The sequence below is a fragment of the Gymnoscopelus microlampas genome (assembly GCF_963454915.1).
Source record: "Gymnoscopelus microlampas genome assembly, chromosome: 4".
Classification (NCBI taxonomy): domain Eukaryota; kingdom Metazoa; phylum Chordata; class Actinopteri; order Myctophiformes; family Myctophidae; genus Gymnoscopelus; species Gymnoscopelus microlampas.
This window is the reverse complement of record NC_139941.1, coordinates 23,458,950-23,603,128: the sequence shown is the minus strand read 5'-3', so window position 1 is coordinate 23,603,128 and position 144,179 is coordinate 23,458,950. Positions and strand designations below refer to the sequence as shown.

At 40.8% G+C, this 144,179-nt stretch overlaps 8 protein-coding genes across 13 annotated transcripts in view; 5 read left to right on the top strand and 3 right to left on the bottom strand.

Moving 5' to 3' along the window:
* znf366 (zinc finger protein 366) overlaps positions 1-5,750 on the top strand; it is a 10,101-nt gene extending 4,351 nt beyond the window's left edge. For both annotated transcript variants that reach the window (XM_084054118.1, XM_084054119.1), the window contains exons 3-7: positions 61-228; positions 1,391-1,541; positions 2,230-2,421; positions 4,045-4,219; positions 4,345-5,750. In XM_084054118.1, the coding sequence (XP_083910244.1) occupies positions 61-228; positions 1,391-1,541; positions 2,230-2,421; positions 4,045-4,219; positions 4,345-5,147 (1,489 nt within the window). In that variant the 3' untranslated portion in view covers positions 5,148-5,750. The remainder of the gene's footprint in view (positions 1-60; positions 229-1,390; positions 1,542-2,229; positions 2,422-4,044; positions 4,220-4,344) is intronic.
* A 5,085-nt stretch (positions 5,751-10,835) lies between these two features.
* On the top strand, positions 10,836-18,290 carry mrps27 (mitochondrial ribosomal protein S27). 3 transcript variants are annotated; one of them, XM_084054115.1, is made up of 12 exons: positions 10,836-10,916; positions 11,408-11,485; positions 12,268-12,338; positions 12,449-12,507; positions 13,142-13,256; positions 13,455-13,533; positions 14,070-14,185; positions 14,903-15,005; positions 15,478-15,620; positions 17,112-17,285; positions 17,759-18,053; positions 18,090-18,290. In XM_084054115.1, the coding sequence occupies exons 1-11, from the start codon at positions 10,844-10,846 to the stop codon at positions 18,023-18,025; spliced, it is 1,278 nt and encodes a 425-aa protein (XP_083910241.1). In that variant the 5' UTR covers positions 10,836-10,843; the 3' UTR covers positions 18,026-18,053; positions 18,090-18,290. The 3 variants fall into 3 exon arrangements, with proteins under 3 accessions (XP_083910241.1, XP_083910240.1, XP_083910242.1); XM_084054114.1 differs by having other exon boundaries at positions 17,759-18,290; XM_084054116.1 differs by lacking the exon at positions 10,836-10,916 and adding an exon at positions 12,008-12,081 and having other exon boundaries at positions 11,430-11,485; positions 17,759-18,290.
* A 13,723-nt stretch (positions 18,291-32,013) lies between these two features.
* ptger4a (prostaglandin E receptor 4 (subtype EP4) a) lies at positions 32,014-34,092 on the top strand (the record flags this gene model as incomplete). Its single annotated transcript, XM_084054923.1, has 2 exons — positions 32,014-32,811; positions 33,502-34,092. The coding sequence occupies 2 exons, from the start codon at positions 32,014-32,016 to the stop codon at positions 34,090-34,092; spliced, it is 1,389 nt and encodes a 462-aa protein (XP_083911049.1).
* A 21,439-nt stretch (positions 34,093-55,531) lies between these two features.
* Positions 55,532-79,601, top strand: loxhd1b (lipoxygenase homology PLAT domains 1b). Its single transcript, XM_084054905.1, has 36 exons — positions 55,532-55,658; positions 56,868-56,977; positions 57,344-57,484; positions 57,729-57,864; positions 58,404-58,564; positions 59,260-59,346; positions 60,531-60,666; positions 60,929-61,083; positions 61,278-61,438; positions 62,092-62,168; positions 62,422-62,618; positions 63,041-63,233; positions 63,727-63,887; positions 64,516-64,846; positions 66,225-66,376; positions 67,641-67,774; positions 68,170-68,312; positions 69,055-69,159; positions 69,271-69,399; positions 69,624-69,788; positions 70,431-70,612; positions 70,786-70,902; positions 71,578-71,737; positions 72,034-72,188; positions 72,353-72,562; positions 73,006-73,138; positions 73,573-73,781; positions 73,917-74,102; positions 74,208-74,335; positions 74,438-74,555; positions 74,872-75,049; positions 75,732-75,917; positions 76,748-76,918; positions 77,347-77,479; positions 77,742-77,897; positions 78,815-79,601. The coding sequence occupies exons 1-36, from the start codon at positions 55,550-55,552 to the stop codon at positions 79,293-79,295; spliced, it is 5,886 nt and encodes a 1,961-aa protein (XP_083911031.1). The 5' UTR covers positions 55,532-55,549; the 3' UTR covers positions 79,296-79,601.
* Positions 79,602-79,816: 215 nt separating this feature from the next.
* ark2cb (arkadia (RNF111) C-terminal like ring finger ubiquitin ligase 2Cb) lies at positions 79,817-93,502 on the bottom strand. 3 transcript variants are annotated; one of them, XM_084054023.1, is made up of 9 exons: positions 93,338-93,480; positions 89,723-92,401; positions 89,265-89,601; positions 88,560-88,688; positions 88,285-88,414; positions 87,981-88,085; positions 87,417-87,512; positions 86,086-86,189; positions 79,817-83,806 (listed from the first exon to the last, which is right to left on the bottom strand). In XM_084054023.1, the coding sequence occupies exons 3-9, from the start codon at positions 89,495-89,497 to the stop codon at positions 83,689-83,691; spliced, it is 915 nt and encodes a 304-aa protein (XP_083910149.1). In that variant the 5' UTR covers positions 89,498-89,601; positions 89,723-92,401; positions 93,338-93,480; the 3' UTR covers positions 79,817-83,688. The 3 variants fall into 3 exon arrangements, with proteins under 3 accessions (XP_083910149.1, XP_083910147.1, XP_083910148.1); XM_084054021.1 differs by lacking the exon at positions 89,723-92,401 and having other exon boundaries at positions 93,338-93,502; XM_084054022.1 differs by having other exon boundaries at positions 89,265-92,401.
* A 6,741-nt stretch (positions 93,503-100,243) lies between these two features.
* Positions 100,244-105,145, top strand: LOC311043102 (ATP synthase subunit alpha, mitochondrial). The gene is made up of 11 exons (XM_084054276.1): positions 100,244-100,393; positions 100,924-100,999; positions 101,537-101,706; positions 101,839-102,012; positions 102,303-102,469; positions 102,898-103,198; positions 103,408-103,632; positions 103,750-103,857; positions 104,002-104,146; positions 104,242-104,392; positions 104,523-105,145. The coding sequence occupies exons 1-11, from the start codon at positions 100,334-100,336 to the stop codon at positions 104,599-104,601; spliced, it is 1,656 nt and encodes a 551-aa protein (XP_083910402.1). The 5' UTR covers positions 100,244-100,333; the 3' UTR covers positions 104,602-105,145.
* Positions 105,146-107,442: 2,297 nt separating this feature from the next.
* LOC311043611 (phospholipid phosphatase 1-like) lies at positions 107,443-115,123 on the bottom strand. The gene is made up of 7 exons (XM_084054917.1): positions 115,036-115,123; positions 114,708-114,865; positions 111,661-111,812; positions 111,211-111,494; positions 110,775-110,832; positions 109,987-110,163; positions 107,443-109,612 (listed from the first exon to the last, which is right to left on the bottom strand). Exons 1-7 carry the CDS (start codon positions 115,059-115,061, stop codon positions 109,478-109,480), a joined length of 990 nt encoding a protein of 329 aa, XP_083911043.1. The 5' UTR covers positions 115,062-115,123; the 3' UTR covers positions 107,443-109,477.
* Positions 115,124-143,815: 28,692 nt separating this feature from the next.
* Positions 143,816-144,179, bottom strand: part of LOC311043453 (chondroitin sulfate N-acetylgalactosaminyltransferase 1-like) — a 9,686-nt gene continuing 9,322 nt past the window's right edge. Inside the window, exon 11 of the mRNA XM_084054702.1 lies at positions 143,816-144,179. This exon is cut by the window's right edge and continues 823 nt beyond it. The gene's annotated coding sequence lies outside the window, so the exon portion shown is untranslated.

The following is a 144,179-nucleotide window of genomic DNA, read 5'->3' as shown; positions in this document are numbered from 1 at the left end:
TCTTTGTGCCTTATCTCCTTTCCTCTACCCTCTCCACCTTTACCCTTTACTCTCCTCCAGCTGTAGTGTGTGCGGCCGGGGCTTCGCTTACCCCAGTGAGCTCCGTGCTCACGAGCTGAAGCACGAGAAAGGCCAGGAGAACGTTTGTGTGGAGTGCGGTCTGGACTTCCCCACGCTGGCCCAGCTCAAGAGGCACCTGACTGCCCACCGCGGCCCCACCCTGTACAGGTAAAAGAGCACAGAACGGCTAGACTCACTACTCACAACCGTTATGGCTCTCATTGGGTCACACAAGAATCCATGTGAATAGATCAACCCATTCAATCCGGGAACACGTCTATGTCATTTTAGATTTTTAGCTACGTATACCAGTATTTTATACTTTGGCTATTCAAAAATAGCAGATATACAAGCTCATAGTGCGGCACTTGATCTGCAATTTTTCAGAAAACTGTTTTAGAAGACATTTGTAGATGCATACGCGGATTGAATGGGTTAACAGGAAAATGGTCTATGATTTTGCATGATACATGGCTGAAGCTGTGAATAGACAATAACATGAACTGACACTGGTGTGGAGATACAAATAATATTCTGCAGTCACAAACGCAGCCTTTCAGATGATTTATTAAATGAGCACAGCAGTAGTCCCAGATGAACGTGTTAAAACTGCTATGGTCTTTACACCAGTGGTTCTCAAAGAGTGTGCAAATGGAACCAAATGGACTCGCAAAGGGTCCTCTTGGCTAATGGTCCATTTGGTTCATAGCTATCAATCATTTAGCTGGGGACCTGCTCAAGGACCCTACTTTGAGAACCACCATTTAGATCAGTCAGTGCTATTTGAGTTGTCAAGTGGAGTTCAAACAGTGGTGGAAAAAGAACTACATTTGTTCTACTAAAGTAAAAGTATCAATACTGTAATGTGGAAATAGTCTGTTACAAGTACAAGTCCAGTAATCAAAATTTACTTAGTAAAAGTACAAAAGTATTGGCATCAAAAGTGCCAAAAGTAAAGTACTCATTATGCAGAACTCATATTTGTATTAAAAAAATCATTTGAAAATAGCTGATCTACAAGCTAACAACACGTCGCGATATGACACGTTGTGACCGGCCTAGCGATCCAGGCCCATACCACATATAGGCTCTAATACTAGCCTGACAGCATGTTGCGGGTTCGAATCCCGTTCCCAACAACCTTTGCTGCGTGTCACTCCCCGTTTCTCTTTCCCTGTCTCCTGTCCATCTCCACTATCCACTATCAATAAAGGTAGAAAAAGACCCCAAAAATATCTTTGAAAAAAGAAAAACTGTACTTAAGTACAGTACTTGAGTGCATGTACTTAGTTCCTTTCCACCACTGAGTTCAAAGCTGATGTTCATGCAGGTGTGGGGAGTGCCAGAAGACCTTCCAGTACCCCAGCCAGCTCCAGAACCACATGATGAAACACAAAGACATCAGGCCGTACATCTGCACCGAATGTGGAATGGAGTTCATCCAGTCACACCACTTAAAGCAGCACACACTCACACATAAGGTGAGATCCCACTTGGTGAGGAACGGCAACAGAAAATGGTATAAACGAGAAAAGGGAACTATAAGGACGTCGGGCACTATAGCCTGAGGTGTTGTTACTATAGGCTGCCGTTGTCCTTCTAATCCTCATTCATTCTGGCTGATCATCATCAGCCGCTGATGGGAATAACTAAAAGAATCAAGACACCAGTCAGTCATGTCAAATGCACCATTCCAAACCATTTCTTCCAGTCCAGACCCTTTTTCCCCTCCTTTTTTTTGCAAAAGAGGATGCATAACGCAGTGGTTCTCAAACCTTTTCATGTCAAGGACCCCCAAATTGACACATATTAGCCCGTGGACTCCCACCCTCATAAGAGAAGATTTTTACGGCTATATGCGGTTCTCAACCATTTTAATTTCAAGGACCCCCAGTTTGATATGCATTATGCCACAGACCCCAATTTTTACACTGTAGTATCATCATTGTTCATTTAACTCTGAGAGTGTACAAATGGAACGGATCCATTTGGTTCAATGTGTACACTCCCTGAGTTACAGACACATAAGGGCCCTTTTGGTTCCTAACTATCAATTTGGCTGGGGACCCCCTGGAACCCCCCCAAGGACCGCTGGGGGTCCCTGGAACCCCCACTTTGAGAACCACTGGCATAACGCACTGCCGCCTCCGCTCTCTCTTTCTCTGTCAGGGAGTGAAGGAGCACAAGTGTCGTATCTGCGGCCGCGAGTTCACACTGCTGGCCAACATGAAGCGCCACGTGCTGATACACACCAACATCAGAGCCTACCAGTGCCACATGTGCTTCAAGAGCTTTGTCCAAAAACAAACCCTCAAGGCCCACATGATCGTCCATTCAGACATCAAACCCTATAAATGCAAGGTGGGTCATGGCCGCTGCATTCGTGTTGTTGCATGCCAAATTAACCCAATTAATGCGTGGCCTGCGAAAACCTGTAGTGCTATAGGGCTGCAACTCTCCATTATCGTTTTAGCGATTATTCTACTGATTACTTTTTCGATTAATTGATGAACCGAGAAGCGTTTATTTCATTTCCATCAACGAATTGACACTAAAGATTTTTTATACAATCAACTAAATCAATTAGTCTGATTAACCACTTAAGTCCTATTTCATAATAGTTGTTGTACAACGGTGTCAGGAGAATTGCAGATTTACAAGCTCACATAAAATCTTTGCTATATTTGAAAATGTATTATTTTATTACAATTGATATTTTTTTATAATCAATTAAATCAATGAGTTTAATTAACTGTTGCACACCTATAGTAGTATAACGATATGAACCACAAATTGCCAGATGTTTGGTGACATCACTGTGGCTAAAAGAATGTGATGCATTGTGAGCTTGTAGACCGTCTATTTTTCGCAGCGCTGCACCATCGTACGACGAGGCATAAAATAGGGCTTAAGTGGTTAATATCCAGAAGTAGTTACTATAAAAGGGTCTCTCTGCACTGTTTTGGATGTGTCTGCGTGACCTTGGTGCACGGTAGGACGACTGCAGTGATGACCAGATAGCAGCCAGAGAGGCTTTTGGCAGTGGAAGCCTCCTTGTCCATAGGAAGGATATCGCTGCACAAACTGCCTCTCTAACAATGGCTCCCAGCCTCCCCGGAGAACGGGGCCCGCAAATAGATTTCATCTCGCTTTCTCTGCTGCTGGAGGGAAGCTTCCTGTTTTCTCACGGTCCTCTTGGACAGTTTACAGTCCCTCTCTCCTCCTGAAGGAAAGGACCACCCTAATAAAAAAGAATGCAGAGGAAGGACAGCACAGGAGTTGCCCTTCCCTGTTCTCCTCCAGGCCCTGTCTCGCTGTGGCTTCCTCTCTCTTGTGCATGCCTGCGTGCGTGCGTGTGTGTGCGTGTGTGCGTGTGTGCGTGTGTGTGTGTGTGCGTGTGTGTGTGTGTGTGTGAGAGAGAGAGAGAGAGAGAGATGGGGGGAAGCAAAAGAGAGAGCTAGAGGAAGACAGAGAGAAAAGAGAGGGCGTGTTTGTGTATCTGAATGAGCGCCTGCACATTCATTCATGATTACGTATTGTTGTACGCCTTTGCTGAGAAAATTAGTCTTCTGTAGCTGTTGGACAGAAAGGGAAGCTTAATAAAATGAACATTGTTGGCCTATTGTTTTGGTAGCTTTAAATAGTGTTTACTACAGAATGGAATGTTACTGTGTTTCAAAGAATGTGAATCCAATCATTCAGAACTTGGACAGTCACCCTTATTGTTCTACAAATGCTGTGATTCAATTGACAATCAGTAGATGATGTGCACAGATGTGGATGTTTGTACACACGCTGATGGCGTCTCATTTGCTTAATAACTTGCTTGCATGTGCAGCTCACATTGGATTCATAATATCAAATTAAATACTTGTACTCAAGCATGTTGATTGAACTGTACGATGCAGTGCGTGCGTGGGGGGTGCAATGTCCTGCACTCTTTCTCTCAGCCGTCATTTGGATTGTGTCTCCTGTGTCTTTCAGCTTTGTGGCAAGGAGTTCAACAGGATGCATAACCTCATGGGCCACATGCACCTCCACTCAGACAGCAAACCCTTCAAATGCCTCTACTGTCCAAGCAAGTTCACCCTGAAAGGAAACCTCACCAGGCACATGAAGGTTAAGCATGGCATAATGGACCGAGGGCTGGACGCAAGATGTAAGGATTGTTATTTGATAAAAATGGAGCACTGGCTGATATCTTGTTTTCCCTATACTACCTGCCAAAAGTAATGTGAGTTTCTTCTAATACGAATCGATAATGTTTTTTTTATTCCATGACAGTTTTCAGGCGAAGGGGGCGATTCTGCCTGGCCGGCCCGCTGGGCCTCCTGACCCGCTTCAGCCAAGAGGAGCCCTTCGACCTTTCCCAGAAGCCCCCGGGCCTGCCCAACCTCCGTCTCTCCCAGTCGGACGGCGAGAGCGTGCCCGGAAGCTCGTGTCACGAAGAGGAGGACGAGGAGAGTTTTTACAGGAGGAGCCAGTACAGCCCGGAGGTGGACCAGCACGAAGCGGCGAGCCACGGCCAATACATCGCAGAACTAGAGGAAGGAGGCGCGGCGGGCTACCCGTCTGAGCTTAAGGCAGGAGATGCCCAAAATCAGGCGTACCAGCATGAGGAAGGTGAACAGGAGCGCCACACTGCCCGTCGGGGGTCTGAGACGGAGTCAGAACCAGGCGAGCACTACGTAGATACTGCAGCCGACCATCTGTGTCAGCCCCGGTCGGGGGAGACCCCCGAGCGGTCCTATGAGTCCGACTCAGAGCTAGGCGACCAGGTGTACCACCGCGAGTTAGGTAGCAGACAGTCATACGTCTACGATTCAGATTCAGATTCAGAATCGGGAGAACAGACTTACCAGCAGCAGCAGCTGGACGCAGACGCAGGGCAAGGTGAACGGGAGAGGGAGAGCTACGCTGAGTCAGGCGTCAGCATGAAGCACCCTGAAGCGGGAGGGAAACAGAGCAGGTTAGCGCTAGGTGCGAGCGGGTGTCACTCACTCTCAGGCGGTTTATTCGGTGCCACAGAGCCCCGGGATGAGGAAGAGGAAGAAGAAGAGGAAGATGCAGGGATTGGAGAACGCTGAAGTTGTGGTGAACATACTGTAGGTGTAGACGGACAGTCAGAGACGTGAGGGAGGAAAGTGTGTACGATTAAGGAAAATGTTTCTGAAGGATGTGATGACATGAACAGAACATGGTGTACGTATATTAAGAGATGTATCCAATGGCACCATGGAAGGGTTAGAAACAAAGACGCAAATTAGCAGGATTAGCAGAAAATGCTGTGAAGTTTATTGTACTGTACATATCAATGATTACATTACAAATGGCAAACACTGACATAAAGCTGTACATGTAGCAATATTAAGAATAAAAATAATTATTTTGATTTTTGTAATAAATATATTTTTCAATATTAACTGATCGCATGAGTGTATAATTTAATTTTTACATTCTACATCTTGTTCGAACTGTCAATTGTCTTATTCTTTTTTTCTTTAGTTTTTAGTTTTTGTAATACAGGATCTACAACTAAAAGGTCTGCTATTACTAATACTGATCACTGATATCTGTCAATTTTGCCTTTCCTCCGTGGGTCTAAATGTCATTTTTTGGGAGCAGCAATAATATTTTTGATAGACCAACAAATGCTTGAGTTATTGATGATAATGAAATAAATAATCTAACTGTGGGCCTATTTATAGAATAAACTGTGATTTTGAAAGAATGAACCTCTGTCTGATTCTTTTTACTGTATTACAAAGGAAGATACTGTGTTTAAACTTGCATAATGACTAGCAGCCTGTTCAGTATACATTATGTGTGATGATGGACTATGTTGGGATGCAGAATTGAGAAGGTTACATTCACAAAATGTGATTGATAACACATTACAAGTTACCTACATGGAATTGTAATCGGTAGCCTAGTAAGTAGTGTGCTGATCATTTTCAATACTTACTTCAATACACTGTTAAATTAAAGAAATGAATGAACCCTAGTGTCCCTATTCTGGGCATGTCATAATGGCCAAACAATCAGCAAAAATAGCAAAAATACAAGCTCACAACACGTTGCGTTGCAACACGTTGATTGTAGATTTGGTGTCAAGTGAAAAAAGTAAGGGACCAAGTATAGACCCCTGGGGAAACCCGATCAACGAAGTATAGAGTTTAAGTAAGTGGTCAAAAAGTAATCAGATCACATCACTTGATTACAAATGCTGTACATGTGGGCAATTAATCTGTTGCCCATTGCATTTTCAACGTAACTTTCCCAACCCTGCTTTCCAATAGAACCCAGTCATTATGCATGGTTACTATTACAATTATATGCAGGTAATTACTGTAGAAATCTGCAACTGACTACATCTTTTATGTAATCTTCTTGGCCATGTTTGGGAGTGGGAAGTATAAAGTGCACAAATGTAAATGTTTTAGTTATGATTCTGTTAAATCATGTGAAAGTGGAAGGTTTTAGCATGTGAAGGAACTGTGAAGTAGGCTGCAAACAATACTGTTTGTATATCAAGATGACTCATAAACATCCTTCTAATGATGATTCATACAGAACTATACTATCCACCTGCGGCATTCTGTCCACTCTCTGAAATCCACCATTATTACAGAGCCAGAGACTGTCGCTGTGAAGTTCAAAGGCTTGGCCTTTCTTATTTTCTGTTTTTACCAAAGAGAGGAAGGGGAAGAGAAAACACCTCTCTCTCCCTCTTCTCTCTTTCAGGTTGTGATCAAACAGACGAGAAGAACACAGTGGGTGTCCCAGACAAAAGGCTTCCATGTGTCTATGTGACTGTGTCTGCGTAGAACGCACATTGATTGCCAAAGCAATGTGCGTGTGTGCGTGTGTGCGTGTGTGTGTGTGTGTGTGTGTGTGTGTGTGTGTGTGTGTGTGTGTGTGTTTTTACAGGTTCATCAGCGTGGATGCTCACATCATCGTCATTATTATAGTATAGTTAGCTTTACAGTTCTCATTCTTGGTGTGGATGGCCCATTACTCTGACTATTATACTGTAGAAGTGCAGCAGAGATAACTCCAAAGTATGGTTTACTATTTTTGCAAACTTAACCACTTAATCCCTATACTATATAACTGTACTTAGTTAACCAGGGTCCCACAGGGTTCTATACTTGGTCCACTCCTTTTTCCCCTCTACATCTCTTTGCCGAATATAGCCGCTCACATCGCCTTGCATTGTGTTGCGACGCATTGTGAAATGTTGTGAACTTCTAGATTGGCTATTTTCTGCAAATGTTGGCGAATGTTCTCCTATTATAAGATTCCCAGAATCATTTGGTTAAGGAATTTAAAAACACTGTTGTGCATGTTCAGCGAGGGTAATGACTAGGCCTGTCACTATAATTACATAATTGCCTGATTGCAATTATTTGAGATTGCAATTATTTTTGCATAATTGTTTTAATTGTTTCCATGTTGAAAATGTTCATACATTTTCCAAAATAGTGGAAATAGAAAACTTATTAAATATAACAGATTTATTTCTTTGCATATTTACGTTATTTGTCATATCTTGCCTTGTGCAATTTTTGTTCAAAAAGCCTAAAAGATAAACAGAAAGGCCATGTATAAATATGTTTCCATGTCCAAAGCCAAAAACACAATAAAATCGTTAATCGTATTTATTTGGATGACAATTAATCGTCACGTAAAATCCCATGATCCCGACAGCCCTGGTAATGACAGCATTTCAGGTAAACGTTAAGCAATTTCTCGTCAGGTAAATTGCAGAACACCAGCTTCTCTATTTCTAAGGGGGACCACCACCTTACCCTAAAGACGAAACTGGAAAACGTTTTGAGGAAGTTCTCACATCCTCCTCTCCTTTCCTTCTCCTCACCTTCACATTTCAATCCCAACCACTGGCTCATTCAAAGACAGTGGAAACTGCGACCTCAGAGATCTAGAATCAGCTCACAGCTCTATCGTAAGGCATCCTTGCTGCCGGGTAAAACACAAAAACTGATCTCAGATCTGTGACTTTGTGAAATATCTATTTACAGGCTGGAATAGAATTGCTCATGAACTGAAACTTTTAGACCCATGACAGGATGAACAGATTGCACGCACACTGACACACAGATCCACAGACCCACGGACCCAAGAACCCCCCCCAGACACACACACACACGCACACGCACATGCACATACATACATACATACATACATACACATGTGACACAGGGGACAGTAAGGCTTGCTCTGATGGGAACATGTGTCATGTGGTTAAAAAGGTTGATGTTCTGCTTTCCGATGAGAAGTAAAGTGGCATTTGTGTTCATGGGAAGATGGGATCAATTAGATTTTTTTATGGCCAATAACGGGTCTCTGTGAAATTGAGGGCTGTAAATCAATTGTGAACAATATGCGGGGAATTTCAAACAGCTCAACAACTCAACATGATCCATTCTAAACAAACCTCCTGTCAGAAGACTACAAGTGAAATAAGGATATGTCATGGCTCACCCTCAACATATGGGCAGAATCAAACGTTACAGCAGCAATGTGGACAGCCATATCTATAGCAGAGGTAGAGCTGCTCTCTGATATGATTTAAAAGTGATATTCCAATATTAATCAACCAAATGTTGATATTCTATACATTATGTCTGACGCTAAACTTCTCTAAATTCTTTATTAACTGGAAACTAGAGTAACACAGGTATAAAGAGGAAGCAATGGAGAGATAGAGAGGACTGTCCCTTGTTGAAAGACACGTTAAAAATAATGATATTTTTTATATTGATTTCTGTCTATCTATCTATCTGATCTAGTTTGTTTTGTCTAGTTTTTGTCCACTATGTTCTAGTTGACGTGGGCCTCACGTATACAATCCCTTCCTGTTTTGGTTGTCAGAGAGAGTGAACTAAACGGTGCTTTTGTTTGACAACACAGTCCCACCCAGACTCAACCTGTCACCTTATTTGGCCTTTTGACAAGAAGTCTACTTACAGTAGGCTAATTACAGCCAGAGGCTGTCCCTTAAAAAAATAAAAAAATAGGCCACAAATAGGCCTACTATGGACAAATAGTAGGAAATAAATAATTTGTGAGCTTGTAGATCTGCTATTTTCACTATCTTTGAAATAGCTAGGGACCTAGAAATGTAGTGGAGTACAAAGTACAATGTCTAATTTGAAATGTAGCAGTGAAAGTCAAGTATGGTATAAAAAAATTCAAATACTCAGTAAATTACAGTACTAAAGTAAATTTACTTCATTACTGTCCAGTCCACCAGACCACCACTGCTAATAACACACATGTATTGCTGAATAAAACACTTTCTTTAAAAGAAAAATCTATGTATTTATCTATTCATTAAATCTGTCCGTGTAAAGTAAAGTGGTGGAGGAACAAGCAGTATGTTCTAATGTTTCCTTCAAACGCTTTATTTTTACCTCCATGCTTCAACTGGACTGTGTTCTCTTCATCCAAATGGCGCCCTCTACTGTCACAGAACAGACATGTCCAGTCTTCAGGTCCAGAGTTTGTGTCTATTTCTCAGCACAAAAAGTATATAACCGATTAACTTGATTGAATACTTTAACAGTTTGCAAATAGTTCAGTGGTACGATTATACAAAGGATAGTTGATTAATTAGGCACCAATACCATCTGGGCACTAGGGACAACTGAGCACACGTGGACCACAATGGAAATAAAGAAGTCAATCAATCAATCAAAAACACAAAAAGCCCAAAGGGGTCGTTTCCCATTGTAGTCCTGTGTATTCAATGAATCGAGAAAACCCTTAAGATTTTTATAAAAGCATATTAATCACCTTTGGCACAAGATTTTTTTAGCGCTGCACGGTCACCACCACCAAGACTTAGTTACCTATCAAACATAATGGTCATTGATCACACGACATGGCGAAGCTTCAACCTGGCGTTTGCATGTTCTCTCTTTTTAGCCCGTACATCTACATAAACGTTCAGATTTCAAATATAAAGTGCTTACCCTATGGCCACGGACGTTAAAATTCTGTACGGGTCCTCAAAAGTACCTGTATCTTCTGTATTATTGAATAAAAGTATTTTAATCCGGTCGGTGGCCATTTTCTCAGTTTTTTTTCGCCATATGCTTTCAACTACATGGCCCTATCGGCTGGAAGGTGTATTGCACCCTGATACAATCTAACTATATGAGAAAATGGCCACACATCGGATTTAAAGGCTTTTTATTTAATACGGAAGATATGGGTACTTTTGAGAGCCCGTGCAGAATTCTAGGCGGCATAGTAGCGCAGACATGTTTGTTTTGGGCAATGTTTCCTAACATTCCTAACATAGGCTACTTAGCTCTGACATCAGAAAACCCCTCCTGGAAACTCCACATATGGAGATAACAGAAACATCCAGGACTGACTGACATCATAGTCCCATATTTGGGCATAACTGACATAGCCCGCTCCATGGATATGCCTGACACTACCTGACATCACAGTAGTGACATGAAGGGCCAGTGGGCCACATTATATTATACCTCTATGGCCACATCCAACAGTATAACCAGGTCATCCAGGGTGCTTGTCCTCAGCGACGCTCGAAGATCATCTCATTCTCAACTCTCAGAGTACCAGGACGATTAGTCTCCATATCTGGTGGCTACTGCTGGCAAGTAAGCCCTGAACGTTCGCAACACTTACTTTTGGGCTTGTTTTCATAGACTTGGTTGCTTCTTTCTCTCGCGAAACCTGGCAACGCTGCACAAATTACCAAAGAAGAAGAAGAAGAAAATTCAAGATGGCAGCCTCCATGATGCAGCGCTGCTTGACAGCAGCTGTCAAAGTTAAAAGTATAACTCCCACTTTTACAGGTAGGTCTTACATTTACCTCAACACCTCTGTGGCAGCACTTTACATTCTGGCAAAGTTTAAATATCTTGCCCTTGATTTCCCTAAAAATCAGTTTACAATGAAGTTCTTAAGCTAACCTTAGCATACCAGCTACTGTTGTGATCATCTCTGTTTGAAGGTCCTGGCTCATACATTATTATCATTTTGACTGGGACTTAAAATCCGTGTAGCTGTTTACTAATCTGTTTAACATAGTGTTGCTATTTCTCTTACATTTAGTGTTTAAATGATGCAATCATCATGTTGTTGTCGTCAGTGTTTAGTTTCAATGTACATATTATTGCTTTTCCCCCCAGGATATTCTGCGGTTAGACTGATAATAGGTTCTTGGTTTACTTATGATCCTAAATGACTATTTCTATGCATTTGATGTATTACCTTGTGTTGTCCTTGCTTACTGGAAATCGCTCTGTATCTGCTAAATGCCTAAATTGTATTGTCTTGATTGCAGCAAGGAGGTGTTTGCTCTCAGCAGCATACACAGACACCACACTATGGGAGTCAAGAGAGAAAGATCCCCAGAACTTGGGTAAGTAAAGTGATTAATATTGATCTCCTACCGTAAAGCAGGGGTCTTCAACAATCACCCCGGAATCCCGCCTGGGGGGTCCTCAGAGTTACTACAGGGGTCAGGGGGGCCGCCAAATCTCTGTGTGATAGGAACTTTTTTTTAAACCACTTGAACCCTAGCATCCCTATTCTGAGGGGAACATTAGTCGAAAATAGCAGATCTAGCAGAATAGCAGCTCACAACGCCTCGCAGAGTGAGGGGTTGTGAGCTTGTGGATCGGCTATTTTCAGCAAAGACGTTTAGTGTAGGGGGAAAAAAAGAGCATACCAAGTATACGTTAGTATAATTTGAGGGTTTAAGTGGTTAACTGTCCACACTAATAAAATACACATTAACATGAAACCAACACGACGCTACACAATGATAGTGCTGCCAAACAAGTCATTGATGAAGCCATCTATGAAATCTATGAAAAAGTTTAATCTGCAACGCAATTTTATACAATATGTAGTGGGGGTCTCTGCTTCACCTCTCTCTCAGCCAGAGGGTCCTTGGCCTGAAAATCACCTGCAAATCGTCTGCAATCACCTTGACCTGCCTTTACCTGAATTAAGGTCAATATGTTCTTCAGATGCAAAATGTTAATGTGTGTGCGCTTGATGAACACAGGGTGGCAGTATCACAGTGTCTTCTCTCCATAAGCACTCACAGCAGCCTATAATGACCATCATGGCATCATGGACAATTTTATACTTGGTATTGATATATATTTTATACTGCATATATTTTTGTCTTAACAGCTCTGTTAGCTTCAGCCATGGACAGGACGTATGACAGGAAGTTGCCTGTTAGCTCGCTGACTATATCTCGGGTAAGATGTGTACGCTGAAATATATTTCAGTTCAGGAATTAGCATGAAGGTTGGAGGCACCAGGGGGAAAGTATAATAATAATAAGGTTTTTCTTTCGTTTCCTCTTCAGTTTGTTGACAATATAACGTCAAGAGAAGAAGTTGAGCAAGCAGAGTATTACCTGTATAAGTAAGTGGAAACACAGGAGTATCAAACTTTCTCTGTTTCATTCACATGCCAGCTTCAGTTGCAACCAATCACATTTTTTTGTGACATCTGTGAGTCTGTTGAATTTTGTTCATTTAGTTTTATTTATTTATTTAGCCTTTATGTATGAATATATATATAAAGTTTAAACCCATTGAGATCAGACATCTCTTTTACTAGGGAGCCCTGTTCAGGTTGGTGTTCAGTTAGGCTACCAGATTTTTGTCTGTGATTATGCCAGATCTTTGTTATTGACTGTTCCTTCTGGACTTTGCACCAACTGTTAATATGATTAGAAGATTTAGCACATTTCTTAATCACACTGTTACACGGTACTTCTCAAACAGTTTACAGTTCAATAGTTTGTAGTGTTTAAATGAATGCCTGACTTTGTTATTTATTTGGATTTGGATAATTGAGGTTTATAATCACGTTGGCAACCAAAAATAGCAGATCGACAAGCTTACAACGTGTCGCGTTGTAAGCTTGTCGATTGGCTTATTTTCAGCAAAAGCTTTCCCCACAATAACAGAAAACAGAAAAGTCACTCGCATAGAGCCCTGAGGGATTCCGCTCAACCATATGGGGTTAAGTGGTTAAATTCTTCCCCCTGTAGGTTCCGTCATAGCCCTAACTGCTGGTACCTGAGAGACTGGACTATGCATGGATGGATCAGACAGTGTCTCAAATATGGAGCAAGGGACAAAGCAATATACACACTTAAAAACAAGGTACACACCAATATTTAATCAATTCAGTTTATACTGTACTTAATTATTCATTTGTCTATGTGCTGGACTAAAGACACTATAATATTGTGTGTGTGTGTGTGTGTGTGTGTGTGTGTGTGTGTGTGTGTGTGTGTGTGTGTGTGTGTGTGTGTGTGTGTGTGTGTGTGTGTGTGTGTGTGTGTGTGTGTGTGTGTTCAGGTTCAATATGGAATGTTCCCAGATGACTTCACTTTTAACCTACTGATAGATTCCTTCATTAAGGAGGAAGACTTCAAAGGTAATACATTGTATTTACTATATTTTGATATTTTGTTGCAGTCATTTTTTCCTATGATTGTAATAGATGATTAACTGATGGAGTGTTTTCCAACTGGAGACATAAAAAAAAGTAATTATAGAATGACTACTAACGAATGTTACTGTAAGAACATTGAACTGTTACTCTATTATTCAACTTAGTTAAAAGTAAAAGCCAATTGTTGTGGTAAACCTCTTACTGCTTTAAAATACTGTAATATGAAAGACGTTCATTACACTGTTTCTCAACGTCAGGTCCGGGGACCACCAAGGGTCCAAATAGACCCTTACGAGTCTGTAACTCGTATATAATCATTAAGGATTGAACAGTGTGTAGATTGGGGTCCCAAAGATTAAAAAAATATAATTAAATGGGCGTACATGGCCTAATGCAGTGGTCCCCGGCCTGCAGGTTGAGAAGAGCTGGCCTAATGCGTATCAAATTGGGGTCATTGAAATAAAAAAGGTTGAGAATCACTGGTTCATTATGTTTTTGTCTATTTTTATTATTCTAAGGTGCGTGTTCAGTAGTTGAAGAGGTGATGCTTCAAGAGGCCTTTGACCTTCCATCCACACAGATCCTATCCTTGTATGCTTTGAGCAGTTACCTAGCAACCAAGCCAGAACTCACTGTAAGGACATTTCTACATTGTTAGAGTTTAGCCATTCTGACTTCAGTGACTTGTAATAAAATTATTGAATTTTGCCGAATGTTAGTTTAAAATAAGAAAACAAATATACATTATTATTGTATTTAACCAAAAAAAAGCATATTATGAAAAAGCGTTTTCATTGAGTGACACGGTCATCAAATTAACTCAATTTCTGCCAATCACGCATAAATGCGATCTATTAAATAGCGCACTTGGCCGCCAAGATCGCATAAATGCGTCACTCTGTTGTCCCCTGGGTCACGGAAGTATTTTTTCTATTGAAAATACCATCGGGTCATCTAGAATCGCATATAAGAACTGTGTTCCAAAAATAAACAAATGATTCTGTCAGGTATGTGACTGTGTTGTTTATGATATTGAATTACATTTGAACGTCTGAATTTGGAGAAAAAATATTTATTTTCTTACTCTTTGGATAAATTAGTACTTTTTCACTGTCCCTTGATGCTTCATATCCATATGTGTAAAATCGCAGGGCTCATTTGTTTTTTTTTGGAACACAGTATGCCACGAATACTATGGTATTTTCAATGGAAAAGATAACTCTGTAACCCAGGCCAGGGGGATATAGCGGACTATAGCAGCAGTGATGTCAGACTTCGGTTCTCTATAAGAAGGATCTAAAAGTAGGGACGTCTTCAAGCAGTAAGGTTATAACTGTCCTATTATGTTCAGGTGGCAGAAGAGAGGATGCTGGGCGCTGCGCTGCTGATCGCTGGACTGAAGCAAGACAACACTGTGGGCTTGAGTGCTCAACTTCTCGGCCATTCCCTCCTAGGTGTGTACTGAACATTCTGCTTCATTTCCTTCTTATACTCTACATGCTCATGGCTTTTTGGCTCATGGCTGATTTGTTTTAAAATAGCCACGTAAAGGTTAACTAATCGATAATAAAATTAATAGATTTTAATAAAATAATAGATTTTCAAAAACATTATCAGATCTCAATGCGCCTCTATGCAACGCGTCGTGAACTAGTAGATTGGCTATTTTCCATTTTTGCGTGACACCATTGTACAGCAAAGTATAAATAGGGCTTAGAATAATCACATAGTCTATTATGAAAAATCTATTCGAATTTTTCTCCTGTTACTTAAAAAAAATATATATCCAAAGATATAACACGCTTCTTGATTATTCGGTTAATAGAAAAAAGGAATGGATAGAATGATCGCTAAGAAATAATCGATAGTTGCGGGCCTAGTCTAAAACTCCACTATTGTTCTCTTTTTACCTTCGTCCCTGTACAGGCAAGTTGGAGATGACCAAGGGCATTAACGCTGTTTTCAAAGGCATGCCTCTCATCTGGACCAATGGTTATCTGGGCCGAGCCCTGTCTGTCATGGAGAGAGTGGCTGCCACGCCAGGAGATATCGGACTGTCCCAGGACACGGTAAGGCCTTGAAATGCAACTCGGATTTCAGCCTTTACGGCCAAAGACAATATTTCCTCTTTCATGTATGGGTCATGATCACCTCAGGAAGAAGAGGAACATGTCTTGCCGTGGGTGGCGCCTAAACCACATCTGTTTATTTAGAGCCAGCACAAAGTAACAATGTCCAGAGGCCTTTTAGGGGTGTGTGGCTTTCAGATGTGTTAAATTACAGATTATGTTACCGTTATGGCATCCTTACACGTAAACTCACACTGAACTGAGATGCCCTTTTCTGGGTTGCAAGGGTTGCAAGCTGAAGTGTTGTGAGCTTGTAGATCGTCTATTTTCGCAAATTTTATGCAACTGTCGTACAATGATAGAATAGGACTTAAGTGGTTAGTCCTACTAATCGATTTAGTTGATTATAAAATGTATTACAATTTAGTTTTGCGTCGATTATTCAAAAAAGTAATCAATAGAATAATCGTTAAAAAAATATATCGATAGTTGTAGCCCCACAACATTGCATGTACACGTATAGCAGAGACAGTTCGTTGTTACTTTCCAGGTGGGGTGTGTGACGCAGACAGAGTGCTCATCTGCTGAGACGGACCACATGCGCTGTCACGACAGCTATGCTATTTGTACACACATGCACGTAGCACCTCTAATCCTGTTTGTCCTGTCCAATTCAATAGTTCAGTTTTTGTCAGCATCTAATGAAATCTGGAGGAGCCTGGGGGAGAGTCAAACGTCTGTGAGAATCACCACAATGGAAGCTAAACTCTAGCTGTCACACGGCAGCGCAGCAAATAATGTAGAACTGATAAACCTGTGCAGGACAGGGAGGAAATATTAAAGCGCAAATGAACATGCTGGTGGTGATGAGTGCCCCAGGGACATGGTTGTGTCTGAAGCTGTCCTGGTTCTGTGTCCTGGACTGTTATATAGGCGTCCCAGCTTTCTCTGTTTGCCCGTTCACTAAGTCATAGTTGGAAACTTAGCGTGCATGTCTGTGTGAACGAAGCAGGCTTGTGCACTTGGGTTGGGGTTCAGTTAACAACTTTCAACCTGAAACAAATTCAACATGTTTCAAGAATAAATGGCGAATAGCAAAAATAGCACAACTGCAAGCTCACAATATGTGAGGTTATTTCACCACCCGACACCATCATAATGATTGATTGAATACTTAATTAGTGAAAAATGTTAAACTGCACAAAGGTACAGTAAAGTTTTTAGGCTTAAAGGATAACACAAAAAGGTCCAGGGGAAATATGCAGAAGGGTTTAATTGGTTAAATGGTGAAGGAATTGGAATTTCCTTCGAAAGGTAAAATATTTCCCCCGAAAATGGCAAAACAAGTAAACGGGCAGTTTACGCAGTTTCCTTTTTAAAATTGTGAAATTGTTTGAATTCAGGTGAGCTGTGCACAAACCCAAGTCAATGCTGTGTGCCTCCATTGACACACTTTGACAGTCTTTCATTCCTGTTTTGTTTCTCTTACAGCTGGGCACCCTGAATACTTTGCTGCAGGAGCTGTCCACTGCCTCAGATTCTGACTCCACCTCCTCCGGAGAAGAGGAGTCAGGTGGTGAGGAGGAGCGACCGGAGGAGGCCAAGCTAGATGAGGAGGATGAAGAGGAGCGTACGAAGCTTCCTCTCTATGCCAGCAGATTCAAGGTACAGTAGGTGTTAAAATGGATAGTTCACCCCCAAAATGACTTTTTCTATAGATTAGTCACCCCATGGAGACTTGCATTCATAGATATGTTTTTGTTTTTGTTGCATTCCTAAGCCAATAATTTGATGACTGGCAGCGATGCCGGTAGGAGACACAAAGAGTCTCCTTTGTCTCTCCTACCGGAACCGCTGCCTACCGGTCCGCTGGTCATCAAATCATTGGCTTAGGAATGCGACATAAACTAAAAAATATCCATGAATTCAAGTCATTTTGGGGGTGAACTATCCCTTTAATGTACGGCTCATGTTATTTTATTTGGATGCTAGCCCATTACAAGTAGTCGAATAACAGTGTCCCTTATTGTCACCACTGCTAAATCTGTTTGTTGATTTCCATACGAAACTCTGAGTGATGTTGTGGAGCTGTGCATCTATGCTAACATAAGTGAGCTATGCCTCCGCCTTCTCTCTAGGAACTCAGCAGCCAGTTGGAGTCGCAGGGTAGGGTGGATCCGGCTTCCCTGCAGGCTCTGGTGTCTGCCCTGGCCCATCAGGCCCTGGCTACCGCTGAGCAGCCTGATCTTGACCAGTACCAGAGCAGGCTGCAGGACTGGGAGGTCGAGAGGAGACACCTGATCCACAGGGAGAAGGAGATGATGCAGAAGGCGGAGGTGGAGAGACAGGAGAGGATGGCTGCCAGAGCTGCAGCACAGCAGGCCTTTGAAGCAGGACGTCACTGACCACGTATTATTGTTCACCGTCTGCATTGTGTACATTGATTATATTATGCGTGTCCTCTTGGAGGTAATTGCAGAGTATTGTTTTGTCTCTGCAAAGCTGTACAACCGTGTAATTGTTTATATGTTAACCATTTTGTCTGTCAAATCAGGTTTTGTTATTTTGTATTTCCTGTTACTGTGTGCTCCTGGTACAAATGAAGGCATACATATAATTTGTTTTCATGGATGTTTGTTGGCAAATTAAAAGTGTCCACAAAATAACAGATTTAAAATTTTCATTCTTTTTTTGTGGCATATCTACAGTATGTAGATCTGTTGTGGACAATAAGACTATATGTACTGTATTATTAGTGGAATTTACACACATCAATTGTGAAGTCTAGTGGTCGCTATGACCTCATATAAGCAAAAAAAGCAAGGAACAAGCCAGGGAAAATATCTTAGCATCACTTCCTCCCACTCCTTTCCTCCCCTCTGTCCTAGAAGGTGTGTAAACACGCACATGTGGAACTGGGATTTTATCTCAAAAGCATCTTTGAACCTTTTCTCCCAGGAGAATGAAAGCCATGTTACACAACAACACAGAGTAGAACCGCTGCTCGCTGGTCAAGAGAAAGCGCGAGTCCTCTGCACAGATGGCAGCTCACTTATGAACAGAACCCTTCTTCTGCCTGACACAAAGAAAAGTACAGCAGGTCCTGACAATTCTTCGCTGTCGGACAGAAACCTCGTATCTCCATATTTCAAATTTGTTATGTTTTGTTGTAAATTAATACCCTACTGAATGTTTTTTGGACATACAAGGTTTCTACCCGACAGCAACGAATCGTACAGTAGGTCTACTAGACAAGTGAATCCAAGTGTTGATTCTAACGGTTCAATAACAGAAAGAAGTATCTGCTCATTGGTCTAAATGCTCCTAGCCTCCCACAGTGCAATTTTATTGGACATTTACAATGTTTCAACCGTCGGGTCTTCATCATGTACATAAATGACCTACAAATGAATGGGTGTATTTACAGTATGGATCAGGAAATGGGCCAGTCCCAAAATCAAAGCTACTGTATACCCTACCTGAAGCAATTAGTATTCATTCACTACATGTTAACTCCATATTTCTCCAGTGTTTTTCTTGTAAATGTATGCCGTAGTTCGTCATACAAGAGTGTTGCACAAAATTAGTGAAAATATATTTATCACAATGCGTTGTGATCTGCTATTTTCACTATTTTATTTAAAAAAATTATAATAGAAAAGGATTGCTTTTGGACATGCAAGGTTTCCACCTGACAGCGATGATATACAATTGCTGTTGCATCAGGTAATGAGGACACCATTACTGTATATTTTCAAACTAATTAAGAGATAAGATATTCGAATATTAAAAAAGAAATGTACATCACTACCACTGGACAGAGTGCCACTATTTACTGTATATAGAAACCGCTTCTTCTCAAGTACTGGAATATTAAAAAACGAAAATATACAATACAAACCCTCCAGTGAAACCTATTACCGGCAATGTGTAGGCTCTTAATGAGCCGTTTCGGATGGAAGCTGTCTCCTCTAAGTAAAGTTTCTATCGGAGGGATTGCGGAACAGATCTGTATGTTGAGTATTGCCATCCATAATGACCAGAACATCAAGAAAACAAATGCTAAGGTGAAACTCAAATGATCGCTAGAAGAATTCAGATACTGGGAGAACCCATCCAGGGTCTCTGGTGTGCCTGTCCAAATGATTAACAGGTCGTTGGTACATGCATATATTAGAAAAATATGAATTAACCTCTGGGTTCAACACAAAATTACTTTTAAAGAGACGCATGATATTCTAAGAGCCACACTAGCATTAGATTTCTAATATTAGAAAAATATGGAGAAATATGGAATGATGTAGTGTTGGTACATGCGTATATTATACGCATATATATATGCGTATATTATACACTGTACATGCGCATATTACACGCATGTACCAAAGCTACATCTGTTCCCCAAACCCACCGATTTATAGATGGTCAAAATGTTGCACCTTCAATAAAATTGCACTGTGGGAGCAATTAGACAAGTGCGCGAATAATTAATGTTTTTTCTTGAACTTTAGTAGCCTCTTCTTTATCCTGCACCCGTCAAGTTTGTTTTGGAAGTGTGTGCATTACCCTGGACTTGTATTTGATTAGTTGTTACCCCTGTCTATGAGTTAAACTACCTGTATATACATTTTTTACATAAATATGGGGAAACAAAAAGATCAACTGAAAAATTAAACACGGTTGTGCGATGACGTATATGCATGAGGCTTAAGCCTCTTGTTGTGACTCCACTGTATGTACATAGATAAGTTATCAGTGGAGAGAAAAAGACCCAAACCTTTGTGGACCACATAATGTGTTAATTCCACATTATGTTGCAGCTATTCAGTATTCATGGCATGATTCTTAGGAAACAGCTTGGTATGCAGAGCAGGATGAATATGAGGCATACACACAAACAAGAGCTATTGTAATCCATAGACTGCTTGCCGACTGCTTCCCTGAGAGCTCAAATGCTTTTGCTCACAGTTGATTCAGCATATACAAGAGATAAGGGACAACTTAAGATACAGTTATACTACAGCCTGTCAGTGGGTAGAGGGGCTGTCTGGTAATCAGACGGTCACTGTCGCTTCCCAGCCCCCGGTCAAAGTGTCCCTTCAAAGGAAGTGATTGAACTTAGAACTGAATGGACTGTCCCTGACTAATTGGGAACATGAGTTCTTAAATGTAGTGGTTTATTACTCCCTTAGTGGGGGGGCTGTAGATACAGTATTGGCAAGACACATTGACTTATCTGTGTGTGTTCCACTTGAAAAGTACTTATAAGCTTATACTCTATGGTTTGTATAGATGACGCAATGTTTACCTTGCTAAAATAAAGATTAGTAGTAGTAGTTTACTCAGATAAAATCACCAAAACGCCAATCATTAGTAACAACAATGTGTAGCATTCTCTGACAACTTTCTTTCACCTTTTCACCCATACAAGTACTTTTCCAAATCATTGGCTCAAGTAAGGCCGGGGGATATTTATATCTGTTGACTTTGTCCAATGTGGCTAATGGCTTTTTTGGCAATTTGGATGTTTGACCAAGTATAAGACAGGTGTGCTAACACAGCTAATGATGCCAGTATGGTGTCTGGGGAAAGGTCAGGAGGTTGGGAACCCAGATCAGTGGTTATTGGATGTTCATTCCCGTCTAAGTGTTTTAAAAGGTCTGTGTTGTATAGGTTTTGGGGGAGGGGACGGGGTAAATGTGGGGAAACTCACAGCTGGTGATAATCATGTTTTATTTGAGATACGTAAATGTTCCAAACTCAACAAGAGAAGAGACAGGCATTACGATAATATCTGACATGGATCCTGGACACACAGACCGGTTGTTGTCCAAGACACTTGGTGTACTGGAAATGCTGTACTGGAAATGCTGTACTGGAAATGCCTGTTGGTGGAAAATGCTTGCTCAAATACATTGGTTTGCTCTCGAGGAAGAATCTCTAATAAAGTCAGCACTTCTCCATCAAATTGTTAGCTACAATGAGTACCCTCCATTCTGAACAGTATGTTCTCTAAAATGATTAATGAACTAATTATCCTGTTGGCTAGATATATATGTATAAATACATACACATGCACACACGCATGAACACACACATTCTCTCTATCTCTCTCACACACACACACACACACACACACACACACACACACACACACACACACACACACACACACACACACACACACACACACACACACACACACACACACACACACACACACACACACACACACACACAAACACACACACACACACACACACACACACACACACACTCCTAACTGCTGCTCTTAACCCTTTGTGGCATATAATTGACATTCTCACTGTTGTACTTGTCCGAATATACAGGATGGTGAATATTTTTTTACCAAGATGTTTTTTTTTCTGTAATACAATGGCTTCCAAAACATACTTTTCTTCTGCTGCAGTATGTAAATGTAGCCTTTCATATATTTCTCCTCTTCTGTTTGAACTAAAGTCAACAGGAACAGTCAACAGATTTGTCTATTTTTTATTTATAGGTGTGAGTCATATGAGGGATAACTAAGAACACCATATGTCTTTGTTCCATTTGACAGATACCCGTACAAGATGTTGCTGGCTGTCTTGTTCTTGGCTGGCCTGTGCACAGCCCAACTCTCTAGAGAAAGATAATGTTTATTAATATTTCATTATTCATCAAGGAGACAGCAACATGTTTAACATTTTAAACCTCTCAGAGAGATATAAGTGAAAACAAATAAGGTCTAATTTCTCTGATATTTTGCTTGGGGGATATGGATGATTTTTATGTGTTCTGACACGGGCATATTGCTTTCTTTTGTTATGCATTAATAAAGAGCACAGTCATAGGGGAATAATTAGAAATTAGATCACTTCACAGTCTGATTAATTTGCTTGTTATCTGACTGAAGATCTGAAGTGACAGTAATGTATAATCTTTTCAACCGATCGCAAATTTTAAACATTTTACAAAACTGCTAAATAAATGTTAGCGTATAGCCTATTATAAACAAAGATCTAGTAAATCATTAGGGAATACTGTAGGCTAGGCCCTATGCCGTAGGCCTATTTATGCTCCGTCATGCGCCAAGAATATCAGACCTACTGTATACTGTATGAGCTCAAAACGCGTTGCATCCACGCCTCATGCTACAAAGTATCGGGCATAAGTCAGACACAACTTATTAGGTGGTGATTGAGATGTATAGTAATCCCCAAGGCAAGGTTGACCCAGCAGTGGCTTGCTCAGGGTGAGGGCATGGGGGAGCAGTTTGAGGTTCTAGCTCAGGGGTACTTCACCAGGCGACACAAAGCATGGTTAATTCCCTGTGCTCAGTAGCTCAGGGACCTCTACCTCCTGAGCTACCGCGTAAAATGACTCACTAAATGCTTCAAATAATAAAAATAAACTTTGGGACTTTGGGAAAGAATGTTGATTCAACCCTGAGTTGACACTGATGGAAGACCACTATACTTCCCCCAAACTGTGACGATACACAGTGAAAACAGAGATTTTTTAACTGAACTCAGAGTTAACCACTTAAGTCAGTACAGTATCACACAATAATTGTACGTTTTTTAAATAAAAAACGGAGTAGAGAATAAGATACAGTTACATGAACATAACATTGAACCTTTCAATTGCATGAGTTAAGATACCACATATAGTGCAATCCATAGAATCACAGTACAATCACAGAATCATCCATTAACATAAGAAACTAAATGCCACAGTGAGGAGGCCGGGGAGGTGGAGGGAATTTGAACACTGGCAGCTGTAGGCCTACGACAAGCTGTGACAGCTAAGCACAGCTTGTCATAGGGGAATAATTAGAAATTAGATAACTTCGCGGTCTGATTAATTTGCTTGTTATCTGACTGAAGATCTGAAGTGACAGTAATGTACTTATACTCTTAGATAAGATATAGTAAATCATTAGGGAATACTGTAGGCTAGGCCCTATGCCATATAGGCCTATTTATGCTCCCTCATGTGCCAGAAATATCGGACCTATGAGCTCAAAACGCGTCACATCCACGCCTCATGCTATAAAGTATCGGGCATGGAGAGACAGACTGACTTGTGGGTATGTATGAATTAACTTGTTAGCGAATGAATGGGGGGAAGAGTGGGCTAGCAATGTACACCTCTTGCCTTCCATGCCTACCTGAACTATCGCTACGCTGGATTTTAGAAAATGTTCACCTATAATGAGCATGACATGCCCAAAATAGGAACGCCAGGTTGAAAGTGGTTAAAATGAACACTCCAGATTTTACTATGTATGTACTGTAGGGACTCATGCATGGCTCAGGTGCGCTACAGTTGGCTACACCCCTCAGAATAGTCACGTCCCTGTCGTCCTACTGCCCCAGTGACCAGTAGTGATGCAAGTCAAGTTGTCGTGCGTCACGTACCGTAATCCTCATCCGAACAGAACAGAACCCTCACATTTGCATAGCTCATCAACTAAACACGTAGCTATAGTGGGTAGAGAGGCCGTCCGGTAATAAGAAAGTCACGCAGTTCGCCTCACAGTCTTACCAGTATACTGCATACAGTTGATGTGTACCTGAGCAAGACACAAAACCACTTAGAGCTCCCCTGCCTCTGAACAGCCATCAGCGGGGTGAAGCTCGAATTCAAATTCCCACAGGATTAATAAGGGTCTACCTTCTTCTAACTTGGCTTGTGTCCATTGCATACCACAGGCACAGTGTGTGCTGGTGAAAAATAAGTACAGTAATTGCCAGCAGGATAATAGTGGAACTATACCAGATAAGAGCAAAGCTTAACTAAATAATAATGTATCAAACATGATGATTCATTTGGTTTGTATCCAACTGTAGACACACATTCAGTGTCAGCACAGAACCAGTTCCCATACTCATTACATGGAATATAAATGAGTTAATTAATCAGGAGTCAACATCAGCATGTAACAGTGAGTCTTATTTGGTTTGGCTGACATGCTTTGGTTTGCTCCTTTGAATGTTCTGGACTTTTTAATTAAGACCATTAAGACCTGAGGCTGATTCTACGAATGCCTTCTAAATCAGTGATTCTCAAACCTTTTCGTGCCAAGGACCCCCAAAATGATATGTATTTCGCCGCAGACCCCCCCCCCCCCGTCTGAAAATGGTTTGTGCCAGGGACCCCCAGAAGAGAAGATTTGTGTTAAAAGATTCAAAATTATTCCACATTTTTCAAACACTTTCAAGATTTTTTAATTTGAAAAGAATTTAAGTTGAAAAACTTATGTCGCTATATAGCTAAAATATAAAATGACACAGATGCTTTCCGTTTTTTGCATTTTTTGTTGCTTTTTCTGCCTATATTGATAGTTGTAAGTGGAGATGGACAGGAAACAGGGAAAGAGAGATGGGGAAAGACATGCAGTAAAGATTGTTTACAGCAGGCCTGGGCCGTGGCGTCGCGGTCCAGGCACCCTCGGTTTAAATCCCTTAACTGACAGCGTGTCGCGGGTTCGCGTCCCGTTCCCGACGACCTTTGCTGGGTGTCTTCCCCCATCTCTCTCCCCGTTTCCTGTCAGCCTACTTTCACTGTCCCTCTCCAAATAAAGCTATAAAAAGCCCAAAAAAAACCCTGAAAAAAAAAAAAAAAAAAAAAAAAGATTGTTTACAGCATGTCGGGACTCGAACCTGCGATGCACTGTCAGGCTACATTGGAGCCTAGATACCCGCTAAGCGGTCCAGGCCTGCTTTCCCGGTTTTCATGGGTTAAACTCTTCAACCCTATATATACACTTTGTTGACCGGATTCCTACTTGGCCTGATCCTTTTATCCCTCTACACAAAACCTCTTTGCTGAAAATACAGGATCTACAAGCTCACAACACAACGCGATGCGATGTGAGCCCATTTTCGCCAAATGTTTGCCTATCATGACATTCCCAGAATAGGGACGCTAGGGCTCATGTGGTTAATTCATGCATCATCAGCAGTAATACCCTGCGTACTTGTTCCCATCATGTTCTTCCGGAGCGGCCAAACCTCCGTGTCCTTGTAAAGATTAGCCATAACTGTCCGTAAGACCTAGCTCTCTACAGCATTGTCCCTGTTAATGATTACCAGGAGGCTTTATCCAATGTTCACTTGTACAACAACATAGAGTGCTTGGGTACTCACAGTTTCTCCATGGAATATAAACTGTTTGGTTTGACAGAATAACACTGGAATGAGGACTTCCTGTAAGGGTGCCATTTGGAGCCAATTAAGTGCGGCCACCTGGGTAGTTCATTCCCTCCTCAGGGGAAAACTGACCTTATGAGATGGAACTTTTGGTTAATGAATGAGATTCCTCAATATCATATTGAAATTTGATAAGCTTAAGTGTGCGTCCATATTGTTTGGAAGCCCCTTCGGTTGCACACCCTGGGGAATAAACTGTCCTTTCTGGGGTTGCTGTGTGTTGAGGGAGGGTTTTTTATCATAATGGAAAAGATGAAGTGTGGTTGTTAAAAGTATGCTGTCTCAAGTGCAAAATACAGATACCTCATAATAAACATGATATGTATTTTGATTCAAATGAGAGATGGGATAGAGTCTAATCTGATGACCTCATCAGCATTTAGAAACAAATACTACTCATGGTCTGATAACAAATTTGAGACACAGGGTTAGTATTTCCTTGCTGGCACGATGTCTCAAACTGTTCTTGCTGCCAATGCAAACAGTTTGATTCTTGATTCTTGATGCTGCAGTGTTGTCATGTTGTATGAGATAGCATACGGATGTTATCTAGGAGTTTACCAAAGCTCCTTGTAAACATACCCAAAAGCCCTTTATTTTCAATTGAAAAGAAAGGTGGACAGAGAGTGGACTCATCAACAATATGGTACTTCCAATACATTTTCCTTGTTTGTCTGGGTTGGAAGCCTGAAAACTGATTTAGGTAAATCCAATCGACTGAGTACACATCAACAAACAGACAAGACGGCTTCCTATCAAAGAAAAAGAAAGTCAGGTTCCCTGATAGGGATTTTAAATCTGCACTAGGCCTATGTGCTGTAAGTATTTCTTTTTTCTATCAATCCCAATCTCGAAACGGAATGAAAACGTTTAAGATCAGCCCCACATCCCCAATTAGAATCCTATAAATTTACTGTAGTGAGCTTCAGTCGTCTGGTACTGGTACACGCACCGGTGCAGGTTTCAGAACAGTTATGGTACGTCTTGCTATCACTGGGGGCTGCCAATCTACCGGTATGCAAAGTGTGAAAACATTGCAGTGCAGCTTATTTATTTTCTAATCATTTTTTCCCCCTTTTCTCCCAATTTTGTCGTTATGCCAATTTCTATTTCACTCATGTAGTCTTTGTCACTGCTACTCTGACTGGATGCTCTCGTGGATGGTGTAGAGACAACCATGCACCTCCTCCGATACATGTCACTAGCCCGCTTCTTTTTACCGCCCTGAGTCCCTGACTGAGGAATTTCGCCGGGAGGGCGTAATGTCATGCATGTGGAGGAACATGCTATGCTTTTCATATCCGCTGCCCACTGAACAGGCGCCAACTTGTAGGAATCTCTAATGCAACTACAGAAACACCCTCCCAACGCCAAGACGAATGCATCATGGAATATTCAAAACCAAGTCTCGGCAGTGGTGGGCAGGACCTTTACCCCTGTGCCACTCAGATGCCCATACACAGTGCTTTTGGTGGAAAAGTGCCATGTACATTACATGACAAGAAAGATATGTATTTGAAATTAGGCTTTTCTGGACATGGATCCATTATGTTATCAAGAGAGACAATTAGAAAACACGCACGCATGCGCGCGCGCGCGCACACACACACACACACACACACACACACACACACACACACACACACACACACACACACACACACACACACACACACACACACACACACACACACACACACACACACACACACACACACACACACACACACACACACACACACACACACACACACACACACACACACACACACACACACACACACACACACACACACACACACACACACACACATGGGGGCGGCCATAGCTGAGTGGTTAGTGAGTGCGCCTAGGGAGCCAGAGGCCCTGGTTGCCGCAGGTTCGATTCCAGGCCACGCCAGCATATGTGTCGATGAAATGAAATTTGTCCCTGAGCAAGGCTCTTAACCCCTAATTGCTCACAGGTTCTCATTGGAAACAAGCCCGCAAGGACTTTCATGAACGACCTGTTAAAAGGAATTATCCTAACACACACACACACACACACACTGAATGAGAAATGCTGTCCAGCAGATGTGCACTCGAGTAAGGCACCTCACCCCAAGTTGCTCCAGTTGAGCAAGTGGCCAAAAAGGCAAAAGCAGCGGTCTCTGTACTGGGAATCTCCCAGTTGTGCATTTGTTTAACCCAGTGATTCTCAAACATTTTTGTGTCAAGGACCCCCACTGTGAGAACCAATGGTTTATCCATATGAGTGTAAAGCAAAGTCTGCTACAGTGTGCCAGCCAGTCAGCCACATTCCCCTGTATAAATAAAGGATAATAAACACTTGTCTTAGGTGTGGACCCATCAGAGACAGACCTGCATTGCATAGTTTAAGAAACCCTAGACTAATTATACAACACATAATTATTCAACAGACTGAGAGTGTGGCTGCCAGATTCTCACAACCTAAACTACCATCACACACAAAACAGCCTTGAGCAACAAGCATGTGCATAATGCGCTGCAGAATCGACTGGTACACAAAGATTAAATAACCACTTTGAAAAGCATGCATCATGTGTACTTCCCTGAAAGTACCCAGAGCCATATTGTAGGCTTGGAATGGGGACAGGTAGCTCTCGCACCCATCCCACAAACAAGTGAATGTGTCTGTACATGTGTCTGTAACTGTCCATAGAAATGGAGTAATAACTGTGGTGTTCTGCTCAACATGCCGCTGTTGTGTTTTTTAAATAGGAAGGCCCATGACAAGCCCAGACCTACAGCATGCCTATAAATCAAAAGTCTCAACCCTAACATTAAAAGCAAAGACAGAGGCACTGTTGTGAAGGAATCACCCAGAGCTATACCTATCTACCGCTGTACACACAGTGTGCCACATATTTGTGGTTCTAGTTGTTCTCTCCCCTCTCATCTTCCCTCTTGTCCTAATAAGCAAGGTCGTTGTCAGACCCAAAACAACAACAAATGGAGAAAAGTCATCAGTGTGTGTTTTCCTCCAAGTGGAAAGGCTTAGAGGCTGCTTACGTTCTGTCAAAGTTTATTACCAGTTACGTTCAGAGTACATAGACCTCACAAACCCTGACAAACAATGTTGGGATTGTTTGGTGCAGGAATGAAAGCACCAGCTTTTCCCCCCTTTTTCTTCCTGTCTGTATCTATACAGACCATGTTGTCTCCTGTAAGCAATTGGATAAACAAGTCTCGCTACAAGTCCCACTTGACTGCACGATTATGTCTCTGAAGTCACAGTTACATTCTTTGAGCTATACACTGGTGGTCATAGGACCACACTGCAGGTTATCTGACTTCCACAAACAAATCCAGGAAAAGCACATTCATGAGAGGTGTAATCTTTCAAATCTACTTACAGAGCATTCTACCAAGGCCCCAAAACACACACGCATGCACGCTTACGCGCGCGCACGCACACACACACACACGCACGCACGCACGCACGCACGCACGCACGCACACGCACACGCACACGCACACGCACACACACACACACACACACACACACACACACACACACACACACACACACAGATGCACGCACACACACCCATACACAAACATGCATTTACTCATAAGCCTACCCAACAACAATATAACACTGGAATTCTTTTGGCACTATTTAATTGGGTGACATACAGTAATGTGGCCAATATCATGTACTTGCTGTAATAAAAAACGTCACAATCAGAAGGGACCTTTATGTGATTTTCCTTAGTAAGAAAAAAAAGAACATGCAGTACCATGTCAACATAGAAAGCAGCATGCATGTGTTGTGCATAGTGAGCCAGCGGGGTCAGTCTAGTGCAATGACGTCACACATGACGTGCTGAGCACTCAAGGTTTGTGTTCCTGGGAGTTCAACATATGTGGCTGTTGCACTGCAGCCCAGGTACTGTGCAGTAGGTACCTTCAGAACAAAAAACTGATGTGAATAATCCCATATGCCATAAACTCTGCTAAACCGGGAAAAGAAGCCTGGGTACCGAGGCTACTGCTATGATAACTTAACCACTTTCAACCTGATTTTGGGATAACAACATAATATTATAACAAAAGTATTTAAATCATACACATTTTACATTTTAGTGCTTCGCAATACAGATATTTGAAACAAGCATTTTTATTTTTTTTAAATCATAATTTTCCAAACTTTTCTAAATTCTCAAACATTTTCCAAAGTAGGGAAAATAGCATATTTTCGCTACTTTTGTGTGACACTGTCCTACAACAAAGTATAAAATAAGCCACATTAACCCTGGTGTCTATATTTTGGGCATGTCAGTATAGGAGGAAATGTTTAAAGAATTTTAAAAAATCTGTGTTGTTGTTTTCAAAAGTAGCAAAATGGTAGATCTGCAAGCTCACACCATGTAGTGAGCTTTTTGGATCTGCTATTCTTGCCATTTGTCGTTCAAAGAAGGAAGTGTTAATTCAGCAGTGTTCTTCAAACTCTACATTATGATTGTTTCAGTACTTTAACTTAAAAATGCATAATTTTGAAACGGGTACTTTATGTTATATAGTTCTCAAACCACCGACCACACAATTCACAACATCACATGGGGAACAACCTGCTGCACACTTTGCTGTTCGTTCTTTCCCATCCTGTCAAACCAGTTGCACCTCATCCACTTAGGCACTTGATGATTATTAGTACTTCAACCAACAAATTAGTTATTTCAAGGGCCATAATTAATTGTGTTTGAGACTTGTGTTTAATGTAACCCTTTAAGGGAAAGAATGAATAAAGGTATAGATATATTTCAAATATCGCACTGCGATCTGATAATATGGTTTGAGTATTTCAGCAAATTCAGTATCTGTATTTGGGACCGTAAGGTCTACATTGCATCAGACCTGGGCCAGGGGTATCGCTGACCCTCTGTCGCACACTGTGTTTATTTACTCTATGATAGTGGGGACAGAGGCAGACAGAATTATTACTGTAGTATTATGCTTGTCTCTGTGAGAGGGTATGAAGGTAAATGAAACAAGACTATTATGTTTATGTGATGACTCGCGCATAAAGGCATAATACTATGTTAAAGTAACTGGACTGAAATTGCAAAAAAATATAATTAACAGATCACTGATACAGTTAGTTTCTATAATCAAATGATTTATGCCAAATTATGGTTTATTATTAATGATTCCCATTAGTTTTATCATACTTATTTTAATTTACTACCAATATATATATAATGTTATACTGACTAGTTTTTGCATTTCTGTGCTGGTATCTTTGAAGAGTAGCAAGTGTATGTTTTGCATACAAAATAAATTGCTATCAGTGCATTCATACACAGGCCTATACATTTGGCCTGTTTGATTTCTTTTCTTTTCTTTTCTTTTCATTTCTTTAGTTTTCCCCCTTTATCTCAGCATCTAAATCATATATCTTGGCATGTTTTAGTGACAGTTTTTAATGAACCCTGACATGATTATTGTAATCATCACAGTAGCCTAGTGGGAGACAGGATGTGAATGCAGTCAAGGTTTTTTTCTGACAAGGGGGGGGGGGGTGACAGGCACTGTGTGTGTGTGTGTGTGTGTGTGTGTGTGTGTGTGTGTGTGTGTGTGTGTGTGTGTGTGTGTGTGTGTGTGTGTGTGTGTGTGTGTGTGTGTGTGTGTGTGTGTGTGTGTGTGTGTGTGTGTGTGTGTGTGTGTGCGTGCGTGCGTGCGTGCGTGCGTGCGTGCGTGCGTGCGTGCGTGCGTACACACACACACACACACACACACACACACACACACACACACACACACACAGGGGGCAGTGAAATAAAGGGGCGGGGACGACATTCTACAGAAGAGAACTTAGACAAAATTTCAATGAACTCAACTCACTTGTATTGTGGACCTCTGACTGACTTGATGTATTATGTCTCGGCGAGAAGGTTTATGTGTGGCAAACTTTACTGGGTGAGATTTGTCAGTAACGCCACAGTAACTAATGTGACTTCAGAAATATTCAGTCAACTTGGATGAAAGTTTTTGGTAAGTTAGTTTTTTAACAAAAAAACATTCTGTTGTGACAAACATTTAACAATGTGTGTCAGGTGTCGTCGCACTGGTGGCATTAAGGCACCTGTTGTAGAATGGAAATACTTTTTGACTTCTTGAGCTGTGCTTAAAAAAGGACACTAAAATAAAAAATGAGCAATCACTCAATGACAGGTAGGATCATGGTCCCGACCATACCGTCCATCATGTTTATCTTCGGTGTGGTCGGGAACCTCATCGCCATAGTGGTCCTGTGCAAATCGCGCAAAGAGCAGAAGGAGACCACGTTCTACACGCTGGTGTGTGGCCTGGCCGTCACGGACCTGCTGGGGACCCTGCTGGCCAGCCCGGTCACCATCGCCACCTACGTGAAGGGATCGTGGCCGGGAGGAGATCCACTGTGTCAGTACTTTGGCTTCACCTTGCTCTTCTTCTCCCTGGCCGGGCTGAGCATCATCTGCGCCATGTCGGTGGAGAGATACATGGCCATAAACCACGCGTATTTCTACAACGACTTCGTGGACCAGAGGCTGGCGGGGTTCACACTCCTGGCGATCTACGTCTCCAACGCGCTGTTCTGCGCGCTGCCCAGCATGGGCTTCGGACTGGTCAAATACCAGTACCCGAAAACCTGGTGCTTCGTAGACTGGCGGAGCAACATTCCCAGCCGCGCCGCGTTTTCCTTCCTTTACGCCGGGTTGAGCTCCGTGCTGATCCTCCTCACGGTGATCTTCAACGTGCTGGTGTGCGTGGCTCTGATCCGGATGCACCGGAGGTTCGTTCGCAGGATGTCGCTGGGTATCGATGTAGGGAGGAATGTAGGAGATCTGAGGAGGAGAGGAGGAGGAGGACGCAGCTCCTTCAGCCGCCTGGCCGGTGCAGAGATCCAGATGGTGATCCTGCTCATCGGCACGTCGGCCGTGGTGCTCGTCTGTTCCATTCCACTTGTGGTAAGTTTGTTTTCTTGGAATATGTATTGCACGCGTATTTTACGCACAAATGCGCGCATTTTATTATCTACCATGTAGATTAGAACGTTGCATTGTTTCACCTTTTATGTGTAAGAGTTATCTTAACCCCCATTTGTAAAGGACCACAATGGAAACAAGCCTCTGGCTTTATTGGTTTGTTTTTATCCCTTGTAATTTTAAGTCCAATACAATTTTCAATCAGTCAATCGATCATTTGATCAATCAATCAATCAATCAATCAATCAATCAATCAATCCTCTAATCAGGGGTCTTCACGTTTTTCAGGCCAAGGATCCCTTAGCTGAGAGAGAAGACAAATTGGGCCTTGTTCCCTCCATCTTCTGATTATTGTTTTATTTTTTTTATTTTTTTATGTATTTTCAGTAAGCCTTCTATGTAACTTGATAAGAGGCTTTCAAAGGTGTCTCTAAATTTAGCTGATTGTCTCACTCTCAGTTTTGAGACTATCTTAAGTATTCCATTGTTTTTTCTTTTGAGTCACTTTGATTCTAATTTAAGGATTAGACTTGGGTGATCATTTAAATAAAAAGAGCCACATAGGAAACACAACTGCACAAGTATGCACATACTTTTTCAACAATTAATCTCTAGGCATCCTGCTTTCGCCATATCATATACTGTAAACTGTATATATGTTTTGTCTTTCAGGCTCAGGTGTTTTGGAACCAGTTGTATAAGCCTCCCGACGAGCTAAGGCTGGAAAAGAATCCTGATCTGCGAGCGATTCGTTTCGCCTCCTTCAATCCCATCCTTGATCCCTGGATCTACATCCTGCTTCGCAAGGCTGTGTTTCTAAAGCTTCTGGAGAAAATCAAGTGCATCTTTTGTAAGATTGGAGCACGGGGACAACAAAGACCGGGACACTTCCACTGCATGGACACTCATCAGCTGTCCTCCATCATCTCTACTAAGGACACTCACACTTTGATGTCCCACGCTCTGAGAGATGGATCCATATCCAGCATCTCTCAGACCCTTCTCTACCTGCCCAAAGCAGGTGAAATGTACACTGGAAGCTGCCATCATTTAGAGGGACAGTTTGACTCTAGACCTCCTTCAGTCAGAGACTCCCAGTGCTCTTACTCGACAGAACAGGTCAGTGGTGAGGAGAAAGTAGAAAAGGAGAGTACAGATGTGATCAAGGACATCTCGGCTGTGACTGTTACGCAGTCATGCGCGAAAGACCAAGCACTTCAAGTGTCGCTCAGCACAGAGACAGTGGAAGAGAAATGCATCTGACAGCCTTTGTATTGTTTGAACTGAATTGCTGGTGAGGCTCATAAAAGACTGCAGTTGGTCAATGGTAACTTGTCAAACAAGACTGTTATTTCATTGAAAACCACTTAAGGGTTACTAAAAAAGGGTAAAACATATACAGCAAAATACATGTTGATATGTTGATACTGCAAAATTAGTCACGTATCCAAGTAACGGTTTTGGCACCAAGGTACCTCAATGATGGATAACTATCAATTTAACCCATTGAGTCCTGAGGCCGATTCTACAAAATGCCTTCTAAATCAGTAGTTCTCACACTTTCAAAAATAGCAGATGTACAAGCTCGCAGCGCGGCATGAAGTGACGTGCTGTGAACATGGCCTATTTCTGAATAGCCAACTCAAAAATCTAAAATGACACAGATGCTTTCCAGGTTTTAATGCCTATTTTTGTTATTTCGACCACAGCGGATGTTTGGATAGAGCTGGTGCATCTCTTCATGACTCAAGTGTCAATGACGGCAGAGCTGTCACTTTAACGTTAAATAATTGTGCTCTATCACTGTGGAAAACTTGAATGTGCTAAGTCCATATGGCCAGTAATCTAGAATGCCATGAGTCAGTATGCTCGTGGTCTTTATGGTAAATCATTGAATCTTGATGAGTAAGCGCTGGTATTTGTGCTGCCTTTGTATTGCTAACTAAGCATCAATTCATACTGTACTCTGTTTTACAGTAGTTTGATGCACATAACCTACAGTATGTTCCTTTAGTTCCATGACTAATGTACAGTGTGGTATCATGATGTGTCTCTGAAGAGTGGTGTTATTGTTCCACAGACTTGGAGTGCATACAAAATATGTAATCTCCATTGAACATGTTCCCTTTTCCATCTTCCAAGTGTACAATTATTGCCAGTGCCATAGTTATAAAAAGACTATATCATATGTCTGTTCGCAACGCTAGTGCTAAAGCATTAACATCTTTCCACTGCTACAGTGTTTGTTACCAGTTTGGTGGACAGTTACTGGGTGGTTCGAAAGTTTTGACATTGCAGCTTGAATGTCTACTCTGAATCTTTACAAATTTCACCTTTAAGTCAATTTTACAATCGGAAACGTTCCCAAAATCAATGTGTATAGATTCTTAGTAATAAAGTATATTCTTCTCTATGAGAAGGTAAATAATAAATCCCACCATGGAAATTAAAAGGGAAAACCCACCCTAAAACAGTGTTTTGGCTTTTGCTTTCTTCTATAATTGAAGATACGCAGCCCTGTCAATAAAAACATATAGTTGCTGTCGAGCAGAAACCTTGTATTCAACTCTTTTGTTGAATACAAGTTGAATGCCCTACTTCATCATACTACAGTGCCATACAAAAGTAGCAAAAATAGCCGATCTACAAGCTCACAGCATGTCGCATTTTTCCAGTTTTTTTTAAACATTTTGAAAGTTAAAGTGAAGGTGGTTAAGTGTGTCCATGCTGTGTGTTTTTATAGATATTAAACCTATGAAAAGTATTAACAAGAGCTTGTGACAAAATAATAACTACATTAGATCCATTGGAACACAGGTTCTTCTTTTTCTGAAAAGTAACGGTTTTGAACATACAGTTTGAACATAAAGGTTTCCGCCAATAGCAACAATATATTGTTATCTAGTCACACCTTCTTGAGATGCTACACTGACTCTGTTCAGATACTGTTCAGTCCCTCGCATGTTGTGAGAGACTGAATCATTGGCTTCATAGAATATTTTAACTTAACTTGATATCAATTTTCAATTCAATTCAATCATTGTATTAGGCCAACAGTCCTGACACATGAACTCTGGTCTGAAAGTGTTTAGTGTTATAGCAGATTACAGTCTAGCTAGCCCCTCTGGTTTGTCTTGATGGTATTAACTAGTGTTAACTCGTACATAAACCTGGACTAGCCTGGCGCTAGAAATAAAATAAAAAATAGAATGTATATGAATTCAGTTTCAAGGTAGATTTTATCCTGTAATGATAATGGTGACATGGTGACAAATAGTGTTTTTATGAACAAGAATATTGTGTTCTGATATACTGAAAACACTTTAAATCAGTTTTAAATCACTTCATAAATTGTATGGGCTTTTATTGCATTCTTTCTACATGAACTTACACGTGATTGATGGACTGTATTAAACTTATTATGAGTCATAAGGATGTATATTTATTTATTTATTTTACTGTTGACAATGTTTTATCTGTGCCATTATATGTCACAAATCACCTCTGACACCTCTGACATCACTAGCATTAAGGGAGTAAAACACATTGTGGTCCTGTATTTATTTGTGCATGTGTTTATGAGCATGCACGCATGCAAGTGTGTGTATTATAACGTGGCAAATTGCCAACCATGGAATAATTTCATACGTTGTGTCAACATTTCTTACTTAAAGTGTCAATACAACAATATAGAAATACTCAATGCTGTAAAGTAAAAGACCGATATATATTTACTGGAAATACTCCAGTGAAGTAAAAAAAAAACAAAAAAAACACTGTTATCAATATAATATGGAAATTGATGACATAAATGTTCTCACGCTCACTGCCCTTTTCCAAATTTACTGAGTTCATCTCATGACCCCCATTTTGCACAAACAAACAGCCCTTGGAGGTGCAGGCCACCACTTTCCAGTTGACACAAGCAAAAGTGAGTGAATAAAAGCTAACCATGCATGAACCCTAGTGTCCTTATTCTGGGCATGTCATATAATAGGAAAGAATTCGGCAAAAATAGGCGAACATTCAGCAAAACATTGTCTACAAGCTACAAGTTTACAATCTACAGTACAAGCTCACAAGTCACTAGAGTTGTGACGCACTGTGAGCTTGTAGAGCGGCTATTTTCGGCGAGTAGACTTTATGTAGAGGGGAAAAAGAACGGAGGCAAGTAGACCCCTAGGGTTTATTAACACGCTGGGCTGAGGTTATGTGAAATAAAGACTTTATAGGAGTAGAGGAGAATCTCTGAATCGTAAAATTGAAACGCAAGTAATGTGTGAAAACAAGCAAGAGCAAGAGCAAAATTCCCAAGAAGCTAAACAGAGAAAAAAAAAAGCTCCTCTCGTGAAACAATAAACACCCTTTATGGCTCCAATTCAATGTGATTAAGCTTAAACAAGCAATGCAGTGGTGTAGGCAAACATTGTGGAGAAAGGCTTTAAACACATAGTAATCTCCAGACACTGGAAAGTACCACATTAATTAAATTAAACTGCGAAAAGTGTTGAATTTGCAAGGCGCCAAGCCCTCTACCTCAGCAATTTAATGTTCTCTCCTCTTACCAGAAAGCTGTGCCTCATTAGACGTGCAAATGGCCAACCAATGATGACATTTACAGACTGTGTGAAGAAGTGTCCATTCACAAAATGCTCAGCACAGTAGCCTCAGTGACCTGACCTCGGTCCTCCATAGGAAATTGGTCCATTCTAAACAGCAATAGAGTGACTGATGAGTGTTATGATTTTGTATGTTATGGGGTGGGTTGAAGGCTAATGTACAGTAAGGTAACATATTTCTGTGCTTCTAATCATCTTACAATGAGTTAGGATGGGCCAAATTTCCCCAATGGGATAATAAAGTATATGACATAATATAACATAACATAACTATCAACTAGGAATTAGGAAGGGACAACATTATGATGCAGGGCTATGTGCATCACATTAGAGTAAAAGAGGAAACGTAAGAAGCGGCTTTATACACACGGTCCATGTCACCCTGACACTCTGCACTCTGTCACCTGTGGGCTGTGACATCGGCACTGACAGTGATAAACAGCAGAGAGCACCTGCTGCTACGCTGCATCTGCCGTCACGCTTGAGAGTAAAGGACAAGAGCCAATCCCAATATGTCAATGTGAATGAGCCAGAACAGAGCGTATGGATGAAGGGAGTGGTGATTAAGGTCTCGGAGTGACGTAAGCGCTTGTGTTATTGCTCTGAAAGTGATGAAGCAAATGCTGAGACGAAATTCAGGGGGATGGAAACCAAATAGGGTCAAGAAACATGAGACCTCTGTTTGATTTTGTTTACCCAAATGAACCTGAGTGTGTGGATTGTTCCATTAAACACCAGTGGAGAAATAAGACTCTCAGAAAACTGAGCCCGTTGTCAGACTTGGATTGACGTTTGTACATTTGACTCCAAGTCAAGTGTGACTATGTGTACAATAGTTATATACAAGAAGACGCAATTGACCCATGTTTCTGACCTTATTGTGAATTATTTCTTTCTTTCTTTTCTTTTCTTCCTGAGCCCTATTACCAGGGGAGGCAGTAGGGACATTCAGTGGCTTGAGGTGGTGGACCAATCCCCTCTGGAAGTTTATGTATAGCTTTGTTCTGTGTCTATGCTATTCTCTGAACACCTGAGCTGGCTTGATCTTCATTTGACATTTGCTTCTTGTTGTTTATGTATACTAATATCACAACAATGTTCATTCATACAGAGTTTACATGTATATTTGATGATGATATTACTTCTTTTATCTTTTATATGTCCTTACTAATACCATTTCTTACCTCAAGATAATTTTTTGGTGTTTTTTACTTTAACAAGATAGTGTACTCACTGTCAGTGTATACAGTAGGTCACTGAGGGACAGGAGGGGGAAAGCATGCAAGACAAGTCTTCAGCCACAATCAAACCAGGGATGCTGACCCACTGATCTGATCAGCAGTGCATAACCACTAACTCATGTATTCCCATTTGGCTGTCACTGTATGGAGAAAAGCATCCATCCATTTACCAGGTTATTTACCAATAACCTGGTATATGGGTTCCTTTTTTTAAATACATACCTCAGAGGTTTAATGATGTACTCCACCACTTGAACAAACCCAAGGCATTATAATGATTGTGGTGGTGTTTTGTGGGAGGATTATTAGTTTACTGTATTAATAATAGTCTGCCCTGTTTTGATGCAACCCATCTTATTCCAAGCCATACACATTCACTCTGATAGGAGATGGTAATGAGAACAGCTCCATACTAGGAATTAGCCAACCTTATGACTCTGTCAAGTTTTACACAAATATATAGTACACACAGCTTATATTATTTAAAATGTTGTAAAGTGGCATTACACACCAACTTGTTCCCATGAGAAAAGCAATTACCGTAATTAATAACTTGGTGACAAGCCACCTTAGCATTTTTTTGTTTAATCTGTAATTGCTGTTGTTTTACAAACCTTTATTTGATATTGTATTCATTAATTTTACAGTTGTTTTATTTACATTTAATTTGATCACTGTCTGCCATTTTAAGTGTGCAACAAAACCCCAAGCTGAAATTCTACTTTTTCACCATGAGTAGAAATACATTAAAATGGCATTTTGTCCTTTTGAGAAGGATTTACTTAAAGGAGGGAGGAGCGTCATGCTTATAAAACACCTTCTCTTGCAAAGTGTTAAACCAGAGCTGAGAGATGAAGAAAGGGGTGGCATTTTGATGAGACTCCAGGTTATGGAGGACTTGACTGCCAAGAAGTACGTAATCTGTCCAGAGTTGTGAAAGACCAAGATGGACAGGTATACAGGCTACAGTATCCATTACAAATTAAAGCATAAAAGCATCTGGTGGAGTGTGTGTGCGTGTTTGTGCGAGCGCGCACACGTGCGAGCGAGCGTGCGTGCAGTGGGCTTATGTGTGAGTGTCAGTTTAATACTGTGAAACCATTTCCCATAATCTAGGTCATATAATTGCAGAAGGGAAGCCAGAGTGTTCAGTGTTCAGTCATTCTTAATAAAAGATATCCATAAATCTCGAACTCTATGTACTGTAGATCTCAGACCTCCTAAGATGCTACTTTAAACAATGTTTAAAATGCACCATTAGCAGTAACTATTTTCTATCAATATCATGTATGCAAATGGCCATGCTGACCTGTTAACGGGACTTGCCTCTCTTGGCATTATAATCTTCACAGACAGACAGAACCATTTTGAGAAGTGGATGTGTCACGTTTCAACACAGAGTGCTGTAGTAAACAGATTCCGAGTGTTGATTCAGGTCTGAGGAGAGGCAAAGAAACAGAAAGTCATGTGTCCAAGGATACTGGAAATGATAAACCTTTCCCAGCCAACGTCACTCTACCGGCCAACTCTGGTCCCCCTTCACTGATTTGTATTGGAGAAGTCAGCAGAGTTTTATAGCTGCCTATAATACGACTTCACCCCAAAACATATTATCCATAGCGATTACTTATCACATAGCGGCCGGAATTTACCTCTCTGTTGCACATCATTAATCACTTATTAAAAAGTAGGTTAATAGGCTGCTTTGCACAGGGTCCACACAGTGTTGATAACATAAATGAGGGTGATATCTTATGTTGTTTTAAGATTTCAGCACTCCATAACTCAAACCGAGATACTAAAAGCATGACCTTTCACAGTGACCAATGTATGTACTTGAACCCTGTGAGCTTGTAAATCAGCTATTTTCAGGGAATGTTCGACCTAGTATGACACGCCCGATAATAGGGACGTTAGGGTCCATGTGGTTCATTAATGGACCGTGTCAGGTATGATGACTCTGAGGCCGTGGCAAGCGTGGGAATCATTACCGTCCACTGGAAAACCATACTGTATATTGGAGAAAAATGATCTAGTGGCGGGGTCACTTTGGCAAGCAAGACAAACACAACGACAGGTCCTAAATCATCTGACATGGTTTCAGACTTCATGTGAGGCCACAAGCTTAAAATGGCAAGGAAGTAATGAGAACATTTAGTTTCTTTGCATATAAAGATGAAATTACCTTCCAAGCACCAATAGTTATGCATGCTACTTAACGTGTGTGCACGCGCGCGTGTGTGCATGCGCTGTGCATGTGTGCGTGTGCGTGCGTGTGCGTGTGCGTGTGTGTGTGTCTCTTTACATTATGAGTGTGTGTACTGTAGTTGACATTTTAAGACACCCCCTCTCCATCTGCGGTTGCGTCCTGTGGTGATGCTCTCGCTCAGTTCTTCATCCTTTTGCAGAGGCAATGAGACACCATCCTTGTTTCCACTGCGCGGGCCAGGGCCCCTAATTGGCAGAGGCATGGATCAACATGAATGTGAGTGCTTTACCAGGGGACTGGGAATAGAGAACAAGGAATATTACTCACACACACTATATCAGATGTCCCCTCTAAGTGTTCTTGCGGCGAGCAAAGTAAACCAAAGACGTCAGGATCTAAGGGACTGCAGAAGTGGAGCGAAGTCCTCTTTTATTCTTTTCTTTTTAATTTTAAGATTATTAATTTTATCCTGGCCATTTTATTTTTTGCTTTATCAGATAGTAGAATGTATACATGAAACCAAAGTCAGGGAGAAGGGAGACATGTGAGACGTGATGCAAGTCGAATTCGAACTCGGGTCCTCGCAACTCACCATGACCATGGACCATGTGTTCCGTGCATTAACCACATGAATCATAGCATCCCTCCATGTCATGATAAGCAAACATTTGACAAAAATGAAAAAAAGAGATTTGGTATAGAGGGAAAATAGGAAGGACCCAACTACAGACCCCCGGGGCACACCGGTCAACAAAGTATAGAGTTTAAGTGGTTAACTGACTGACTGGGGTGCCACCAGGCACCCCTTGGTTCTGTATCAAGAGAGATTCGGGAGGGAATGGGACTTCTAACCATTCTCTCTCCATCTCCTTGGGATTCTGATCCAATTGAGTTTGCTATGGCTTATCATTTTGATGATACACACACCCCTGCCTCAAACAATCATATATGCTGCATTAGTACTGCTTCAGGTATGATTTACCCAAATATTTGCTCCTGCGACACATAAAGTGGAACAGCCTTGATGAGTAAAGGAGTACTTTCTTCTCAGGTCTATAATCTTGGTTGTTGAACACTGATTTGAAATTGAACACCCCCAATTTAAAAACAAAGAAAAAAGATGTGCCTGGAGCAATCAATCAATCGATCAATCAATCAGTCAATCAAAATAATACAATCTTTCAAATTCACCTGTCACGTTCATCATTGCTCCTGTTCATAGAAAACACGAGAACACTGGTTTTAGTTCTGTATACTAGTGTCTTACACATGTGGAGACACGTGTATGCTCTCATCATATTCACTGCTATCCCCAGGGCTTGGCTGTACTATATAAAAAGGTACTTATCATCCTTGAGGTATGAAATAAAAACAAACGGCACAAATGAATCAACAAGGATATTTAAAGAAAGATGAAGAACAGGATCACAAATTGAAACATTTAATAATAGCTTAATAATAGGCTAGCTGATTGAACGGTAAATTCATCAGCTGTTTACTTTACCATACCGCCAACACTGGGACATAATTGTCTGTTTATCTCAATTCATTTTGCTCCGCAAATAGACTACTCTGTTACCAAAAGGTTGTGCTTTGTGACACCCTCAGTGGGCTATGATATGGCCTACCTTATAATTTTGGTGTTATGGATATGAATATATGACTCACAGCCTTTGTCAAGTCACTCCTTCAGCCCCAAACCACCTTTCCTGTGACTCTTCACTGAATCTACAAATAACGCAGAAATGCCCTAAAAATATTCTTCAAGTAGACAAATTAAATGTCAGATATGTTCCGTTTGTCTGGTTATGAAACACAAACGTGACCGTTTTCTCCATGACAACCTCTGGAGGTAAACAGTCACCCAAACCAAAGAGCCACTAATGGACCTTAGGTTGACTCAATTTATTCACTGAACAGAATGGGAGATGGTGTTAGAGAGAGAGAGAGCGTGTGAGAGAGAGAGAGAGAGAGAGAGAGAGAGAGAGAGAGAGAGAGAGAGAGAGAGAGAGAGAGAGAGAGAGAGAGAGAGAGAGAGAGAGAGAGAGAGAGAGAGAGAGAGAGAGAGAGAGAGAGAGAGAGAGAGAGAGGAGAGAGAGAGAGAGAGAGAGAGAGAGAGAGAGAGAGAGAGAGAGAGAGAGAGAGAGAGAGAGAGAGAGAGAGAGAGAGAGAGAGAGAGAGAGAGAGAGAGAGAGAGCATTTTTAGGTTTGGGTTAAATTGGACTGTAAGCGTCTTACTTAGAAAGCAAGACTATATGAAGTACTTGAAGTAACTATATCTAACACATCCTGCTTGACTCTGAGGAAGACGCAAGTCGAAACGTCAGTCAACCCTACAAAATAATAAATATGTGCAGACCACTCGAGTGCTCCAGGAATTCATTTGGGTAGTCTCTCCTGAAGTGCCCAGGTATTATTCTCTCTTTAACTATATCTAAATGGGTTTAGATGGATTGGTATTTAAAACTCAGACATAACTGAAAAAGTAGAAGTAGCTTATGACATATTGCTTTTTGAAATCAATACCACAGATTGTAAAAGCTTTTAGCCGGCATCAAAGGCCACAATGTCTCAGGAGCTCAGGTATTTCATTGATGATGACACACTAACATTTCAAAGTGCACTGCATTCTTCACATTTGCACTGATTGGAGCATGAACTTTGCATCAGGAACTCATACACACTAAAATCCTGTGTTAATTTATCCATTGTCCAGTGTACAAATGGACCTGTAAACATTTGTACACTCTCAGAGTAGATTAAGATTAAGACGTTTCCATCACATGCAGATAAACCGCTCCCTGGACACCTGTCAACCTTATCTGTGTAAAGGTTTCACCATAGTATAACCCCAACTGTCATAATAATACCCATGTCGCAGGACAGTGACAGTGAAGCTGAATTCCTCACACATCCTGCTGTGACAATCTATCTCCCCTTCATTTCCTTCTTTACATCCTGCATGAACTGTGAGATTCTCAAATGTGTTTATTTTGAGGGTCTTTTCAGTGTCCTCTCTGTCGAGGAAAGTTATTCTGTGATAAGCTTCTTCTGGACTCTGAATAAAAATAAACATTTAGAGCCTTGGGAAAGCAATTAAAAATGTAGGTTACGGCCTGGCCTGCTAGGAGCAAAAGTCAGCGTCACATCCGGTATTTTTGTTCAGATTTCTAGCATCCATGTTTTTCTGAAAATAAGAGACTAACGCCTCAGTTTCACTGAATTCTGTGTGCTGGCCGTAATTCCGTTCAAATTCATATTCCCTCTAGCCCATAAGGCAAGGAATTGCATTAATTTACAGACTTTTCAAAATGACTATTTTGAATTAAAGTTCACTAGAGTACCATAAAAAGCACTCTATAAATAAAAAATACACCTATGTTATTATTAACACAGTCAAGCATCTGAATTAAATTATAAATAAATAGCGACTTCTGCTTGTTTCCTGGCACACAATGTATATGATGGACTCTCCGGTTCCAAAAAAAGGACTGCAGATGAAAACTAGCATCTTTGCTAAATCTGGTGTATTTACGTCCATGTGACGTCCATTAATATGCATTGTCCTGTCCAAATAAACAAATAAAGTAAAGTAAAGTAATTGCTGTTGCAAGTTGTGGACAATGTCACATCCGGCATAATGGGGTAAAATATACAAATGATCATAAATTGATAGGGCTTGGCTTGTCCAAGTGAAAATATACCTAGCGACCGATTTGTGCAAAACCATCAGGCCAGACTCCTTCCTGAAATCAAATGGAAATGAGATTTTCCGGAGGGAGGGGCTTTACCAGGGTAGCAAATCGGTACACAGTATCTCTATAGTCATGTGATCAACACGGATCTGTCCGGGTTCCCATATTCCATCCTCATTGGCTAAGGTTGGCTTCCAAAATTTGCAGGATTGGTCCGTTTTGAACAAAATGCCTCAAATCATGAACGCAGCTTGCGATTTCCGTGAAATTTCACAAACACATTCCCACTAGGCCAAGGAAATGCCACCCTTTTTCACATTGGCCTGTTATAGCGCTACCAGCAGGTCTAATTTAGCAAAACACATTTTTGGAACAAAAGTCAACAGTCTGTCCATGACAGATGTTGACGTGCCTTCGGACCTAAAAAGCTAATCCATTTTGATCCTTTGAATCTGTGTTCAAACAAACCACAGATAGTCATAAAATGTAGCTGCATTCAGAAGTTCAGTATCTGGTCCCCTATGGGTATGCATGCAGCACACCCATGCTATCTGCTCCTGTAGTCTAAAACTGGCATCCTCCCTCGCTGTCACAGAAAAATAAATCTTGAAGAGTTTGAAAGCATCAAATGACTGCAGTAACCTTTGAAGCTTGTTGGAATAAACATTGTGAAAGAGCTCTTGCCAGCCATCTTTTACACATCATTCAGAGAAGTATCTGTCAGGAAGCTTATTCCCATAACCCGCAGGCTGCAGCTGAACTATCTCCTCGCAAAGGAAGGTCACAGGCCACTATGTGTTAAAGACTTCCAGTCTCAAAAAAGGAATTCCTTCCGTGTCTGTTGAAATTCCATCACATCATGAAGTGAATATATTAAATCTAGTTCTCATTAAAATGTGATAGGGAAAACAGATGTCAACCAGGCAACCTACAGGTTGATATTTTTTGTAAGCACTTTATGGTAGCATAAAAACATGTCAAACAATGTTTTTATTTGTTTGTTTGTTAGTTATATATAGAAATATATTCAGATTATGAAACACAATGGGGTCCTGGCAGATTCCCCCCCAAATAGTCCTAAATAGAAAGCAATTGCCTCCCTCTGCTGGATGCAATGAGTACTATAATCTAGAAACAAACTGCTGTGTTTTTTTGCATCCCTATTTTGGGCATGTCATTATAAGGGAAACATTTAAATAATCGAAATACACTTTTTTGTATTAGAAATTTCAAATAAATAAATATAAGCTAATGTAAGCTATAATAAGCTGCAGCTCAAATTGGTACAGATACAGGCTCACAATGCGTCACAATGCAATGTGGTGTGAACTTGTAGATTAGCTAGTTCTGAAATAAGGCTTAAGTGGTTAACCGTTTCTTGTCTGAATATACACTGTGCTTCCCTGAGATATATGAAAATTGTGCTTGTTGACCAACAAGTGATATGGCAGTCTTCAATCAGGAGTGGCTATTCTGATATGAAGTTTAATTTGATGGAAATAGAGACACTTTTGTGCTGATAGACAGTTACCACTACTGAGTCACTTGCAAGAATCAAACATAGTATGACACAAGATTGCAGCATGAAGCGACATTATGAAAATGTCGCTTCAAAAATATGAGACATATGTTTGGGTTTATTTACCTCGTTGTGTGAAGTCAATTATTCCTGTCATAACGAAGAAAAGACACATTACAGCTATGATTTTTTCTGAGATAGGAAGTTGACAAATTGTATGTCCCAGTGTTTGCCGTGTTTGACTGTGTAAAGTTCTACTACGTAGGGCATTAGGTGGGCCCCCCACTGAGGGCGGCCTACAATGGAGAAGTAAGGTGCCTCCTTCCCTCTGCTAGCCTGGGAGTCCGCCTTGGGCTAGCAGTAGTATTCTCTTAGCCTCCCAGTGGGTTAAATAGCGACCTGGGCTCATTAGCCATATCTCATCTAAGTGAAGGAAAACACTGACCTCAGTACTACTTACTGCACTACTAGTCAGTCACAGTAGAAAGGCTTGTCAGTATCAGATGGCCTTCCCCTAAGTGTAAGTAAAAGATAGATGTCATGTAAGGAGATATGCAGTTATATTACTGTAGCCTTTTTCGTTTCATATTCTCATAGATATGCAGTACTGTAGCCTTGTTCGTGTCATATTTTCATAGTTTAAAAGTGACAATAATGCCTGTAATGAGGTAACCTTTTCTGGCATCTCGCCACTCAGCAGAGGGTTAACTCCCGTGGTCGGGTGACAACAAGACAGTTGTCATGTTTAATGAGGTCATAGCATCTTGCTGTTGTCATGGGTGGGGGATAAGCAAGCAGAGACCCCAGGCACCTGCTGTGACACTACCGTCTGTGAGCGGCTCTGCCCTGGCCTGGTTCCCTCACCGCAAACCTTAACCTGCTGGCAGGTCACTGCCGTGGTGCCCCACAGGTCAGTTTAATCAAGTTTCACCGGAACACACAAGAACAGGTTACGGTTACAAGGTAGTGACTAAATTAAAGATGCCCACTAAAAAGAAAAAAAACTCTCAGAGGGCACCGGAGGAAACCAAAGAGGTGGATGACGACGATTTGGAGGATCAGGAACCAAAGCCCGAGAACAAAGGTAAGCAGGTCAGTGAGACAGAGGATGCTGGCAGGCAGAAGAGGAAGAAGACAAAGAAGAAGGTAAAGAAGAAGAAGTCCGCTAGTGATGAGGAGGGGTACAACTCTGACACGTCGGGAACTGATGTGAGGAGCAGCAAGAAAAAAGGGGGAGAAAAGGTCAAGGGAAAAGGCAAGAAAAAGAAGAAATCCGTAGAGGAGGACGAGGAGGATGAGTTGAGCAATAAATCTACCGGGAGCACAGATGACGAGAAGGACAACAACAGAGCGGGGAAGCTCCCCGATGTGATCGAGACCACCGGGGAGGGATCGAGGAAGAAAAAGGACAAAATGGGAAAGAAGAAGAAGAAGAAGGATAGTGACGGGGACAGCGACGAGGACACCAAGGGCAAGAAGGGCAAGAAGAAGAAGATTGAAAACTATGTGGAGATCTACGAGAAAGAGCTGCAAAACTATGAAGAAAGAGCTGAGAACTACGACGACGACTACCATAAGAAGAAAGGTAAAAGAGTATTTTTTCGTTTTTTACCTTTAAAACATAAACACACAGCTGCAGAGCTCAGAGTGAATGGATATACAGTAGAAAGCAGACACAGGTATTATGCCATTATATAGCCACTTTTCTTTTTTATTTACACAGGGTAGTAGCAAATGTTCAGCAACGCCCTGCACATTAAAACCTGGGGCTGACCAGTACAACCACAGTCTTATACTGTTGGCCACTAAGCAGCTCCACTGGAGCAGTCAGGGGTCCAGTGCCTTGCTCAAGGGCACTACAGCAATGTTGGGGGAGGGGTGAGTGGTGGCCATTCACTTCCCCACCCAGATTTTTCCTGCCGGTCCGGTGGAATCGAACCGGGAACCTTCCGGCAACAACTGCGCTCCTCTAACCTTTAGGCCACCGCTGCCCCCATCACTTGAGCAAAGTATAGATACTCCTGGTCAAATATTACTCAACAAGTGCATGCTTTTAAAAACACATTAAGTATAAGTAAATGTATTTATTTATTATTATTTAATTAATGAATATCAATGCGTTGCTGCATTGTTTTCACAATGCATTTACAGGACAGAGTGAAAAAGGTTAGTAATTAGTCTACATTTTGAGCCCTTGCCAGCAGCTGCCTCTTTTTCTTCTTCAGACTGTATTTTATGTACAGGTCCTAGCTTAGCAAGGAAATTCACTTCAAAATGAGTTAATTTGTGGACACGGTGCAGAGTGACACCACATGTGGTTACCCATCAAAGTCAAAAGTACAACCCTATTGTACTTTGAAATGTAGTGGAGTGAAAGTCATAAGTAAAAAACTAAACTGAAGTAAAGTACAGATACTCAAAAAAAAAGAATCTTAAGTACAGTACTCAAGTAAATGTACTTTGTTACTTTCTACCACTGTATACAGTTTGCAGTATACGGTAGTCTCATTTCAGATGTGGCAACTATCACCCAGAAAAGATTTGACGGCTTATAAAACGTAATCAATTTCAAGTCTTTTATTTCAAAAGCCAATTCTGGTTGATTGCAATTACGTGATATGGACTGGCCCTCTCGGACTGTCTGGTTCCTGGGTGAATGAGCATATTGTTTAAATGAATTGTCTTGGTAACACTACACCATGTAGCGTAGTATCCACGCACCGCTATGATGGTATCTCCAGCTTACAGCTACATGACACCTGTGATGACACTAATCTTTACCCTACAAAGAGGTTTTCACGTAACTCAAGATAAGGGTTTGCAGTGGCCTGATGTCACCTACTCTAGCTTTGTCATATGCAGGATGTCTTCATGTAAAACTACGGCATGCAATGAAAACCCAGTCCAGTCATTGAGTAGCCATGGGTAATTTACAGTACAGTATGTCACTGACCCAGATCAGACCTCAGCAGAGATACACCCGTGCATACATAATCCCAAATGTTTACTTGACCCCTCTCTCTATCTCAGAGTAATAGCAATCTTTCTCTCTAAAACACACTCTTTATCTCTTTTTGCCACATCATATATCCTGTTAGTGTATGAAGTGGTGACCATCACTGGAGATGAAAGAGGGGCAGGCACCGATGCCAATGTGTTCGTCACTCTGTTTGGAGAATATGGAATCACTCCCAAGTTGCACCTGGCTAGCAAGTGAGTTCCCTCAAAGTTTATCAGAAGTGGGATGTTAGGTCCGCAATGTGATAACAGGAAGCAAGTTTATTAAGCAAGTTTCTTAGCAAATAAAATTAACTTTTTTTTAATACCATTTCAAATACAGTCTGTAGAGTTTAAAAGAAGCCTAAAATCACATCCTGTTGATATAATAAATTATGTATTGAAACTTTTTCTTTTCTCTCTCTTTCAACAGCACAGAGAAGAGGTATGGCTTCATATTCTCACTTGGGTGAGAATATGAACATTCAAGTGGGTGGTAGTGGTAAGAAGGTGGATGCCCAGAAGACAGCTTCTGCTTTTGGATTTTGGAGTTGAATTACATTTAGAACAAATCATGACTGCTCCTTGCATCATCATATGTCTGCCCAAAAATGCGGCACAGAAAATGCAACATTTTGGACATGCAATTTGACGCTATATGGAGACACACATGCAGTGTTTTCAAATAGAGCAAAATCTGGGGTGCATTTCTCCTTTCCGACATGTCGCCTTTCCGACGTTGACGAACCCTATACCTAACCCTAACCCTAACCCTAACCGCACGCGGAAGCCACTAGTCGGAGTGGTGAGATGTCGGAATGGAGAGTGAACACCCAAAATCTGCAGTTTGGCATGGGTCTTGTGCTGCCTTCCCATGCATTGCACTCAAACACTAACATGATACAATTTCAAATTTCCCATCTCAGAAATCGAACTGCATTTGAGAAGGCGAAAACGGACGTCTTCAGGTTAAAAACCCACAATGTTGGACCTATTAAAAAGATAAGGTAATGTATGCGACTCCCATGGCATGTTTAAGACAGAGCAAATGTTCCTAACTGGTGTCAGGATGGAAGCATTTTTAGTGTGAAATGTGACAAAGAACAAGGATGAGTATTGATTTTAGACGTCACCATCCCAACCCTATCAACACAGAAATGTATTGTCATTGGTCAAGATGTACTATAGATATCATTGAGTCGTACAAGTATTTGGGCACGATCATTGACAACTAGAAAAGTAAGTTCCTGTAGAAACTGTGTGAGCTCACTTCAAGCAGAAATGGTATAAAAGTACAAATTGTCAAGGTGTGTGTCTTGGTGTCTCTGACTGCGTTGTATGTGTGTGTAGTTATGCACCTGCTTGCATAGCTGATGGGGGTGGAGGGTTATAGGAGGCGGGGTGACGGGTGTCGGGTGCTGTCCCTCTGGCTATGGGTTGTGTACCCGAGGCTCCAATGAGCTTGTAGATGGGTGGGGGTGGGGGGGGGGGAGAGTTGTGTGGGGTTATGTTGAAGACATGAAAGGCCTAAAGTAAAAGTACCTCAAAATACAGTACTTGAGTAAATGTACTTAGTTACTTTCCACCACTAGTAGCATGTGACTGTATAGTATGAAGGTGAGGCACATGCACACACATGAAGGTGTGTATGGCTTGTAGATCGGCTATTTTTGAATGTATGTGTGTGTCCGCGCGCACCCATGCGTGTGTGTGTTACAGAGAGGGCGAGAGAGCGAGAGCGAGAGAGAGCTTGTGTGATTGTAATTTTAACTTAATTAATTAATTATTGTTGGGGAAATGATCACGTTCATGCAATGTCAATGTTCTTTGTTACTTTCTACCACTGAGACCCATACATGTTGATGAGCAAAATGTTGAGTGGAGTGGTCCTTTAATGCACTCACTGAGCTGACAATACCACATGGGGTTTGAAGTGGGATAGCTCCAAAAGTGAAAAGTAATACAACATTTGATAACAGCGGTTCAAGTCCTAAGGTAGCTCTACATTTTTATGTTGAAATTGAGTATATAGGTTAAAGCATGTTATTGTTAAAGTAACATGATTGCATCACGATGACATCACAATAAGCTATGCTTTGAAAGTAATGTTAAACGAGCCAGCAGCACCTCTTTTTCCCTGAGGAAGCTGGCCAGCTTTGATGTTGACTTTGGTTCTGACTCTGTTTTATAGATCTTTTATTGAGTCAATTTTTATGTTTTATTTTATTTGCTGGTATGCTTCTCTCAAGGTGAAACACAAAAGCATCCCTATTCTAAGCATAATAGGCAAACATTTGGTGAAAATAGAACTATCAGAAATCTCCCAGTAAAGTAGTTTTGTGATGTGAGGAGTGGAAGTCCACCCAAACTCACCCAAGCTCCATATAAACAAATAGTATGTCATCAATAATTTCATATTTAACAGTGAAAAGGATTCCAAAGCTCTCTAAATATAGACCTTTACAATGTACATTTATAGGCCAATATTGTACCGATACAGTATGTATAACTAGCAACTTCCTCCACCTGTGAAGTCATTACCCATGATTCTGCGTATCAGACAGCTGCTTTTTCAGGGGTTATGGAGAACTTTTCTTATTTTAAGTAATTAATATCCCTATAATACTTAAAAAAAAGAAATAAACTGATGTTGCCTACATATAGACTAGTATGTAAATGCAGATACTTTTCTTCATTCAAACTATACAGTAGGTTCATTGTTATGGAGCATAATATTGTACAGTCAAAAACAGACATATAGCTCAACCTAGGTTAATGAAAGTAAAATAGTTTTCCAGAAATACTGCTGTGCTGTCTAGTTTGTACGTAATTTCTATCTCTCTTCCCTTCTTACAGAATTGAGCATGACAACACAGGAATGAGCGCCAGCTGGTTCCTGGATAGAGTGGTTGTGACAGATGTGATCAGGCCACATCTGAGATTCTACTTTGGTTGTAACAACTGGCTCAGTAAAGTGGAGGGAGATGGCCTTTTTGTTAGAGACCTGCTGGGCTCCAATGACCCCATGGACATGCCCAAATGTATGAGTATTAAACTGTGTTATGTCCATAGTACAGTTTAGTTGATCGTGCTACTGCATTTTAAACATGATTAGATATGGTGCATCACTGCCTGAATTTTGCCTTGTTTAAGATCTTGCTTTTAATGACTATTTTTTTTAAATACATTTTGATTCTTTTTATTTTCTAGATAACAAATATGCTGTTTCTGTATTCACCGCTGATGTGAAAGGCAGTGGAACAGATGCAGATGTCTTCATCAACATCTTTGGGGAGTTTGGGGATACAGGTAAAGACTGTAGTTATTTTGTGGGACTCGATCTACCTGTCTCCACAATGGAACTTTTTTTATTTTTTATTATATGCATTTAATTTGTTCAGCTCATTTCCATCTGTATTATAATTAAAGCCATGTTGGGCTTCTAAAATTCAAATTTTGCTTTGCTGTTTCAGGGGAAAGGCGACTTGCAAGTGAAAAAGACAACTTTGAAGGTGGTTCGGAAGACAAGTTCACTCTTGAAGCTCCAAACCTGGGAAAAGTCAGGAAGATCACCATCGGCCATAATAACAAAGGCTCATCAGCAGGATGGTTTGTGGACAAAGTAAGAATTAACCAAGGTTTCATTTTTAGAAGTTACGTAACTTCTTTCTATCTGTAAAAACTCACTACTTAACCCAATTTCATACTTTGTCGTACAGAGGTATCGTGTGACATAACTAACAGATCTACAAGCTCACAACGCACTGCGACATAATGTGATCCTGTAGATCGGCAATTTTATTGTTTTGTTTTTTACTTTTGAAATATGACATAAAAAAAAGAAGAGAAAATGTTCACCTGTAATGACATGCCCAAAATAGGGACGCCAGGTTGAAAGTGGTAACTAATTAAAAGCACAGTTGGTATTTTTTGTGTGTGGTTCTATTCATATTTAAATGAACAGTTGTGTGCTAAACAATATGTAAATATTAAAGGAGCACTTCTCCCATTTTCAACCTTATCTTCACAGAATTGGTGCTCACTAATGTTCATTATAAGATGGCACTATTTCCATCTACTACTCACTCTGTGTCTCATTGTTGGGCTATGGACAGTTCAGAAATCTGCCTAATGACAACATCGATGGGGATTCCAAGCAAATAAAAACTACTATTTGCTTTCTTTGCTAACTTGCCAACTTTCCTCTTGGAAAGTTAGCATAATGAAATAGAAGCCACTGCCACCGATGATGTCACTGGTAGGCAGGTTTCTGAAATGCCCGCAGCCCTCCTAAGACACACAGATTGAGTGGAGAGAAATGATGCCTCTAATAATGAGCATTAGTGAGGACCAATGATATGAAGATTGGTTGAAAATGGGTGAAGCGGTCCTTTAAATAAGTTATTATGGAATGTGTTGCTGTACTTAAGACATGCGATAGTCCCTCCCTTCTCCTCCAACACATACAGTACAGCCTGCAGAACCAATGAGATCACTCAAAGGGCCACATGCACACAAGAATGCTTTCTCTCAGTCACACACACACGCACGCGCACACACTCACACACGCAGATCTAAATACAGGCACATGTGAATACACAAACAAACAGGCAACACACATACAAGTTGATACAACACACAATGCACAAGTAATGCATCATCTTACTCAAACTATACACAGATACACACCGATACAGTACGCACGCACACACACCGATACAGTACGCGCGCGCACACACACACACACACACACACACACACACACACACACACACACACACACACACACACACACACACACACACACACACACACACACACACACACACACACACACACACACACACACACACACACACACACACACACACACACACAGGATGTGCATGGCGTCACCCTACACTGTGTGTAAAGAGAAACCCTGCTCCATTAACGGATTAGCTGTCCAGTAGATCTATCTATGATAACCATGATTATCTACTGTACTTCATAGCAATGAAAGGAGTCCAAAGGAGTATATACGTGTACGTGTACGTGTTGTAAAGTTTGCACAAATGATACAGTGAATGTAAATTAAATGTGGTGTGGGTACTCCTTTTATGTTATAGGTTATGGCTCCTGAACCAGTAGCAAACAAGACACAGTTTCTAAATGTTCTGATTCTAGGAGTTTGAGGTCATGCAATCTCATTGGCTAATAATCACCCTCCCTACCCTGACCCAGACCTATTGGAAGAGAGAGTTATGAATCATGATGACACTCTTAGGGCTGTCACGATTAAAATATTTAAGTCGACAATTAATTATCATACAAATAATTGCGATTAACAATTTAATTGTGTTGTTGGCATTGAACATTTGGAACATATGAATTCAAATGTAATTTGTGTTTGCCTTTTAGGCTTTGTAATAACTTAAGTATACAAAAAAATTACTGACATAGTAATAATTTTATACTCAAAAATAAATTGAAAATAGCGGAAACAGCAGATCTACAAGCTTAAATAGCTACTGGTTTGGTGTTGTTATGCCTAAGTTTATGTTATATCTGAACTTATCCAACTCTAAGGTAATGCCTAAAACAACCATTTTAAGGGTATACTCTCACCTTAACTTAACCATAAGGTAATACCTTAACTTACGCCTAAATCATAATGACTTATAATGCCTAAATACAACCATTTTAATGTTATACCTGAACTTAACCATTGGGTAATACTTGAATACTGAACCATTTTAGCTTTATAGCTACCTGAACTTGACCATAATGTAATGTGTATACACAACCGTTTTAACTTTATACCGGAACTTAACCATCTAAAAAATAATGCCTAAACAGAACCATTTTAGCTTTATACCTGAACTTAACCATAAGGTAATGAATAAACACAACCATTCTAGTGTTATACCTGTACTTGAGGCCGGCTCCACTTGGGCTCTGCTCAGACAGTGCGTCATGAATATGATACTGCTGTTTCAGGAGCCACCACCTTTTAATTTAATTGCATTTTCTCTCATCCTGTTTCCCCCTGTTGAGATGTTTTTGAACCCAGTGAAGTGAACCTTTCAACCCTATTCGTTAGTCAACGCAAGCCCCCTGTTGCATCCACTATTCACTGACACTTTGACATGTGTATAACTTGGCAAAACAATTGTCGTGAATATAACCACCTCAAAGGACTGTGTCCTGTTATAATGGTACACAACATTTATAGTATTAATGAGCCAGGTTGTTGATTAAAGACACATTTTTCTATTTGTGGAGTCAAGTGTGACACTAACTGTAAAGAGTCTGTCTGTCTGTACATTACACTCGTGTCTGCTGCAAATGCTAAAACAAACTTGAGCTTGAACATATACACACCTCTAGGTTGCCTTGTTTGTTATTAATTATTATAATTATTTTTACTTTCCTTTTCAATGCAGGTGACACTGGATGATATGGGGAACAAGATAGTGTATGAGTTTCCCGTCGGTCGGTGGTTTGCCATTGATGAGGACGATGGGAAGATCCAGAGGGACATTCTAGTGGGAGGGACAGAGCCTACAGGTTTGTATTTTATCATCATTACAATGAATGCATAGCCACCAGTCATACATATGAGTCAAGTGTAAAATGGAACACAGAAAATAATATATAGTTATACTGTATAGTCATATAGTAATAATATACTGTATTTACTGTCAGAAACTGGTGTTAGGACCCAAGTGCAGGAACTCAAACAAAGAACTTGAACTTGACGTTACTTGACGAACGACACAGGATGACAACAGTACAAGTTACACACAGACAGAGTACTTTAACACAGAACCTGACACACTAACTAAGGATCCAGCACTTGTTGGCTCCAGCTTGTCACCCTACCAGGCTCAGCTGGTCCTAACAGGTGACGGTACTCAGGGCAATCAGAGTCTTCTAGCAACAGAGGAGAGGGGAGAGGTGATTGGCCGAGGAGAATTAGGAGCAGGACATGGGAGGGGCAGAGCAAGACAAATCATGGACAAACAGGGAGGGGCAGAGACTTTACTATACCTGTATTATCAGACTGGTGCCAGGCGCCACGCAAGTTGGAAACAATGCAAGACAGGACTACATACGTGCCCATCCGTTTGAGACATACTCCTTTAAATTGTACCTGATGTAGTTGTTGAACATGTTGTCTGACATGTTGGAGTCTGTATCTCACATACAGTATATGGGATGGTGGAACGTTTTGATTAATATGACATCAGTAATGTCTCATTACAACGCTATGTACACCATATTTGATAGACTGCTTGGATGTGGTTTGTTTAGATGGAGAGGAGTAAAAGATTAAGACAAAAAGAAATGGATGTTTAATGTCAATGTCCATCATTGTTTGTTGTTTGAGAGTGATCGCACGTATATTCGCAATTCCACTCATCATTCTCAGTCCACCTGAGGACCTAACAGGAATTTCCTGTTAGGTCTTGCTTTGCCATGACTGTGAATAAGTTCCAGCGTAAATTTTGGCTCTGTGTTTCGAATCTTCTGCATGAGAGATTTTTTCCTGTCACAGGCAGTTTTATGTAGAAGCCAGCAGGGTTTTATAGTAAACAAAACATTTTCTTTCCGGCTTACCAGCTGCTATTACAGGATTAATTCTTAGGTCAGACTGCATCAGTGTTTTGATCTGACAGATTTTCCTGCTCATCTCCTCTGGGAGTATGGGTGATGAGGCAGAGAGGTGCTGCTGGCAGACTCTCTGATTGTCTGACATGTAACTGTACCCATCAGGCATTGTGTACCGGATTCAGATCGTGACAGGGGACATCCGAGGTGCTGGGACCAACTCCAAGATACACATTGTGATGCATGGCTCCAAGGGTACGAAGAACAGTGGCAAGGTAATGAGAAGGGGGGGGGGTAGAAAGAAAGGCTGTAAAAGCACTTTTTACTGGATAAATGATAAAAAAAACATGTGTTTTACACTGATTTATTGTCTACTGTCATGGTTGTCATTTTGGCTTCATGAAAAACAAAGATGGTCTGGTTCACACCTAACAGGTTCAGCCCAAATATAAGTCCATGCTTCAATGCTTCATGCTTCAATGCTTTAATGGGAAAATGGGCTGTGTTTGCACACAGTGAGTAACAAACTTTCCATCAAACCCCTGCCTTTTTCAGCCATTTGAACAGTTTCAGTGGCAGAACTAGAGCTGTAGTGAGCTGGGGATTGTGTTGAAATTATCCATTTTCCATTTCTGACTCAGGTGTTTTTGGAGGGTGGTAAGTTTGAGCGTGGTCTGACAGACATCTTCAATGTTGAGCTCGCTGCCCTCCTCAGCCCTCTCAGCAGAGTCACTATCGGACATGACAACGCAGGGGTCAGTTCTGGGTGGCATTGTGAAAAGGTACAGTGCATGGCAACACACACACGCACGCACACGCACGCACGCACGCACGCACGCACGCACGCACGCACGCACGCACGCACGCACGCACACACACACACACACACACACACACACACACACACACACACAGATATAATTCTACTCAAGTTTATTTGTAAAGCCTATAATCACAAAAGGGTTTTAAAACTAACCTGAAACACTGCTGTAAGTCTTTTTATTGTTTTTTTAACACTTGTTGCAGGTGGTGGTGTACTGTCCCTTCACAGGGATTGAGCAAACCTTCCCTTGCAATAAGTGGCTGGACGAGCGAGAGGGAGATTGCCTGATAGAGCGGGAGATCTACGAGATGGTTTCACTCAGACAGAAAAGACAGAAGAGTAAGCAAAGTGTTATTTGGTTTTGATACACACCAAATATCCAATAAGTGTTGTAAGCTTCATGAGTGCATTATAATGCATTACAAATGTGGTTATAATGCATTATAGTCAGACCCGAACTTGATATAAAGTCTTACCGATTGTTGTTTACATGCTGGTGTCTTCCTTGTATAGTTTTCATTATATTTACAGAAGACAAACCTGTAAAAAAATATATACAGGGTTCCAGCACCTTCGGTGGTTTGACCCCTAATTAAACTTACAAGATAGGAATAATTTCATCCAGGGCATAATGGCCCAAGACATGGCACAATATATTCAACAGTTGTTAGGCCGGCCGTAGAGAGGCCATCTGGTAATCAGAAGGTCACCGGTTTGCCTCCCAACCCCGGTCTATGTGTCAAAGTGTCCCTGAGCAAGACACTTGACCCCTATCTGCTCCCCCTGAGCAACCTCCAGCTGCGGATGAAGCTGAAAACTGAATTCCCCCTGCGGGGACTAATAAGGTATAATCAAATATATTTTCTGGTTCTCATCAGGGCACCCCTGGTCCCTGTGGATCTGGACGTCAGACCTGCAGAGCGCGGGGACAGACGCAGACATCTCCTTCCAGATCTATGGAGAGAAGGGCAAGTCAGATATGATTAGGCTGGACAACAAGACGGACAACTTTGAACAGGGCATGACGGATAAGTTCATGGTAAGTGTCTCAGGCCTTTGATATGGACAGCTGTGTATTGCAGCTATACCTCACATGCATGCAGTGGTGGGGAAAAAAGTACAAAAGTATTGGCATCAAAATGTACTTAAAGTATCAAAAGTAAAAGTACTCATTATGAAGAATGTCCCATTTAAAATTTTCAAATGTATAAAAATCTTTTGAAAATAGCAGATCTACAAGCTCACAATTACATTACAGTCATTTAGCAGACGCTTTTATCCAAAGCGATTTACAATAAGTGCATTCAACATAGGTAGGCAAGAAAAACATAGGTAGGCAATGCAACACGGCATGTTAAGGCAATGCGACGCATTGTGAGCTTGTAGTTCGGCTATTTTCAAATGGCCGAAATGTACAGTATGTAGGGCTGAAGTGGTTAATGTATGCTTTATAATAATAATCAAAATCTACAAAGTAACTAGGAACTAAAGTTTTCAAATAAATGTAGTGGAGTACAAGTACAATATTTGGATCCAAGATGTAGTGGAGTAGAAGCAAAAGTATTGGACTTTGGAAATACTCAAGTAAAGTACAAATACCTCAAAATTGTACTTAAGTACAGTACTTAAGTAAATGTACTCAGTTACTTTCCACCACTGCATGCATGTATGCTAGTAGTAAATACTAGTAGAATCTGATTTTTATTTTTATTTTGTTTTGTTGTGGTCTGATAGGTTGAGCTGCCTGAAATGGGGAAGTTACTTAAATTTCGCATCTGGCATGAGAAGAGAAGTCAGTTTGCAGGCTGGCATCTCAGTAAGGTGAGTAGATCTATTATTACTACAGTTAGTCCAGGGGCCAACACTGATATTTTCACAAATTGGTACCACCTGAGGTGGCCGTAAAGTTTTTGTATTTTTGTATTCCTACATGTCTCTAGTTTATATTTTGGTATGATACATCTTCCAATTCAGTAGCTTAATGGCAGTTATCACTACCTACCGGCTAATGTATCCGGTAGGAGACACAAAGTAGAATCTTTGTGTCTCCTACCGGAAATACACCCGGGCATCAAATTATTGCGACAAAAAACAAAATATATCCATGTATTCAAGGCTTCATGGGGTGTGCAATTGATAACTTCTCAGATTTTTGGTGTTTGCAAAAAGACTGCTTTCCATAAGCTTGTAAAAGTTGACCCTCCTTCGGTCTAGGGTGGTCATAGCTGAATGGGTAGAGAGTCCCCCTGGGAAACTTAAAGGAGGAGTTCACCCAAAAAATGATTTATTTTCTATCAATTGCACACCCCATGAAGCCTTGAATACATGGATATTTTTTTTTTTTTTGCAATAATTTGATGCCCGGGTGTATTTCCGGTAGGAGACACAAAGATTCTACTTTGTGTCTCCTACCGGATACATTAGCCGGGTTAGAGTGATTACTGTCATTAGGCTACTGAATTGGAAGATGTATCATACCAAAATATAAACTAGAGACATGTAGGAATACAAAAATACCAAAAATGTACGGCCACCTAGGTACCAAAATCTGGCTTGGCCCCAGGACTAAGTAGCTTGTTGATGCGCCACACCACTAGCAGTTTTTTAAGTAGCTCTCCTACTTTATAAATACATATTTATAGTTCTCTTTCAATGTACTACTGTATTTATCATTTCTGTTATTGTTGTGAAATTATATCAATCTGTAAGAGCACATTTTGAGTTAAAAGATTAAATGAAACTGTTGACCGCTGTCCCCCAGGGATCTATACTTGGTCCCCTACTTTTTTCCCCTCTACATCAAATCCCTTTGTCGAAAATAGCCAATCTAATGCGACACGTTGTGTGGTTGTAGATCTGTTATTTGTGTCTATTTCAGCCAAATGTTCGCCTATTGTGCCATGACCAGAATAGGGATGCTATGGTTCATGAGTTTAAAAGGCCACTCGAACCCTGATGCCTAGGACAAGCAAACAAGCTTTCCGGTGCTCTCTTCCTCTGCCCAGGCTACTCTGATGAAGACGTTGACAAAGGAGAAGTACAAGTTCCCGTGTGAGCGCTGGCTGGACGTCAGTGAGGATGACAATGAAGTGGTGAGAGAACTCCCTGCCACTGGAGATCTGATCGCAGAGCCACTGCCCGGTATGTTCATATGTGCTGACATATTCCACTGTTTAAGGCTTGTTTTCAGCCTAAATCAACACTCCATCGCTGAATCGATCAGTTCGATTAACTTTTGCACCCTTACCCTTAGTGTTACTTTAACTCTGAAAGCATACAAATGAATAAATAAACAGAGTATTTTTGCGGTGTGAATTCACCTGTATGCAACCAAAATCGTCAGTCTTGTCCTACATAGAACATCCGTGAAAGTCTGAACAGAGGATGTGTATGTGTTTGGCAGTGATCAAGTACAGAGTGACTATATGCACGGGCACTGTTGGTGGCAGTGGCACAGATGCGACCGTTTACGTCAATATCTTTGGAGATCTGGGTGACACCGGGGAGCGGTTGATGATCAACTGCAAAAACAACGTCAACAAGTTTGAGAAAGGCAACGTGCGTACAACCATGTCATACCTATTGTAACGTTGTTATCATGTCATATTCCAGAACAAATATTAGTGGCATCAACAGTCCAATTATCATATCTGATAATGTAGTGTATCTGCTCAAATAGTATGGCAGATGTCAGCGTGCCAATGGGTAAACGGTATTATAATGATATGTTCCTTATAATCTGTCTCTTACAGTTTGATGAGTTTTTAGTCGAGGCGGCGACCATCGGACAGGTGCGCCGGGCGAGGATAGGACATGATGGCCGGGGTGGTGGCTGTGGTTGGTACCTGGAAAAAGTGCTTATCAGAGAGGAGGGACAGGCTGAGGCCCATGCTCTGGAGTTCCCCTGTAATAGGTGGGTTGTAGGCTCATAAAAGGAGTTATGTTTTTGTTCCATTATGTTTGTTTGTTTGTTTGTTTGTTATTTGTTAGTTTTTTACTGTTAGTAGGATATCTCCAAAAGATTTGATCGAATTTGCATGCATGAAATTTTGTGGAAAGTGTGGTCATAGGAAGAACTGGGCTGTGTGGCCATGACCGTGTCTTCTCATAAAAGGGAATGCAACTTTCAAACGGATTCACACAACACTTTGACTGTTCGAAGGATATCTCCCAGATTTTTGATCAGATTAGCAGGAAACCTTGTGGGAAGTTTGGTCAGACTCATCATGGGACAGGGAAGAAGTGAACCCTTCCAACTGATTGGCTAAAGGGGTGTGTGTTGGTGAGCGTGGATCCACGTAATACCATGAAACAGTGCATGCCTATCAGTAGACATGTGAGGGCAAACTCTACGTTATTGGCCTAATCAAACAAAATGGGGATGCTGGAGAGCTCATTCCCAGCCAAAGAACAGATATAGTGCTGAATTATCCCACATGTGGAAATGGAATATCTTGACAACTGCATAGTGTTGGCAGAGGTATGCACTCTACTGAATACAGTCTTTCCAGTGGAACAGACGTTAGACTGTGAGATAACAATGTTTTTTGTGTTATATTGTCCTAGATGGCTTGACCGCGGTGAGGATGATGGACAGATTGTTAGGGAGTTAGTGCCACGAGCAGAAGGGCAACGTCTCTTCAGTAAGTGCGTTTTACTTTCTTTCTTGTTTTCCTTCTTTTTTTGTGGGTGTAATTTGGGAGTTACTTAATCCAAAAATATAATTTAATATCATTTTGTGGGTGTAATTTGTGTGTTTTGAGTTTGGTTTGATGGAGGTATAAATGTCCACAGTATGTGTTTTTGCATGTCTCTGTGTCTGTGTATCTGTGTCTGTCTGTTTGTGTGTTTGTGATTGTGTGTATATCTGTCTGTAATACCTTGTGTGTGTGTTAGATACCGATTATATAATTGCGGTGAAGACAGGTGACGTCCCTGGGGCCAGTTCAGACTCCAGGGTGTTTTGCAAGCTTTACGGGGAGAAAGGTGACACCACTAAGAATATGCTAGTGGTCTCAGACAACGACCTCGGGAACTACTACGAAGACGGCCGGATTGACATCTTCGTCGTGGAAACCTTTGACATTGGACAGGTGGGACATAATTGAGACAAACTAGTCTGTCAGCCACTTAACCCCTATAACTTTGTAGTACAAAGCAAATAACAAAAATAGCTTTTGTTTTCTTGACCTGTACAGCACTTTGGTCGGCTTTACATGTGCTATATAAATAAAGTTGGATTTCATTTGATTTGAACAAAAATAGCTGATCAACAAGCTCACAATGTGTTTGTGAATTTTGAGAATTCCGAATTTTTGCCTATAATGATGTGCCTTAAACAGGGACTCCAGGTTGAGAGTGGTTGAAGTCAATCCTGTGGGACAGTATTAGCTCAACAGTCACATGCACCTAAAACCAAGCCTTGTACACGCTATACAGTGAATACATCTTTTGAACTATGTCCCAGACTCCCCAAGCATTTTGAATATTCTGCTTAATTTGTTTGTTATTACAGATCAACCGTCTGATGATCGGCCATATGAATGAAGGTATGAGCGCTGGATGGTTTTTGGACAGTGTTCAGGTCACAGTGCCACTCCATGGGAAACAGTACATGTTCCCTGCCCACCGCTGGCTTGACGTAAAAGAGGCCGATGGCAAGACAGAGGTGGAGCTTTACCCCAGTGAGGTCCTGGACACTGAACAATGTAGGCAACAACTCCCTCTTGCAGTCAAAAGACTACACACACATAATCAGCTTAAACAGAGCAGAGGACATTTTCTTAACCACACATATAGCAGATCTACAAGCTTACAAAGCAATGCAACACAACACATTGTGAGCTTGTTGATTGGCTATCTTTGGCAAAGAGATTTGGTATAGTCCAAGTTTAGCTGTAAGACATTCTACAACTCCCTAAAGGAAATGTATGTAGTTTATTCAGTCTGACCGGAATGATATCCCCACCACCAGTAATAAAAATGAATTACCAGAGGGGGGATATCAAAAGCAGAGGCATGAATTCCCCCCATCCCCCCAGCAAAGAGAACCCTACACATAACTATGCATCCATACACATAATATGCATGGCAGAAATATAAGCTGCAAATGTTTGCACATGTGCATGGCATGCACAACCCACATACTCTCCAATATTAATTAATGTATCCATGGGCTTTTTGCGTACTCTTATTTTTCAGTTATTAATTATGAAGTAACGGTGGTAACTGGAGATGTGACATTCGCTGGCACCAATGCCAATGCGTTCATCCAGATCTATGGAGAAAATGGGAAGACAGAGGTCCTGACCCTTGCGACCAGATCCAACAACTTTGAGAAGAACACCACAGACATATTCAAGGTATCTACGATTGTGCCTCATATTTGTTTGTTTTTTTAGGTTGTTTTTTAGATATTTTTGGGGCTTTTCTTTTTTTTTTGCTTTTGTTGACAGAGTGGAAAGAGACAGGAATTGTGGAGAGAGAGAGATAGCAAATAGCCCAGGGTTGAACCCGAGCTCAGGCCGGCTGTGCAAGAACCCAGCCCTAATGGTATGTGCTCTATAGGCACATACCATTAGGGCAGGCTTCCCACATCATGTTTTCAAAGGGCCCAAATTCCAGTGTAATGGCATGATGAAGTATCAGTATCAGTTTAACATTTGAGGCATAGCAACTGGGTGATATGGACAAAATCAAATAGCGAATAACTAGATATTGTGACGATAATATTGTATTGACTATAGTGACTGACTATACTGTATCTATATTCTGTATATAGGATGGATGGATGGATAGATAGATTGAAAGTATAAAATAGGGCCTAAGTGATTAAAAACAGGAAAAAAAACACTTATGCCATATATCACGATATGAAGATGATATTGTTTCATATCAGGATATGGATATAATACTGATATATTGCCCAGCCTTTATAGCAACCTTGCCATATGGTACTGTAAGTCATCCCTCTCTCCGTCCGTTTGGCAGATAGCGGCCAAAGACGTGGGGAAGGTGTTCAAGATTCGCATCGGTCACGACAACAAAGGCATCGGGCCTGGCTGGTACCTGGAGAAGGTAGAGCTCAGGCGTATCATCATGGCCATGAGGCCCAAGGAGAAGAAAAAGGACATGGACGACAAGAAGAAGAAGAAGAAAAAGAAGAAGGATGAGGAAAACGATGAAGAGGGGGACGGAGAGGAGGAGATGCAGGAAGTGGTGCTGACGTACTTGTTCCCCGCCTCCCGCTGGCTGGCCCACGGAGAGGATGACGGGGAGCTGGTGGTGGAGCTACTGCCTGACGATTCAGAGGAACTGGAAGGTACGCACACATGGTGCAAGAGTTAATCAAACTAATTGATTTAATCCATTATAAAAAAATAATCGATCATTTAAAATTATCGATTAATAATCTATCACATTTTTTTGGCATGTTATTATAGGCGAAAAGTTTAAAGAAATGTAAAAAAAAAACAAAAAAATCAAATATACTAACAATAGCTGACTATTTCACGATAAGCCATTTTTGATTATTCAATTGATCGAAAAAAGGAATTGAATGAATAATCGCTAAGAAGATAATCATTAGTTGCTGCCCTACACAGCACACACAGCTAGTGAGGGAGTATTGACCACAGTGGTGTTCCGGTTAATTCCGTGCCCCATCTTTCACCTATAGTACAGTGGATCTCCCCCCTAAGCAGATGCCATGGGGGAAAGATGCGTCTGATAAATCAGGTTTCAAATATTTGAGTTGGGATTTGGGAGAGCTTGATTTCAGCCCAGTGGCACTTAAATAGCTGCAAAAGTTGTTACCTTGCACAGGATAAAGAATATGCATGCTCATGACTTTGTGCATTTAAATTTATCATAATATCGCTGTCGGCCAGAGACTTTGTATTGCATATCCAAAACCTTTATTTTCAGGACATGGCCACAAGAGAACCCATGTTCCACTTGATCCAATGTAGTTATTATTTAGTCTATCGTTAATACTTTTCATTGGTTAAATAACCCACAGACAGACTTGACCACTTTCACCCTGGAATCCCTATTTTGGGCATGTCATTGTTGCCAAATTTGCTAAAATGTTCAAAAAGACCTGATCTACAAGCTCAAAATGCATTGCGAGGTTGTAGATCTGCTATTTTTGGTACTTTTGCAACACACGGTCATATGGCAAAGTACAGAATAGGGCATTAATTTATAAAAACACATAAAAGGATTAAATACAGTATGGAGACACAAAGTTTCTGCCTGACAGCGACAAATTCTTTCCTGTCATGTTTCACTGCATGCTGTCTGAAAAGGGATTAAAACTGCCTTACGAAGAGAGGCAACTCTACTTTTAAAAAGCCATGCCTTCAATTTTTCAAATATAAAAAATGTACTTCACACAAAAAGAACATAGAAAGTGTGTTGCTGATATCACACAGGACATTTTGGAAGAATTTAGATTAGTGGAAGAGATCCCAATTGAAAGTTGTGGATACACACTGAGCATTTCTGTACATGATATTTACTTATTTTGTGCACATCATACAAGTACAAGGTGTAGGTTGCTTTAGACGAGGCTTAAGCCTTTAGCTAATGTTGGTTGAGGTAGTGTAGCACAGTATGCATACTGTGTGGTTTGATTTGACACAGTTTCCTTAAGGTCAAAGATGTGTCAGTAATTCATCCCCTCTATTGTCTGACAGTGAACACCTATGATGTGTGCGTCGTCACTGGCTCTATGAGCGGCGCTGGGACCGATGCCAAAGTCTTCATTAATATTTATGGAGAAAACGGTGACAGCGGAGAGCGCTATCTCAAGAAATCCAACAACCTCAACAAGTGGGAGAGTGGACAGGTACGATGGACGAGGTGAAACAGAGAGAAGAGAATTGTGTTAATCGGCTAGATAAAACAAAGGTTTTCATTGAATAAGAATTAAGCTTGCTAACAACAATACAAGGTGATAGATGATAATGCCTTCAGGAAAACAACATAAGCAGCTTCTAATTTGTTTCATATAAAGCATGATGTTAAATGTAATGATAATAATATCAAATAAAGTAGCCACGTTTTTTTTCTTTCTTTCTTTAAGGTACACCTTGAATTCAATAGGTCTGATTAACATTATTGTTCTATTGGTTTAGAAGCTGACTTCTTGGTCAGGACCTCATTCTTAGAAATATTAGTTGTCAGTCATTCCCCAAATAACAGTGATAGTAATGTGAGCCTTTTGCCACAGGCCGTAAATTTGTCCTTGCTGAAAAGGGTATCCCATTGGAGTTAGTCAAAGATACTAACACTTCCACGCAACATGAGCCCTCCAGCAGGCTGTAGATGGGACGGGAGTGTGTTCTGGTAGGATTACATGCGCTCCTGCAGGCGAGCCAGCTGTGATGCCGATCAGGCCCTCAAGAGTCGCTCAACCTGTCCTACTTTTACTCATCACTTAATTAATTCAAGCTAGTGAATTATTTATATAAACATTACACCCGGCTCTGTAGGATCACGGAACTCATGTCAACAGACAATTGGTTTGATTTCTTCAGATCAAATGTAACAGGAGTCTATTCACTGTTGTGAAGTGGACGTTTGCTTACAGAGCAGCCACTCATATACATTTCATATAGAAATCAATGAGTGAAGTCAGCCATGGCCAAAAATACACACTAGCTGTTGAATATTTAAAATCAACTATTAAGGAGGAACCTGCTGAACTTACAATAGTTTTCCCCCGTTTATAAAACTGAAATGTGATGTATTTAGACTTTTTAGTTGGCAAACAAGCAACAACAACAAATCAAATATTATATAACAACAAAATCCTGTGTGAAATGATTATAGAAAACTCAGGCTTCAGTCAAAAAATTACAACATATGTTTTGACTGGCACAATGCAAGATCCAGATATATTAATGGCAAGGATCACCAGATTCTGGTTTTGGGATTGTTTATGGTCTTCCTCGGGCAGCACTGAACGTTGAACAAAGAAGATCATGTTATCGTAGCCACCGTCTCTGCTTTGTATATTTGTAAATGATGCGTTAACAAGTACAGTAAAGCTTCCCAAACAGAGAATCCGGTGATGCTTGTCTTATATGGATAATGATTTTATTTCCCAGGAGGATAATTTCACTGTAACAGCTGTTGAACTGGGCCCTCTGAAAAAGCTGCGTATTCGTCATGACAACACCAACCAATACTCAGCCTGGTACTTGGACCGCGTGGAGATAACGGACGCGAAGGATGACACCACGTACGTTTAACCACTTTCAACAACCTGAGATCCCTATTTTAGGCATGTCATTATAGGCGGGGAAAAAAAGACATCATCGTACAACAAAGTATTTAGCTATTGCCTCAACACTGCAGGGTGTCTGTTCAAGCCCATAAGAATGTCTGCTAAATGCAATGGTATAAACTAAAGTAACAAAGTACATTTACTCAAGTACAGTACTTCAGTACATGTTTTAGGAATCTTTACTTTGCTGGAGTGTTTCCTATTTTTAATACTTTTACTTATACTCCACTACATCTCAGAAGCAAATACTTTTTTTGTACTTTTACTCCTCTACAATTATTTAAAAACTTCGGTTACTAGTTACTTTGTAAAACATGTCTGCTGATCACCTTCTGTCCGTGGGTCTGTAGTTACTACTTCCCATGTAACCGCTGGCTGGCGATAGATGAGGATGACGGACAGGTAGCGAGAGAGCTGGTGCCCGTGGACGAAGCTTTTATGAAGAAAGACGATGATGATGAGGGGGCCACCGCCCTGGGCCTCGAGCAGAAAGGTAACACATCTTTTTTGTTTTGTTCAAGGTTTCTTTATTTTATATTTTCACATACAGAGGTCAATAACAAAAGGCATACAAAAACAGTGTATGTTACCCCTCCCACCCCCCCCCCCCCCCAAAGTTCCCACTCCGAAAGAGCCACAACCCTGGTATCTTATTGTACCATTAACACAAAGGACAATACAAACAAATAAGACAAAATTGCTAACACATCTTTTTTACATGGAGATATTATGGATGAAAAATTAACTCTGCTATTCTGTAGCAAGTATTGCTGAAAAACTGCATATAGAGTTCCACCAAAACATTGTGCATTTTCCACATGAACCATAACGTCCCTATTCTTGGCATATGATAATGTGCAAACATTTGGTACAAATAGTTCACAATGTGTGATTTTTGGCTAAGATATTTGCTGTAGAAAAAATAAGGGATGAAGTACAGACCCCGGTCAACTGAAGTATATCTGTATAGGGTTTAAAGCAAGATTTGACTTTGGCAGAGTTTTGGATTGCGTGCTTAACTGTAGTTACAAATATTGCTGAGGCATGTTCAATATTTTGCCGTTGATTAGAAATTCATATTACAAAATGGTCTTCTCACGGACTTCGGTACGAGAGCTCTCAAAGTCACTCTTTTATCACATAAACTAATGTAAACAAACCAGATTCTGCAAATATGTAACATTGCAAAATCTGGCACCAATTTGTTTTTGTTCATCTTGTGTGTCATCTTACAGCCATGTCCACCACATACACTCTGAAAATAAAAACTGGGGAAAAGAAGCACGCCGGAACTGATGCCAATGTCTTTGCCATCCTCTTTGGTGAAAATGATGATACAGGTAAGTCTGCTGCGTCGGCAGTCAAATGCCTCGTCCTATATTGCTATGACAGCGTGGTGTGTGTGCTGCATGTGATGTTTAAATAACTAACTAATAACTCAAATCTCCCAGGGGTAATCATGTTGAAAGCGTGCAAGACCCATAAGAACAAGTTTGAACACGGAATGGTTGATGAGTTCACTGTTGAGGCAGTAGATCTGGGAGACCTTGAAAAGATACGTATCGGCCACGACAATTCAGGTGAGCTTCAGAGTGATGTAATAATAATGTCAACTTCTGTAGCTCAATAACTTACAGAATACTTAATGCCAGAATATGCTTATTTTGCATTGACATTCTGCACAATGAGTACTTTTACATTTTGAATACGGGACTTCGACTTGTAACAGAGTTTATCTACATTGCCGTGTTGATACTTTTACTTGAGTAAAACATGTGAGTACTTCTTCCACCACTGCTACCAGGGCCCTCATCTGGATGGTTCTTGGACTGGGTGGAGATTGACGCCGTATCACAAGGTCTGCGACTACGCTTCCCATGTGGCCGTTGGCTGGACAAAGGAGAGGATGACGGGTTCATAGTCAGAGACCTCTTCCCTGCTGAGCTACAGACAGAACTCTACACGCCATGTGAGTGACTTTATATGTATATAACGATATACTGTATATATTATATCATACTTGCATCATAATATTTCAGTGGTGGAAAAAGTACTAAAATGATTTACTTAAGTAAAAGTATCAATACTGCAATGTAGAAATACTCTGTTACAAGTAAAAGTCTGTAATTCAAAATGCACTTGAGTAAAAGTACAAACGTATTGGTATCAAAATGTACTTAAAGTACCAAAAGTAGAAAGTGCTCATTATGCAGAATGTCCCGTTACACAATAAAAAAAAAATCAAACGTATAAAATGTTTAAAAAAATCTATTGAAAATAGCAGATCTACAAGCTCACAATGTGTCGCAATTGGCTATTTTCAAATGGCCGAAATGTACATACGGCTGAAGTGGGAAATGTATGTTTTGTAATAATAGTAATCAAAATCTACAAAGTAACTAGTAATTAAAGTTTTCAAATAATTGTAATGGAGTAAAAGTGTAATATTTGCCTCTGAGATGTAGTGGAGAAGAAGTAAAAGTACTGAAAATTGGTAATACTCCAGTAAAGTAAAAGTATCTAAAAATTGACGAAAAGTACAGTACTTGAGTGAATGTACTTAGTTACTTTACACCACTGTAATATTTAACATACAATCATGTCTTTTCAGTTGTGCCATATGAGATAAAGGTATACACCAGTGATGAGTTTGGCGCTGGGACAGATGCCGATGTCTTCATAGTTCTATACGGCCGTAAGGCCGTATGCACACAGCAGAAATCCCTGTGTGTAAACGAGCGAGAGAGAATGCTGTACTTTGAGAGGGGGGCTGAGGATATGTTCATTGTGGAGGTGAGTGCGTGGATCTGCAGGAAACTAGCTAAATAACTTGTCGGGTGGAAAACTTGTACGTCCAAAACGGTTCCTTTTTTATTATTATTTTTACAACTGCAGATCTACAAGAGCTGGTAGATCTGCTATTGTCACTATTTTGAACAATTGACAATTCTATTGTCCTTCCCCAGTTGGAGGATGTTGGTGAAGTCATAGAAAAAATCAGGATTGGACACGACAATAAAGGCACCAATCCTGGATGGCACCTTGACCGAGTGGAGATCAGACGGCTGCTAAGAAAAGGAAAGGTACTGAAAGTCCCAAATCCCTGTTGGCTATCCTTTCTTTATGCACATTTCTGTTAATAGACATAGATTACTAAACATCCCACCCATGGGCTCTTTGCTTCCTCATCTCGCTCTCCACATTTGCTGTCTCTTTCCACTCAACTCAACAAAAGCTAAAAGAAAAAAAAATGTCTAAACAAATAAATAGACAGACAGACAGATACACAGATACACAGATACACATCTGTGAATCTGCAGTTAGAACTGTAGATTCATTCTCAATTTTCTGCCGTAATCCGAGGACCTCTTCAGATTCCTCCTTAGCCTTGACGACTATGCAGTCTTATGCAAAAGTTAAAACGTAATTTAGATAGCATGTTATTTAGACAGATGCTTCATTTGTTTACCTGGCACCCTATAGTTTCTATAGTTTCAATGTAAAGATTATTATGTTTTTGATATTATATTGTTTAGACTGATGCTAGGTTCTTGGTTTACCTATGATCCTAGATTTCTGAGGCACTACACTGTCTCTCTGCATTTGATGTATGTGTTTACCCTGCTAAACGTGTAAATTGTAATAGATATACACATATATTTAATTACATGTTATGATGGAGAGATAGATGCTGTAGGCAGGTAAGAAGGGCAGCAGTTAAACCCACTTTGAGGACTCGTATCTGTTTTATGGTTTAGGGTTCGGAGACAACCATTTTCCCATGTGAAACCTGGCTGGCAAAGTCGGAGGAGGACGGGGAGACAGTGAGGGAGCTGGTTCCCTCTGACATAATCACTCAAAAACTCGTCAAGGAAAAGATAAAACTGACTGAGATCGAGGTAGAGGACGCCCTGGAAAGTAGGTCCCCCATGTGTGTCACATCAGAGATGGTAGCGCAAAAAACATGTTTTTTCTTAAAAGAAAAAACAAATGAAAATAGCGTGAGCTTTGTTGTGAGCTTGTAGATCAGCTATTGTCGCTATTCATTGTACAATGAAGTAGGGCTTAAGTGGTTAATATCCTGAAATGTGTGAACAGCATTTTACAATGACAGTTTCGCTTGAGAGACTAGGTCAAACTCAAGAAAGAAAGTAACGGTGGAATTCTAAGCGATCACTTTCATCATTGACTGACACCGCTTTCTCCTGTGATAGCTCACGTATACCACGTCTCTGTGCGGACGGGTGATATGTCAGGAGCAGGTACTGATGCCAATGTCTTCCTCACCGTCTATGGAGATTTGGGAGACACTGGGCCACGCAAACTCAGCAAATCTGAGACCCAGAGCAACAAGTTTGAAAGAGGAGAGGTACGTGAGAAAGACACAATCATGACTTGGGCAGGGCATTCTTTTCCCTAGCTGTCCCCGTTTTGATATGGCATCCTAAAGTACCTGAGAACTGACAAGGCTGGGCTGTCGTTTGTTGCAAAGAGTGTCAAGATTGTATTTGAGATATCCCGTTTGGCTTCCAGGTGGACAAGTTTACGATCGAGGCTGTGGACCTGGGGCAGGTGTATAAGATCCGCATTTTCCATGACAACTCTGGGTTTGGGGCGGACTGGTACCTTGACCAGGTAGAGGTGGCAGACGAGGATACGGAGGAGGTGTACATGTTCCTGTGCGAGCGATGGCTATCAAAGAAGAAAGAGGACAAACGCATAGACAGAACCTTCTTTGTCAAGGTTTGGTTTCGTTTTGTTTTAGAACAACTAATGTGTATCAGCAACTGAATACAACAGGAATTTGTTTTTATTGCATTTTTTAATTAACGCATTAAGACCGGGAATGTGAAATCTTTTGATTAATTTGGCTATAAAATATTTTGATCCTGGGACCTCCAGAAGCAAAGATTTAAGTTACAAATGTTTGCTTAAAAATATAATAATATATATATATTCAAAGATTCATGATTTTTTTTTAATAGCAGCGCCGCGCTATGAGCTTGTATATCTGCTATTTTTGAATAGCCAAAGTATAAAATAATGGTTATAGTGGTTAAAAATTTAAATTACAGATGCTTTCCCGGTCTTAATGGGTTAATAGATTTCGGTTAGCTGCTGTCAATAGGCATACGTTTGTCTTGTTATTTCTAGCTTGTTTATCTTATGTGTTGTGTTGTGTTCAGGGTTATGAGGGAAGTGAGAGACACACTGATCCAAACGCCAAGAGGATTGCCCAGGCCAAGTTGGACTTGGATAGAAATGCCAACAAGAAGAAAAAGAAAAAGAAGGCAGCAGCCGTTGTAGAGGAGGGTCCAAGTAAGGCAACCATGCATTTATTCTTATTTGTCCTGAAAATATAATGTGTACTGTTCTGTAGTTTGGGGGTGACACTGGCTCAGAAGGTAGAGCATCCATCTTGCAAACGGAAGGTTCCTGGTTTGTTACCGGCTCGTCCTGGCTTTGTGTCCTTGAGCAAGACAGTTAACCCCTAACTGCTCCTAATGATTGCCTTGCATGGTTTCTTCCTCCATCAGTGTATGAATGTGTGTGTGAATGGGTGAATGAAATAATTGGATAAGGCGCTATGCACCATTTACCATTTGGCAATTTTATATAACAAACAGCAACACACGACTTGGATCGCTTTCAATTCAAGATTGAGAAACATACTGTATGTACGGTGCAGTGTACACAGCTGTGTGAAAAACATGTTGAAATGAAGTGGTTGACTCCTCTTCTATTTCACACAGTCATCCCTTATCACTTCACATTGTCCACGGTGAATGAGCGTGATGCCGAAACCACGGCCAGGGTCTATGTCATCCTCATTGGACCCAACGACGCGGAGACGGAGCGCCTGTGGATGGATCTGCCAGAGGGGAAGAAATGCTTTGCTCCCGGCACAATGGAGACGTTTGTTAGTTATGGAAATGATGTAGGAGAGATCAAAAGGGTGGAGGTGAGAATTCTGTCTTTTTAAAACTACTCCGCATTTATGAAATTAATTCTTGTTTGCCTTGAGCTATTCTTTTTGCTGCAATTCTTTTGCTTTATCATCTCACTCTCGCTCTCGCTTTCTCTATCTCACCCTCAGCTTGGCCACAACGGTATCACCCCAGAGAGCTGCTGGCTGGTGGAAGAGCTGTCAGTTGCCGTGCCAACTAAAGGTATCAAGTATATCTTCAATGTTAATTGCTGGCTGGCTAAAGACAGAGGAGACGGTCTCACCGCCAGACTGTTCAACGTGTTGGACTCCAGCATGCTCAACATTATCCGCAAGGTGATTCACTCGAAAGTCACTAAAATAATTTTAGTGACTGAATAATAATAATAAAACATATTGGAAGTAATTACATTTATTATAATGATGGAATGTTCCTTTTAGGTTGTCTATGAGACCACAGTTGTCACAGGTGACACTCAAAATGCAGGAACAGATACCAACATCTTCATGACTGTATATGGAGCCAACGGTAGCACAGAGGAGATGATGCTACAGAAGTGCGAAACCAGGTCAGTCTTCACTCTTCACTTCGAGGGACTGTAAAATCTGGATTTAGCTGTGTGGCATCGGCTATTGGCACTAACCTTTCTGATACTACAAATACAAACTAGGTTTGAACGGGGCCAAGACGACGTGTTCAACCTGGAGGTCGATGACATTGCTCCTCTGAAGAAGATCAGACTCCGAATTGATGGCACGGGAAGTCGCCCAGACTGGTTCTTTGACACGGTTGGTCATATAAGCGGGGGTGTGGCAGAGACATACAGAACAATAACATCAATAATAAATACATTCAAACAATTTCCAGTGTATTTTTGCAAGATCTGCAGTTTCCTTTTAAGGATCTTTATGGGTGGCCTCTGCCATTACTTCAAGAGCACTTCTATCTATAAAATGTTACCTCTTGATTAACCTTTGAGATAACTTTTAGTGCCATGCTCTCTCCAGAGTTTGTGAGACATAAACCTGTGGCCTGGCTGGTATATATGTAGTCTCCCAGCCAAGATTTGTTACTGTACAGTACATGTCACAATATCTTCTGTAGATCACGATGCGGAACTTGACCACCGAGGAGGTATATGTGTTCACCTATGAAGAGTGGCTGTCGAAGACCAAAGGACCAAAGAGGACCACAGTGTGCGAGCTGGCAGCTGTTGTGGATGAGGAGGAGATGGTGGAGAAAACAACCTACACCATCGAAGTGCAGACCAGTGACCTCGGAAGTGGGTTCACACTACTGTCCTATACTGTAGTTTCTGGCATATGAAAAAGCTGTTAACTCTCTAAGGCTTGTTAGAGCAACCGAAATAATCTATCAAGAAATATCTTTTCCGAAAACCCTATTGGCTTTTCATCATAATACATTTAAAGTTAAATATTTCCACCAAAATACGTTGACCCGTATGTTGTAGACATCTATTCCTCCTCACAGCTTCCTCAGGCTGCAACCCATGACTTACGCAGCCCTGGGTGGAGATATACACTCCGTGGAGTGCCCTTTTCTAGTTATTATTATTTCAATTATAATAGTTTGTAATTGGTTTTAAATACAATTTTGATGACATTGAACCTAAAACTGATGATCAGCCTCAACCTAAGAATACCCCAAATGGACCGAATCAAAGTCTTAACCCACTTACGAACAAGGATCTGTCCTGGATACTCTAAAAAGGAAAAGGAATGAAGGAAAACATTTATTTGTGGTATAAACTTTTATAATAAGCTTGTTTCTATGACTTGAGCGTGACAACGTGGTCCACCGGCCTGCCAGCCAGTCCTCCCTTAAGCCAATTCAAATATTAATATAAGATAAAAAAATATGTTTAAAGTTTTTGTAGGATTTCAATGTACAGCTCTGTCCCTTTTTGTAATGGTCTTGCCCTTCTTTTCTTTGTTATATTCCAGATGCTGGCACTGATGCCAATGTGTGCTTGGTGTTTTTTGGAGAGTACGGGGACACAGGAACACTGCATCTGCAGCACAGCACTAACAGGAACAAGTTTGAACGTAAAGGGAAGGATGTGTTTCGGTTCCCTGACATGATCAGTATTGGTGAGCTCTCCAAGGCCCGGGTGTGGCATGACAACAAAGGTGAGGAAGTGATGGCAGGGATGAGTTTCAGAAAAGCATACCAGCAAGTAAGCTCATCATTGTTTTCATGATTTACCAACACAAAATCAAGATGATCAATCATATTCAATACTGTCTGATCAGAATGAGATTATCTTTATTGCCATAGATTGTTCGCACATAATTAATGCACAACTGAAACTGTACATAAAGGGTAGTAACATTCCACAATGCACTTGAATGAATAAATAAATGGATTATTACACATTTATTATCATTAGTTAAAGGGGGTGTATGTGATATTTTTGGGTTAGAATATGCGTTGAATAGCTCCATATTCTGATAGTAATCATTGCTATAGAGTGTTTGTTTAGTAATAGGAGTCTCCCTTTCTCTCCACCTCTTTAGTAAAAAGAAAATATATTTTCAGGTTGAGATACCAATTGTATCTAATCATGTGAGAGAACTCATACAGGATAAAGATAAACAAGTAACATTTTAAGTGATGAAACAAAAAACGAGAAGACAAAATAGCCTTTCCTGATTGGATAAAATTGGTGTCTGTCCACAAATCCACAAATGGGAGTAAGTGGGAGTCGACAAAAAGGATTTGGGCCTAGATTCTGAGATGGTATATGTGGATTTTTTTTTGTTTTTGATGACAGTATGGTATGTTTTATGGAAGCCATTTTATGCCAGTTTTTTTTCCCCAGAATTGTAATTCTGATAGGCTTTTCTTAGAAAAGAAAATCTGAATTTATGTTAGAATTGCAAGAAATTTCAACTCATTTTTTTTGCTTTGTTTTTTGACATAGTATACTAGTAAATGAGAAACTGTTGCCCCAACATAGGTCCTTGTCCAGGGTGGCACCTTGAGTTCATTGATGTGAAGGATGAAGCCATGAGCCAGACCTTCAGGTTCCCCTGTGACCGCTGGCTGGCAAGTGGTGAAGATGACGGGCAGATCATGAGAGAGCTGGCCTGTGCTAACAATGACAATGTGGACCTCAGTGACAAAACCAGTTAGTAGCAATGGATTGTATGATTGTCCAACTGTCTATATATAGTATATACACTGGACAGTATAGTATATACTGTCTATATAGGTTTTAATCTTAGTATTTTTTTGTATATATTTGTTTTACTGAGGTACAGCACTTTGGTCAACGCTGTTGTTTTAATGTGCTCTATAAAGTGGATTTGATTGGATAGTCAGCCATCTGGTGTTAAATCAGATTAACGAATTAATCACTTAATCCTATTTCAAAAATAGTTAAAATATTCACTATTATAAAAGAGAGAATATTTCAGAAATGTTTTGGAAACATTTTAGAACTTTCGGGATTTCTTTTTTTAGATGCACCCAAAATGGGTCACAGCCCCATGTTTGGGAAACACTGTTTTAAATTATTGCTGTTGCCCAACCTCTATCATCTTTTTTATGTCTCAGAATATGAGATCGCTACAACAACCGCTAGCACAGATGATGCTGACACCTCTGAAAATGCCTACATCGTGTTGGAAGGAAAGAAAGCCAGATCAAAGGAGTTTGTTATGGAGAATAAGAAAAAGAAGTTCCAAAGGTAGGAGCTCAAAGAGAGACCCTCGCTTGCTTTATATGTGGCCTTGCAGAATCATCTCTCTTCCACTTGTTTTTCCACCCTTGTACCCCCATTTTCTGTTCTACAAGCATTATTCTCAGACTCCCAGGAGAGTTAAGTCATCAGATGTGTGAGTAAAGATTCCTGGCGGAGGACCAGTGATTTTACCACCTATCTGTATGCATGCACTGCAGTTGAAACTGGATTTGACTTTAATGGATTTAAATGTTTTGTATCTTTACAGTGGTGCCACAGACACATTTGAATTTTCATCCAAGCACGTGGGGCAGATAGCTGGCATCTGCCTCGGCCACATAACTAAAGAGGGCAAGAAGGTGAAGGGGGAAGCTTTCTGGCATGTCATGGAGGTTGTGGTGACAGAAAAGGAGCTTGGAAACAAGTGAGTGAAAGTTAGAATATCATAAACATGTAAACCAGTGTTCGATTTGTGGAATAACAAACAAAACCGATTTAACTGATTCAGCCCTATGTACTTCATTGTATGACAAATAGCGAAGATAACCGATCTACAAGGTCACGAGGCACATTGTGACCGTCGGCTATTTTCGCTATCGAGGGGAAGGGGGAGTTTAAAGGGTTAATGTGGCTAACATACATTTTTCATTAAATTCTTAAATTGTGATATAATCAATAAATAGCAAACATCATGCATGTATGTACTGTATGCATGCATGCAAATCGAACCCTGAAAGTAAACAGCAATTTGAAGGGGCACGGTGGCGCAGTCGGTAGCGCTGTCGCCTCACAGCTAGAAGGTCCTGGGTTCGAGCTAGAAGTTCCTGGGTCCCCGCCGGGGACGCTGTGGGCGCTGGGGGCGTGTCTTCTCCTCCGCGTCACCAGTGCCCATACCCTAGGTGGGGTTGGCGAAAGGGCCTACTCTGTGTGGAGTTTGCATGTTCTCCCCGTGTCTCCTAGGGTAGTTAATACCCTCACAAAAACATGTAGTAATCCTGGTCACTATACTGCCTCCCCCTGGTCAGCTGCGGCGCCTGATGGAGGGGAAGGGAACTGGTTGGAATAACGTGTTCCTTCCACACGCTACGTCCAACCAGGGAAACTCCCCCGTCAGGTGACAAGAAGGTCAGTTGGCTCTCATGCACTGAAGGAGGCATGAGCTCGGCCCTGGCCTCCCTAGGCTGGTGGGGGGAGTGTAGTGCCCAGGATCACTTAGCAAATTGGCACCGGGTGAAAAAAGGTTTACAAAATCGAGGGATAAAAATTATGCAAACAGCAATTTGGTAATGCTGATGTTGTCCTAAACACCATGTCTCCGCCTATCCCCACTGTCTACTATAGGTATTTCTTCCGCTGTGATGCTCGGATTCCCCTGGCATCTAAAAAGGACGAGTTTCAGACCTTCGAGTGTTACAAGTCCATCGAGAGCTTTGCGAGCAAAGTTCGCAACCTCGTTCCTGTCAAGTATGAGATCATTGTCATTACTGGGGACGTCAAAGGGGCAGGCACAGACGCCAACGTTTTCATCACCCTTTACGGTGTCAACGGGGACTCTGGCACAAGACAGATGAAGCAAAAATTCCGTAACCTTTTCGAGCGGGGGCATACGGACCGCTTTGTTCTGGAGATGCTGGATCTGGGCGAGCTGCTGAGAGTGAAGGTGGCGCACGACAACTCCGGGCCCAGTGCAGGGTGGTACTTGGAGTGCGTTGAAGTGACCAATACAGCCAATTCAGTGACCACTATCTTCCAATGTGGGAAGTGGTTGGACACACTTAAGGCCGATGGGCAGATTCAGAGGGTTCTGTACCCCAGGTATTAGGTGATAGGTGAGGCTTACAGTACATAAAGGACATTGGATCCAAGCCCAGTTCTGGACTTGGGCGGATGAGGACTTCAGGAACACTTCCTGCTAGTTCTTAACATATATGTCAACTGAGTGAGAGATTTGAAATGAACGGACTGAACTGAACCAGATACATTGTTTACATGCGTCTTACCAGAAAGAAATGCCAGTATTCAAATGTACAGCATCTGTCAAATCGGTCTGAAAACTGTTACCGCAACATTTTATACATTTGTTTCACATATTTTAAGTGTATGGAAACATATGGGTATTCATAATAAAACGGAGATGATAAATCATGTATTAAGATTCTAAAAATGATGGTTCTAAATTTTAGAACCATAATTGTATAAGGCCAATTTGGGTGGTGTACAAAACAGTCAAATAAAAAAAGTAAAGGGCATATTTTGCTGTTGCATGCTGTTGCTACAGACGGCTTTTCTTAAGCAGAGAATACCACAGTAGAACAAGACATAAGTTAGATACGTTCGCAGCATTTTCGGCAGTTTATTTGAAAAACACATACAAAAAGATCATATACAAGACAATAAATAAAAAAGGAGACAGAACAGTTTGGGTTAAGCTATGCAACTTTTTGCATCATCATTAGTAATAAATACAGTACAAAATCCACCCAGAGTGAATCTAAAGATTTTCCACAATATTCACTGATCATGTTATTCTTCATTATGATTTAGCTATTGCTTTCATATTATTGATACATACTTCTACTTTTCTATAAAATACTCAAGATCATAAAACATTGCGCGGTTACAGCAAAACAGCAGTGTGTTGTACAAAGATGGCCACTTCCCTTTTTCACTGGCAGGTTAATAATCAACATTTTTTCAGCAGCAAAGAAACATCTGAAATATTCAAGAAGGTACAGCATCATATTAAACACATCTACAGAGCTACTCCCACGTACACATAGGAAAACCTGAGAAGGACATGCATTAAAAAGCTTGTGCTTTAAGATCTACTGTTCATTCCGGTTCACCAGCTTGAGTTAATACTATGGCTACTGTCCAGTTCGCTCTGGAGTAATGGGGTACACTGTGGAGGGCATGGGGTAAGGCCAGTGATAGCAGGAAATGAAATAATAGTAAGACCAGCCAGCGTTATTCCAATCCAATAAATGGTACAATAATAAGCAGGATTAGTAGAATATTATTAAGAAATGCACACCGAAAATGTGGTTAGCTTATTATCCCCAGGTGTAAAACACGCTATCTATATTGTATACCACAGTAATACACCAGAAATTTGCTCAACATAAATCAATAGCTCAAGTTAGCATGTTAGCCACCTCCTCGGCCCAACACAAACATCGCAATTGCCAGCAATACATAGTACCAAATAATACAGTTCATTATGTGGGTCCTAAATAAGCACTGAACTGAGATCCAGATAGTATGGATTATCATAAACATGGTCAAATCAAAAACAAAACACGACACCCATAAACTCCAAATTAAATATGGTTGATTACTGAAAGTAAAGCTGTATCATACTTTAAAAGCAAGCCAGTTGTTGAGCCATGCTAAGACAAAGGGGCTATATGCCATCACCATCTGCTTGATCCAGTTCATCCACAAGACTCAAGCAGAGGATAAAATTCAAAACAAAAAAGTAAAAGAAAAGAAATGACATGGATGGAATGTAATCCAGATCAACAGCACCATGCTGGCTAGAAATAGTGTTTAGAACACCCCTAGTCAATATTCAACAAGTTTCTTTTTTTCTCCTTTGAAAAAGAAAACACAAATGGCATGCAAAAGCATCCCCACCAACCAATGCATAATGAGGTATTCTTTTTTTTTTTGTTCAATATTTTGTTATTTCTAAATAAATATATTGATTAAATTGCAAAGTTATGAGATAGAGACATTAAATACTCCACCACAATAGCTAGCTAGCTACAGTTAGTAATAAATAATGATTGTTAAATACTTAAGGCATCTTTAATCACAGCATTCTATGTGAACTAGCAAGCCTCCATGTTCATCCATCTGTAGTATTTTCTTTTTTTGGATGGAGGTTTCATACGAAGGAAAAAGGAAAAATGCAACACAAACAGTCAAGTTACCCTCCAAAAGACCACGAGGAAGCATGGAGATACTTTCAACTGAATACAAACACATAATCTAGGACAAGGAGACCCCACACCACCAAACCAAAAAGATCAGGCAACTCCATATTATAGTGCATTTACAAAAACACAAGCTACATTATAACAACAATAAATATGTTTTTGCAGCATTGCAGCTATTTCTTCAATATGGTAAAGATGGACACAAGCACTAAGCGTATTAGTACCATGTCCAAATTGGCATGAGAGCAAAAATCATATGACAAATAATTTAAAGAAAGGGGGGAAAAAAGAGAGAAAGAAACATATGGAAGAAAGAGACAATCTAACGTAAATTCAAACTTAATGTTAAGAAGAATAATTGTTTGGTATTTTTTAATGGATGGCTTTTTCTCCCTTTCACCCTCCTTCAAGTGAACTAATCCGACATGGTTCATGCATGATATAGAGAAAACGGCTTCTATCACTGAACTTATTATGGTCGTTCTAGCAATACCATACACTACTACCATGAAGACAATCATACACATTCTAGCACATATCATAGGCAAACTAGTTTTACTTTTCCCTGTAACACCAGACAGTCTTTTATCAAATGATGGGAGCAACTTAGATTGAAATGAACTGAGCCAATACACAACGGAGGCAATTCACTATAGAAATCACATGTGCTTGTTCAATAGGCAATAAGGTTCTGGTAATAGGTCATACAAATGTCGTTCTCAATTCACTTCAACGGCAAGACTCAGGCACTGCATCCTCAAGCCCATGCCAGCCTCTCATGATCATGCCATGAATGAGGCGACGGATACCAAGTTGCTGTTCGACACAGACCTACTAGCAGCAGTCATTAGGAGAGAAAATGCTACGCTGGTCTTATGCTTCATTTATAAGCCGTTGTACGGCGGTGACGCTTGGCAAAACATAGCGAATCTATTACTTGTTGTGAGCGTGCAGATCCGCTATTTTCGCAGAGCGGCACGTCGTACGACAAAGTATAAATCAGGCCTTAGCCCGGTGTCCAAGGGCAACTTGGATCTCATCAGGATGAGTAGGGGGAGGAGGGGGGTTACTAGGTGCATTCTCGTCCTCCGCTATGGATGAGTGGTGGTCATCAGAATCATAGTATACGGTTCACATGCACAGACACAGTCCCTGTTTCTACTGCTCCACAATAACAACACAGCCCAAGCCTGCCATACAGCATGCACATCTGAAAGGCCTCTGCTCTAGGGTATTAGAGGCCCAACTACGACACTACACAGATCACTGGAAGCCATGCCTGCAGGTAGCGGATTTAGCATCGACTCCGATGGCATCTACTAACTGTAAATCCAAAACCGTGATAGACGAGAGAGAGGGGCGGGAGGGGGTTGTTCGTTTTTTTGTCTTTTTTTCACACAGCTACCTCCTTCCTCAGTGCCTATGAAGACTTCACCTACCACCAGACATCCCCACGCAGTCGTACTTGCCCTGTCTGTAGATTTATTTTTCACATACGTACATATTTCTCGAAGCGAAAGGCTCTTTTTTTTTTCTTTTTCTTTTTTTTTGCTTGCTACACAACACTGTTACTCTGTAAATACTTATTCAGCACTACACTCCAGTACACCACGGGCATTCAGCTACAAGAGTTCACACTAGACAACCTCATGCTAATCATTTGATAATGTTCTGTACAGATGTGCTGAGGGAGGGCTGGGCTAGAGTGCAGCTTAAAGGATTTTTCACAGGCCTGGGGGGCAGAGGGTTAAATGTAATGGCAGAGAAATGGCTTCTACCACAAAACCACAAACCGTTCTAAATTATTTTGAAAACAGCCAACCTACAAGGTCACAACACGTTGCGATGCGACATGTGAGCTCGTAGATTGTCTGTATTTTAAAATATTTTATAAATTCTTTGTGGTTAAATGGTTAAGTGGATAATCTGACAGACAATCACAGGGAGCCTCAGCACATCTGTCCATACATACATTTCGCCTCCAATCGTTTGTCAATCTGTTTGGACATCCACCTATCCCGATCCGTCCGTCCGTCCGTCCGTCCACGTTACGCGTGAACCCCCGTTCCCTGTCGTGTTGTGTGTGAGTGTGCTTTGTTGATCCCTCTGTCACATTGGTTGTCTTCTTCCGCTGGCTCAGAAGGCAGGCTTGTTGAGTGATGCAGAGGGAGGAAGAGGGACGTTTGGCAGAGCTTCCCCCTTGGGGGAAGGGAGGGGCGGGGGGGAGGATTACAAGACCAGATCCAAAGCTGCAAGGGTCAGGAGGAGGAGGCATCAACTGTCTGGGGTCAGCTGGGTCTCAATGTCCACTCTGCATATGGGGCACTTCCTGCTGGTGGCCAGCCACTGGTCCACACACGCCTGGTGGAAGAGGTGCATGCAGGGTAATCTCCTGAGCAGGGGGAATATAGAAGACAGAATATACTGTTAAGATGGAAGGTTTAAAAAAAGAAGGAAAAAAAAGAGAAGGAAATCCAGACAGTGTATCAATCGCTAACGTTATTACAAGGGTGCAATTCACTGTATAGTGAGATCTTTTTTTGAAAAGAACATTTGGTGAGAGGAACTGCTACTAAACTGGGCTATCCTACTGTCAACGGCATTGAAGTGACTTGCCGATGACTCACAGGTGTGTGTCCTCCAGTCTATGAGTCAGAAAGTATCATACGAGCTTTGACAGTGGGCACAGAGGTTTGAGAATAATAGTGTCTGAGGAATCCCACCAAAATAGATATTACTTAATATTATATAATCGCACCATATTATCCCTCTTCACTGTAGAATAGATCAAAATGTACTCAGGTTATTCTTTCTTTTGTTATTCCACTTCCAGTAGAAAATGATCTTAGCCTGCCAGGGCTGTAACACTGGTCATGTGCTATACGATTTTGTGAAAGGATTTTCCTCATAGCCATAATATACAGCTAGATTTTACTTAACAATAATTCTGCAGGAGTTTAGCCATCTATAAGTGAGTCAATCCAGAGCTAATGTCACAAACCGCTGAACTGATCAGCACCACATTTCTTGTGCACACTTCCAGTAGGCCACAGAAGTACTAGTAGGCCAACTCCACTAATGTTTTTTCATACATATTTAAAAATATATATATACTGTATATATATTCATAGGAGCACTCAGTCTACTCGCTCTGTGTCTGTGTGGACAGTTCAGAAACCTTCCTCCAATGAGGTCATCGGTGGATATTCCAAGCTATTGGAAACTACAGCCTTTCTCTTCCTGGAAAGTTAGCACACTGAAATAGAAGCCATTATACTATTAAAAAATAATCACACCCGGTGTGAAGTGAGCGGTGATATTTATGAATTATTAATTTCATCATGCATCTCGGTAGCCAATCACAGCACGTCCTGCGAAGTGACACCATGTCGTGCCGTCACGGCATGGATCAATTCACACCTAGTGTAAATTGAGCGGTGCTTACATTTTTTACATTATTATTAATGTCATCATGCGTCTCGCTAGCCAATCACAGCGCGTCTGCGAAGTTTGAAGTTAATTACATCATGTGTCTCGCTAGCCAATCACAGCACGTCCTGCAGAGCTTAGCCTATGGGCGTGTTTTCCACAGCATGGCGTCACAGCGAAAGACAAATTTTCACGACCACGGATGGGTCCTAAACCCTCTTATAGGAGCGGTTGCACCGCTCAAAAATCTAGTTTTATTGATGGAAGGTTACTGAACTGTCTGCAGCTCACCTCTGAGACGCAGAGCAAGTAGACAGAAATGAGCATTAGTGAGGACCAATTATATGAAGGCTAAAAATGGGTGAAATGCTCCTTTAACTTTAATTCTATAATGAAACCCAGTGGGGCTATGATCTGGCTGAACCCCAACTTTGTTTTGTGTAGGCACCCTGTGCCAAACCCGTCACCCACCCAAGATGCCAGTGTCGCCCAAATCTAAATCCACCTTCAGCCCTGACGCATTGTATTTGTGTGGCATGGCCTGATTAGGAGCGCATCTGGTGGGAGCGTGCATTCTCCCAAAATAGTGATCAACAAAATCATTAGCACTTCCACACCACCGAGTAAGGTTAACAGGGGAATTCTGCATGTTAGTGACATCAACATCAACTTTATCCGACAACAACATTTTGCTTACAAACCTGCAAGAGAAAACAATAGCTAGCATATAATGATATGACAGATTGCAATTTGTGCCTCCTGAGCACTTACATAAAACTGTAGCCCTAACATTAAGTCCAGTTTTTATGTCAATGTGTTCATGAAACAGCTAAATGGCAAATTGGATTGAGCAATCTATTCTGTTGGATTTGTCAATGTTTTATCATTTAAGAGTTCACCCAAAAAAATTCTAGCAATTACACACCCCATGAAGCCTTGAATTCATGGAGACTCTTTTGTTCTTGTCGCATTCCTGAGCCAATAATTTGATGACCGCCATACTAAAAAAGTCTCCTACTGAGTCTCCTATTGACCGATGACCCGGTCATCAAATTATTGGCTCAGGAATGCGACAAAAGCAAAAAAAAAATCTTCAATTGAAATCTCAGAAAGATCCAGAGTAATTAATGTTTCATCATTCCAGTGAACTTCATTCGGGAAGAGATGCCTGTATGAATAGGGACGGGTGGTATGAATTTATTCCCTTTCAAGGAACGGCAATTTACGAATGTATGGTTATACCTGACATCCTCCCCGTCTTCGAGCATCGACAGACAGATAGTACATTTTTCATCAGTGTCCAACTCCTCGTCTTCCAGACACATTTTCAGGTCCATGGGTATTCTCTGGAACGGGAAGCAAACAAAGGCAAACAATGAGGTAAATTATACAGTGTGTGCTGTGCAGTTGGAACGGTAAGAGCTGTCATTTTGCTGCCATGGCTGTCAAGAGACACGGTCCTGCACAAAATCAAAGAGGTACCTCCTTAATCCATTAAGACCGGGAACGCATCCGTGTCATTTTAGATTTAAGCTATAACCATTATCTTATACTTTGGCTATTCAAAAATAGCAGATATACAAGCTCATAGCGCGTCACAGAGTGCCGCGCTATGAGCTTGTAGATCTACTATTTTTGAAAAATCTTGAAAATGTGTGCACATCTTTGAATATATAAATGTTTAAAGCCAACATTTTTAACTTCTGCTTCTGCTTCAGGCTTTAATTGGTTAAGGTAGTCACATTCACTAAAATCTGATGTCCCATCTGCAATACTCTGGGGGTGGGGGGCTGGAGGGGGGATCAACTACAATGGAATCAACAACATCCTCTTATTCTGATATTTTAGTAGTGCTCTGACTGACACCTTCCGAATCCAGGTGTTGTTAATTAAAGATGCAAAGGGTGTTTTTTCTATTCATTTCACACGCAAATCCTCTGCAGCAGGCTGAGAGATGAGTCATCCCTCGCTCTGAGTCGGACCTACTGCAGACCTGTCTGACTTATCTGTTGACAGAAAAATGTGTCTGAGCATTTGCTCCTCTCTAGCCGACGTTCCCTTCTTTTCATACCAGTTCGTTTATATGAATTTCACCCCATAATTTTAAGGCTGTCATGATTACAAAATTTAAGTTGACAATTAATTGTCACACAAATAATTGCAATTGACGATTTAAGTTTATGGCTTTGAACACTGGAACATATGAATTAAAATGTTATTTCTGTTTGCCTTTTAAGGCTTTGAAATCACAAATTGCACAGGGCAGATATGACAAATAACTGTAATAATAATTTTATACTTTCCAAAAATAATTTAAATAGCGGAAATAGCTGATCTACTGCTATTTCTGCTATTTCTGACAAATGTTTGAAAATGTATGAACATTTTTCAACATGGAAACGATGTTAATTGCCCCAAAATAAATGCGATTATCTCAAATAATTGGGATTAGGCGTTGGGATGTCGCGAATTGTGACAGGCCTACATATTATGTGCCCACTGATGTATTGCATCATACGGCACCACATCAAGCACAACTTGTGTTCTGTAAGGATTGGGTTCTTCTGTCTTACCTTCTTATACTTGTGGGGGAAAGTGAACCTCTCTATGGTGGTCTGAACTGCTCCACGGTTCACGCTGCCAAGCCTATCCTCCAACTGCAGAAGCTCCTACGAAGGGAACAAGAGCAGGGGAAAAACATGAGATCCAAGGAAAAAACAAGCCTTTTTAGTATAATTGGTATTTGACAAAAAAAATTGAAGAACTGCTATCCCGGAATCACCAGCCAAGTTTAAAACCAAATCAGACTTTGACCGTAAATAAGAATATCTATGGAGAAAGACTACATGATGGAGGGTTTCAGTGATAAAGCTGGTATTTTAATGGTCATGAATGGCTGATCCTTACTCAGCAAATGGATGTTGAGCCATAGGGTGCTCGAGTCCTCAGTGACAGGTCAAATGACAAGAAAATTGTCTCAAGATTAAATACATTTGAAGAGATTTGTAATCCATAAAGAAAGAAAATCGGTTACACACTTGAGCCTGACGGGAGCATCGGTCACAGATGATGATAAATTAGGCAAGACAGGTGTGTCTGATGAAGAGAGAGGAAGAAGCGAGGGCGGCCGAACGTACCTCATAACTCTCTCTAACAGCAGACGCGTGGCGGGAGGGGTTGAGACTCTGCAGTGCCAGCAAGTGGAGCTGGGGGTATGGATAGTTTCTGATCTCATGAACAACCTGGAAGATAACAAGCGAACATCAGTCCTGCAATGGGAAAATCAGGGATGACTTCGGAGAATTGTGGGGGGGGGGGGGTTCCCCACACTCCATGCTTATGAAATAAGAGCAAAATGGCCACTGTGTAAATATGGTCAAATGTTTTAAACTTTCGTTGACACATTACTGTCATGATTAGACTGCGCTGAGGTGGGCTTACCACTTGCGTTGAGGCATTGTTTCTGGGGAAGTGGTGCATCCTGGGAGAGGTCAAGTAGTGCTGATAGTGCTGTGGTAAAGGATGGATGTGGTACTGGTGGGGGGGAAGCCCAGCATCCACACTCAGGTCCCTAGACAAGACAATGAACACCAAAACATGTTTTAGTATCAGAATGTTTGTGTACATCCATAATAGTTGTATAAGATAACCGCTTTGCGGGATCTCATTTTACCTTGTCTCATCTATTTATTCAACTCTATTGGGTGGTTTCTTACCAGTCTGTTCCCTCAGCCAGATAACGGGGCTGCTGGACCACAGGCTGAGGGGGGACGTGGAGCGGAGGAGCAAACTCGTACCCAGGCCGCAGTCTGTGGGGCTGATGAGGAACTCTCTCTGGGGTGCGTCTGTTTAAGGAGGATTAACAATGTTTACACAGTATTAGTTGCATTCGTTGCAAATTGCATGTGGTCAGGTTCCAGAAGCAAAGAAAGGTACCTTAAATGTGGTATTAACGCTTCCTTACAAGAAAAGAAACTGACCACACACAAAAAAAAAGTTTTGTAGAAATAACAGGTAGCAGGAACCGTATGGCCATGCATAAAACAATATAGCGTCATGTTTTTTTGTTTTTGAACAGCCCCTTTTTATTGCCAACTTCTACAGTTGGTCCTAGTAAGAGCACTGCGAGGGTTCACTGGGAGGAAGTAATGCATATGGAGGAACACCCTATTCCTCCTTGTTCCATGCGTCCAGACAAAGATGTTGCTAGAGCAGCGACAGAGGTCACGCTCCCCACCTTGCTTCCCTCCTGCGAAGGCGCAAACATGGCCATTTGAGTTTATATGGACGCTCGGCCAAGCTGGAGGCACCGCCGGGGAGGATTCAAACCCCTATTCTCCACAGTGGTGGGCAAGAACTACCCCTGCATCACCTTGAGTGCCCCCAACATTCATCCCTTTAACATGAAGCGGGGTCCATACCTGGAGGGTGGCAGGATGTGTCGGTGCTGGGCCTCGAGGATCTGTTGCTGGAGGAGGTATTGCTGGTGTAATGCCTGAGGTAGGAAGGGAGGGGCAGGGATGTCCTGGAACTGGGGTGCGGGCAGGGGGTTGAGGGGCGGGTGGAGCGGGGGGCCATGCTGGTGGCCAGGAGGGGCCAGGTGGGGGTTAATGCCTGACTGGGGCTGCCCGGGGTGTGGCATGGGGAAGTCCATGGGCAGCGGGGCCTGAGGACCTAACTGGAAGTGCCGGCAAGAGGTAGCATGACTGTGCTGCTGCTGCTGCTGTTGTTGCTGCTGCTGCCGGTTGAAATGGGATCCTGTGAGGGGGAGGATAAGAGCGCTCGTCAGACAGCTCAAGAGAGATGAGGTAGAATTTACTGTGGGTGAAAATGTGGTGTCACTGTGTGTGTAACATCTTAATGAAGCCCTAACGCTTACCTATGGTGAAACATACGTCTGTGGGATGGGAAAGTGATGATTACCACAAGTCCCATGACATCGAATACCACTGCACTGTGTGAACTTTCAAACGTGATTAAATGGTCTTTGATATCCTATTCCGCGCTGTGGTTCGATTGCCACTCCTGGTCTTCTGATTCTTAAGGCAATAGACGGGACCAGAACAAGCGATTGGCTTAACAACCAATAACTTGAATATAACATCCAGTGCAATTCTTGGAAATTATGGCCAGTAGGTTGCTGCATTTGGGTGAAATCCATTGCAATTCAACCAATCTTTCAATAGATGTACCGCTTATTTACTTAAATCTCTCTACACAGTAGATCTTATGGAAACAAAGCAACCCCTTGACTAGACTTACAAAGTGACTCAAAGTAATAAATTCATTCTTTTATAGTCTATCTTTGCCTCTGACAATATTATTCTTCTCCCATACATACTGTACAGTTCTGCATGCTCCTCTAGCCCATTACCATTCGTGAGTTTAGAGGAAATAGCTTGAATGCCATTTCTGTGCTTTTCTGCTCTCACTAACCACAGCTATTTGGCAGCTGGGGAGTGAAACGACAGCAGTTGAGGCTCCAAGGGGAGAAAGACAGGCCTACATATGTTATGGCACAATATGGTTTTACTACTGTACTTAGACTTACACGGCACGCTTTCATTATTAGGTAAAGGTTGTGAAGTTACAACAACAAATGTAAAACATATTAGGCCTCTTGGGAATACCTTGGCAATAGGAAACTAAATCACGTCTGCACAGGAATGCTCCATTTACTGTGCACCGTTACACCCATCTGCCGTAACTCAAAAGCAGTATGCGTTACTCAAGTATAACAGAGCGTGATTTACATAAAATAATTCCATTTCATTTTTGCCCTGCTTTGATGGTGTAAAAGACATGTATGGCAAGTTCTGATGGAAACAGTTTAACTCTTTGAAAAAACCATGAGGAAATAGGCAAACATCTACATTGCATTTACTAGGGAGCACACTTGAAATCTGCAGCACTGCTGTAGCACATCCAGCGGAATTAAAGAAAAACAGATTGTGTGTTCTGGTAAATAATCCTCATCTGTTTGTTTTTTTTCTGCACTACCATAAACCAGACAAGGGATGACCTTGGTGCCCTTGGTGTCGAGGCTCACGCCAGGACTGTACAGAAGCACGCTGCATTTTCAAGTGTCTCAGTGAAAACAACCACCATGAATGACAGCAGATAGACTCAATCAGGGCTTGTGATGAAGAAAGCTTGAAAATTGTCTATCTTTGTCACAGCGGGAGAGGAGGTGGGTGGGGTGGAGGGGTGGGGGCAGGTAGGGACAAGGGAGAGGGAGGACAATAAATGGAAATCAGCAAGAAGCACACTGAAGGTTAGGAAAAACACTATATTCTTTATTGAAAAATATTAGTATATGTGGAATTTGTGTTTTTTTTCTGTAATAATAATAGTATATAATACCATGCAACAAAAATAAACAACATAGACTGAAGGCAAGGCCCACCATGCTCCATATAGGGTTAAAAGAACAAAAGCGGCATCCAATGAGCAAACGTGTTGGCTACAGCACATGATTCCAGTACAGCAGGGTACATCTTTACTACAGAAAGATTACATTGGATTTTCACTAGTCAATGTAGAAAAAACAAAAAACAAAAAATTATGAATCATAAATGTGACCATGCATTTTAAGTACTATTACCAGAACAAAAAGGTAAAGAGAGACCACAACCAAACAATAAAGACGTTATTACTAATAGAGGATATTTTAGCAGTGCAGGTCAGGAGATAGGCATCCCTGTGAAATGGATAGCATTTTGGCCTTTGTTAGTGGGGGGGAAATTGGGACGTGATGAACCACCAGTGAGTAGGTTTTGCTTTCTTTAGGTTTAGGGATTTGTTTTGCCCTCAAAAGGCCAAACAGACCTGACAATTCAGTGTGTTTCAAAGCTTAGAAATTTGCAGGGGGAACAAAGGATTACACAAAAATGGAGACAGTTATGGCAGGTTGTTGTGTGCAGGTGCAGTGTACGTTTAATCATTTCAAGTGATCACATAGCAGCATTGGCAAGAATGCTGAGTGGATATGTTTTAAGCTGATCAATAGACGGGCATGCATATGATTCCAAATTGCATGCGTTTAATTAAATGTCATCTGAGTCATGTACAATGCACCTTGTGTGGAGAAGAGGAGGATGAGCCAATATCTGGTGTTCAACAATGCAGTGCGGTAATTGAAATCATGCAAAATGTATCCACTTTACAGGAATTTACAGCATGTTGTCTATCAAGACTGGATGGGAGGTACACAATGACATTCAATTGATCATCTAGAAGGAGCTAAAAATGTTTATGCTACAGCAATTTGACAGAAAAAATAAAAGACAAAAGGTGCTCTGCTAAAGGTGTTAGCTATTTTTTTAGTCCGTTTAACATGGAAAGTCTATGGCTGAATACATTCTTAGGAGGGGGTGCTTTTTAATACCAATGTCGTCTTCTGATGGAAAGAGGAAATGAAGAAGGGATTCACAATACAGCTAAATGCAGAGAACAGGCAGAGGCCACGCCACACCACACAGCAGCAGATGATCATTAGCTACACAATGGGGGGACGACATAGATCTGATAAATGCAGAATGTAGAGCCAGCCTCGATACTATGAAACAGGGAATAAGAACAGAAATAAAAGCACAATGAAATCATTGATGCCACTGTTGTGAAATTAATGTTACACTGTAGCTTGATTAAAAATAGACCTGACACTGTAACGGTATGTTTGGGTTGTTTGTCCAGACAGCTTCAAACAGCTGCTGCTTTAGGTTTTGCCAAATGGTAATTAAAACGACGAGTGATCACAATGTTGACACGGAAGTGAGCGTCAATTAATCAATCAGTTTGTATCATTTATGCGTCTCTATTAAACCAATCGGCCTGTTTAACGTGATGAATTTGTGATGGTCGCAAACAGCAGCAGCAGATGATCTTCAAATGACATCATCCAGACACAGATAAGCTGACTGGCTGGCAGGGCTCCGGCTATTTTGCGGTGTTTAATAGTTCAAATAAACCATAACGTCACGGTAGAAAGAAAAAAAAAGACGCATCCTAAACATTAACAATAAATAGCACATTTTTTTGATTCGTTGATTAATGGTGTGTATCGCAAATTCTACGCAGGTTCTTTGTGTGATGTATCCGAGTCTTCCTAGACCTTCCAACCCGAACATGTGAAATGTTTTAGTGGAGGATGTTCCAGTTCCAGTAAATAGTCTGAGCCCAACCAGCCAGTTAGCTTCTCTTTGAAGTGGCGACATTTTATCTTACAATAGGACACAATTACAACAGGCGACATACAAGTCACTTGGTATTTTATACGTGTCGTTGTCGAATAAAAAGTCAAAACTATGTCACGTTTCGGGTAAATTTTGTCCTCTTATTTTGTTCCGTCCGATTTGAGGAAGCTAGGTAGCGCGATGCTAACACAACAGCTAGCAGGGGCTAGGCTAGCTCTAGCTAGCAGCTGCAGTGTGAATATTAAGATAAACAGGGCACATGTTTGTTGGGGGATTTAAAACCGATATACATACTGTACCTCTATTTCTTACTGAGCCGAATACGGGAAGAACCAGATATCCGACATGCACTAAAACCATCCTTGGATCCTGGTCTTATCTTTCCGTTGGGGTTCTTTTTGGAGAGATAGAACAGCCCATGCGGATCTCTCTACATTCAGACGGTTAACGGCATCTAACGGTAGTCTGACGGTGTCTGACTGGAGTAGACTGGAGCCCGACGACGGGAATGGACATGATGGCGCTGTTCAAAATGCGCAAAACTGCGCCATCTACAGGCCCGTCGGCCTCACTTCACTCGGCTGACAAAGCAGCAGACGTGTCGTTTTGTATCCGACACGAAAGAGGGCGATATTACTGTACTGTGTGATGATGATGATTAAATACAGGCATTTAATCATCATCATCAACATTATCATCATCATAATCGTTTTTTTTGGTGTTATTGTTAAACATTTAAGATAAAAAAGGCTACTGTAGCAGCATTAATAACAATAACAGAAATATAGCTGCAAGCAGCGATAATACGGGGCCAGTGAATAGAGAGAGAGAGAGAGACATGGAAACGGAATAGATTGAAGAGAGAGAGAGTGACATGGAAACAATAGATTGATGAGAGAGAGAGATGGAAACATAATGGTTTGATTGGACATCTCAACCTACTGCCATTAACAGGATTCGAACTCTCAACCTTCAGACTAATAGGCTGCAACACTACCTATAGTGCTATAGCTTTGTCCAGGCTGATATTGTCTGTTGAAGATCATAAACTCTTGCCTTCTTTTATGAACCAAGCCCCTGTTTCACTAACACTAAGATCACTCGTTCACAAACCATTTACCAATGAAGAAATTGTACATCTCCTCAGAACCAAAACTAGTGAAAGTAGCCGATCTACAAGCTCACAAACCATGAAAAGTTGTGAGATTGTAGATCAGCTATTTTCAGAATGAAGTATGTCATACGTTGAAAAAACGTACTCTCAAATAAGCATTTCAGGTTATCTTTACCATTTGCATATGTATTCATTGATACAGTCATGTTGTTTGCAATTCAACTTAAATTAAGTCTGCATCAAGTGAGGCTTGAACTGGCAACCTTGAGATTGTGAGGCATTCATTTAAAGGAGACACCATTGGCCCAACAGACAAGTAACTGTGAAAAAGGAGATCACACAGATGATACAGTTTCACGCAAATAGCTGAAAAATCCTGGGTTTAAGTGTTTTTCAAACTGTTCAAAATTGCGGACAATCTAAGGGCGGCACTTACTGGTCAAAGCGATAGATGTGTTCCTCATGAGTCAAGGCACATGTGTAAGCAAGTTTCACGACTTTCGGCCAAACGAGGCATGACTTATGCCTGTTTAAAGTCTGCCTTTTCAAAAAATTGCTATAGCGCCCCCTTTTGGCCAATTGGAGTAAGATTGGTTTCAGTGATATTTGGAATGACCCTGTACATTTCTGCAAAGTTTCAAAGAAATGTGAGTCTGCATGTATGTTTTAGGCACAGATGAATAATTTTCATAAAACTGTAATAGTTAAAATCTATCTCCTCCTGGGATTTTTGAGCAATCTGCACGAAACGTTTAACACTTGAACTTTGGAGCTCTGCATACAAAAATTTCCAACGGATTTTCCATAAGTGAAAAAATGCAGAAGTTAGGAGCCAATGACTGTTTTTCATATAATGCAAAATGGTGGGAGATCTAAAGGTCAGAGGTCAAAAGTCAGAGGGTGAAAGTTGTTCAGCATGAGGAGACGCATATGTGTATTCAAGTTTCATGGCTCTAGGTCAAACAGGGCATGAGTTGTACCTGTTCAAAGTTGCCATTTTCAATTGAGTGCTATAGCGCCACCTTTGGACGAAAGATTGTGAGAATTATTTCTTGATCGTTTTTCATGACCATCTACCATATGGCCGAGTTTCGTAAAAAGCGACTGCACGGTTCAGCCAGAACTGCGAAAAGTGGCAGAAGAAGTGACAGAATACTGCCAATAACAAAACAGGTCCAGAGCTGAGCTCTGGCCCCGTAATAATAGCACAATAAGACATGGAAAGGGAATAGATTGAAATTGAGACAAAGCAAATGATTCCAACAGGCGAATATTCTTTTCAGCCCAACCCAGCTGAGGTGGTCATATATAGGACGCAGGGGGGCAATCCTAGGTGAAAAACCTCACCCATTAACATCTCAACCTATTGCCATTGACAGGAATCAAACTCTCGACCTTTGGATTCACAGGCTGAGACACTACCTATAGGGCTATAGCTTTGTCCAGGCTGAGGTCATCTGTTGAAGATAAAAGTGAACCAGTGAAAGCAGCCGATCTACAAGCTCAGAAACATGTTGCTATCTGAAAAGTTTTGAGATTGTAGATCGGTTATTTTCACAATGAAGTTTGTCATACATTCAAAAAACATACTCTCTCCAAGAAGCATTTCATCATTACCTTTAACAGTTGCACATGTATTCAATGATACAGTCATGTTGTTTGCAATTCAACTTAAATTAAGTCTGCATCAAGTGAGGCTTGAACTGGCGACCCTGAGATTGTGAGGCCTTCATTTAAGGGAGACGCCATTGGCCCAACAGATAAGTAACTGTGAAAAAGGAGATCACACAGATGATACAGTTTCACGCAAATAGCTGAAAAATCCTGGGTTTAAGTGTTTTTCAAACTGCTCAAAATTGCGGACAATCTAAGGGCGGAGCTTACTGGTCAAAGCGATAGATGTGTTCCTCATGAGTCAAGGCACATGTGTAAGCAAGTTTCACGACTTTCGGCCAAACGAGGCATGACTTATGCCTGTTTAAAGTATGCCTTTTCAAAAAATTGCTATAGCGCCCCCTTTTGGCCAATTGGAGTGAGATTGGTTTCAGTGATATTTGGAATGACCCTGTACATTTCTGCCAAGTTTCAAAGAAATGTGAGTCTGCATGAATGTTTTAGGCACAGATGAATAATTTTCATAAAACTGTAATAGTTAAAATCTATCTCCTCCTGGGATTTTTGAGCAATCTGCACGAAACATTTTACACATGAACTTTGGACCACTGCCTACAAAAATTTCCAACGGATTTTCCATAAGTGAAAAAATGCAGAAGTTAGGAGCCAATGACTGTTTTTCATATAATTCAAAATGGTGGGCGATCTAAAGGTCAGAGGTCAAAAGTCAGACCACGAAAGTTGTCGGGCATGAAGAGACGCATGTGTGTATCGAAGTTTCATGGTTGTAGGTCAAACAGGGCATGAGTTGTACCTGTTCAAAGTTGGCACTTTCAATTGAGTGCTATAGCGCCACCCTTTGACGAATGAGTGTGAGAATTATTTCTTGGTAGTTTTTCATGAGCATCTACCATATGGCCGAGTTTCGTAAAAAGCGTATGCACGGTTAAGCCAGAACTGGCAAAAACAAGTATTTTTCAAACTGCTCAAAATTGCGGAAAATCTAAGGGCGGAGCTTAATGGTCAAATCGATACGTGTGTTCCTCATGAGTCAAGGCACATGTGTAAGCAAGTTTCACGACTTTCGGCCAAACGAGGCATGACTTATGCCTGTTTAAAGTCTGCCTTTTAAAAAATATGATATAGCGCCCCCTTTTGGCCAATTGGAGTAAGATTGGTTTCAGTGATATTTGGAATGACCCTCTACATTTCTGCAAAGTTTCAAAGAAATGTGAGTCTGCATGTATGTTTTAGGCACAGATGAATAATTTTCATAAAACTGTAATAGTTAAAATCTATCTCCTCCTGGGATTTTTGAGCAATCTGCACGAAACGTTTCACACTTGAACTTTGGACCACTTTCTACAAACATTTCCAACGGATTTTCCATAAGTGAAAAAATGCAGAAGTTAGGAGCCAATGACTGTTTTTCATATAATTCAAAATGGTGGGAGATCTAAAGGTCAGAGGTCAAAAGTCAGAGTGTGAAAGTTGTTCAGCATGAGGAGACGCATATGTGTATCCAAGTTTCATGGCTGTAGGTCAAACAGGGCATGAGTTGTACCTGTTCAAAGTTGGCATTTTTCAATTGAGTGCTATAGCGCCACCTTTTGATGAATGAGTGTGAGAATTATTTCTTGATCGTTTTTCATGACCATCTACCATATGGCCGAGTTTCGTAAAAAGCGACTGCACGGTTCAGCCAGAACTGCGAAAAGTGGCAGAAGAAGAAGTGACAGAATAATGCGAATAACAATACGTGTCCAGAGCAGAGCTCTGGCCCCGTAATGAATGAATAATTGTGTGTGTGTGTGTGTGTGTGTGTGTGTGTGTGTGTGTGTGTGTGTGTGTGTGTGTGTGTGTGTGTGTGTGTGTGTGTGTGTGTGCGCGCCTGTGCGTGTGCGTGCGTGCATGCGTGTGTGCAGGGCAGGCCCTAGGATTCTGGTGGCCCTAAGCAAGATTTTGTTTTGGTGGCCCCCCAAAACACTCCCATGCAACCACGGACCACCAAACTAGAGATGGACAAGTGAATTAACAACAAAGCTCTTGCTTAAAGGATTACAAACAATAAAACATTTTACTGAAATATTCAAACAGATAAATAATCAACATATTTAAATCACAATTAGTGCAAAATATTCTAAATTAACGTAACACTACACTATTGCACAAAACAATAGCTATAGGTTACTGTAAAACTATCTGGTCATCGATTGACCATCGTACAAAAAGAAAGTCCTCAAAACAGATGCCATTGTATCCAAATATGTAAATTATCCAATTAGCACAATATGTCCAATATGTCCAAATATACCAAAAATACAATTTATCATAGCTAGTAAGCAAAGGTTTATCCTAAAACTATTTGGGCAATTTGGATATGGTTATGTATTAAAATAGCAAATCTTAGCACAATTAATAAATCAATACTTTTAAACCAGCTTCAGGTCAAAGGTTATTGTGGCTATGTTCACATCCAAGTGGTTTCAAATCAAAACATTACTTTAACATTGGGACAGTAGGTAGTAGGCTAGCGAACTACCAAGCTAGCCCCCCCCCTCCCCCGAACTATTTACTGTACATATTAACATTTTTGATTTCTAACTGTTTATATGATGTTTTACATAGTATTGTATTTTTGTCTGTCATTAGATGTTTCGATGAATTGAGTACAAAGGACCCCAATGGAAACAAGCCATAGGCTTTCTTGGGTTTCAAATCCTCTTAGCAGACCTTGTATTGAACTGTACTTTCCTATGGTTTTTTTTGGCAAACTAATAAAGTATTCAATCAATCAATCAATCAAACAAGAAAAGCTAGCTTTACAATGGAGGTAAACATTATGCTTATAATCCTACTCAGGTTAGCTAAAAAGAAATTAAAAAAGAAACATGCATGATAGAGTTTCAAAACCAGCATATTAATATTATAATGCTTTTATCTATTTCTAGACGGGCAGCTGTTCCATTTGTCCAAAAGCATGATTGTAATGTGGCAAGAAAAACAAATCAGATATTAATTTCAATTAGATTCATTACACAAAACAAATCACAAACTTTTATCCTGTGTTCTTTTGGTCACCACCTTCAGGACCAGATCTAGATTTTCTTTTTCTAGGCAAGTTGTTCATGAATCAAGTACAGGCCTAATATGATATCAATGGGAGATTTGGATGGAGTGAAGTTGCTGAAGGAGGGAGGGGCCACAAGCGGATTGCATTCAACTGCATGTGCCCCCCACCCTAGTGGTTGTGGCCCTGTTGTGGCCCTAAGTGACCGCTTATTGCTTATAGCAGCGGCCTGTGTGTATGCGTGCGTCTCGAAATAAGTGAACTAATAGCTCTGGTCCATAGCGTTAGAAGGAGTTCTAACGCTATGGACCAGAGCTAGATGAACTACAGACACAGACAGATTTCCCGCATTTATACAGTAGGATTATTGTGCGCTTAGTGCACACCGAGCCCACACTAATCTTCCCGCTTTATATTTATTTCTAAGTTCTGCCACTTCTTTGGCATACACTTCCACATAGTTTGTGCAAGAAATGCTGTCCAATCCTTTGTGCTTGTTATCAACTTTTTTCAAAATATTTAACTTTATTCATCCATTTTTTATCCATGTAAAGTTTATTAAAAATAATAATAATCAAAATGTAATTATTATTATTTTTTTTTACATATATCTATGGGGGAAAGAGACATTTTTTCTAGATCACTTATTTTGTGCTCTAATAACTTCATAGGCCTACTTTCACCTAAAAACTTCATTCAAACTATGGGCCAATAGGGACGGGCTGTAGTTGTTTAAGTATTATTAGTAGTATTAGTATTAGTATTATGAACTGAAACATTAATATAGCTAAATGCAGTGCTGGGATACAATTATAACTAAGGGCAGGATAAAGCAAAATAATACTAATAATAATTACATGCATGAATAAATTCATGAACTTGAATTACATTTTATTGCTTTAGTGATAAAACGAAATGTCATGTGCCAGGGGCTCAGGGCAGAGCAGAGGTCGCAGAGGTCAAAACTGGTTGGTAAGTTAAATTATGTGGTTTGGTTAAACAAAAATGAAAAGGTCTGCATTACTAAAGTTGCATTGGATGAATATGAAATAATGAAATAGCATTAGTTTCAATGACCCTTTGTGTGAAGGACAGTTACATTTTTGACAGAAACAGACTGTATCAACTATGAGTGACTGACTGATCATAAACAATACAGAGCCAACCTCCCTGACAATATCGCCGTCGCAGTTTGTTTATTTTTGCACCACAATTTTCTCATATGAGACGATTCTAAGATGACCCAACGTTATTCTCCATGGAGAAAATACTTCCGCAACACATAGGGATGAGCGAGTGACGTCAGGTACTCAATTCCATACAGGGTACTTCCTGTCCTTGCAGTATCACTAGATGGCAGCACGTCGACGCACAGCAACAACTACGTCGGTCATAATATAAATAGAAGAAGAGCTCCGCTCAGCCATTACTTTTCACACTGCAGGCAGGACGGTCGTTGCCACAAGTGTAGGACAGGTCACACATCGCCCATACAAAATGCTGTCCGTCAGAGTTGCAGCGGCTCTTGCCAGAGCCCTTCCCAGGAGGGCTGGATTGGTAAGCATTCCAACGAGATGAAAGGATTGTGTATCTGGAAATAATGTATCTGGAAATAATGTTTGACAGTCTGACGTTAACATTGCGGGCGTGAAGGGTATAATGCTGCAGGCCTCGAACACACCGCTCCTTGAACTTGGGGACAAAATGTGCACAATCCAAAATGGAGGCGGCGAGACACGTCTTAAAATGGAAACAATTTGATATTATGCGTTTAAACAAGCGTTTCCCTTGCATTCGAGTCGTGTTAAATTTCTGTCTTCGTCTTGCATTGAGCTTAGCCATTATGCAAGCTAAAGTTAAGCTAAGCGGTGCTAAGCGCTAACGCTAGCTGACTGCGTCGTCCCATTGAAGCACGCTCTGAAGGTCAGGAAGACTGACAGCGCATGTCCTCTTCTGTAGACACACAGTCTGCACTGGATATGTTAACATAATGTCCCAGTGTCTTGTTCTGTCTTTTTGATTTGAAGATTGCATATTTTTTATTATGTGAATCTTGTCAATGTCCTCATACTGTTGTTGGCCTATAGGTGTCGAAGGCACTGCCAGCCGCTTGCGCTGGGGTCAACCATCTGCACACACACAGACCACTGCTGGCAAAGACAGGTGAGAAGGAACATGACTTTACTTACTTGACTACTGGTGGTTAAGTGGGTCAACAATTAATGTATTCATTATGAATATTTAACTGCTACGTGTCTCTGTATAAGCTGGGGTGAATTCCACAGTGCAATATAATCATCATTAATTCATCATGACTATTTATTGCTTGTAAGTGATTTTAGTTTGTTGGACACTTGCATGTACCAAAAAGGGTATTTCACTTTTAAAACTAGCTGTGGTCATTTTAATGTCTAATCTGGCTTGTGTGTGCACCCCAGATAGCTTGATTCAGTATTTGGATATTTTACATTCTTTCGGTCAGACACGCCCCCTCCTATATATTAATGCCCTTTGAACTTCTAACTCTATTTTAACCAGGTTATTGTCATTGAACACACGTTCCAGGTTCTGATCACTGATATTGTCCTTCTAATGCACAAGGAGGCCATGTTTTAAAAAAAAGTCATGTCTACCATGAAGGTCACATTCAATGGACACCGCTTTAGTCTGAGCCAAATGTGTATATATATATTTTTTCAGGCACAGCTGAGGTGTCTTCCATCCTAGAGGAGAAAATCATGGGAGCCGACACCTCTGCTGACCTGGAGGAAACGGGCCGTGTGCTGTCCATCGGTGATGGTATTGCTAGAGTGTATGGGCTTAGGAATGTCCAGGCAGAGGAGATGGTGGAATTCTCTTCTGGACTCAAGGTAAATGGTAGATTTGATGGAGTAGAAATAAAGTAAGAACATGCAGTTTGGGCAAAATACATGACTATTTACTACTGTTAAAACTGTTAAATCCTTCTACACTAACATGGCACATCCTTTCTTCTCTTCCAGGGTATGTCTCTGAATTTGGAGCCTGACAACGTTGGTGTTGTGGTGTTCGGTAATGACAAGCTGATCAAGGAGGGTGACATTGTGAAAAGGACTGGTGCCATTGTGGATGTTCCTGTTGGTGAGGAGCTGCTGGGCCGTGTAGTAGATGCTCTGGGAAACGCCATCGATGGAAAGGTTGGCACCTCATGAGCTAATCCTTTTTGTAAATCCGGGAAATTGCCCTCGAGTCATTTTGACCTTTTCACCCAATGTAGCACCAAATGTTATATATTCTTATACGATAACTGTCAGCATTGTATTTGGTTTACATTTACTCATATATACTATAGTCTTAAAAATGCATAATGGCATTGTTGTGACCAAGTGTTTTTTATTACTATGACTGAAAATGGTCTATTCTATTTGAATTATTTGGGTCAGCCCTAGTCTATAAACCCCTTTTTTTTCTTTTCTTTTTTTCTCAGGGTCCCCTAGGCTCCAGCATCCGTAGGCGTGTGGGTCTTAAGGCCCCTGGCATCATTCCCCGTATCTCTGTGAGGGAGCCCATGCAGACTGGGATCAAGGCTGTGGACAGCCTGGTGCCCATTGGTAGAGGTCAGCGTGAGCTGATCATTGGTGACAGGCAGACTGGGTGAGTTTGTTTTACCGTCTGCGCATCTGACCACTTGTAATTCGCTGCGAGTGTACATTTACAACCACAAACCTCCACTTCAAAACAAAGTATCATTCCTCCACAACATGCCCTGTAGTCTTGTGTGTGCGCAACTGAGAGATTGAACTGATTGAGAGTTTCTTAACACTTTCGTACACCAGTATAAATTAAGCATAACGAATGCATAATTGGTCTAATTCAGAAAAAAGTAGGACACCCTTTTACTACTTTGTATTGAATTTGGCTGGCAATTACTTTTATGTTCTTTGTATATAGTTTTCCTCAATTTTCTTTTGTTTCAGACACATTTTCAACATAAATGAAAATAACCATATACTTGCTTTGAAAATCTAGGAACATCACTGTCTACCCCCCCCAAAAAATAATTTCTTTATTTCCTCCTACAGCAAAACCGCCATTGCCATTGATACCATTATCAACCAGAAGCGCTTCAACGACGGAACCGAGGAGAAGATGAAGCTGTACTGTATCTATGTGGCCATCGGCCAGAAGAGATCCACTGTGGCTCAGCTGGTGAAGAGGCTGACTGATGCTGATGCCATGAAGTACACCATCGTGGTCTCTGCCACCGCCTCCGACGCTGCTCCCCTGCAGTACCTGGCCCCCTACGCTGGCTGCTCCATGGGAGAGTTCTTCAGAGACAACGGCAAACATGCCCTGATCATCTATGACGATTTGTCCAAGCAGGTGAGTGAATACGGAGCTATTATTCTGCATATTGATATCTGTGCGATTAAAAAAAAAAATGGAGGCACGTTAACTTGCGTAGCACATTTTGTTTACCCCACCACAAAATAACAATACAAAGTAGCAGAAACGTGGGCAATCTGACAAACCTGACTCTAATTGAAGGCTGTAGTTGCACGACTAATGGCTGCATCATTCTCCCTCCCCAGGCTGTTGCCTACCGTCAGATGTCTCTGCTGCTGCGTCGTCCCCCTGGTCGTGAGGCCTACCCCGGAGATGTGTTCTACCTGCATTCCCGTCTGCTGGAGAGAGCTGCCAAGATGAACGACACCTTTGGCGGTGGCTCCCTCACTGCCCTCCCCGTCATCGAGACCCAGGCCGGTGACGTGTCTGCCTACATCCCCACCAATGTGATCTCCATCACAGACGGACAGGTGTGTCACTGGACTTCTGTTGGATGTTGGTTAAGTGCAATGGTGGTTGCTAATCTGGCACATACAAAAAACATTTGTTGCTACTATAAAATATTTTGCTTTATTTCTCTGCTGTAGATCTTCTTGGAGACTGAGCTGTTCTATAAGGGTATCCGCCCAGCTATCAACGTGGGTCTGTCTGTGTCCAGAGTAGGTTCTGCTGCTCAGACCAAGGCCATGAAGCAGGTAGGTTAACTCTACATTTAAAATGTCACTTTGCCTCTACAATGAGTTTTTGCATAGAAAGGCAGCATGGTTCGTATCTCTCCAAATTGAAGGGTATAATCGCACACATCCTAAACCCTAGTTTTCTCCATGTGTCTTCGGTAGGTGGCTGGTACCATGAAGCTGGAGTTGGCCCAGTACCGTGAGGTTGCAGCCTTCGCCCAGTTTGGTTCTGATCTGGATGCTGCCACCCAGCAGCTCCTCAACAGGGGTGTTAGGCTCACTGAGCTGCTCAAGCAGGGACAGTACTGTGAGTACATCAAATCTGTTATAGGTTTGTGAAAGAAATACAAAGAATATATACACAACATACTAAACTTGTGCTCTGTGCATTCCTCCCTTTAGGCCCCATGGCCATCGAGGAGCAGGTAACAGTCATCTATGCTGGTGTCAGAGGTTTCCTTGACAAAATGGACCCCAGCAAGATCACAAAGTTCGAGAAGGCTTTCCTTGCACACATCCTCAGCAGCCACCAGGAATTGCTTGCAACAATTAGGTGAGACTTTTTTGCCACATTGATAATTGGACAGGTGTGCGTGGGATGAGGGGGCGTCAGGATATCTCTTGACGCCACAATATCTTATTTTGAATCGTCCTGACCAGCTGTTCTTTACTTCATGTTTCAGGACCGATGGCAAGATCTCTGAGGCGGCAGACGCTAAACTTAAGCAGATTGTCTTGACCTTCCTGTCCAGTTTCGAGTAACTGCTAGCACTTCCTCTTTGATCTTCAGTGTCCATGCTATGTGTCCTGTGTCCTCATGCTTTATGTATGTCAGCACACTGAAGGCCAAAAACTCCCTGTACAGATTTCCGAAAAATAAACTTTTACAACCCTACTAAAAAATTCTGTTTTGATTATAATCCTAAGCAGTGAAGTTGGTGAACCAGTATGCACATTTCACTTGTGGCACATCAGATGGGCCAACATACTATTTGGAAAAGAACATAGGCACTTGTTGGGGTTTTAAATGTTGCTTTAAATATATTTTGTTGGAAGATACATTTGTTGAATAACGATGCATACACCAGGCTGTCAAACCCACATGTACTGAGCTGGCCGTAGGGCATTCTACCAAGGACAAATGCATAAGAGTTGATGAGTACTGTTCCTGTTTGCCCATCAACGCTGTTGCACTGTATGATTGTATTTACAGTGTAAGTGTAAGCCTTGCCTCAAATAAAATCTGGTTTGCAGGATTGGCTGAAATGTTTGATACAATAAACATGGTGACGTTTGTCAAAAGGAATCGGCCATCATCTGTCCTTTGTCCCATCATGCCTTGCCCTGTTTGTCTGTTTCCTGAAGTAGCTTTAATGTGAATACTATGAAGTATTTAGTATAACATGCCTGGCAATGTTTTTGATAAAATGTCAAAACAACGTATCTAAGCATTTGCACTCAAGTTATTGGTGAGTTTCCTTGTTATTGCAGCACTCATGTGTCCAGTAGATGGTGATATTGGCAAATATTTGAAAGCAGTTCAGGACTCAGGAGCTCAAATCTCTCCAAAAATCTTCACCTACAATGACATGCCCAAAATAAGGATGGATTACAAATCAATTACAAAATGTATTTATTACATTGCACCCTTATATTGCCAAAAACAATTCAGAAGTTATGATGTATTGTGAGCTTATAGATTTGATATTTTTGCTATTTGTCATATGACGCATGTGTGTGTGTGTATATTGGACTTGTTTCAGTTCATCTTTCTATACAAGAACTAGTTGTGGTCCATAGCGTCAGGAGAAGGTAAAGCAAAAAAAAAAGATTAAAATGAACTGCTTTGTGTTCCTCATCTCACCTTATGTATTCAACTTCTAATAGCCTACCTCCGTATTACATGGACTTGGTTCAAGGTCACTTACATCCTCTTATACAACCCAGTGAACCTACCACCTTATCCACTGAGACATGACTTGCTATTACCACACTTGGTGTCTTAAATTAAGGTATACTGTACTTTATTGATCCCTGTGGAATGGATATAATTCATCTTCTGCATTTGACCCATCCTTATCTCTCAAGAACAGATATTGAGCTGCAAATTCAAAGGAGAAAAACAGCAGAGGGCGCTGTTTTTTCAATTTCTTTAAGTAAAATAGACCTGAGTTGCAACTGTATTTTGTACACTCTTTCCCTCTACACCAAATCTCTTAGCTGAAAATAGCTTGTGAGCTTGAAGATTGACTATTTTTGGCAAACGTTCCCTCCAGAGTAGGGATGCTGGAGTTCAAGTGGCTATTAAAGTATTAGGAGCACAGGGCAGCCACTGCACAGTGCCACAGCTTCAGTTTTAAAGCCAATGCTTTGATCCCTTGGGCACTGGCAGGAGGGTCACTAATATGCATGTCTTTTGGTGTCTGAGGAAACCAGCGCACCCGAATAAAACCTTGTGAACACGGGGAGAAGACTCCAGTAAACTCCACAAAGACAGGCCCTAATTGGCTCCAAACCAACAGCTTTCTGTGCCACCCAGGTTGGAGTGTTGACTTGAAATACTGTAGGTCTCTATTTTCTGTTTTGAACTTATTTTCTTTTGTCACAGGACTGAAAGGCTATGCCAAAAATGGCATATATGACAAAGGGAACTTGATACATTTTTTTTATTAACATACCAACAAAGCACATCTAGGCAGTGTTACAAGAGTTTATGAAGAAATTACAAATGTAAAAACATAAACAGAAGATGGCATGAATAGATCCATGTGTGCTTGATATGGCTGCATTTTTTATTAAGTTGAAGTGCCTTTCATAACCCGTTTTACAACACAATGTAGCTCTTGAGGTGAAGATTCCCTCGACTGTTTCCACAGCACACAGTGGCATTGAATTTATTATATCACGAGCAGCATCATTGCCTGGTGACAGCATGAGCAACATGTGACAGAGACAGAATGGAGTTGCTGTCAATAAGGACTATTGTCTGGCACAGGGTGACAACACTGCTGCTTCCACAACAATAGCTCAGATAACAGTCACAATTCACATCAGAATACAATTTACTAATGAAGTTGTGGCAAATGCAACATTTTGTCGTAGTACTGATAGAGTAGAGTAGAGTAGAGTAGAGTAGAGTATAATTGCAATATATAATATAATATAGGGCTGTGCAGTATATCATTATATTGTGACATGAGACTAGATATCGTCTGGGATTTTGGATATCATAATTGTGATATTACATACGTGTTGTCTTTCCTGGTTTTAATCATTTTATTCTTTAAAAAATGTAAAGAAATGTGAAAATTTAGCAAAAGTAGCTGATCTACAAGCTCACATGTGTTGCATTGCAACACAGCTTTTTGAAAACATTGAGGTATTTGGTCAAAACATATTGAGATATTTGTGTCCATATCACCCAGCCCTAATATAATAATAATTTGCAACACCCCAATATAATTGATCTGTGGTGCACAAATTCATAGTAAATGTCTCATTTGTCACTTGCATCTGTCCTCCTTGTAGTTCCCCTGCAACTTCCCCAGGAAGTTTCACCAGATATTTTTTTTTTGAACATTCTTGATTTCATCTTGATGGCAATCGTGTGCTGAACACCCTTGTATCGCAAATGTCAGCAAACGAAACATTTTGCTCTCTAATCAAATTTGCGCTTACTTTTTTCTGAGTTTCTCAATAAGTCATTCCAAATGTCATATGACCCATTTTATCAAAATAACATTAGACTCTGTTCATCACCTCATATACTGTATCTAGCAGCTTGACAAATGAGAATGACTTTGATCATAAATAGCCTAATTTATATCATAGAGGTATTTCAGTCTTATACAAAAAAGCACAATCCACTAGTTGCCAAATTTACACGAGTTAAAGTGTGATTGGTGTTGTTTAATGCTTTGACTGTGAAGCCTCTGCCTCCCTTTAACCTAGATATATCTGTTGCTATAATAGGATTTCAACTCCAAAGAAGATCTTCTGCCATTTACAGCACAGGATCCAAGCCTGTGTATTGACAGAATGTTTCCCCATGTAGGGCAAGTTGACCACACCTCTTAGCAGAACACTGCTTGAGCTGGAAGATCGATCTACTACTGTCTCTTATAATGCAGACTTATACTGGGATGAAAGGCAAACCATTAACATTTCGATTGACATTAACTTAACCAGACAGGCAGGATACAGTAGGTAATAGGTCGCCCAGCCAAACAGGTTGTGAGTATCAATATCACCCTCAACAATGTGTGAGAGTTATAGCTTTTGTTTCAATAGACAAAACCATAGCAGCTTTAGTCAGGCCCTCAATTTAATTAGCAGGTTTCAATTATGTCAGAGGATGATCTTTGGTTAATCTCCCTTGATACCCTTAACATGAACATTTGAACATTAAACTAATGCATGAAGAACCAGTTCCACCAGTTTCAGAGATTAACTTATTTTCTGTCACAAGTTCACAACATAAAAAAAAGGAATGTTTACAGCTTCGGAGCAGTACCGTGGCGTGGACAAACAAAGTAAGCTTTATAAATACTGTATAAAAAAAATAAATCATTGCATTGATCATTTTCCATCAAATTTGTTTACAATAAATGATTGCAGGGAGGGAAGAATACGTAGCAGCAACAATTTGGCTAAGGCGATAATTAAAAAATATATACAAGAAATATATTATTTTTGAGTTCAGACTCCATTTTACAGTCCGGGTTTTCTCATTCACAGGCCTACAAGCCTGCTTACAGTGTGCACACACAGACACTCATTATATTCTGGGCAAATGGAATTTCATTCATCCATGACAGCCACAGACCAATATATACCTGCAACCACATTTCCAACAAGCTTACACTGTAAAAGGTAAAGCTATCATTAGTCTTTTAGGTAAACTGAACATACTGTGTTTTGTCATTAAACAAGAATGCACTCAATAGACTGCATATACTGTATACCTCTGCCAAGAGCCGTTTGCTCAGGTGAAAGTTTGGCCTCATGTTGGCACTATAGGCATTAGGCAAGGTGGGGTTACATGACTAAGGGGTGAAGGGATATGTTCATTTGAAATGGTAAAGCTTGACCTGATGGTTGCGCTAGAGGAAAGGTCACCAAAATCATTACGTTTCTTCCTCTTTGGAGCATAAATGTGCACAGCACATTTCATGGCAATCTGGATTCTGTACATTATATATCAAGATATGTTGGTCACTGACAAACAAACAAACAGACAGACAGACAGACAGACAGGGTGAAATCAAAATCCATGGCAGAGATAAGAATTACATACATTGCATACATAATAACATGTTGGAGTTACCTAAAAAACAGATAAGAACTCAGACAACATTTCTGATTCTGTTTACTTGAGTCCCATGTTAGCATAACTTTTCTTAGTGCACTTTTCTTCCTGCAGTTCAAAGTTTACACATCAAACTGAACAATACCTGCCTGCGCTTGAAGGTGGAGTCGTTGGCTTTGTGACGAATCGTGTCAAAGAAAAACATAGAAAGCAGTTAATGCCAAAGAACTTCTTCGGTCCTCCATAACCATATAGGTATAGGCGATAGTGGCTAGCTAGTTCATGCATAGCCTTCAGTTTATGTCTAGTGTAGTCTGTCAGGCCATCGTTTCAGCCTGTACTCCCATAGTGGTGTCCATTGGTAGTGTTCTCCTGTATATTGGTCTGTGGGCCCTCCTCCGAGTCCTCATCAAGTGCCTCCGAAGAGACAACTGGTCGTTTGAAGAAATCAGATACAAAGAACACCTATAGATGAGGAAGAATGACAGACGGTAAATATTGGGGCCACTAAAGAAAGAGACCCAAGACAATCAGAACAACACGTTCTTGCCTTTTATCCAGTAATTGTACTGAAATAGTTAAATAACCTCAAAGCAAACAAGAAAAACATTTTTCTGTTCATTGACCAGACAAAAACCCTAGAACATGTAGACGGCTGATGGCCAAGCAAGGGCCCTAAATCTCCTTTTTGTGTTTTGGTACCTTATTACCTGTTAACTTTTTTTTATCTCCCTTTTTCTGTATCTGTCCCATGTTTCATACTGCAGTACTGCCATGACAACTGAATTTCCATCGTGGGGTCAGTAAAGGTCCATCTATCAACCAAAAATGAAACTCACTGTAAGAACAGCGACTATGGCGCCGTGCAGGAGGCCAACCAGCACATCACTCCAGTGATGTTTGTAGTCAGACACTCGGGACAGACCCACGTACAGGGCTGTTGCCGCTAGGAAGAACTGGATCGTGGGGCGTAGCAGCCTCGCCCAGTCTGACTGTAGTCTGGCCTGGATGTACAGCTACAGATGTAAACATAACAGTCAGGTTTGAAAGGATGAACAAAGCTAAGCACAAACAGAATGGCTACCATTAGGCTCTACGGTTACGTTTCAACAGTTTTGAAACTGATGTTACACACAGGATTAGGAAAAGTATGCCATTTGTTTTTACTGCTTGGCGCTAGAGGAGGCAGAGTCATCTAGATGACGGTCTGTGTGTCCGGAGCTTATCTTGCTGGACTGGTCAGTGACACATTTTTGTGCACACTGCCAGTAAGCCACAGAACTTTTCTTTTTCTTTTTTTCATTACATTTTATACTTTTTGAACTATTTAATGTTAATTTCATAATTGTAGTCAATGGAACTCTGATCCGGCTGAAACCTTCCCCAAATATGGACATATGACTTTTGACATGATGCCACAGACTGGCCACATGAAGTGCGAGATCCACACCGGAGCCACTGTGACGTTGTAGATCCCAAGATCCATGTGATTCGATGTATAGATATATTTTCAAAATTGAACAATAATCAACATTATATTGCAACTATATGTGAACTGATATTTAACTATAGCCTAACTATAATGAAAAGTAGAAAAAAACACATGAAATGAGAAAAATGTACTTACTACAAGGAACAGCATGCAATACATAGAGAAAGATGCATGGCCTGAATAGAATGAAAGTCTGAAAAGAAAGAAGAAAAAAGGTCTTATATTGACTTACAATAAGTTACCACATGTATCATCATTAAGGGCAATTAGTCAAATTCAATGATATGTTTTGTATCTCAACACACTTACTGTAACATACCCAATAGCTAAATCAACATTAATGATTCAATTACAATACTGTGAAACGTATAAACTGACCACAGGAATGATACTATATGAAAGCTTTGCAGATGATCAGTGTCGATTGTGTGTACAAATATATATAATATATAAATTTGAACACTCTCAGAGTTAAATGAATACTCAGTATTTTACATTGTATCTCTCTCCTCCTCCTGCCCCAGTAGGCCCCAAACCATAAGCAAGCTAATGCATGTGCGGAAGCCATTACCTTGCCTCTTCTATCAAGAACTTGTTTCCGGTACAAGTAACGTTCTCTATGTATCCCCCTGACTTGCAGTTAATGCGGTCCCAGGCCGGTTTGCACACAGCCAAGAAGTGCGGCCGAAGACGTCCAATGGAATACTTGGCTATGTCTGTCAGAGACTGATTAGCAGCAGCTCCGAACACAAAGCTACCCACAGCTTTGTAGATGGATGGCACATAGGCGTTGATCATCACGAGTTGATTTGATACACGAGACACGTAGACGGAGAGCCACTCGCCACAGATTATCTGTAACAGTGCAAAAAAGCAAATACACTATTAATACTGAAAGCCTGTCTCACAAGCAATACTTTGATCAAATATGAGGTGGTTAGAACAAAGTACATGGCCTTGTGACTGCAAGAAAATCAGGCAACGTCAGGCAAACTGTCTATTATGAGCAACACTGACTTACAATAATCAGTGTGAATGGGATCATGACGCCCCCAAGTAGCTGGTAGGATATGGTGTCCTCTTTGTAGGGGTATTTGATAGACTCGTCATTGCAGAAGAAACCCCGTTTGAATGGGGTCTGTTGAGAGTCGAGGATGAAGAAGGGAAGTCCAACTTGCAGAGAGAAAGGAGAAACAGATCATTAAGATTACACATTGATAATAATAGCTATTATATAGCACTTGTCAGTGTTTCACATAAAACAGAAACAAATAAAATAAAATATGAGCTACGAATGTAAAACAAATATGTATAAAATATAAACTGCAGTGATAAATAAAACATTTGGAGAATCAAGCAATAAAACATAACATTTTGTTATTATGTAAAGGCTTTTTTAGATTGTTACTCTAATAAGTGCAGTCTCTGTACTATGGTACTCTCAAAATCCCACTATTTAATGATAATAATATTTTAATTGGCCTGTAATTGTTACAAATTGTTGCATCAAGAGTAAGACCAGGTTTCTTTAGAAGAGATTGAACACAAGTTTAAGCAAGTAAGGGGAAACTACTACCAAATACTACTTGCAAGAGGAAGGATGTGTGACACTATCAGATCACTAACGAGGATTGGCATAAACTGGCTTAAAGTTACATCATAGCAGATCTGATACCGTCAATCATGTCAGTAAAAACCTCAAGACATTCTTCACTTATAGATTTACACACATTAAAATTGACCAGTTTAAGAGAAAGTCAATAGTGTTCAATTAAAATCTAGGACTGTTTATTTTCATGAAAAATACATGACTCTCGCATTCTTAACAAAGTTATTATAAGAGGTCATTAAGACCTTCAGCTGTTTGTTGGTAGTGAAAAGTGTACATGGAGACACACCAAGACAAAATCACAGCAGTTACAAAATTCAGATTTGATACTCTAAGGATCCAAAGGGCAATTTCCCACACATTTTTAAGTTTTAAAGAGGCGGTGCCATGGTTTTGCACTTTCTCTGTTTTTCATGTGTCTATGAGGTTGATTGAACTTCATTAAGCCCCCTGGTGGTGTTTTTATGGTGTTTTGGTTTCTCTGACTATTTTGAGTTTCTTCCTGGAGGCTGAAACCTTGAGGGTCAAACGTGCCAATAGAAAAACAGAACTTTAATGACACAGTAAAATTATACCCTCCCCCTCATTATCATAACACAACAGGTGTGGGCATGAGGAGGAGGAGGAGGGACTAGGACAGGTGGGTGGTGCTAAGGTGGTGGAGGAGGTGCTAAGGTGAGAACCAGGTATACTTAATGAACTGGAGGCGTGTCCACATAAAACATAATTTTAACACTTTCTGTACACTTTTTTGAAAAAATCTTCCTCCTAGTATAACCATAATACCTGATGATTATGTTTTAGGGGGATAAAAGCTAAAGTAGGCTACATACATACCTGACTTACTGCAGGCCAATACTGTGAAATTCATATAAATCCTCATTTATACTCCGCCATACGATGGTGTCGCCTGCCAATAAGTACAAATTTTCGGCAAGTGACACCATCGTGTGATGCTTAAATTAGACTTATAATTACAAATGCTGATAATTCTACGCTACACGTCTTTCGTTTTATATTCTATGTAATGTAATGAAACAGCAAAGCTACAACCAACTCAAGAAACAAATTATGTTGGTTGGGGAATCACCATCAGTACTTTATTTGATTACTAATTCACTTCCCCTCACACACACTTCCTTCTTAGCTGTCCAAAATATCTTCTGAACCTGAACAGACATGGCAAGAACAAGAACAGGCTGCGGTACACTTGCATACTAATGCTTACGCACAAATGAGTCAGTAATGTTGATTAGCACATATTACTCTAGGGTGAGGGTGGAAAAAGTTAGGGATAATTACACTGTCATCGTGTATCTATGGACCCAACCTGACAACACCAGGAATACTTAATTTCATTAGAGCTTTTAAGCAAATAACATCACATCAAGAGTCTTTGGCTATCGGTTGAATATGTATAGTCACATTTTAGTGAGCTAACTAACTTATCCTCAAGTCACAGGCCTTTGATTAGGCATACTAGTCCTTTTGAGACAAATACATACATAGTAGTTTCCATCTTTTGTTGGAGAATAAACTGTCTGTGAAGGCAGACATTGCTGACTACAATGCCCCATAAAGTAATCCGTGTCATATAGTTGTCATGTAGTTAGATTAGAGGGCATTGCAAAAAACTTTTTTTTAACTAAACTAAAACACTGGACAATGCATTTTGAAATATGTGTTTCATTTAGGTTTAAAAGACAATAGACACAGTGCAGATAATATAGGCTACTGTAAATGAGACACAGAGGCAACTGGTCTACTACTACAAGGCCTTCCAAAAACAGTGATTAAACCATGTCTGGAACTTGCATGGTCTTGAAATGCACACAATGTCAGACCTCTAGAGGTACAGTGTAATATTGTCACAGTTGTACCATATGTCTCCATGTTAACATGAAGAGGGCAGAGCTTTGCCTTTTACAATAGGGTAGTTATGAATAGAAATGTTGTTAGTTCTGGAGTCTTCTGACACAGACGATGTCAGTTAGAGGCACTCAATAGGTCAGACACAGTCTGATTATTACTGTCTTATTACACAGAATCAAACCAAACATGGTTAAAAATACACTTTCCAATACCTCACAAGTGCTGAATGTGCAATTCTAGTTTCGGGTTCTGTCTTAAAAATGACCGATATGCACGTGAGGAAAACTCAGAAACCACAGTGTCTTTTTGCACAGACATGTCGGCCTAAATGTCCCATCCTCTTGACTGCACAAACTTGTTTTCACAGGTTAGGCTATTCCATATGAATGATTTGATCGCCTATTCTGAGATTCATTCGGAATCAATTCTAAACAAATAAATCACAGCAGCCTAGTAGCCTACTCACATAGGCCTCCATATAACAGTTTGTTATAACAATGTAACGGGTCAGGATGGCACACGGAGATGGTGTTGCGTTAACACCATTAAGAAGGAGTTAAGTTAAACAGAGTCAGCCCTATACTTACCGAGGAGAACACATGTTATGTCGAGGATCACCAGTAGGATCTGTCCCGTTTCGAACATCTTGAGTCCTCGGTTCTTCTTTGTCTTTGAAAAAATCCTCGCGTCTCGACTGATCGTGACTGTCGGCGAGAGGAGCCTATAATCTGTGGAACATGTGTCGCTATTTGCACAAAAAAGTGAAACACAATGTTGTCATTGCGGTCTGACTTAGTTATTACACTCTGCCAAAGGCCAAAAGCGAACGGTAAAATGTTCTTCGTCACTACTACTAACTAGGGCTAAACTAGCCTATAGTTCTAATCTAAAACCACTATAGCCTATTATTCTCACCCTTTAAACTTGTCACAAAACAACATGATAACAGCTCATAATAAGAGCGTCCCGTCCTCCTGTCCTCCTCTGTGTTGTGGTGAAGTTGGTGAGCATGAACATAGACTACTCGTATCAGAGAGAGGACCTATCCTGTGGCTGCGTTGACGTCGGCCGATGCTGAGCTGACTCCACCTCTTCTCTTTACGCTCCCAATTTGATGAGGTCACGTTACAGCAGGGATGAATGAATGCTGTTTATACCCTTACACACCGACCTCAGTCACTACTACTACTAAGTACAGTAATAGTGCTTCTATTTTGGTAAATTCACTCTTATAGTTATTGGACTTTGACACTCTGTTATAATGTACTTGACCTCACTACTTACTATTTTGGCAAATAAACTCTTATATCCTACTTTTGACCTAGTTGTTGTGTTGTGCTTGGGGGTTTAAAGAACAGTGGGTTAAGTATCACTTACCAACAACAAAGCAGCATGCTATGTAAAGTTAAAAAACAATGGACACAAATCCTAATTCAGGTGCCCACATGTCCCTAGTGGCCAGATGTTTTTGGTGCCCAGTTGTCCTGGTGCCCACTCATCCAGGTGCCCAGTTATCTCCACCCCTCAGTGCCCACTCATCCAGGACAGGTGCCCACATTACCCTATAGTGCCCAGATGGCTTTGGTGCCCAGTTGTCCTGCTGCCCACCTCTCCAGGTGCCCAGTTATCTCCACCCCTAAGTGCCCACTCGTCCAGGTGCCCACATGTCCCTAGTGCCCAGATGGTTTTGGTTACCCTACTACAAAATGTGGAATGCCCTACCAACAGTCATAAAAAAGTGTGAATCACTGCACTTATGGTAGGCGTGCTTGTAGATCCATTTTTTTTATAGCTTGAAACTGAGTTTTGTCATTTATTGTATTATTTATGGTGTTGATTGTTATGAAGTGTTACTTTACACTCTGTTGTCTTGTAATGTATTTTATTGTTCACTGTTCTATGCTTTTTGTGGGGACTGCAGATGAAAATGGCTAAATCCGGTGTATTTACACTTCATTACTATGTAGCCTACTGTTCATTAATATGCTCTGTCCCGTCGAAATAAACAAATTGCCTGCAGTATCAGTGAGAAAAAGACAGTTTCAGTATAGGCAGTTGGCAGCATTGTCATGTAAATAGTTGTTAGGACAACAATGAATGCAGACAACTCCCAAAAACCAAGAGCAAAAACAATCGACATGTGGAGCGTTGTCCCGGATATTTTAGGGAGGGTTCTGACAGCTTCCCTGTCATAGAGAGAGGAGAGAGACAGAGACAGACTGACGATAATAGCACTAACAGTCCACAGCCAAATCCTCAATTCGCAGCCAGAGGGTCCATAATCACGATCCATGGAAGCCTGTGAGATCAGAAAGCACTCCGGTTAAAACTCAAGTTAATAACATGCATTGTTGGGACATGCATGCGTACAGATGGAGAGAGTGAGGAAAGAAGCTCAGTGAATCATCGGAAAGTCCCCTGTCAGTCTAAGCCTAACTAGCCAGCATAACTATAGGGCTAGTCCAAGGCAAGCCTGAGCCAGCCCTAATTATGAGCGTGATCAAAAAGTTTTATTGAAAAAGTTTTAAGTCTACTCTTAAACATTAACATCATTCCCAGTTTTATTTCCATCTCACAAGGAGATAAAACTTGAACATAGAGAGGGTGTCTGCATCCCTGACCAAAACTGGAAGATGGCTCCATAGGAGGGGAGCCTGACAGTTGAAGGCTCTGTCTCTCATTATTGTCCTTTTGGAGATTCTAGTAAACACAAGTATGCCTGCTTTCTGGGAGCGCAATGATTATGTTCTAGTGGGGTAATAGAGTGCAATGCGCTATTTGTGCTGCTGGTGAGAAGGATTTTAAATTATACTTTTTTACTATTTTACTGGGAGCCAGTGCATAGAAGCTTAAGTTGGAGAAATGTGATATTTTGTCCAAGTTCTTGTCAGTACATCTCAGCTGGAGAGTCTTTAGATGCTTGTTGTGGCAGCCTAATAAGGATTTGCAATAATCTAGCCTGGCGGTATCAAATGTGGACTAGTTGTTTGCATATTTTTGAGATATGGTGTAAGCCTACCTTTACCTCGACTCTTGGTCTGTAGCCTCGTGCCTTACCCGAGCGAAACTCACCCATGCTGTCTAGATGTAAAAAACAGTCAAAACAGGTCAAAACCAGGAGGTCAGTAGGGTAATTCCTTAAAACAGGTTAAACTTCAGGCTAACATGCAGATCCAGTTGCAGGTACACCCAGAGGAAAGCATAATCCAAGTTTGAGCTCTCATCTCTGGCTCATTTGTTTCTTAAGCCATAAATGAGATAAATGTGAGGCAAAAAGGAGATTTCAGCTTATGGCTCCTGTTTCTCATCGTTTTCTCCTGAGAAATAAACTCAGTATGTCTCAGATGGAACCTCTGATGAGCCATACAGGATATCTCAAAAATGGCTTAAATGTTGCTCAATGTAGCAGCATTGTTGCATCTCAAATGTATGTTTCTCATTGTTTTCTCCTGAGAAATAGACTCAGTATGTCTCAGATGGAGCTCTGTTGAGCTATACAGGAGATATCAAAAATGGCTTAAATGTTGCTCAGTATAGCAGAATTGTTGCTTCTCAAATATAGCTCAGAGTGAGAGCTCAACATAATCTCATTTAGAGCTCTTTAATACTGAGATCGATCAAATCCCATAAGACTCAGATAGGCACCAGACCTTAATTATTCATAACATATCAAAGGTCTACCAAAGTCTGACCACTAGAAATGACTCAAAAGACTCCTTAATTTATTATTCATCATAGACAAATCATTTTGGTGATCCAATTAGCACATATCAATTATATAATAGTTAAGTCATTATAAGCATATTTATTCATATTTATGGGTGGCAGTGGCTCAGGGGTAGAGTGGCTCACTGTGGCTGGATGGTAACCACAAGGTTGCCAGTTCAAACCCGGTTTCACTGAACCTCTACAGTATATTGCTCCTGATGTGCTGGTTGGTGCATTGCTTGGTTTCCGCCGCCATCGGTGTGTGAATGGGTGAATTGATGCACAATCTATGTAAAGTGCCTTTGATAAAGGCGCTATATAAATGCACCATTTACCATTTATGTTCAAATCTAAAAAAGTCCAATGTAATTGGACATTTCTCCTTTTTCCACAAGACAAAATGTCCAGTATCAGTGATTTAATTTCAGTTATTATTAACAATTTGTTAAAGCCTTCAGGATATCTCATTTGACACCAATAAGGAATTAATTCATTATTTCTGGGACTTACTATGAAATACAAATACAACAAGACCAGGAGACCTGGTTCTGCCAGACCCAGAATAAATTCCCTTTTATGCCCATGTATGGACGAAAGGGGGACAGACTTTTACGCCCATGTATGGACGAAAGGGGGACAGACCGTGTTATGCCCATGTAAGGACGAAAGGGACCGAGTTATGCCCATGTATGGACGAAAGGGGGACGGACAAAGCCTCATGTAGGCCGACCCCCTGGGTCTGGCAACAAAAACTGGGAAACCACGTGATAGATTATGAACGTTTGGGACAACGTTCATAATCCAAGAAATAGGTGACTAGTATCATAAACAACTTCCCTAGGCTCTACTAGGCCTAGGGAACCAGCTTAAAGTTGGGGTGCCTGCAACCTTATACAGGGATTTTAATTCTGACCTCAATAGCTTCGACTACAGTACATACCTGGACAAGGAAAGTGGTGCTGTGAGGATATTATTTTTTGATTTTCGAAGCGCCTTTAACACCATACAGCCCCCCCCCCCTTCTGAAAGACAAACTGAACAGCATGCATGTTGGCCCACACCTTGGCCCTCATTTATCAACGCGGTGCAGCCCAAATAATGGGCGTACGGCGAGATCACCGCACCTTTCGGCATTTATCAATATATCCTGACGTGGGCTTTATCCTACGGTAGGCTGAAATCTCACGTCTGGTCGAGACCAGTTGTTGACGTTGGCTGCACCCGTTTATTCCATCCTAGACCTGCGGAGCAAGCATTGTTTGACTGAGAGGCATCTGGACACATAATCCACTCATAAATGTATATCTACACTAATAAATAATCGCTGTGAAAATATATCATTTTATAAACTAATTTAAACAAACTTCTTTAACAGTCATTCGGTTAAGCTTGCAGATCTGTATGGCTGCATTGGCTATTTGAAAATAGCAGATCTACAAGCTCACAACAGGTCGCATCGCAACGCGTTGTGAGCTTGTAGATCTGCTATTTTCAGCGCAGATCTACTTGTTTGTCACGGTACGACACTCCTAAGTTGACCTTCTATACTTTTGGAAGGCTCATAGAGTCTTAAACCTTAAGACCATACCAAAGGACAAAGTCAAAAAAAAAAAGTGCCGTAACGGGACAAACAAGACATCCATGCGTGCGTCTCAGCCAGTTCTACAACATATCCAAAAAGTGGACCCTAAGTCCTTATCGTATTCGAGATATTGAGCAAGATAGCGAAGCCGTAACCATAGCCAATTAAAGGATAATTAAATCATGATTTGATATCAGGGTTTGATCATCTCGACTTTTGGCATTATTTTACGTGTAGATTTAGGAAAAAAATATATCGGGGAAATCACGGGCCTGGAACACCCTAAAACCAACCAGGAAGTGGCCTTTTGAGGCACTTCCTGTTTTCCGAGAAAAATAAAACGTAAATATTTGGAATCAGTGTCATCATATTTGTCTAAAACCAGAGTCTCGAAGAAAAATATAATTTCTAAAATTTTAGCAAGAGTTGACCTTTGCAGTCTTTTCGCTGAACTTTGAGCTTTATCAGTGTCAAAAAAAATCAGGGCTGGTGCCAAAATATCCGGCTTACTCTCAATATGGATGGAGAGAAGTTTTAGATTTTTTAAAAATATCTGGAGCGATTAGTTCCAGATTTTGTGCTAACTTTTGTGACAAAAGTCAACGTCCAATCTTTTTGGTGAGCTTTTGTATTTCCCAAGGTCCTAGAAAATCGAGACCTATTCCATTCAATTCAGCGTCCTTTTCTGAGTCAGAAAAAGTGTTTTTAAATTTAAAAATAAAATATTTTAAAAAAATGTGAGAAAAGATAAACTTTGAACTATTTCAAAAATCTATAACTTCCCTATTAAACAATACTAGACTATTGTGTAACCTACCATTCGACTCAAAATGATCTAAATAAGAGGGTGGAAGGGTCAAAATAAAATAATAATAATAATAATATGTTTGTGAAAAAAGCTTCCAAGTTTATGACATTTTAACGCTTGTTTAAACCACTTTATAAGGGTCATACAAAATCGAGACCTAGCCTATTCGATTCAGCGTCCTCTTTTGAGTCTGAAAACATGTTTTTTAATTTAAAAAATATATTTTTGAAAAATGTGAGAAAAGCTTAACTTTGAACTATTTCAAAAATCTATAACTTCTTATTGCAGATCAGCTATTTTCTTTTTTTTCTTCGACCATTTTTTTAATATAGTTTGTTGATTACTTTTGATGCAGTATTTTTTTTTTTTTTTAGGTATTAAAAGGGTTACTTAAATTGTCACTTCACTGTCACTGCCACCTACAGATCCCCCCCAATCAGGTGGGGATCCCCTGGGGGTCCCGACCCACAGGTTGAGAACCTGACCAGACCTACAGTGCGACATTACGTCATTACGTCACGCAGCTGTTCAAGGCGGAGCTTATCAGTTTTGAAACGGCCGGTCGGGTTCAGCCAGAGAAACTAACCGTCGGCTAAGAGAACATGTATTTACAAACCAGTTGCTTCCGTGCTTCTACTCTACTAGATAACAGGTAAGATGAATTACTTTATGGAATTAAAGTGTTATCCAACTTGTTAGTATCGTAAACGTCGTGCATTTGTCGTGTATTAGCTATGGATCACACGACGCTCGTCCATCACGAGCGTCACGGCCGAACTTCAACCAGTTTTTTGCACTTTCTCCATTTACAACCTGTACATCTGCATAAACGTTCAGATTTTAAATATAAAGTGCTCAATCTATGGTCACGGATGTTACAAGTCTACTCGGGCACTCGGCAATACCCGTATCGTCTGTATTGTTCAATAAAAAGCATTTTAATTCGATCGATGGCCATTTTCTCCGTATTTCTGTACGCTTTCAACTACTTGACCCTATCGGTTGGGAGGAGTACTGCACTCTGTTATATTATAACTCTATGACAAAATGGCCACCGATCGGATTAAAATGCTTTTTTTTAACAATCCGGAATATACGGGTACTTACACCGACCCGAAGTGGATTGTAACATCCGTGGCCATGGGGTAAGCACTTTATATTTGAAATCTGAACGTTAATGTAGATGTAGGGCATTACATGGAGAACGTGCAAACACCAGGTTGACGTTTCGTCATGACTGTCATAATACAGGGGGTTATACAGACTCACGCATGCCCAAACATCACTGATCTACAAGCTCACAGCGACGCATTGTGAGCTTTCAAATCAGTTTTTTTGGGGCATGCAACACAGTCTTAGACATGGCATTAGCATATTAATGTCCATGTGGTGCATGATGTCATTGTTTATTTCAGGTATAAATCAGACCACATCAGTGAGAGCTAATGTTGGCCTCATTTGTTTTGACTGTAATTCATTATTATTATTATTATTATTATTATTATTATTATTATTATTATTATTACATCTATGAATTTTGTTTTGAACCTACAGTACAAAGTAAAATCATTTAATTTAGGGAAAGAGAGTACAAATGTACCAATGGAATGAATGGATCCTTAAGACCAGGGGTCTTCAACGTTTTCAGGCCATGGACCCCCTAGCTGAGAGAGAGATGAGGCAGGGACCCCCTCTATATTGTATAAAATTGTGTTTCAGATTCAACTTTTTTTGTTTACTTGGTCTGTTCTTTTTCCCTCTTTGCCAAAAATAGCTGATCTACAAGCTTGCAGCGTGAGGCGTTGTGAGCTTGTAGATCTGCTATTTTTGGCTAAAGTTCTCCTCACAAAAGGGATGCTAAGGTTCAATTGGTTAAGGTAAAATAAATAATCATATCACACAAAGATTTGGCGGACCCCCTGTAGTAATTCTGAGGACCCCCTAGGGGTCCCGGACCCCCTGTTGAAGACCCCTGCTTAAGACAGTTAAATTAACATATAATCATATCACACAAAGATTTGGTGGACCCCCTGTAGTAAATCTGACCCCTTGTAGTTATTCTGAGGACCCCCTAGGGGTCCCGGACCCCCTGTTGAAGACCCCTGCTTAAGACAGTTAAATTAACACTGAGTTTAGTCTGCACATTTTTTACTGTTTTTTTCTAATCTGTTTTAAAGCATTGCAAATACGGAGACTATATGGAGGTCATGTTTTAGTTTAACAGTCTATTGTTATGTGGAAAGCAACAGACAAACACTGTTAACATGCAAACCATATATGTCAAATTATCTTTAGGTGAAGTTCTCACAGCTACACAATGGATGCTGAGCATTGAGGTCGGTCGTTGTGGCTCCACAGATCAACTTCCTGGCTGGAATGGCAGTTTTCCAGTTATTACAACTTTGGTGTACCAGGAGGAGCACGCCTGTTACACACTGGAATTCATTCAAAGGTAACTTTCTGCTTGAAGTAGAACCATCATGTGTAACTCAAAAGATGTGCTCTCTTGTAGAACAGCTGTGAGTGCACCTTTTCCATATGTGTTTTGTGATTTCAGATGTTTCGTTGGGATCAACCCATTGGCGCAATTTGGCGGTGGCACCAAACAACAAAGCTGCTCAGCCAGAAAAGTGGGTTTGTCCTCCTGTCTCCTCCCTCCTGAAGCAATTGATGGACTTCGATTGGCTTTGAGTGTAAGTTATGTGCAAAACATTTGGACCATTCTCTTCCCCACTATATGAATGACATTGTCATGGTCATATTTTAGTAGAGTTTTATTACTTAATTAGTTTTTTTTAGATCTCTATCTCAGGCTCTGATTTTAGGAGTTGTTCAGAAGTAAAGAAGTGGTCAGAACACTGTCTTAAGTTACATTTTATTTATCTATTTGTAAGAACGTTTCGATTAGCTGACCTTCATTAGGTAGCTAAGCAAATAAATCTTAAGTAATTGAATATGGTGTGCAGGACCACTTATTTTCTTCTCTACGTTGGCTGTCATCTCCTGTGTAACTGCATGTCCTTTGTAAGTAGGTGTGCAAAAGGACTTTACCTATTAGGTGTTGTTCAGAAAAGGGAAAGTCAACTAATGTAAGAAGAAAGGATCACAGGGCAGTTTCTGGATTGCCCCTCACCTCCCCAGACCTGCCATCTTCTAACTGTCCACACACCTTTCCTCATCACCTGTCTCACATGACAACTGTCCCCAATTCTCAGCCCTGTAGATACCTGACCTTCTCTGCTTGTCTTCCCACCTACACCTCATAATCAGCTTTCAATACTTATATTGTTCTTTTTTGTGCCCTTCCAGATTGTCATGTCACTGATTTCCAACCATGAGTTCCTCACCCCGGTGGATGCCTGCTGGTTTAGACATCCTGCCTGAATGGACTTTTGACATCTCCTTAACGGACTTGTTTGCCGTGTGAGTTTTATGCCTCAAGAGTTTTGGTTCCACGCCCTTTTTCTCTTTTTTTGTTTTGGTTTATTTTCAGATATTTTTTTCTAATGTTAGATTTCATGTCTCTCCAGCCTTCTGCTCAATGGTCTGCACCACAGCTAGCAAGCCCTAAGGCCATCACACCAGTCCATACCCAGGGCTTCTGTCCACAGATTCCTGACACGGTACAATGTTCTTTTCAATACTATGTAAGGTCTTTACTTAACCCATTTAGACCTGGGAACGATTCTACAAATGTCTTCTAAATCCTGACAGTTTTCTGAAAAAACCCTGTTTCTATGTCAGTCATTCTCAAACATTTTTATGTCGAGGACCCCCAAGATTATATGTAATTGGCTGCCGACCACCATCTGAAAATATGTTGTTCCAGGGACCCCCCTGAAGCAAAGATTTCAGTTAAAAACGCTCTGAAAAAATATATCCAAAGATTTGCACTACATTTTCACGTTTTTTCAAAAAGTGCCGGGCTATGAGATTGTAGATCTGCTATTTTTCAATAGCTAAAGTATAACATAATGCTTAAAACACCAAAAGGAGTCCCGTACAAAATGGGTTAAAGATACAAATGTCGTAAGTGTTGGTTAGTTAATCTACAATTGGCTGTAGATTTTCAATTTGACAGACTACAAACTACCGCTAATATTATTTTGCTATGTCTCCAGCTTTATGATCCGTTTTCAAGTGGGGCTAGCCCTTGGGCCACACCGGTCTTTCCCCAGGCCCAGCTCTTGACACGGTAAAATGTTTTCAATACATTTAATGTCTACATTTAAGTTGTGACTTTGTAATATTTCAGATATACTGTAAGTGTTGGTTCACTAGTAGTAAGAGACCACACCTTCTGCTCAAATTTAACAGTATCGCAGGGCAAAGCTGTGGATGAGAAGGTTTGTTGGGGAGGAGGGGGGAATTAATTTGAGTCAACTGATCTCGGGTGTATTTATACTGTGGTGAATGTTATGTGATGAACACAACACTCCATTGAACACAACTTCATTTAGTAAATGTATTTGTACTGATCTTTGACAGACTACAAACTAATGTCATTTTTCTGTCTCTCAGCCTTATGACCCATTTAACTATGGTCTACAGCCATGCCCTCCGGCCTCTACACAGGCCTGTCGACCTGTTGAAGAGGTATGTTTTCTTTAGATTGAATTTATTTGTGACTTGTATTACATTCCACATTGCTTTTGATTGGTCTATCTAAAATCCACAATGCATTGCATAAAGGCATAGCTATTTTTTAAAGATCTTTGACAGACTACAAACTAAGGTTACTTTTCTATGTCTCTGCAACCTTGTGATACCTTTTACCCCGATCTACAGCCATACCCTCCAGCCTCTTCTACACAGGCCTGCCGACCTGTTGATGAGGTATGTCTTTCTTAACCCATTTAGACCTACAAGCTCGGAGCACAGCACTCGGTGCTGCGCTATGAGCTTGTATAGTAGCCTATAGTTTTGATGATTTTTGACCAAGTACAATTAAGGGCCTTTTCTCTTTTCTGCACAGCCGTATGCAGCTACATATATGGACTTGGATCAGTGGAACCAAGAAACACCCAGTGTACTGCAACCTCCATCTCCGTCCAGTGATGCTCCAGTAGAAGGTGTGGTTCCTCAGCTAAGTGTCAGCAGACTTGGCACTGTTGTCCTTCAAATTCAGGATTCATAGATGAGTTTTGCATTCTACTTTTTTTTTTTTTTTACTTTTCTTTACAGTTTTTGACGTGCTTTCAATCTTTCCAGGTCAACCAAATCCATCGGACCAGAGCATACCAGAGGGTCAAGGGTGGCAGCCTTGCGACTCTTGTCGGTTTGAGGTGGAGAAGCTCCAGCTCCAGTTGAGGAGGATAACCACTGTGCTCTCCAGTATCAGTAAGTTTTATTGCCTGTAATGTTGCAGTTTTCAGTTGTCTGCTAATGTCTTTGTCTCACTTGAAACTTTACTTTATCCTGTACCTCTTTTGTGAGTTCTCTGACATGACTGGAAAACTTTGGTATCCCAAAATATCCCTACATTTTCTGTTTACTGAAGAGCAGGGGAGATCGACCCCTGCTACTGAACAAATACTCATCAATGACTGCTATCAGAATATACTGTAGAGCTATATAGAACAGTACTCAATCTTATTGTTTTACAAATACACTCAGTAGACTCAGATTTTTTTGTCTTTGTTCTAGGCTCTGAGCAACTAGACGCACTGAAGGGCTTTATCACCCTGGTGACCTAGAGTCTGGAGTGTCCAGTCTCGGGCAGCAGGAGCTATATCCAGGTATGGATGTTTACGTTTGCCATACATTTCACACTGAACCTGACGTTCTTGGTAGCGAGTGATCCGTGTTGTGAGCTGCAACTAGATAGTGAAGTTTTCAGAAGGTCACAGTTGTCTGTTTTCATGGTGCACTGAGCGCAGAAAGGGGTCAATGTAGCTGAGCCTTACAAGTGCAAAACTGATGTCTTAAAATGCAGTTGGTTAATTGCTCGCTCTCTATTCACAGGCTGTGGACAGTTGATTTCCTCTGTGCAGCTGGCAGCCATACACCAGCGTGCCAGGAAGGACTGCAAGAGGCTATTCCACGCGTTGTTCGAGGTGTTCTTCACCCATGAGGAGTGCCGCAATGCCGTCATATGCGGAAAGCATGGTGTCATCCCAGAGGGGAAGAACAAACTGGATGAGGCGAAGAGGGATGCACTGTTCAGTAAGTATTTGTCACACCACTAGTTCCTCAGAGTAGTGTTATAGATGGCCAGTCAGTGGAGTTGGTAACCACTTATAGATATCTTGGGACCATAATCGACAATCGTCTGAAATTCGATTCCAATACTGAAATTGTTTGCAAGAAAGGCCAGCAGTGCCTTTTCTGTTTAAGGAAGTTAGCCAGGTTTCAGGTAAACAAATCAATGATATAGAGCCTTCATTGAATCTGTCATATACTTTGCTGCTATTTGCTGGTATGATAATCTAGGTATTAGACAGAAAAATGCCCTTAAAGGAGAATTCCATACTAAAAGGCTTTCTTACCTTTCTTTGTAGTTGTTAAGTACACACCAAAGAGGTCCAGGTGTTATTTTGTGCAAAAGCTCCTTATTGGCCTTATTTCCCCTACCATGAGCCCTAAATGAATTGCATTGAATGGGGCTATGGGGTGTTGTGCTAATTCGCTTATTTCTTTTGCTCAAAATTATTATTATTTTTGTATATATCCTCTTTCCATAATGTAAATAATATCCCAAGCGGCACACTTTACTACTTATTTCGATGGAAATAAGCGAATTAGCACAACACCCCATAGCCCCATTCAATTCCCATTCCATTCAATGCAATTCATTGAGGGCCTACGGTAGGGGAAATAGGCAATAAGGAGTTTTTGCACAAAATAAACACCTGGACCTCTTTGGTGGGGACGTAACAACTACAAAGAAAGGTAAGAAAGCATTCTAGCATGGAATTCTCCTTTTAAGGGGGCTAAAAAGATTGTTGGGGGTATCTTGTGACAATATACACATGTCTGTCTTACTGTATTGTGTTTTAGGGCGTTTATTATCTGCTGTGAAAGGCCCAGCTTGGGACATATAAATATACTTGATCCTTGACAAATCTTGGTTTTGTAAATTATATTCTCAATTTATGATGTCACCAATACATTATCATTGGGCAATTTGGCTGCCTTTGTGCAGTAAAAAAAATGCATGTTCCAACATGTTGCGCTGGTGGGACGTACAGTACACTCTGAACCAGGTTGGCCTCGTCTGTGGCTATGCTGTGCTCAGTCTGTAGAGTCATATAGTCTTTAAAATGTATATATTTAACCGGGGGAAACCCATGTTGACTGACTTGTGTCATGTCATTCTCTGTCTGCAGACTACGTCTTGCGGCGTTCCTCTCTGGCATCATGGACCAATGGTTTCAGTGAAGAGGGCTTGAAGAAAGCCATGACCAACAAGTGCCGAAGCCGTGCTGCAAAGGACTATGTACTCCCCAGTGTTTTTGGCAGCAGATTTTAGTTTTAGTCATTAGTCTCTTGAATAGTTTTCACTTAGTTTAGTCACCTGGAATGTTTTAGTGTTAGTCTAGTTTTAGTCAACTAAATGTCATAAGATTTTAGTCGACTAAATCTACAGTTGATTTAGTCGACTAAAAATGTATTTTGTCGGGCCTTGATGCCGTCGTAATGACTGTTTTTACACTTGCTGAAAATAGCCAATCTACAAGCTCACAACACGTTGCACCGCAACACGTGAGCTTGTAGATCTGCAATTTTCAGCATGCAACTAATTGTAAGATGACATATACTAGATCGCTTGTCCACTAGTCCCTTCCTAACATTTTAGTCTAGTTATTTGTTGACGAAATTGTCAGTATATTTAGTCATCATAGCTTTTATTTAGTTTCCATTTAGTTTGTCAGTGGAAAAAGGTAGAACATTTTTCATCTTAGTTTTAGTCTCCCCACTCCCAGTATACCTAAGTTTCAACTTTTATGTAAATTGATGCCAATACATTTTTGTTTTTGTACATATAAATATATGTTAAAGCTGCCTGCTGTTTGTGGATACTTCAATAAATGTGTTTTTGCCACAATTAATGCTGTTTTTTAAATATTTATTAGCATGTTCACTCATTTATACCTCAATGAGAAATGGGAAATTAAATCTCAATTATTGCTAATGTATGTCTCAATGAGAAGCTAAAGAGACTTAACAAAGCCAATAGGGAGATCTCACCTATGCCTCATTTATCACTCAAATACAGCTCTTAATGTATCTCGCCTATGTCTCATGTATCTCTCAAATACAGCTTTTAATGTATCTCGCCCATGTCTCATTTATCTCCCAAATACAGCTCTTATTGTATCTTGTCTATTCCTCATCTATCTCTCAAATACAGCTCTAATGTATATACCGCTGTCTCCCCCTATGTCTCGCTTACGGATCCTAGTATTCAAGTTAGGAGCCATAAAATCCATAGGTGATCTTTAAGTGATCTTCAAATGAGAAATAAAAGCTGGTTGCTCAAGAGAAGCATCTGAGATTAAAATGAGAAGCAGATTTTTCCTCTGGGCAGGCTGCAACTAGACTGAAGAAAGAAAAAAAAAAGTCCCCATCACCTTTGAGTGCAATTTATATTGATCATGTGTATTGTATATTGTAGGCAGCATGTGGCTTTATGTGGCTTTATTTCTGAAAACTACCAAAGACTCATCCGCCAACATCATTTCTTTATCTGGGTCAAGAGGAAACCAAAACCACAACGCATTGTGAGCTTGTAGCTTGTATTTTCACTACTTTTGTGCGAAACTCTTGTATGATGAAGTAGGACATTAATAGAAAAAATATGAAATATGGAGATACAAGATTTCTGCCCCCAAAAAAAGAAGAAAAAAAGGACAGCAACAATTTATAAGAGTCATGTTTGTCCTGTCTAACCAACCACCTTTAAATGCATGCACCATCATATTTTACAGTACAATTTTCACATCAACCTACATGTGACATGCTAAGCCACATTCCCCGGTAGAATATCTGTAGGCCTTGCCTGCTTGCCACATTTTAGAATAGCAAGCAGGAGCTTGTGCTGCAGCTCAGTTGTCTCTTCTGAATAGCAGTCATCCATCCAAGTTTCCTTGAGGCCATCGACAAGCACCAAGGGAAGGCTTACAGAAATATATGGCACTGCGGCTGTGGCTTCTAATCTAAGATTACCACTGTAAATATGACGGGAAATAATAAGGCCATTTCTTTACTTTAAAGGGCAAGACCACTTTTTGGGTTGTGTAGTTACCTTGCCATGATGTAACACCAAAGGTGGGCAAGAAATAAAAAATAATTGCTCCATTGATTAGAAATTGATAATTCAAAATATGCTCCTCATTGACTTACATTGTACGGTAAAACTGCTCTCAAAGTCACTCTTTTAGCACAAAAACAAACGCAAACAAAGTTGATTCAGACAATATAGAACATCACCAAACCCAGTACTGTTTTTTTTTAAATAAAAATGTCAACTTCCTGTTGATTTTGCCATTTTTAATAAGTAGAAAACCCGGACTGGATCGGCGGATCCGGATCCAGATCTTCAAATAGTAAAATCAACAGGAAGTTGACATTTTTATTTAAAAAAAAAAACAGTACTGGGTTTGGTGATGCTCTATATTGTCTGAATCAGCTATGTTTGGGTTCATTTATGTGCTAAAAGAGTGACTTTGAGAGCTGTTTTACCGTACAATGTAAGTCAATGAGGAGCATATTTTGAATTATCAATTTCTAATCAATGGAGCAATTATTTTTTATTTCTTGCCCACCTTTGGAGTTACATCATGGCAAGGTAAATACACAACCCAAACCTCTACCAAAGTGGTCTTACCCTTTAAGGTCACAGCACTCTGGCATTGTTTACAATATTCTGGCTAAATTAAATGCAGCTGAGGGTGCAAATCCTTGTCGCACCAACATTTTCTATGTCTCTGTACTATTATGTCATTTTGACCATCACCTTGATTGTGACCTTTGTCAAAGAAATCCTGAGATATAGGAACATTTAAATGAACTCTCTCTCCAAAGTTGTGTAAGAATTGGGTGAAAGATATAAGAAAGGTTTACTGCTTGTCTTGACCAGAACAGCTGTACAGATTAGATCTGGTCTGAAGTCCTGTTGTCCTGTTTTTACTCAAACCCCTCATTATAAATGACACTTAGACACTTGCCACTATTGAGAGAGGTCTGTTGAGAGTGAAGAGCTACTGTGGTGTCCTTGTTCCTGTATGTATTTTCTGGGTGAATAAATACACCTTTTGGTTGCAACCTAGTACCTGGCTCTGTACTGATTACCAGCCGCTAAATGGCACATCCTCACAGACATAGAAACGGAATAGCCCAGTGAGCCATATAGTCGAATATTAGACGTCCGGTTTTTTTTTAGACCTAAATTAGCTGGTCTAGAATCGGTCTATAATGTAGACCGAATTTAGCCGACTGAATTTAAAGCATTATTCCATAAATATCGATTAAAAAAACAACTGTAAGTTGCATAACTGATCTCCAATTATTGGACAAAAACAATTTGAATAGCCATTGATCATTATACAGTATAGTTTAAATTTAGCCAAGATTTAGACGTTTAAATCAAAACCATATATAAACGTCTACATTTAGACCAGTTTTAAACCATGACATTTATTTTATTTTTAGACATGTTTTTGAAAAAGGGTTTTATTAGGACGCTAACAGTATGTTTAGAAGTGATAATATCTCACTATTATCGCTTAAATAATGGCAGTTTGCATTAATGGTGATAGGCCAGTAATGCAAATAGTCCTTTAAAATATATTTCTATAACGGCAGTTCGCACTATTTGCGGTCGATGACAGCCTAAATCAAAATAAACTCGACGTGACTGCACACTGCATACAATTAAACGTTATTTAAAAAATACTGATTTGTGTATCAATGGTGATTGTGCAGAATTAACAGTCAACCTGTGAATATAAGCACAATGTCAGTCTGTGTGAGACAGTCTGTGAATAAAAGATGCATTCCATTTAAAAAAAAAATTAGGCAGCTATCTCCTCTGTGCCTTAATTGTCTGAAATTGCACCCTTCTACCATAATGGTATTAATTTAATTATTCTACCATATGAATCTGTTAATCATGTATTAATGTAATTCACATTTTCACCCTTTATTCTCAGTAAAATATTGTATATGTCAAAAATATAGAGTACTTGCAATTTTCAGTACTTTTACTTCTACTCCATTACATCTCAGAGGCAAATATCATAATTTTACTCCACCACAATTATTTGAAAACTTTATTGTAGTTAGGCCTACTTTGTAGATTTTGATTATTATCACTAAAGATACATTAACCACTTCAGCCCTATACACATTTACGCCATTTGAAAATAGCAGATCTACAAGCTCACAATGCGTTGCCACGTGACGCATTGTGAGCTTGTAGATCTGCTCAGTGTCCACTCTTCGTGACGTCACCGCCCACGCCCATCGCAGGCGGCTTTGCGGGTGAGATCATAGCGACAGCGCGAGCAGCGTTCAGCTCCGCCTCTCCCACACACACACACACACACACACACACAGAGCGGCAAATACGAACGAGCGTTTGTGACGCAGCTCTGTTTAAATGTTTGGTAGATATGAAATGCACCCGTAAAAAAGAGTGTTAAAAAGTTAACTAAACCACTCATAATGTAACATTATTCCACATGGACGTCGTCGAGTAGAGTTAACAAGTGGAACAAGCTGTTAAAACGCTAAAACAAGACAATTATCTCCAAGCAGGTGAGTTTTTTTTGATGGAATTGCGAGTAATTTCACAATTGCAACTAGTAGGATGTGTGAAGTGAATATATAATATGTGTTTTATTGAGCTGTGTTTTATTAGGCAAAACAATGTAAAACATCACAATTACATTTATAATACTTTGTCTAAAAGGCCTTGTTTCCATTGAGGTCCTTGGTATTCATTTCATGACAGGCCTAGTCAGTGCTGGAAAGTAACAGAGTAGGCTACATGTACTCAAGTACTGTAGGCTACTTTGAGTACACTTTTGAGATATATAGCCTATATATTTTTTTTACTTTACTCGAGTATTTCCAATTTGCAGTACGTTTACTTCTACTCCACTACATCCCAGAAATAAATATTGTACTTTTACTCCACTACAATTGTTTGAAAACTTTAGTTACTAGTTACTTTGTAGATTTTGATTATTATTACAAAACCTACAGTAACCACTTAAGCCCTATATATATATATATATATATTTCGGCCATTTGAAAATAGCAGATCTACAAGCTCACAATGCGTCGCGGTGCGAGGCATTGTGAGCTTGTAGATCTGCTCATACAGTAGCAGCCCGCTTTGCGGTGAGAGATCAGAGGGACAGCAGGTGTTTGCCGCCTCGCTCGCTCGCTCGCGCTCTCTCTCAAAGCAGCAAACACGACGTTTAATTGTTTGGCAGTAAAAAGACAATTTAAAAGTGAACTTTAACAACTCCTAAAGTAACATTAGTGCACATGGACATGGTTATGGGTAAAGATATCAGTGTTTATTAGGCTGGTGAAGAGCAGGCTGTTTAAAACACAAGTGAATGAATTCTCCATCCAGACAAACAGGTGAGCAGTGATTCTCAACCATTTAATCTCAAGGACCCCCAGTTTGACATGCATTAGGCTACGGACCCCCATTTAATGGCATTTCTATCTCTGGGACCCCACTACTGTAAATCTATGTTAATGTAACTCTGAGAGTGTACAAATGGAACCAAATGGACCCATAAGGGTCCATTTGGTTCCATTTTTACCTCTCAGAGTTACAGACCCATAATGGTCCATTTGGTTACATTTGTACACTCAGTTACAGACCCATAAGGGTCCATTTGGTTACATTTGTACACTCTCAGAGTTACAGACCCATAAGGGTCCATTTGGTTACATTTGTACACTCAGTTACAGACCCATAAGGGTCCATTTGGTTACATTTGTACACTCTCAGAGTTACAGACCCATAAGGGTCCATTTGGTTACATTTGTACACTCTCAGAGTTACAGACCCATAAGGGTCCATTTGGTTACATTTGTACACTCAGAGTTACAGACCCATAAAGGTCCATTTGTTCCTAATCTATCATTTAGCTGGGGACCCCCTGAAACTCCCTCAAGGACCCCTGGGGTCCCCGGACCCCACTTTGAGAACCAATACACTAGGCTGTGTATGTTGTGACTGGCTCTCGCTCACTTTAATTAATTATTTCTTTCTTTCTTTCTTTCTTTCTTTCTCTCTTTCTTTCTTTCTGTCTTTCTTTCTCTCTTTCTTTGTTTCTCAGAGTGGAGACACAGACTGTGCTGAGGTCGTTCTTGTGTCCTAAATGCCCAGAAGACTGAGGTTCTCACAGTATAACATCCTACCAGAACATCCAGCTCTAATGACTACACAGAGGTTATCTGGTGAAGCTACCTGAGAATTCTCTGTGAGTTTTTCTTTTTTTCTTTACTTATACATATATAATATTTCCAATTTGCAGTACTTTTACTTTACTCCACTACATCTAAGAGACAACTATTGTACTTTTACTCCACTACTATTTGCAAACTTAAGTTACTAGTTACTTTGTAGATTTTGATTATTACTAAACATATATTAAACACTTCAGCCATTTCGGCCATTTGAAAATGGCAGATGTACAAGCACAATGTGTCGCGATGCGACACATTGTGAGCTTGTAGATCTGCTATTTTCAAAAGATTTGTATCCATTTGAAAACTTGTGAAACAGGACATTCTGCATAATGAGTACTTTCTACTTTTGGGACCCATTAAGACCTGAAGCCGATTCTACATGTCTCCTAAATCCCTATTCTATAATATTCTGAAAAATGTATGTTTCTATATCAGTGGTGCTCAATCTGTTTCATGTCAAGGACCCCCAAAATTATATGTATTTGGCCACGGACCCCCATCTCAAAATATTTTGTTCCAGGGGGTCCCAGAAGCAAAGATTTGAGTTAAAAATGTTTGCTTTAAAAAATATATATATTCAAAGATTTGCACACATTTTCACGAGTTTTCAAAAATAGCAGATCTACAAGCTCATAGCGCGGCACTCAGTGCCGTGCTATGAGCTTGTAGATCTGCTATTTTTGAATAGCCAAAGTGTAAAATAAAGCTTTTTAGCTCAAATCTAAAAATGGTACAGATGCGTTCTAGGGCTTAAAGGGTTTTAAAGTACATTTTGATGCCAACACCTTGTGGTGTGTGTCACACACACGCGCACACACGCACACACACACACACACACACACACACACACACACACACACACACACACACACACACACACACACACACACAGCTGAGTCAAATGACTGATTGACATCCCCCTGTATTTGTCAAAATACTTCCAAAATGTTAATGATGTCCATGATCACAATACCAGAGGCAGCTCCACAAACCTTGTCCAACCCTTTTTTGGCTCAACAAAGGGAAGTAACTCGTTCTCATGCTATTCCTCAAAAATGTGGAACGCCCTACCAAAAGGAGTGAAGGAGTGTAAAACCCTACTCTCCTTCAAAACTGCCCTAAAGATACACCTTCAGGAGGCTGCAATTGGAAAATGGCCCCTGTCTAAGTCCTAACCTTACCTACCCCCCCCCCCCCCCTCTCCTTCTTCTTTTGTACATATTTCTCACTCTTTATACCAGTAACCTGTAAACTGATTGTATGACATTCTATAGTAGTTGTGTATAACTGTCTGTCTCTTATATGTATGTCACCATGATTTGTGTGCATGGGGAACTCATTTGAAACAAGCTCAGTGCTTTTATGAGTCTTCCAGTTTAGTAGACCTCGTATTGTGAATTTGTACTTCCATGTACTGTTGTTCTCATGTCTTACTAAATAAAGTACATCAATCAATCAAACATCACCAGCTGGTTTGGAAATGACAGATAAATTGTGTTGCAATGTTTCCTCTGTGTGCATAATGACATTTTTAAAGCAACACACAAGGACTAAAAGGGTTTTAAATATGTTTATTGACGCTGTTGACCCTGTGAGGAAGTTAAATGATGTGTGGGTCACGTGTCTCTCCTCTGCAGAGCCGGTAGGGTAATCATGTTGATTGGGAAAGGGCTGTAGAGCGTTGGTTCTCAAAGTTGGGTCCGGGGACCCCCAGGGGTCCTTGGGGGGGTTCCAGGGGGTCCCCAGCAAAATGTGTTAATATAGAATCACAATCATTTTATTTGTAACCACTTTAACATTTTATACTTTGGCTAATTTAGAAAAATCGTGAATATTTGTGCAAATCTTTGAATATAATATTTTTTAAAGCAAACATTTGTAACTCAAATCTTTGCTTCTGGGGGTCCCTGGAACAAAATATTTTGAGATGGGGGTCCGCGGCCAAATACATATCATTTTGGGGGTCCTTGACATGAAAAAGTTTGAGAACCACTGCTGTAGAGAAGGAGGAGGGATGTTCATATTTGTATCATGTTTTGTCTTTTTATAATGTGTGAATGAACTGGGCCTGTGTGTGACATATAGTGGGATTTGTTTGGAAATTCCTTTATGAGTAAGAGTCATTGTGTAGATAACATAATAGTTGAGTTAACCCATTCAATCCGGGAATGCATCTGTGTCATTTTAAGATTTCTTTGGCGATTCAAAAACAGCAGATCTACAAGCTCATAGCGCGGCACCGAGTGCCGCCCTATGAGCTTGTAGATCTGCTATTTTTGAAAAAGATATTGTGAAAATGTGTCAAATATTTGAATATGTATATTTTTTAAAAGCGAAAAGTCAAATTTTTGCTTCTGGGGGGTCCCTGGAACAACACATTTTGAGATGGGGGGGGTCCGCTGGTTCCTATTTGTCTCTCAAGCAAGGTGGTTAAGATCATTGAAGGCTGGCTGAGCTCGTTCATTTGGAGCAAGAGACGGCCCAGGTTAAAATTATCAAAATTACAAGTTCTGTCTGGCCCTGAGGGTGGACTAGATCTTATAAAGTGGTATCAGGCAGCTGCACAATAGGCTCTATGCACAGCAGCCATATTGGGAATGAATTGGGCCCTTTCCTTACTTCCTTCACAGGTGTTGCCAATAATACTAATTAAGGCTCTGTTCCATTTAGTGTGGCACAGTAGTTGTCTTATTTTCAAGGACCCCCATAACTCTGAGAGTGTACAAATGGAACCAATTGGACCCTTACGGGTCCATTTGGTTACATTTTTACACTCTCAGAGTTACACACAAGGGGCCATTTGGGAACCAAAATGGAACCAAAATGGAGTGTTTCTAGTGAGCCAACATGCACAATATCAGCACCCTGACCAGAATGGAACAGAGCCTTCATTAGTATCATTGGTAACACCTGTGAAGGAAGTACGGAAGGGGCCCAATTCATTCCCAATATGGCTGCTGTGCATAGAGCCTATTGCGATTTGTAGCGGCCTGGTTAAAGGGTGACCAGCCTTCAATTTGGCTAGATATTGAAACTGCACAGTGTGATTGTCCTCTCCGGCATCTCTTGTTTCTTACAGACCCTAAAACAGTGAAGAAACTTTGTAAAACCCCAATTGTTTCCAACACGCTTAGGGCGTGGAGGGTGACGAGGCTCCTGGAGGGCCGAGCCAAAATAACATCACCTCTCACCTCAATTCAGGGGAACCCAGACTTCCCTCCTGGCCTTAATGACCCTGGGTTTAATTCTTGTAGAGATGGTGGTATAACAACATTAGGAAATGTGTCTGAGGGTCCTATACTCATGTCGTTTGATCAAATACTAGACAAATATGGTCAATTTTTTCATATTTTTTACAGGTGAGGGATTTCATTCTCAGGCGCACACAACACTATCAACTAACATAGGTACCTCTCCAATTGAAAGAGCACTGACAATGGATTTTACAAGGGTTTTTATTAGCATTCTCTATGGCCCGTTAAGATCCAATGTGACTGTTAACACCCTGGATACTAAGAGGAACTCAGAGTTACAGACCCATTAGGGTCCATTTGGTTCCATTTGTACACTTTCAGAGTTACAGACCCATAAGGGTCCATTTGGTTCCATTTGTACACTTTCAGAGTTACAGACCCATAAGGGTCCATTTGGTTACATTTGTACATGCACTGTCAGAGTTACAGACCCATAAGGGTCTGTATTTGGCCGGTATATGTATTTGGCCACGGACCCCCATCTCAAAATATTTTGTTCTAGGGGGTCCCAGAAGCAAAGATTTGAGTTAGAAATGTTCGCTTTTAAAAAATATATATTCAAAGATTTGCACACATGTTCACGATTTTTCAAAAATAGCAGATCTACAAGCTCATAGCGCGGCACTCAGTGCCGTGCTATGAGCTTGTAGATCTGCTATTTTTTAATAGCCAAAGTGTAAAATAAAGCTTTTTAGCTCAAATCTAAAAATGGTACAGACGCGTTCCAGGTCTTAAAGGGTTTTAAAGTACATTTTGATACCAACACCACACACACAGACGGACGGACGGACGGACGGACGGACGGACGGACGGACGGACGGACGGACGGCCGGACGGCCGGCCAGCCAGCCGAGTCAAATGACTGATTGACATGATCATCACCAGCTGGTTTGGAAGTGACAGATCAATTGTGATGCAAGGTTTCCTCTGTGTGCATAATGACATTTTTAAAGCAACACACAAGGACTAAAAGGGTTTTAAATATGTTTATTGAGGCTGTTGACCCTGTGAGGAAGTTAAATGATGTGTGGGTCACGTGTCTCTCCTCTGCAGAGCTGGTAGGGTAATCCTGTTGATTGGGAAAGGGCTGTAGAGCGTGGTTCTCAAAGTGCGGGGGGTTCCAGGGGGTCCCCAGCAAAATCTGTTAAAATAGAATCACAATAATTTTATTTGTAACCACTTTAACCTTTTATACTTTGGCTATTCAAAAATAGCAGATATACAAGCTCATAGCACGGCACCGAGTGCCGCACTAGGAGTTTGTAGATCTGCTATTTTTGAAAAATCATGAATATTTGTGAGAATCTTTGAATATAATATTTTTTAAAGCAAAAGCTCTCTCTCTCTCGCTCAGAGTGCCCAGAAGACTGAGGTTCTCAAGGAGATGGCGTGAGACGCAGCTGGAAGGCTCATCCCGAGGATGCCCTTAGAGATGGAGATCTCTCTATCCATGGATTTGTCTGCCTGGGGGGGGATTCCTCCGTGCGGTTGACCCTGGTCTTAGGTGGACCTCCACTGTGGCTCGATTGCTGCTCGATCAGATTTCTGTCGACTACGGTGGTCTCCACTGGTGGTCTCCGCCAAAGACCTCGGCCCGGCGGGGGTTTCCTCTGAAGACACCTCATAGTAGGACCTAATTTTAGGAACTAATGTTTCCGTTTCCTTTGCTGGATGCTGCAGTTGCTTCATGCTGCAGTCTGTTGGATGGTGCTTGTGGCGTATGCATGTTGGATGCTGATTGAGTTGTATGTGTGCTGATGTGGTTAAAGATGTTGCTCTGCTGCTTTTTTTTCCAGGTTGTGGAATCGACAATTGTATATGTATTTATTGTTATCAGGTTGAATCTACAAGGTAGTTTTTTCAGGGTGTAGTACGACTATGTTGGTAGTGTAACCCTAACACGTTTCTTTCAGGTTGTAGTACGACTTTGTTGGTAGAGTTGTGGCTGTTATTTTGTGTGTGTGTGTGTGAGAGAGAATTTGCATTCAATATATTTTTAGACATAAGCCTCTGTAAATCCAGGCCTGGACCTGGTCTTTTCGTTCCGTTCACACTAATCACATGACGCTGCTACATTTTAATCAAGACAATCTACGTTTCTCATTTAAAAGTTTAATTTCTTGCCCGAAGAAGAACAAGATCAAGATCACCATGTTGATGTATTTCATCAACATGGTGATCTTGATCAACAACGAGATGCACATTTTGAATGAAAAATTTCTACCCAATGGAGCAACTATTTTTGATTGCTCGCCCACATTTGGAGTTACATCATGGCAAGGTAACTATACAATCCAAAATCAGAATGTGGTACTTATGATCATATTATTTTATGAACAATCTAATGAGCATTTTTCTTTCTTTCTTGACCCAGATTGGACCAGGTGCTGAAGACGATGAGAGATCATCGCCTCGACATACTAGGCCAGGGGCATTCAACTAGATTAGACAGGGGCCCAAATTGTTAAATGAATTGAGGTCGGGGGCCACAGGCCTATGAAAACAAAAGAAAATAACCAAATGTTCATGGTTAACCGTTTAACCGGTAACTGTTAAGACATTTGTAACCAGATAATACCAACGGTTAAATGGTTCATATTTATTTTTCATTTAATTGTTAGTGCAAATTCGCCCCCCCTCCCCGACATAAAGTGGTGCCTGGAGGCAGATGCACAGCAACCACATAAGACTGCAATTCTGCCTTAAGTTAAACACAGGGAAATAAAGTACCATGTGCACTTCAAGAAGCTGACAAGCTGACATAGACCTGAAGGCTGTGGGATTTCCTTTTCAAAACATTTCACAGAATAACACCATGTTTTGCAGTAAAACTATGATCTGAATTCAAATGTTTTCTTCAATCAAAAATCTTGCAGTTTGATAACTGAGGTAATTATGTACTATGCATGATAATGCAGCATGGCAGATCTACAGCAGTAGGAATACATTTCCTGACACAGAGTGGAGGATCGTCCCCAAATATTCTGGAATACAACTGCTTCCAATAATTAATTAGTCAAATCAATTAAGCATGTGTCACTCCTCCAGCGCAGTGGGGACTGGGAAATTAATTAATAGTTGATAACAACACAATATACTATTGTAATTTCCCCCAAATTATCATCAACATTGACCATCATCTTCAGTTTAAAAGTATATAAACAAGTTCTCACTATAAACCACATTGTTTCAGAGGACATAAGACACTAATAACAAATACAATATAAATACTGACCCATAAAGATGAATGCCACTAATGCCATAGTCATAATCTTATCATCTGTACCAACCAAGTGTAGCCAGTGTTGGGAAAGTTCAACTTCTACATGAACTAGTTCAGTTCATAATTACACATTTTGAACTAAAGTTCATGGTTCCAAAAATGAACTATTTAGTTCATTTATTGTTCTTTTTTTTCCAATACGTTGCTGCGAGCTATTTGTAAAAAATATTGCCACAGCCATATTAAACCACAGACAGCAATTATTTTTCCTGTTTTAACACCTACTAGTACTAATAGTAATACTAGACACACACACCTCCCCTCTGCAGTGCTCTAAAGCGAATGCAGTCTGTCTCATTCCTCTCCAAAAGCCCTTGATGGAATATGAATAAGGATTACTGTGATTATGGTAAACTCACATTTCCTATCGAACACACCATACCTGTAACTTTAACTAACCCCCCCAAAAAAACATGTTTGAATTTTTTTTTGTTTTTTTGGAAAAAACATCCTGTCTATATAAGTGTCCTATCCGTCCTGTCTATGTAAGTGTCCTATCCATCCGTCTTGTCTGTAAGTGTCCTATCCGTCCTGTAAGTGTCCTATCCGTCCTGTAAGTGTCCTATCCGTCCTGTAAGTGTCTTATCCGTCCTGTCTATGTAAGTGTCCTATCCGTCCTGTCTATGTAAGTGTCCTATCCGTCCTGTCCATGTAAGTGTCCTATCCGTCCTGTCTATGTAAGTGTCCTATCCGTCCTGTCTATGTAAGTGTCCTATCCGTCCTGTCTATGTAAGTGTCTTATCCATCTGTCCTGTCTGTGTAAGTGTCCTATCCATCTGTCCTGTCTGTGTAAGTGTCCTATCCATCCGTCTGTGTAAGTGTCCTATCCGTCCTGTCTGTCTAAGTGTCCTATCCATCCATCCCTCCCGTCGGTCGAAGTGTCCTATCATCCCGTCTGTCGAAGTGTCCTATCCATCCATCCATCCCGTCTGTCGAAGTGTCCTATCCATCCATCCCGTCTGTCGAAGTGTCCTATCCATCCATCCACCCCGTCTGTCGAAGTGTCCTATCCATCCATCCACCCAGTCTGTCGAAGTGTCCTATCCATCCATCCATCCCGTCTGTCGAAGTGTCCTATCCATCCATCCATCCCGTCTGTCGAAGTGTCCTATCCATCCATCCATCCCGTCTGTCGAAGTGTCCTATCCATCCATCCATCCCGTCTGTCGAAGTGTCCTATCCATCCATCCATCCCGTCTGTCGAAGTGTCCTATCCATCCATCCATCCATCCCGTCTGTCGAAGTGTCCTATCCATCCATCCTGTCTGTCGAAGTGTCCTATCCATCCATCCATCCCGTTTGTCGAAGTGTCCTATCCATCCATCCATCCCGTCGGTCGAAGTGTCCTATCCATCCATCCACCCCGTCGGTCGAAGTGTCCTATCCATCCATCCATCCCGTCTGTCGAAGTGTCCTATCCATCCATCCATCCCGTCTGTCGAAGTGTCCTATCCATCCATCCATCCCGTCTGTCGAAGTGTCCTATCCATCCATCCATCCCGTCGGTCGAAGTGTCCTATCCATCCATCCATCCCGTCTGTCGAAGTGTCCTATCCATCCATCCACCCCGTCGGTCGAAGTGTCCTATCCATCCATCCATCCCGTCTGTCGAAGTGTCCTATCCATCCATCCACCCCGTCGGTCGAAGTGTCCTATCCATCCATCCACCCCGTCGGTCGAAGTGTCCTATCCATCCATCCATCCCGTCTGTCGAAGTGTCCTATCCATCCATCCACCCCGTCTGTCGAAGTGTCCTATCCATCCATCCACCCCGTCTGTCGAAGTGTCCTATCCATCCATCCACCCCGTCTGTGGAAGTGTCCTATCCATCCATCCTGTCTGTCGAAGTGTCCTATCCATCCATCCATCCCGTCGGTCGAAGTGTCCTATCCATCCCGTCTGTCGAAGTGTCCTATCCATCCATCCATCCACGATGGTGTAATTAAGATGTGCAATTTGATTTGTTTTGCCCTCAACAGGGAATCGCACTCCAAGTCGAAGGAGTCCAAGGCAAAGGACTCAACAAGGTAAAAAAGTATTTAGTTTCACAGTGATATACAGTGTAACTGGTGTCTTTGTAAGATGAGTTACTTCCTTTACCCCCTCCCCCAACAGAGACTCCTAGCCCTCTCTCAACAGAGACTCCTAGCCCACCAAATAGACCGTCAGTCTTCAGAAATGGCCAGACCCCACAAGGTACAGATTGACTATAGCAGTAATCTTAAATAGTGATGTCGCAAGTATGAAATGTAATTGGCTTGTCTTTCACCATCAGGAAAGTGTGTTGGAAGTAGAGGGCCAAAAAGTCCCAGGATTACAAAAGGTAAATTTTTATCAAGTTTGGCAGTGATCTTACTGGGGGGGAGAGAGGAAGATTTTGATCTTGGAAAACAATTAATTTTATGTATTGACAAGCCAAAAGTAAAGCAGCATCACATAGCCAGCCACACCAGACTCTCAACCTTTAATACAACATTTATTGTTTCATTCTATAATTTAACAGCAAAGAAGAAGGTGTACGACTACCCTATGCCCGAGAAAAGTAAGAATGGAAGTATTTTAAGGTTTTAAAATAATATGAAATAAAGTGGTCATATCTGTTAAGGCAAGTGTTTAGGTTAATATTTAGTTTTTTTTACTATGCTAGTAAAAAAACTGTTGCTGTATGCTGTTTCAGAAGGTCGTTGTGGAGACGCTGTTGGAGATCCTCGATGAATTGAGGACACTCAACAATCGGGGAGAAAGTGATGATGAGGGTGGAGCGTTGCCAATAGACGATGAGGAGGAGTTCAACCTCATGTCTAAGGAGCTGGAGAAGCAACGATTCCGACGTTCAATGGTAAATACAAAAAAGGATATGCTTTAAATAATTTGAATTCAAAAACGATTACATCAATGTTGATAATTTGTAATATCATACAGATTTCAAAGCTGTCCCACATTGGGGGGTACGACGTGAGGGCATGTACAAGAAAGATCCTGGACAGGTATGAATACAAATTGAAGTTTAATAACATGACACTGTAGAAAAAGAAATATAACGTGGGGGGGGGGGGGGGGTTCCAATGTGGTAGTCAGTGTATTATTGCTGTTCCATATACATTGTCTTCATTACAAGCTGCTAGCGCATGCTGTTGAGAATGTATCTGCTTTAAAAAAAAATCTGTTTCAGACTTTTCACCAATGGCCTGATACGGAAATACAATATGTCCGGTGGTGGGCAGCAAAAAAAGAGGGCGTTCAAGAGTACAAACTTCTTTTCCCTCATCCAGGGTAAATAGAACAATTGTCTGTGCTAGTTCTTTGTTGATGCTTCTTCATGTTATAAATGTGTGACTGACATGATGACATACATTAACAAATGACAATTTGTCTGGACTATATGTGGCAATCTCTGTAATGGCTACTGTCAAGTCTGAGAGTAGATATTTGTCATTGTTTTGATTGCAGAAGCTGTTCGTCAGAATTTTGCAGAGGCAACGGAGGCCTAGGTCAGCGCCTCAATAGCCGACCACTTCAAGCAGGCGCCAGCTCGAAGTGGCGGGGGGGGGGGGGGGGGGGGTACAAGAGGCCAAGGACAAGGACCCCAAAATGACTATCGATTACTCACCCCTTGAAAATTTGAAGTCTGCACCATACCACGTTTAAATGACGTCTAAATAACGTCTATGGGGTATACATTTGATATAAAAATAAACGTTTAACAAACGTCTAAATATAGCTTTAGACATATATTAGCTGTTATTTAGACGTCTAAGAGGTATATATATATAGACGTTGAATAGACGTCTTTTAAACGGCTAGGCTAAACCTATACCGCTAAAAAACTTTCACCAGTAGACCAATTATAAACCTGTTTTAGCCTAGCCGTATAGGGGCCATTTAGACGTGTTTTATACGTCTATTAGACCGAAAAATGCTCAGTGGGATGTTTTCTCAGTACCCTAATACAGATTTCCCGGACACCTTGACCTTTGAATTTTT

Bases quoted from the DNA above. Each gene is read 5' to 3' on its own strand.
- mrps27 (XM_084054115.1), top strand. From the start codon at position 10,844: ATGGCAGCCTCCATGATGCAGCGCTGCTTGACAGCAGCTGTCAAAGTT. The intron at 11,486-12,267 runs GTAAGTAAAGTG...TTGTCTTAACAG, and splicing joins GAAAGATCCCCAGAACTTGG to CTCTGTTAGCTTCAGCCATG. The intron at 13,534-14,069 runs GTAATACATTGT...TATTATTCTAAG, and splicing joins TAAGGAGGAAGACTTCAAAG to GTGCGTGTTCAGTAGTTGAA.
- loxhd1b (XM_084054905.1), top strand. From the start codon at position 55,550: ATGGGGAACAAGATAGTGTATGAGTTTCCCGTCGGTCGGTGGTTTGCC. The intron at 61,084-61,277 runs GTGCGTACAACC...TGTCTCTTACAG, and splicing joins ACAAGTTTGAGAAAGGCAAC to TTTGATGAGTTTTTAGTCGA. The intron at 73,782-73,916 runs GTGAGAATTCTG...TCTCACCCTCAG, and splicing joins GAGAGATCAAAAGGGTGGAG to CTTGGCCACAACGGTATCAC.
- ark2cb (XM_084054021.1), bottom strand. From the start codon at position 93,398: ATGGTTTTAGTGCATGTCGGATATCTGGTTCTTCCCGTATTCGGCTCA. The intron at 88,689-89,264 runs GTATGGACCCCG...CTCCTTAAACAG, and splicing joins CACATCCTGCCACCCTCCAG to ACGCACCCCAGAGAGAGTTC. The intron at 88,415-88,559 runs GTAAGAAACCAC...TGTCTTGTCTAG, and splicing joins CTGGCTGAGGGAACAGACTG to GGACCTGAGTGTGGATGCTG.
- LOC311043102 (XM_084054276.1), top strand. From the start codon at position 100,334: ATGCTGTCCGTCAGAGTTGCAGCGGCTCTTGCCAGAGCCCTTCCCAGG. The intron at 103,199-103,407 runs GTGAGTGAATAC...CTCCCTCCCCAG, and splicing joins ATGACGATTTGTCCAAGCAG to GCTGTTGCCTACCGTCAGAT. The intron at 103,633-103,749 runs GTGTGTCACTGG...TCTCTGCTGTAG, and splicing joins TCTCCATCACAGACGGACAG to ATCTTCTTGGAGACTGAGCT.
- LOC311043611 (XM_084054917.1), bottom strand. From the start codon at position 115,061: ATGTTGTTTTGTGACAAGTTTAAAGG. The intron at 110,164-110,774 runs GTAAGTACATTT...TTACATCTGTAG, and splicing joins ATTGCATGCTGTTCCTTGTA to CTGTACATCCAGGCCAGACT. The intron at 109,613-109,986 runs GTGAGTTTCATT...CCTCATCTATAG, and splicing joins CCATAGTCGCTGTTCTTACA to GTGTTCTTTGTATCTGATTT.